This window comes from Bolinopsis microptera, chromosome 1 (genome assembly GCF_026151205.1).
Source record: "Bolinopsis microptera isolate Bmic1 chromosome 1, MBARI_Bmic_1.0, whole genome shotgun sequence".
Taxonomy (NCBI): domain Eukaryota; kingdom Metazoa; phylum Ctenophora; class Tentaculata; order Lobata; family Bolinopsidae; genus Bolinopsis; species Bolinopsis microptera.
The window spans coordinates 17,194,990-17,306,218 of record NC_087072.1 but is presented as its reverse complement, the minus strand read 5'-3'; the positions used below and the strand labels follow the sequence as shown (position 1 = coordinate 17,306,218).

At 38.8% G+C, this 111,229-nt stretch overlaps 6 protein-coding genes and 1 non-coding gene across 15 annotated transcripts; 3 read left to right on the top strand and 4 right to left on the bottom strand.

Annotated features, from left to right (window-relative positions):
- Positions 1–3,404: 3,404 nt before the first annotated feature.
- LOC134818204 (solute carrier family 22 member 15-like) lies at positions 3,405–9,232 on the bottom strand. Of its 2 annotated transcripts, none has more exons than XM_063827660.1 (2): positions 9,051–9,232; positions 3,405–5,081 (listed from the first exon to the last, which is right to left on the bottom strand). In XM_063827660.1, exons 1-2 carry the CDS (start codon positions 9,220–9,222, stop codon positions 3,649–3,651), a joined length of 1,605 nt encoding a protein of 534 aa, XP_063683730.1. In that variant the 5' UTR covers positions 9,223–9,232; the 3' UTR covers positions 3,405–3,648. The 2 variants fall into 2 exon arrangements, with proteins under 2 accessions (XP_063683730.1, XP_063683722.1); XM_063827652.1 differs by lacking the exon at positions 9,051–9,232 and adding an exon at positions 7,194–7,407.
- Positions 9,233–18,238: 9,006 nt separating this feature from the next.
- LOC134826727 (rho GTPase-activating protein 27-like) lies at positions 18,239–81,793 on the bottom strand. Of its 8 annotated transcripts, XM_063839219.1 has the most exons (22): positions 81,570–81,793; positions 81,131–81,319; positions 78,959–79,157; positions 78,526–78,711; positions 77,686–77,778; positions 77,371–77,499; positions 71,889–72,004; positions 63,028–63,123; positions 60,026–60,085; positions 58,119–58,193; positions 57,752–57,841; positions 57,322–57,582; positions 56,990–57,079; positions 25,745–25,809; positions 25,381–25,600; positions 24,431–24,557; positions 23,889–24,032; positions 23,520–23,621; positions 20,551–20,710; positions 20,288–20,436; positions 20,026–20,140; positions 18,239–19,810 (listed from the first exon to the last, which is right to left on the bottom strand). In XM_063839219.1, the coding sequence occupies exons 1-22, from the start codon at positions 81,774–81,776 to the stop codon at positions 19,642–19,644; spliced, it is 3,042 nt and encodes a 1,013-aa protein (XP_063695289.1). In that variant the 5' UTR covers positions 81,777–81,793; the 3' UTR covers positions 18,239–19,641. The 8 variants fall into 8 exon arrangements, with proteins under 8 accessions (XP_063695289.1, XP_063695318.1, XP_063695295.1 ...); XM_063839248.1 differs by lacking the exon at positions 57,322–57,582; XM_063839225.1 differs by lacking the exon at positions 60,026–60,085.
- On the top strand, positions 45,795–48,956 carry LOC134821943 (glutamate receptor ionotropic, kainate 2-like). The gene has a single exon (XM_063832774.1). The coding sequence runs from the start codon at positions 45,798–45,800 to the stop codon at positions 48,648–48,650; it is 2,853 nt and encodes a 950-aa protein (XP_063688844.1). The 5' UTR covers positions 45,795–45,797; the 3' UTR covers positions 48,651–48,956.
- Positions 58,582–58,773, bottom strand: LOC134826174 (U2 spliceosomal RNA). The gene has a single exon (XR_010161670.1). It is a non-coding gene; the product is annotated as a U2 spliceosomal RNA (small nuclear RNA).
- Positions 81,794–87,333: 5,540 nt separating the features above from the next.
- On the top strand, positions 87,334–91,021 carry LOC134826718 (alanine--tRNA ligase, cytoplasmic-like). The gene has a single exon (XM_063839210.1). The coding sequence runs from the start codon at positions 87,598–87,600 to the stop codon at positions 90,691–90,693; it is 3,096 nt and encodes a 1,031-aa protein (XP_063695280.1). The 5' UTR covers positions 87,334–87,597; the 3' UTR covers positions 90,694–91,021.
- A 202-nt stretch (positions 91,022–91,223) lies between these two features.
- Positions 91,224–109,686, top strand: LOC134826709 (C2 domain-containing protein 3-like). Its single transcript, XM_063839201.1, has 13 exons — positions 91,224–92,878; positions 93,028–93,150; positions 93,268–94,133; positions 94,303–94,512; positions 94,670–94,897; positions 95,124–95,234; positions 95,465–95,677; positions 99,058–99,216; positions 99,500–99,619; positions 100,207–100,371; positions 100,584–102,099; positions 102,311–102,425; positions 109,298–109,686. Exons 1-13 carry the CDS (start codon positions 91,231–91,233, stop codon positions 109,401–109,403), a joined length of 5,580 nt encoding a protein of 1,859 aa, XP_063695271.1. The 5' UTR covers positions 91,224–91,230; the 3' UTR covers positions 109,404–109,686.
- Positions 102,728–105,775, bottom strand: LOC134823364 (low-density lipoprotein receptor-related protein 2-like). The gene is made up of 2 exons (XM_063834801.1): positions 103,177–105,775; positions 102,728–102,823 (listed from the first exon to the last, which is right to left on the bottom strand). The coding sequence occupies exons 1-2, from the start codon at positions 105,688–105,690 to the stop codon at positions 102,728–102,730; spliced, it is 2,610 nt and encodes an 869-aa protein (XP_063690871.1). The 5' UTR covers positions 105,691–105,775.
- Positions 109,687–111,229: the final 1,543 nt, after the last annotated feature.

Here is a 111,229-nt window from a genome sequence, read left to right as displayed (position 1 = left end):
AATTTGAAGACCAAAATATTTTATTTTCTCATTGTTGTAAAATTGATGTAATGATTCTAGTTTTTTTGAAAAATGAACCCTCAAAACAAAATCTAAATAAAAAAAACGGAGGTATGTTATGTCAATATCTGAATATTGTATAACCATACTTTCCGTGATCTAGTTCGTGATGTTAAACGTGACCTTTCCTATATTTATAAATTGTGACTAGATTTATGATCTTGTAATAAACTGAGCGAAGCTGTGAGGCAGCTGCTACAATAGTAAACTATTTTACCATTAAGCATAAAACTTTGCCATTCTCCTATTCATATTGGTCCGATGCACTGGCACTGCCACTGGAGCATCTGCTCATGTAATCACTAGATGCAGCCCTAAATACTTTATTGTCCTACGCTAAATATATTTGTTATTTCTATTTGCCCACAAAAATTCAGCACCTGCTCAATTTCACTGAATCAAAACGCAGCAATCTGCAAAAGTGATAACCGTAAAACTTGATTACTGACATTTCGCCTTATAAAACATTTCCTTGTGTTTTTGTCGGCCGAGTAGCGCAGTTGGTAAAAACGTCAGTTTAAGCCACTGTGCTGCTAATGGGTGCTATCCTAGAGGTTGCGAGTTCAATCCCCGTCAGGGGGCAGTTCTCAACATATTATAACCAATAAGGAACGACCAATCACCAAACCATGGTGTTGCTTAGCACAAAATGGTACACGGCCTAGGCCTTGGAAACAAATTAATTGTTGGTAGCTGTGATGGGCTCCTCGTGCAGAAATGCACGAATATGTTCCTCCTTGCTGACAATTGTGTGAGCTTGGAGAAGCATCATGAGCGGGCGTTGCCAGGTAACTGGCTATCCCATGAATGGAAGCTTGTATAAAAATTTAAAAAATAAAAATTTATATATATGTAATATGTATTTCATTGCTGAACTTCTACACAATAAAAAAAGCGGTTTTGACTAGATCCTCGTAATTCTTTGCATCATTAATTAACATAAATTCTCAAATTATTTGTTATATAGTCTAGTAGTGTTGAAAGTATTAAAACTACATATACAGGGTGGGCCAAAAGTCAGTGTGCAAACGTTGGCCTTAATAGCTCAGTCACTGAGTGCCCAATTGAAATACTTCCTTCTGGTATGGCTTAGTACCACCACTGGTTCGAGGAATTTGTCAACTCGAAAAATATTCGCGTTCATTTTTTTCAAATGGAGGTTCATTTTCACATTTATTTGATAGTTTGGATAGTCGGATCAAGCTAAATGTTATTGAATTGTGTTTGGCCATTCGAATTACGTTTGTCCTGAAAGAATTAGAACTGTAGCTTCTCAGATGACCGAGATATGAAGCATAACGAGTTTATTCATTACGTGTGATCAGGTGATTGGTTTACCTAATCACGTGATAAGGTGACCCCGTTAACTACCCCGTTAAACATTATGGGAATTGTTAAGGGTGCCCAATTAAGGTGTCGTGTCACGGTGTCACATAATCACCCAGTCAATTTTGTTAACGAGATACAGAAAATGCTTGATAACTTCGTCATTTCTAATCCGTTTTGCCTCATGTTTTCAGATCATATGCAACATTTGATAATCAACCGTCTCTGAAAAAATTAGGCGTTCAGCATGTTCAGAGAAAACAATATAGGTGTTTTAATATTGAATGGGCGTGGTCTAAAATATTCGAATTTTCAAATTTTGACGACGGAATCCTCGAACCAGTAAGTACAGTATGCCATCTGCAAAGCAACAGCTCTCAAATATAAAACACGGCGGAGGTATAAGACCCAACGTTTGCACACTGACTTTTGGCCCACCCTGTATATATACAGGGTGGGCCAAAAGTCAGTGGGCATACGTTGGCCTTATAATAGCTCAGTCACTGAGTGACCAATCAAAATAATTTTTTCTGGTAAAACTTACTACCACCACTGGTTCGAGGAATTTGTCAAATCGAAAAATATTAGAGTTCATTTTTTTCAAATGAAGGTTCATTTTTACATTTATTTGATAGGTTGGATAGTCGGAACGAGCTAAATTTTATTGAATTGTGTTTGGCCATTCGAATTACGTTTGTCCTGAACAAATTACAGTTGTAGCTTCTCGTATGGCCGAGATACGAAGCATAACGATCAGTTAATTCATTACGTGTGATCAGGTGATTGGCTTACCTAATCACGTTATAAGGTCACCCCGTTAACCAACCCATTAAACATTATGGGAATCGTTAAGGCTGCCCAATTAAGGTGTCGTGTCACGGTGTCACATAATCACCCAGTCAATTTTGTTAACGAGATACACAAAATGCTTGATAACTTCGTCATTTCTGATCCGTTTTACGTCATTTTTTCAGATCAGATGCAACATTCAATAATCTACCGTCTCTGAAAAAATCAGGCGTCCAGCATTTTCAGAGAAAACAATATAGGTGTTTTAAATTTGAATGGGCGTGGTCTAAAATATTCGAATTTTCAAATTTTGACGACGGAATCCTCGAACCAGAAGGTACAGTATGCCATCTGAAAAGTAACAGCTCTCAAATATAAAAAACGGCGGAGCTATTAAGGCCAACACATGCCCACTGACTTTTTGCCCACCCTGTATATTATATATATATTTGGTGATCTTTGACCGAATATGCCAATTTATGATACTCATTCAAGTTGGTATCAAATTCATATAATTGTAATATGTCATTTAACTGTCGTGGGAAAGCAGAATCTAATCGAAATCACGCATGAGCAAAATTCTCACCTTTTGTATGTGCAAACTTTGAGCAAACGTTACTGGTTGCGTGCGCATCCAATATTAAATCACCGTACATTTTAATATGTGCGTAGTTCTTATATAATTTAAAAGTTTAAAGGTTTAATATAGCATGCAAACTTTCAAAATATTTCAAAAAGAACTTCAATCACAACACTCAGCACTCCAAGTCCAAAGTTGGCAGAAAATGGTGAAAATAGCAATTTTCAGCGATTTTAACAATTTTCCATCGATTTGGGCTTGTCCCCACGTGTGCGACTTTTCGAGTTTCAACTTTAGAACTAGCCTAATGTACAATATAGACCTATAGGAAGCAGAACTGAGCTCCACAACCCAAGGGATGGCCCAACACCAGAGAATACTAAATTCGGGAAAAACATTTTACACGTGCAAGTTATAATTATATAAGATTTGATTCTGGCCAATCTAACCCTGACGTGGACTCCTTCTTGAGGTACTACGAGAACACCTGGATAAGGACTTCCTCTCCTGCCCTGTGGAACCAGTGCGATGCTTCCCAGATCTAGGAGTACAGCTTTCAGAGAGAAGAGACACGTACATTTTGATTTTTGGAAGAATTGAACAACCAATTTTATGTTAATTAAAACATTCAAAACATAAAGTATGAGTACATTATAAAAGTATAAAGTGTATGTATTGAAAATTATGATAAACACTGATTAAAATTTTAATGTTTGATAATTGATTCCAATTATTTTCCATTCTAATTATTGTTTACGTCAATTGTCTGAACAGAATTCATAGCTCACTGCTCACATTATTATGAAACGTATAGGCTGCAATTAAGTACAGACAGTATTTCAAAGTTTGCAGTTAATATCAATGCGTACACTGATTCGTTCAATAGTTTCACATCATATGCGGTATCTGTAACTCTTCCTTCTAGCAACAACGTCCTCCCCGGTAAGTGCTGTCTCCTTGTCTCCAGTTTCCACTAGAATGAACGACCCAAGTGCACAAAGGAGGGCCAGAACTGCCAAGCCTCCCAGGGGAACAGCTTTGTGGGTGATGTGTTTTAAGTTATTGAAGATGTAAGGCCCCATGAAGGAGCCAATTCGGGCCGAACTGGAGGACACGCAGAACACAAAACCTCTGTGGGAAGTAGGAGCCAACTCTGCAGTCCAAAGATAGACTCCAGAAAAACATCCAGATATAAAGATCACTCCAATCAGGCAAGAAACACTCTCCAAAGTCCAGTCGGTGTTTTTACCTAGCTTCACCTCCGGAATGGCTATCAAGTAAAATAAAGCAGCCCCAACAAACATCAACATCATAGCTCTTCTTCGACCAATACGAGCTATCAGCGGCACTGCAGATATATAAGCTATCAACTCGCCAACTGAAGCCCCCAAGTATCCCAGGTATCTATTTGGAACTATGGAACCCCAGCCGAAGTTAAAGCCGTAGTAGGACATTCCGAGGAAGAACCAAAGGAACATTAAGATCGATGTCTCCAGCAAGAGACCTGGGTAGGAACACAGTTCAACCACTTGTTGCCAGAAGCTCTGCTCTCGTTCCTGAGCCTTGCCTAGATCCACCAACTCCGTATTTTCCAAGCCAAACTTGGTTCCTGCCAAAGCTGCTAAAGCCTCTATGGACTTTTTGGCAGACTTGGCATCCCCCTTCATTAGGTAATATCTCGGAGACTCTATGCAGAAAAAGACTTGGATGTTAAAAACGAACAGTAGAATGGCAGCTGCAAGGAACATATAGTTCCAGTCTTTCACAAAGTAACCAACTCCAGAAGCAATAGGATATCCCAGAGCCCAGAGGCATTGAGCCCAACCATTTGCATAATTCCGGTACTTTGCTGGCAGCAGCTCCGAAGTAAGAATGTACATACTAGTGGCAATTAGGAAGCAGCCTATACCCTGGAAGAACCTGATGGCCAGGAGGAAGTAGTAATTGTGGCAGAAAGTGCCCAACAGCGTTATTACTACGGCTATGAAATATCCTACAAGTGCTGATCTCTTCCTTCCAATATGATCGAACAGATATCCTCCTACAATCAGACCTGTCAATGCTCCTGCAAAGAAAATGGACGACAGCAGAGTTTTCAGTTCCCTAGTTGACCCAACATCACAGTTCAGATCAAAGTCAACTGCAAAAGATGAGTGACTCATTTCCCATTCGATGTCAGAAGACATTAGCAAAAGTTCAGTTTTTCCATCGACTTCTTTTGTCAGTTTACAGGGGAACTGGGACAGAAGGGAGGAATTATTTGCAACCAGATCCATGCATTCCTTAGATATACAGGTCCACTTGTTGTCAGATGTTGGGTTGATACCTGAAACATATCAGAGTTTAACAATTATGATATATTAGACACTGTTTTGATTCGGATTATTGTGTCAATTACAAATTAATTTGATCGCGAGACCCAATATATGCAGTTTAAACCATTAATTATGATATAATTATACTACGTATATTATATAGTATACACTATACAAGAAACCCGCATATGTATAATCATAACAACCGTAGGTGGTATTGTAACCCCGGTTAAGGTTTGTAATGTTTATAGATCAGACGGCTTAAATTGCTGCAAACTAGTAAGGTATCTTTACAAAATAAAAGTGAATTATCCGATGAGAAGACCTGCGAATTCAGTGATAATTCAAATTGTACTAGAAGAAATACTGATCCATGTAATCAAATTATACAAGACAAAAAACAGTTCTTCAATCAGAGCATCAAATGTGAACGCTCCTCCCTCCAGTACAAGTGGAGTAAACAGGCTGTTATCAGAAGTTTCTTCTACGTTATTTCTTTATCCATAATATAAAAGGAAGTCAATCTCTCGGGACAAATACAAATTCTTTCCAAGAATTGACCGGAATCCAAGATCACACTATTTTTATAAAACCCGGCCTCGGTCAAAATTTGGCAATTTGAAATAAAATCTACACTTTGTTCCACTTATCTTATCTTCATTAACGAGCAATTTTTTATACTAAAAACCTGCAAAAGAAGTAAGGTATGTAACTGGCGGAATGCTACACCACGATAACATGAGAGACATTAGGAGCAGTGTGTATCTCCAGGTTCGCTGTCTGAACAGTTCCTCGATCACATCATCTGTTGTTGCCTCCCCTCTGGTTGCTACAAATGGACTCTTCTCTGTTGTGGCGAGAAGTTCAACTTCTAGCATCTTAGCTTGATCTTCTTCTTCCATACTTATAAACGTAGAAATTAACTAGATGAGATAAGACGACGGACTGTTGTAAAACGTAATAAGCCGACTAAGTTTAATAATAATTTCGTTTTGAAGGCACAAAATAAATCTACTTCAAGCTTTTTTTTATAATTGAAGAAGACGCTTACTGAAAAGGGTCCAGCCCCTCTAAAAAAAAGAAAAAAAAGGCTGATCACTGGGAAACTGTGCCGGCCTCCCGAACAGGGGTCCTTATTTGTAATTCATATATCTAATTCCAAATTCAATTACTCGTAAGCTCGAATAGAAAATGTTACAAAGTAAGCTACTGTTTACCTGGCGACCTCATGCTTAAATTGTTCATAAGCACACCTCTCGAAGATATAGCCAAGTGGTAGCCCTAATAAGCTGTCCCTGTCCAGTAGTTGTATTCGCAAAATTCAAAACATTCACTTTATCATAGAAGTACAAGTAGTAATACTAATAGAATTAAACCCACGATGGGTGGCAATGTGCCTCAATAGAATGTTAATTTCTGGTGGGCATGTTAAATGCAGATAGGGCTTCCGCGGTGGGGATGTTCCGTGTCGCTGAGAGACCGAGTCTGCTTAATCAATTTATACTCTAATATCTAAAAGGCCCCCTGCAATTGAAACCAACATGGTTTGACGTATTTTTGAACGCTAAATACGAACAAGTATAACATGACATAGGGTTAAAAGAACTTTCCTGACGAGTTATTCAGTTATCGGCAAAAATATTTTTCAATCACTAAAAAATAGACACTAGTTAGTGTAATAATCACCATGATTTGGCCCAACGTATTAAAGTATTAATTATTGATCTCGACACTACACTGATAAATGGAAATTACAAATGAAGTAATTTTCATGTGGAATAATGAATGTCATATATTATAATTATATCGATACGTGTACGTAATCACTCTAATGCAGAGTTTCTTCATTTGTGGTCGTAAACTTGTGCATATATTAGGTCGAAAATAAGTGACCACTTTATATTTTATAATCCAAACGTTTAACATCTTTCAATTATTTCAAAGTGATCCGTCGATATTTTGGAATTCCACTCTATTTTATTTTTAGGAATAGGATCAATATTATCTATAGCAAGCGTTTAGCAGAATAAGAGGAATAAATGGGTATAGGGACAGATATAGACGGGTAGAGGGTTTGTAAAATAACACTAACATAATTAATAAAATGTTATTAGGTAAAAGACCTGCGAACAAAGTCAGGTAGACCATTGTAGGACAAGCTGTCCAGGTAATTATCATACATAACAGGAGAAGTGTGTATTTCCAGGTCCTCCGGTTGAAGAGTTCCTCGATCACATCATCTGTTGTAATCTTTCTTCCTGTAACAAACGGACTCTTCTCTGTTGTGACTGCAGCTTCAACTTTTAGCATCTTAGCTTGATCTTATTCTTCCATACTTAAACTTATAAATTAACTGGGTCAAATAACACGATTATCATAATCAAGGTTACTAATATTATAAATGTTAATTACTGATTACATCCATTCAAGGGTACAGAAAATAGAAAAGCACTGCAAAATGAAAAACGCTGACTAAAGCTCTCGATCAAAAGGACTTTAAAAGGGGTTATTATTTCGGACAACAAAAGGCCGTTCGGTATCAGGGCCGTAAAAATATGGTCAATAATTTAGACAAAGAGAAGTCAGCTAAACAAGTTATTTTCAATAGTTGGTAGCAACTATCAACAAGGAAGAAGCAAGGAAAATGAACATACTCTATACGGATACCTAGTCTGCTTCAATGAACAGTGAAAGACTTTATGATATGTCATGACATTCGACATAAATATTGTTCTTTTTTTAAACATACTTCTGACTTCTATGTTATTTCATGGTTCGGGAGCAATAGCAAATAGCAGTGCAAGCCCAGAAATGGTTGAGAACTTGAAAAGTCTTAGTTTGTTACCGCCCTAATTTTAAGTTACCGCCCGGAAATCTAACCATAAACAATCCTACTTAAAAGGAATGGTAAAAATGTGAAAAGAGACAAATGAATCGTTAAAACACAATCATGGTGTTTGAACACGTACAAAGCAGGGTAAATCAAAATTTAAAACGCGTGACATTGTTTTCTGTAGCTTTAATCTCAATAATTGACATCAAATTCGATCGAATGTTTCGAAAATTTCCGATCTAAAAATTAGTACATAGTAACTGCGATAGGTTTCAAAATTGAACAGGTGTATGAAATGGAATTTTGTAAATCTCCTACGATCACGAGAAGGTCATTTTTATAAGTTTTTACTGCCTTGATAATAATATTAAAATTAATTTTGCATCAGTGGATTTTCAACACTCGTGGATGTAAAAACTTTGATCAGATTTGGGGTTTTATTTGTGATATATGGTCCTAATTAATACGTAACGATATGTGATTTAGAAATCAATGGTAATGTAACACTAATACAAATCAAAAAGGCCTACAGAATTATAGAATGCAATATGACTAAGCACATTTAAAATGAAAACATTATGAAATTCTATTTTTGTAATGGACTCAGATGAATCACATACTGAAGCAACGATCTTCTCCTCGAATCTATTTCTAATAAACAGTTTCAATTTATCTTAGACGAATATCAACCGCGTCATTGATACTAATAAATTAACTCTCACTAATTAATGATAATTTGGTGATAGTTAATTCTAAACGATAATGGAATATGTAGTTCCGTATTTTATTATCCTGATGCGATGAAAACGATATTTGCTGATTTGCTAGTACCCAAGATTCCACTATTATATTATGGGTGACGGGTGAATTCTTGAATCAAATCGTGGTTTTAACAGTGCAGTATCGTAAATGCGGATATCGGGGGTGGTTAGTTGTCTTAGTGCTTTTCTTATGTCTCCAACACTTTTCTTGTGGTAACACACACCTTATAGATCACTATCAGGCGATCGGCATTGCCATTTCCCCAATTTTAGGCATTTAAAAAACTTTCGATTTATGTATTATTCCGTTCACTTGAATCCACTAAATATAGATGGTGGAAAAATAACATGTTTGTTCAAGTTTTAATAACATAAAATAAACCTACCAGCAAAAGCGGTCATGTAGACGACAGTAGGGGTAGCAAGCCAGGCGCCTATCAGGACCATGATTGCCAGATAGGATTTCCAGGATGGAGCACTCCAGATCCTATCAAGCATCTCGTCACAGCTGCTTGAAGTCTTATCATTGTCACCTCCCATTTCAGCTTTAACCCCCATTTTTGTGCCAGGATCTATATAATTAGTTGTCATGGGAAAGAGAGAGCTTGTTATACTAATTAGTGTGAAGTAAGTTTGAGATTTTCGAATCGTGGCTCGGTTTGTGTCCAATGTGCCAGTCTAACTTTCAGAATAATACCAAATAAATACTTCCTGGTACTCATACGTCCTACGTCATGACGAACGGTATCTGTTTCGGAAGATTCGATAAAATGCTCAGTTCATTTTCTATCAGGTTAGAGATAATTTAGCCCGTTGTGCACACTCCGAACAGTAAACTTTGATTAATGAACAGTGAGACAATTAGCCCTCTCATTTCTACAATCATTAATGAACAGTGAGACAATTAGCCCTCTCATTTCTACAATCATTAATGAACAGTGAGACAATTAGCCCTCTCATTTCTACAATCATTAATGAACAGTGAGACAATTAGCCCTCTCATTTCTACAATCATTAATGAACAGTGAGACAATTAGTCCTCTCATTTCTACAATCATTAATGAACAGTGAGACAATTAGCCCTCTCATTTCTACAATCATTAATGAACAGTGAGCTGTGAGACAATTAGCCCTCTCATTTCTACAATCATTAATGAACAGTGAGACAATTAGCCCTCTCATTTCTACAATCATTCTTCCCTAATAATTTATTTCATATTTACAATTGTATATACGCTTGAATTACTATACTAGTACTACATATTACCTTGATTTGACATAGTCGTTTTAGGTTTTTGTTGTACAATTTCATTAAATCTACAATAGACACGAGTCTCTGCCTAGTCTGTAAAAATGTTGTAGGTTAATAATCTACCAAAACGCGCGCAGAGTTGGACTCGGAACAAATATTTTACGAGTATCACTCGTTAATGAAAATTAATCGTGACATAGATAAGACATGTTTGATATGCTATTTTCTGCATAACATGGTGTTTCTGTCAACTTAAATGTTTACAATGTTACTAAAAGTACTGCACAATGCTCGGTTTAATGCCATTATAACCAAATTGTTATTAAATTTTGCCACCACTTAAATAGTGAACACAATGGTAATCTAATAAAGGGACAAAGGTACAACTACCAACATGCTTACAATTACACCGTGCCTTTTGCAGCTTACGGCATAACTTTTTGTTTCAACCGGAATGATCTTGTTTTAAAAATTTGTAATTCCTACAATTAGTATTATTCGATTGAATTTGTAATTCGTGACCTTTGGATCATATGTTCAATTGTCAATGTTGCGGCCTGTTTATCGACGGAATATTCACAACCATTCGCAGCGATTTGTATCGCATAATACTCAACCGCGTTAGCGGTCAGCCTGACTGTCAGCGGTCATCCTGGCCGATGTGACCTGACTGCCACGTCAGATTGCATCAACCTGAATAGAACCATCAATTTACATCGTTAAAATTAACCAAGTATAACAATTTGTAGGTTTATAACCTATCAAAACTTACTGGGCCGCGCTCAGCCTGTCATTCCGCCTAATCTCTATTTTATGTTTATGAACATGATAGCCTGAGGTCCCCAGGTAAATCAAAACGCGCGCCGAGTTGGACTCGTCGACGGTCTTTGAAACAAATATTTTACGATCATCACCCGTTAATATAACAATCAGCATTATGCATTAGAAAAACAATTGTTGAACTGTTTCGGACGCTGATTCCGAATCACCCCACATAACAATGACATAGGGTTAAAATGCTCCCCTAACGAGATATTAGCGAAAAACTATCTCGATCACGTGATATGACCGTATAAGGAAGTTAGTCTAATTTCTCGTTAGGGTTAGGGTTTCAGCATATGCTTTTGTTAAGGATTGGCAATTGGGTTAGGGTTAGGGTTGGGATCCCGATCAGATTAGAGGGTTAGGATTTCGAATAGTCGTTCAGGACCAGCTAGAGAACAGGTTGAAAAAGTCACGTGACAGTCGAGTGTAGAGTGATTAATCATCTTGCCAGCCTAGCGGGCGGAAATTTATATAAATATTATATGTCCTCAAGGGCGCCAGGAGGGCTCGTTGGGCCCGAGGGCTATACGAAATTCCGCCCGCGAGGCGACGCGAGTATGATAATGATATGTATTATATCCACAATTAAGCGGGCGCTTTTCACGAAGCTTCACAGTTTCCAACAATCATACCGAATAATTGATTACTGGGCCGCGCTCAGCTTGTCATACTGCATACGTTGTATGACCCGCCGCGCACGAAGTGCGCGGCTCCCCCTGTATCGTCAGGACGATAAAGGGGTCCACCTAGTGAAACGACCGTGGGGGTCACAACGTGATACAACGCTCAGCCTGTCATTCCGCCAAATCTTTATTCTTTATTTGACCAAAACCCATAATCATGGGTAGAGTGGACCGCGGCCAGTGTCTCTCTTTCCCAAACAAAAGGAAATGATATCAGATATTAATTTGATTGACCGTTCTCAAATGCAAAATGATACCGAGAATGAAATCGGTCGCTCGCTTTTCCCATTCATTCACGGCTTTCGAATTGTAATAAGTTTCGATTGATTACATCAATCAGATGCTGTAAAAATCTCTTTGGGTTGCGTTCGGGTCGATACCTAGTATTTCGGGGTAAGGGTGGTAGTTACTACTGCTGAAGTTTATTGAATCTTTATTGCCGAGTACAGCTGCCTTTGGGTAGTTTTTCATAGTCTATTACAATTGTAAATGAATGGGAAAAGCGAGCGACCGATTTCATTCTCGGTATCATTTTGCATTTGAGAACGGTCAATCAAATTAATATCATTTCCTTTTGTTTGGGAAAGAGAGACACTGGCAGCGGTCCACTCTACCCATGATTATGGGTTTTGGTCAAATATCATCTATTTTTGATTATAATGTCAGGGTACTTTATAAAGTCGAAATATAAACTGATATCTTCATTAATAAGGAGGAAGTTTCAACGATTTCGAAATTTTTCCTTTAAAAACATTTCCTTGTGTTTAGGTAAGCATATCGGTTGATCACTGACTGAATATGCCACTTAATACTCATTCAAGTTGGCATTAAATTCATATATAATGACATTAAACTGTCGTGGCAAAGCAGAATTTGTTGGAAATCACGAATGAGCAAAATTCTCACCTTTCGCGCGTGCAAACTTTGAGCGGACGTTGCGTGCGCATTCAATATTGAATCGCCGTAAATTTTTGCATGTAATTGTTTTATATATAGTTTGATAAGCATGCAAAGTTTCAAAGTATTTCAAGAAGAATTGTAATCACAACGGCACTCTAAAGTTGACAGAAAATGACGAAAACAGCAATTTTCAGTGATTTTAGCAATTTTCTATCAATTTGGGCGTGTCCCCACGTGTGCAACTTTTCTATTTTCAACTTTAAAACTAGCCTAATGCACAATTTATACCTATAGGAAGCAGAACTGAGCTCCACATCCCAAGGCATGGCCCAACACCAGAGAATACTAAATCGCAAAATTGACGTTTTTATAAAATAATTCTTCAAAAAAGCACAAACTTCAATGACGAATATCTTTATGAAGGAGCAAGCTAGAAAAACTTTCCGGTAGATTTTCAGAATGCTTGAACAATTATCTAAGGTGAAAATTTCCTCAGATTTTGAATACAATTACTTTTTAATGGTGTAAAATCATTTTTAAAAGTTATTACTTTGTCAAAAATCAAGTTTTAAAAACGGTTAACTTGATGACGTCATCAAAGGGTGTTCATGACGTCAAATAATTTGTTTGTACAATGTAAACTAAAGTGTAAACAATTATTTTCAAGACCTGTGGTCGGAAATGGCTGTATCTTTTATACTTTTGAATCTATGGACAATTAAATACAGGCTACAATTGACAGGCAAAGCGTCTATCCCTGAATATGTATATATGTATTTTACCAAAACCCATAATCATGGGTAGAGTGGACCGCTGCCAGTGTCTCTCTTTCCCAAATAAAAAGGAAATGATATTAATTTGATTGACCGTTCTCAAATGCAAAATGATACCGAGAATGAAATCGGTCGCTCGCTTTTCCCATTCATTCACGGCTTACGAATTGTATAAATAAGTTTCGATTGATTACATCAATCAGATGCTGTAAAAATCTCTTTGGGTTGCGTTCGGGTCGATACCTAGTATTTCGGGGAAAGGGACAAGGGTGGTAGTTATTACTTATTGAACAAGTTGAAGTTTATTGAATCTTCATTGCCGAGTACAGCTGCCTTTGGGTAGTTCTTCTTAATCTATTATACAATTGTAAATGAATGGGAAAAGCGAGCGACCGATTTCATTCTCGGTATCATTTTGCATTTGAGAACGGTCAATCAAATTAATATCATTTCCTTTTTATTTGGGAAAGAGAGACACTGGCAGCGGTCCACTCTACCCATGATTATGGGTTTTGGTAAAATATCATTTCTTTTTGATTATAATGTCAGGGTACTTTATAAAGTCGAAATATAAACTGATATCTTCATTAATAAGGAGGAAGTTTCAACGATTTCGAAATTTTTCCTTTAAAAACATTTCCTTGTGTTTAGGGAAGCATATCGGTCGATCACTGACTGAATATGCCACTTAATACTCATTCAAGTTGGCATTAAATTCATATATAATGACATTAAACTGTCGTGGCAAAGCAGAATTTGTTGGAAATCATGAATGAGCAAAATTCTCACCTTTCGCACGTGCAAACTTTGAGCGGACGTTGCGTGCGCATCCAATACTAAATCTCTGTAAAATTTTGCATGTAATTGTTTTATATATAGCTTGATAAGCATGCAAAGTTTCAAAGTATTTCAAAAAGAACTGTAATCACAACGGCACTCTAAAGTTGACAGAAAATGACGAAAACAGCAATTTTCAGTGATTTTAGTAATTTTCTATCAATTTGGGCGTGTCCCCACGTGTGCAACTTTTCGATTTTCAACTTTAAAACTAGCCTAATGCACAATTTATACCTATAGGAAGCAGAACTGAGCTCCACAACCCAAGGCATGGCCCAACACCAGAGAATACTAAATCGCAAAATTGACGTTTTTATAAAATAATTCTTCAAAAAAGCACAAACTTCAATGACGAATATCTTTATGAAGGAGCAAGCTAGAAAAACTTTCCGGTAGATTTTCAGAATGCTTGAACAATTATCTAAGGTAAAAATTTCCTCAGATTTTGAATAAAATTACTTCTTAATGGTTTAAAATTAATTTTAAAAGTTATTACTTTGTCAAAAATCAAGTTTTAAAAACGGTTAACTTGATGACGTCATCAAGGGGTGTTTATGACGCCAAATAATTTTTGTATACAATGTAAACTAAAGTGTAAACAATTATTTGCAAGACCTGTGGTCGGAAATGGCTGTATCTTTTATACTTTTGAATCTATGGACACTTAAATACAGGCTACAATTGACTGGCAAAGCGTCTATCCCTGAATATATATGTATATCTATCTATGTCACGACAATCTGTCGTAAAACAGGGGTTCTAGAAAACCCATTTCCCGATGCTCCTGAAACTTGAAACTTTTTTTACAGTCGATTTGGTCAACGTCTAGACGCCCTGCAAAATTTCAGATCTCTAACTCAATTTTAACATCGTTTTTAAGGCACCTGAATATGGCGATTTTGGGTTTTTTACCGAATTTCGTATAACAGTGCTGGCGAGTATTTTATGCAAATTTCTTTAAAATCTCAACATAACTATTTTTTATTCCTGTCATCTTTGACATCAAATTAGAATGTTTTGAACTAAAAATAAATCTGCTGAACGACTTCCGATGAGTCCTAATGCCTGGAAAACTCCTGCCGGAGGCGGCGGCCTTCGGCCGCCGCCTCCGGCCGGAGTGCACGCTTCGCGTGCACAAAAGAGGCTTGTAACGTGTACCAAAGGGGGTATAATAGTAAAGGGGGTATAATAGTAAAGGGGGTATAATAGTAAAGGGGGTATAATAGTAAATGGGGAACATAGTATACCCACAATAAATGCAACGGTCGTGCTTGCCAGCACTGTGATATATCACGACAATCTGTCATAAAACAGGGGTTCTAGAAAACCCACTTCCCGATGTTCCTGAAACCTGAAACTTTTTTTGCAGTCGATTTGGTCAACGTCTAGACGCCCTGAAAAATTTCAGATCTCTAACTTAATTTTAACATGGTTTTTAAGGCACCTGAATATGGCGATTTTGGGTTTTTTACCGAATTTCGTATAACAGTGCTGGCGAGTATTTTATGCAAATTTCTTAAAAATCTCAACATAACTATTTTTTATTCCTGTCATCTTTGACATCAAATTAGAATGTTTTGAACTAAAATAAATCTGCTGAACGACTTCCGATGAGTCTTAATGTCTGAAAAACTCCTGCCGGAGGCGGCGGCCTTCGGCCGCCGCCTCCGGCCGGAGTGCACGCTTCGCGTGCACGAAAGAGGCTTGTAAAACGTGTACCAAAGAGGGTATAATAGTAAAGGGGGTATAATAGTAAAGGGGGTATAATAGTAAAGGGGGTATAATAGTAAAGGGGGTATAATAGTAAATGGGGTACATAGTATACCCACAATAAATGCAACGGTCGTGCTTGCCAGCACTGTGATTTATATGTTAATGAACATAATAGCCTGGGGTCCTCAGGTAAATAATTGATTGACGATGTCAACCCTTCCAGATCGTTGCTCTGCTTCGCAGAGCAACGATATTGTCAGGTTCTTTTTGCTTCGAAGTTTGATGCGAAGCAAAAATGCTAGTTTGCGCGGCGCGTCGAAGCGGCGAAGTCCTCCAAAGCAAATAAAAGTAAAAAATTTCGGACTCAAGTTGCAAATTAACGAGAAAATCATGATGCTTTTGCCTTCGGTTTAAGATGCAGAACAGGGCAACATTACTGATTATATAACACAATGGACAATAGAAGAATAGAAAACCCACGTACTATCAACTATAATGCAATGGTACACACCAACCATATCGATGAACAGTCAACGGGATGTTAATCACTTAATCATTAATAAGAATATAAATTAAAAATTGTGTATTTCCGTCAATCCATACTACGATCAGTAACAACAAATTCCTGTTACCAATACCATGACAACACGTCAGATGTACAATGAGAGTTAATCAGTGCACAGTGTGTAGTAACTAGTATAAAACAATCAATTCAGCTTAAACTATCAAAAAGAGTGCTCGCCATAACTTTAACAACTGTATAACTATAAACTGAATACCATCAGTTACCAAGAGAGCTCGAGATCGAACGAATAAGGGAAAGTTGGCATATGCAATATATTAGTATTATAACTATATCCACCAGCGGGCTATATTAATATTATGCTTTGGAGGACTTCGCCGCTTCGACGCGCCTCGCAAACTAGCATTCTTGCTGGTGGATATAGTTATAATATTATTGCTATACGTACTTCTAGCTGATTACTATTATACTTATAGCGAGCAAGTTAGTAAAAGGCAAAGCCAAAAGGGAAGGTGACGACACCCGATGATAATAAATCAGACGATGATCATTCTTTAAATGTATTTTTCAATTCCCACGCTCGACAACGTTTTTAATTACCGTTAGCATTTTAACTAGTCGGATTCCGTACTTAATACTGATTAATACTGCAGCTGCCCTCAGATCATGGCAGCATCTGCATATGGACCCCAGTATTAAACTATATAATTATTTCGTCAAAATAATTTGCAATTTGATTTCCACCAGATTAATTAGCCATATGCTTATGGAAGAACCTCTCACTGCTCACGATTCAAATTATTTCAAAATTGACACGTTTCCAATTCCTGAATCCTGCGGACTTCAGGTTTAAGAACATGGATATGTCGACCACTCGTACTCAGTCGTAAGGGCTAAGGCCCTTACTAATAAGATTAAGGGGGCATACACCAAAGCAGTGGTTAGTGCCGTCCAACCCAAATGACCTCATATGCAGTTCAGTGACCATGGCTTTGCAGATAAAAATTACATTTTCTCCCATAACTTCAAAGGGAAGCATTTTAGGGTGTTTTGTTGTTCATAACTCATATATGAACAATAAATGTGCTAGTTGCGGTTATTTTGCACCCTTCAAAAAGTCACTAGCACATTCCTATAATCAAAATTTTAGAAAAATCAATAAATATTAAAAACTGAAAAATGTGCCTAAATTTGTTGTTTGGCTTTGAGGTCAAATAAATCTGAAGATAAATGAGTAAAATCATTTTTGAGGGCATCGAAAACTGCGCCAGAATTCAGAGAACAATTTGATGTCACGCATCAAATTTGATTCACGATGTCAATCCTTCGCAGCTCGGTGAGGCACAGTGGTGCATCTCGCCGATCTACCGAAGAGAAGCATTATTTGATGCGCGCGCGACCCAGTAGTGCATCGCGCTACAAGCATCAAATCAATCCGATCTTCCCTGACTGACTTTTTGTTAAAATAAGCCTAAAAAGGACGATTTTAGCTTTTAGACTAAATTCATAACACACCAGCTTTTTAAATATGATGTCAAGATTTTACAGTACACACCTTGAAATTGACCATTGTTAATGATCTGGCCCGGCGCGCGCTACTTCGTAGCACTTGCCATCGTTTCGAGAAGAAAGCGGCGCGCGCTACTTCGAAGAAATTTAGACGAGTCAAAATCTAATACAACTTAGATGGAGATCGGAGAGATGCACCACTGGGCCACGCCGAGCTGCGAAAGATTGATATCGTCAATCAATGTGTCACGCAACTCGGCCTTGAAAGCTATCGAGATTTTTCCGGGATTGAAGTATCAAGTATACTGATACAGTTTATAATCATAGAATTAGAAAGAGGCTTCAAAGTGCTGTTTCCGAAACATACAATAGAACTATCACCACAGAAGAAAATGACTCAGGAAGAGGACAAGTTGACTAATATAAGAGAAAGCTGATGAAACTAGCTGTGACATGTGAAGTTCAGGAAAAACTTTTCCACCCACTTATTAACCAGCTTTCACAATTTCTAGTATTGTACCTGTTGGCGTTGAAATGTAACAAAATTAAAATGCGCTCGTTTATATCTATTAACAAAAATGTCAATTCAGAAATAACAGAAAACGTACTACAACACACTACACAGTACTTTATAACAAAATCAGTAAAAATCAGAAAACCAGAATCATTATTTTTCCCATGAAGGTTGCCGTTTAACGTATTTGTGTATTAATGGCGGCCCTCTAATGTCTCTGCGACAGATTTACCAGCAGTGTGACTGTTAGCCTATAACTGTCTACTGTCTCGTGTTATACTTTTAAAAGCCAGATAAACGTCAAACGAGATTTGGTTAGTCACAGCATCTAAAGTTCCTTGTTTTTATAAAGAGTTATGTTAATAGCGTTTTTACAAGAGTTCCGATTCCTTGAAGTTAACTTTCATAGGTAATAGGTTTATCTAACTATAGGTGATTAAAAGTGATTCCTTTTCGAAACACAAGGGTTTGTTAAGTCGCCTTAACGTTGATTAATGAGCATACTTAAAGGGAAAATACAGGCTTGGCAAATAGCTGGACTCAGTGTACACTAAATCTCACGTTATATCCAAAATCTTTATAACAGAGAAAAGTGGCTTTTTTACAGAGTAGGACGTTGAACAAATACTGGAGAGAACTTGAGGTCATTTTTATACGGATACAAAATTAGCAAAAAGGGTTTATCTAACTAGAAATCAGTGTCGCAATCTTAAATGGATTTGTTTCAAAAGAAGCTAAGTTTTTTTACATTGTACAAAACTTCGTGCACTTAAAAGAGTGTATGATAAGCCGGTATTAGGACCAGTTAATTAAAAATATTAAAATTAACAAAAAATCAAATTTTTGTTATTCTGAAATGCTATTAAAGATCTGTTACCGTATTATATCAATATATATCAAAAGAAATTCAACTCGAAACAATTTTTCATCAAAAAAACTTTCAAATACAACGTAACCCACTGTACAAAGTGATAAAAATGGGAGATGGTACGTCATCAGTCAATTTTCAAGTTATTTGACAACTTTGGTCATGCAAAGAGGGCTACTCTTGTTCGAGGGCCCGCTAAAAACAAGACTTCAAATCAAACGCCGCGCTTGAAACTCTGAGTTAGAAAACGAGGTGGTTCCGTGGTGGTTCCATGAAGTCCAGACAGGAGGATAAACCAGTCTAAATTAGACTCTAATGGCACACGGAAAAGAAACACAGCACTGTTACCAGTTACCACTGTTACCATGGACCATTGCCAGGTTTAATTCTGAAGGGTTCTGAAGACTGAACATCGAATCAGCTGTTCCTCTTTCGTCCATATCTTTCGTCTTGATCTATATTTCGTCTTAGATCCGCTGCATTATTCTACAAAGATAAGTGTCTCGAATTTGACAAGGATTTGTTGTAACCGGACATTGTGTTCTAGTTGAGACGACAAACTACAACTGGTTTCAAGTTCTCATTTGAAGATTGTCCTATAGTTGGTAATAATCTTCTCGACAGCAGTATTCTGTATTGGAAGGTCGACGAGAAGGTTAGCTCTGTCAGGGTGGTTCCCCAGTAAGGAGGGTCCGAATATTATACTCAGATTGTGTTCGTCCATCTGATTCTCTTCTTCGTGTGCCACCCTGAAATAAAGCAGGAGTTACAAAACATTCCATTAAATTAGTCTAGGATCGCAAAAAAAGCGCCACCCTAACATTAGTCTTCATGTATTGCACAGGTGGCTCGTAACTCAGAACTCTATAGAAAGGGGACCAAATTTTAAATGAATTTTCAGGCCAGCGAGCAATATTGTTAATTTTAATCCACGTTTGTAATTGGGTTGAATGAGACAGTGTACCTGACGAGGTGAAGTATGATATATTTGAAGGTAGACTTGTTCGGTTCCGGGAGGTCATGAACCACCTGCTTCAGAGATGTCAGCGTTTCTTCGTAGCTACCATTCCGATCTCCGTCTACAAAAATACAGGATTGTTAGTAGCCGTCGTCATTTTTAACCGAGCTTTATAATTAAATTCATCAGACAGGGTTACTAAGCTTTTAATTAATTCGCTAATTAATCGAAAACGGCTAGATAAATTGAGATGAAAGTAAATACTAACTGATGGCTTGTTCCACGATGGGGTACTGGCAGAAAGGTATAACAGGCTCGGGAAGTTCACGTAGGAACAGTTTCAGGAAACCTGTCAGCATGTTAATGTCGAACTCTTCATCTTTCAAGTTCACAGTCTCTTCTCGGTCAAATTTAAACCTGAAATGGGCGAAACCTGTCAGTTATGAACAAGGGGGCAAGCTGGTTCAAACATGGTTCCTGTTAAAATCAATAATATAATATTAAATAATGATTAAGAGAAGAGAGAGAGACCTGAGCTTCTGAATACTGGCACTGTTCCCACTGATCCTGTACATCCCCCCACTCTTCAGACCCCGGTACTCTATTGCTTCCACACAGTCTGTTAAAACACGCGGTACAGCCACCTTCTGTCTGGTACAAAGCTTTGCTAACGGGCACCCGAACACAGTATCTGAGGAGAGTGGGACTGTTAGCACTGCTAGCACTCACTGCACTGCTAGCACTCACTCGTAGCACTCGATGCTAGCACTCACTCGTAGCACTCGATGCTAGCACTCACTGTTAGCACGGTTTGTTAGAACAGTTTTTGGGTGTGAAACTGTGAATAGCACCTGCTCTCTAGAAATATGTAAATATTCGGCATATTTGTGAATAATATCTGTACATACACACTTGCTAATTATGATGGTAGAGATGAGCAGTGCAGCTGGTGGCTGCCTCCGATCACAAATAATGTATGAGAAAACCTACTAAAAGCTCTGATAAAGTAGTTTCCAATAAATCTATAGTTACTAGAAGAGTAAAGGATACAAAAGGAGCTAGAGGGTGGCTAGAAACCCAACCACTGTGCCACAAAGCCTAAAGCTACTTCTACTTATTTTAATGTCTTACCACCAGCCCTACACTAATAGCACTACTGTAGGAGATTGGACTTAAACGAGCGATGGATAGTTGGCAAGACGAATGAGAAGGCTACTCGGCCAGTCAAGGTAACTCTGTCCAGTACAGTCTACCAGATACTTGGTCAAGCTCGAAAACTACGACAGTCGAAGAAGTTTAGCTCAGTCTTCGTTAGGCTTAGTCCAGACCGCTCATTGCATTGGAGGATAGAGTTAAGCATAGACTTCTTGTTGAGGACCTACACAAGAAGAATACTTAGCCAGACAAGCACCACGACTTCGAAGGAGGGACAATTCGTACCGAACACAAACCAGTTAAACGAGTGAGTTTTTACAATTTCATGTTTTGCTATTAGGGAAGTAAATGTTTGAAGAGGATGGAAACTTGTCTCATTGTGCTCAAATTGTGATATGTTGAGTTATGCTATCTAGCCATTTGTCAGATTAGGTTTATCTTTGTTGTAACGTGCTGATCTTCAGGGTGTGGGCTGTGGCATGTTTCTGTTAAGAGTGCAGTGCCCTGATGGGTCATTAGTTTTATTCGTTTGATTCGTTTTTCAGTTCATTTTTATTATTTATCTTATCGATTTTTTATTTGAAACTTTTACAAAATAGCAAGTATACAAATGTACACCAAATCGAACAAAAATATAAAATGGGCCGAAATGTATAAATGCTAAAAAGCGCGGGTCAGTGAAACACGTACAGAGGACAACTTTCAGAACAGGAGTTTTTTGGCCGCCCAAAGTCTCAATAAAATCACCTCCACCTAGTAATAAAATGATGAAAAGTGTGAAACAATCAAATAATAATGTATGTATATAATATAATTGTCTCTCAAATACAGATAACGTCCGAAAACTCTTAAGAGTTAAGATACTCCTACATTTACTGATCGGTGTGCGAGAGACATGAATTACTTCATGGTGGCTTCTTAACCCGGCTATACTACAGACCTTCCCGTTACGGATGTAGTGGTCGAGATGAGTCTGTTCAGCCCTCTTCTTCTTCAGGTCAGTTACCAGGTTCTTCCTTGCTGCACGCTCTTCACTGGATCTATCAGGACAAATCCATACATCTTTGTGTGCCTCAGCCAGCCTCAGTCTCCCTGTTTTCATCAGAATCCGATGAACTGCTGTTGAGCTTGGGACGTTGATCTTGACTGGTCGGATAGCCGTACCTGGCCTCTTTCAGCCGACTCTTGTCGCTTCAAAATGAGGTTTCTCCCCGATCTCCTCCAGTACTGCGGTTACCAGAGCTGGAAGCTGTTCTTCATCCTCTTCTTTCACCTTTTCCTTGTCTGCTAGCGCTTCCGTCTTGAGGCACTCAATCATTTCCATCATAGTGCTCATCTGTCTACTCTGCCGCCGTAGAGGTCTGCTGCTTGCATAACCTAGTCTGCCATATACCTTTTATAAATAGACGGAGCCATTGATATTTAATATTTCTTTGTCCATATCTCCACGAATGTCGACGTCGTCGATTTTCAAATCTTTTGCCATCGTAGTGAACCATCTATCAACAAAGCCCTCTACATCTTCCTTTTCTTCATAATTGAAATCCTTGATTTTCTTCTGAGATCGGGTCAAATTCAGATCATCCTCCATGGTGTACTTGTATAGTAATGTACAAGTACACAGTACACACGCAAAGGCTAACTACGCGGTAGCAGCAAACTGAACTTATCGCTAAGTTACAAAAGATGAGAGAGCTCGATAATTGCAACGTAAGCTACACTGACTACAGAAATGTGTATTAAAATTTGTCATTAGAACCGCCCGGTTTACAAACAAAAAAGACTTCGATGTTAAAGCTAAGTTTAAACTTGCACCTGTTGCTCCTAAGAAATGTTTGCAAGCAGATAATGATCTCGTTTTGATCTGCAACCAATAAGTTTGGTTGCATGCCCCTGTGGAAGAGCTCTGACAATTGAAATACACCATCAGTGGATACCTCGTGTCACTAGATGAAACCCAGAAACCAGTACAACAACGACTACATTGAGGAAAAGTAACAACACAGCGCAAAAAGAGTAAAGACTCGTAGGAGTGTAGGAGACTAAGAGGACTGAAGAATGAACTAAAAATAGGAGAAAAAGGAGTTTACCGCAAAGATAAACACCTTTAGAAAAATGCATAAACAGTAAACATCGATGTCAAGAAGAATTACATGATGGTAAAGCTATCACTTATTCACTTATCACTTGTTGTTTGATCGAGAGAGCATTCACCGAAATTTGGAAATAGAAAATTTGAATTGCGCCTCAAATTGGTGAACTGAATTAAAAAGATATTGATAGATATCAAATTAATCGGCCGAGTCAATATCGCCCGAGAGGAACATTCCCCAATAAAAACTTACATTTAATGAGTCCCTTTCTCTCGAGGTCAGAGAAGGAAGGTCGAGATGTCAGCAGTCTGTTTAATACCTCCTTCTTCTTTGACTTATCAAGGTGACTGATGTCTGAAAGATACACAAAAATCAACAACCTGCGAGTTAACTACAAATCTGTACCAGGATTCTATGTGCGCTGGTGCAGCTTTGATCTATTTTCCATTGTTTGTGATATAAACGGTACTGGTCCGTATCATGATCAGATTTTACTATTCAACTGAAATTACTGCTATTCTTGTTTTGAGATACTGATTATGCGATGTAGTAGTTTTAAGTTATTTATAATTTAAAAAGCTTATCTCGAGTAATTAGCAGTAATTAGTAGTAATTACAAACCTATTCCCTGATCCTCTAGTAGCTTTTGTACCGATGATTTGTTGGTAGGATCTTTCATTTTCTTGTTCAGAAACTCAGTTATGTCTTTCTTGGTTATCTCTTTGCAGTCTAGGATTGATCTCCTATCAACGTCAGTGTCATGACCTGAAATAATACATGATATATATTATATAATTTATATATATTGTATAATGATATTAGCTGTTTCACTTCCTTTCACTACTTAAGGATATTCCTAACAATATCCATTTTCTATAGCCAATACATTTACCTACGCCACCATGTACCTTATTGTATATTATTATGCACCTTATTCGTGCTAAGATGGCATTTATACTTTCCACAACTCATAAACACAATCTGAAACACTTATAGTACAATAGGTGTATAAAGTAGGGAGGAAGTGAAAACTAAGGCTGGCTCCCTGGGTTTCAATTCAAAAGAAAATGTAGAGTGCCAATGAGCCCCCATCACTTCTCACACAGTTAAATAGCAATGTGTAGCGTGTGTAGCGTGTGTAGCGTGTGTAGCGGTGTACGTACCGTTGCTGCCGACATGATGTGATATGTCAGAAGTAGATAGAGAGTTCTTAAGCCCAGTGTAAGGAGTCCCCGTGCAACCACTCAAGTTCTCTAGCCACGACTCAAACGTTGAAGCCTTAACTCCCGTCTGAAATACAGTTAGGTTATAGTCCCGGGTGGAAATGAGGACGTCTAAACTGTGTGATCACTAGTCAGTGACGAGACAGGGTGAATAGATGCGTCTGGACTTGGGAAACAATCGATCTAGCTTAAGTTAAGGGGGGTTCACCCTGATTTTTTTGTGAAATTTGATTTGGAGATAGCAATTGACCAACAAACTAGGGCCTGTGACCGAACTTTTTTAGGGAGTTCCGGTAGATATAATATTGAGCTGACAATCATAGAGAATGTATAGTTTAGACTTACCTTTTGTATAAAGTTAGTTTCATTCAAAAATATTGATATTTGACCAATTTATGGGCCAAAATCGATCAAATTTGGTGCGTATGCCCAAATATGGGCATATGGTTTTTGGCTCATTTAAACTCAGTAATTTTTTGTCCAATCTTGATGAAAATTTATAGGTTTTGAGCATGTTAAGGTGATTTGGCATAATTGGGCGTAATTGGGACCAAAAATAGGCGTGACTGTCCCGCCGGCACACGGAGTCCGGAACCCCCTCAAAAGTTCGGTCACAGGCGTCAGGCCCTAGTTTGTTGGTCAATTGCTATCTCCAAATCAAATTTCACAAAAAAATCAGGGTGAACCCCCCTTGAGAATGGGTTCTGATTTTAAATTGGTAGTCGCCTTAGCCATTGTCTAAACTCCAGAGTCAGGAGACAAACTTTAATTATGACTTAATATTGAGCTTAATAATGTACATATTTTGTTTAGTTATGGTGCTCTCTAATATAATAATAATAAACCTTACATATATAATATGAAATAATAATAATATAATAAAACCTTACCTCTGCTTTGACTCGGAGTAACATTTCAAGACCGTTCGGTTTAGATATCTTGATAAGTTTAATACCCTTTTTGTCGGGCTCTAGATCCACGAGAGCATCGTTGGTGATATCGCATGCTGACTCAAACTCGTTTCGTTTGAAGTGTTTCACATCTTTGTAGAAGTATATGGTGTTGGATTTCAATATCGCGTAGAAGCTTGCCCATGATTTCTCAACAGACCTGTTCAATCGTTGCGGTTATTTACTTTAAATATAAAGAAATCTGAAGCTTTCTGTAACGAAGTTTCATGTGAAGCTTGAATCATTTTTTAATAGAACAATAATTAGAATCGACACATTTAAAATTTTAATTAAATTCCCTTACTTGACTTCTGGTGGAGTTTTAGTTATCTTTCTCTTGAGCGTACCTTCACATTTTATCACCGGACTCTGAAACAAATTAGGAGTCATTATCGAGAACAAATAATGATTAGTGTTATCAGTGTTTTCATGTCTTGTTCCGTAGTCGCTGTTAAAATGTCGGTCTTGGTTTCAGGACAGTCAAATTTAAGATTGTCAAGTCATGTTGTTCAGATAAGAGTTGTATGTGATTACTAGACACATAAACTCTGTATACTTCTAGTTATTGACTGCTAATATATAAACTAAACTCTGTATACCTCTAGTTATTGACTGCTCATATAAACTAAACTCTGTATACCTCTAGTTATTGACTGCTCATATAAACTAAACTCTGTATACTTCTAGTTATTGACTGCTAATATAAACTAAACTCTGTAAAATACATTAACTCTGTTAACTATAATATTAAGTGTGTAGTGTGTAGTGTGTCTACTGTGTAAACAGTCAAGCCACTCATTACACATCCCTCGTGAGTCATATGGCATCATTTTAATCCTTTATCAACAATACTACAGTAATAGTAAGAGATTAAAAGGGCTCGACTTATCTAGAAGTTCTATGAAATCCATAAACCCTGCAATAAATGGTCCTAATAGATCATCCAATAGAGTTAAGAGTAGCACGAGAGTACGAGAGGTATTAACATACGTATTCTCTGATTGAATTCGGCCAGTGAGGTAATTATTGAAATATTTGGTATTATTAATCCTAACAAGAACAGAATTATGGATTATGGGACCGACTATTGTGAACATAATGCAGATATATAAACTAGGAAGTAAAGTAGAAAGGAAGAAAGGGCGCAGTACCGCTAGAGCTAGTTCGAGAAGCTCAGCCGGAGTAAGAGTCTCAGCTAGAGATTTAGTCCAGCCCTGTTCCACCACATAACACCTAACACTGGGATCACAGCATGCTCTGATGAACCCCCACGCTACTCGTCTCTGTAAGGTCTCAGTCCCTTCATTACCGTACGCTGCCACCACTTTGTGTTGCAGTCTCGTCACTAGCTCCTCGAGTGTCTCCTCCTCTTCCTGTCGCAGTGTCTCAAACTCTATTATGTTCTTCTCTCTCATCCTGGCGTCTTGTTCGTTTATCTCGTCCAGCATGAGGAGTCCCTGGTTCTGGGACTCAGGGCTGTGGAGGTGGTCTTCAGAGTGGATCTCTGAGTTTATTGAGGTGCAGGATATGGAGGATACCACTAATAGGTTGCTCTCTGAGGAGGTCTGGTGGATAAGGGGGTCGTGCTTGTTAAGGGAAGTAAGGGAGGAGCTTCCTTTTTTATCCCGTGTTAGAGAAGAACCCCTTCCTGGTTCCCAGAATGAGGTTATTTCAGTTATCTGTTCTCGAGCTAGACGTAACTTAGCGATCAATTTAGCTTCCTTCTTCTTCAGTTCCGAGAGTTTGTATTCGTCTAAGTTTTGTTGGACGAGAGACACGATCCTGTCCTCACTGAGATCAGACGAGGAGGAGGCTGTCCGACCGATGGCTGGGACTATACGAGAAAACATGACAAACACTCACGACACAAGATGGGTGGAAGTGCAACGAAACACACACACACACACACACCAAACAAGTCTACAATGAACGAGGTAATGAATGTTTACTCTGAGCAGATATAATCACAGGAGGGGGAAAACAAAAGATGTTCCCGAAATATGATGCCGGTTATTATTGTAAAGATGGATCCTGTTCGATGTGAGACTGATAACAAAGGAGGGAGCCCTACTACAAGAAATGGAATGAAGCAGCGTGTGTAATGCCGGATAATATTACACCTGACGATCTCACCGCGCTGCTCCGCACTTATTTAAAGTTGAGATGATGCCAGCGACACAAACTTAAATACTGAAACACTCTGAAAGTGAGTGGGGGACTAATCATACCTTGGTTTGAACGGGTATCATGACAGATAAAATTACCTAATAAGTACATGATACGGGTATCGAGTTCATATCTAGGTGCTAAATCTTGAGAGTTGACAAAATATAATTACTTTACCTTGAGAGTTTTCCGTCTTAATTCATCTATAACAGAGGCATATGTTCCTGGGATCATGACAGCAGGCACGTGACCCCTGCATCACAACATTTCATCATCTATAGCACTATCAGTGAGTACTCAGTTAAACACCGTGTATTTAGACGGTAAATCAACATATTATACGTGCGACAATATAATCTTCAACATATGTGCTGATAGTGAAACAGTGACAAGGAAATTGGCTTCATTAATGATGTGGGTATACACTCATTATTATCAAATCATTGAATTAGATTGGTAGGATAGGGAAAATGTGACGATTAATGACGTGCGGAATGTAGGATTGAAATACCGCACAATGCACCAGCTTTAAAACTTGAAAATCAGATTACTACACCGGAACAAATCACAGCTCAGCTCTCTCTCAGAGAGGAGGACAGTGTAATCAGACGATGAGATCAGTTCAACAAGCACTCAGCATGACGGTGTATAATACAAGCAAAGGGAGGCGCTGCACTTGTACGGACTGCACCGCGAAAGGTTTAAGTTTATACACTATGTACGGAACATAGTTGGTGTGTAGGGTGATTATGAGTAATATGTGCAATGCAAATAATTAGCCAATTAGTGTAATTGTCTGAGAATGATTTCTATAGACATTAGACAATGGCAGAAAAAACTAGGCTACGCAAGAGGTCTGTTAGTAGTATGAGGTGCTGTGCTCCAGATCTTCAATCAGTGCGTACATACGGAATCCAGCTAAACAAGGGGGTTTGTGAACCATTAAGGTGAGTTTAAAACCAACATTATAAAAGGCATGTCCCTCCATCTGAATTTAGAGGTGAGGAGGCATAGTGGAGCTCAGGAAGAGAACCAGTATAGAGCGAGAAGTGCTGCAGGTTTGAGAAACTTTTATAGTCGAGCCGTGAATCTCAAATCTACGTGGGAGGCTCACCATGTCAAATTGGTCACTAACGGATTATAGGCTCAAGTAGACAATGCCTTGTATAGTATTACTAGGATTGATAACTATATTCGGATCTATCGAGAGGTAAAACCTTGACTTGAAATCGCTTAACTGTTATACTTTTAGCAAGATCGACGACCTTGATTACCCAAAATAGCGTTGTGCGTGGAAATTAATCCTTGACATGTTACTAAAAATACGTCGTTAAACGGTACTGGTAGCGGCTAGCCCAGCTCCATTCAGATCCGCTGCCACTCAAATCTAAGAAGTTCCCTATTAGGGTAATTTTTTAACCAAAACCGTCGCCAATGTCTCCTTTTTCCAAACTAAAGGAAATGATTAATGATGTCAATTTAAATGACCATTACCGTATCCAGTCCAAACGCAAGATGATACCGAGAATGAAATCGGTCGGTCGCTTTTCCCATTCATTCATGTCCTGCAAATTCAATTTGCAGCAAATTGTAACGAGCTAAGATGAGAAGTACGGACTCGTTTAGGGGGAAAAGTACGTACTTGTACGCAACTTTGAAAAGTCCGACTCATACGACGTACGATTAAGATAGAATTTTTTTGTTTTTGAATTATTATCATTAGGGCCGTTGTAAAATGTAAATGTAATTGTTTGCCGATGTTAGAGAAAATATGCCGTTCGCGAACAAATTAAACACACAATTCTTAGATCAGGCAGGCATTTAAATTTAAAAGTAAAACAAAAATTACTAGACAATTTACTTATTCAAACAGCTTGTTTAAAAGCTGTTTTGAAAACGCTCAATATAAGTCCGTAACTTGCGATTTAGAACTCTTCCATTAATTTCTAGAAGGAGAACTTTTCAGTACAATTGAAAAGTACGTACGATACGAGTAAATTGAAAAGTCCGACTCATTCGTACTTCTCATCTTAGGTAACGAGCTCAGATAGTGCCGTAACACATCGCGTTAGTGCCGAGTACTGCCTCCTATCAGTATCATCAATTATTATGAATGATAACGCTGCTTATCTTGAAACGGTAACACAATAACATGGCCGATAAGAAGTTTGTTAAGTACATTTATTTATAACGGCTTTAATATTACTAGCAGGAACCCGTCTAACCCTAAAGTGGTGTCAAGACTCAAGAGACTAAAATAATTATTACCTATTTAATTCGCGTTTTTGACACCACTTGGGGGTCCAAATTTTGGGCTCTAAAACTCCTATTTCTTGGCCAATTTTTTATTTTTTCATGCTGATTTGAATGCCATTAAAGCATTTGACCCAGTCAAAAAAGTTTCAGTTGTATATCTTTTACGGTTTTTGCGGAAAGTCGTGTTAAAGTTGATGCCGTGGTGTCAGTAAAATGGCACGGATAAATAAATATATATATATCGTCTCGCTTTATATATAGTTTAAAGATTACAGGGCACATCTTAGGATTGAATTAAATTAAAATGCTCGTTGTAGCTGTTAGATTTTCATCATAACATCGAATTAGAATAGTTTGAACTAAAATTAAACCTGCTGAACGACTTCTAAAGAGTCTAAATGGCGAAAATAGTATTAAGGGGCTATAAAAGCTGACGGTCGTGCTTTCCAGCATGATGGTAAACAGACATTTTGATCTTTCATAAAAAACCTTCTAGAGTTCTATCAGACTCTATTCGTGAGACCAATACAAGAATTAATGAAAACCTAAAGTTGCGGTGGTCCCAATCACTGCAGCACACAACACAGAGCTTCAATAAGAACGCATAGTTTTGAGATCATATTGAATCTAGTTCAATGTTTGAGGTATGTGATATTCCGTGGAATGACCAAGATAGATTGCTTCAAGGTTATGGTATTAAGAAATACAAGTCACGACAGCCATTAGCCATCGATGATTTGCTTGACTATATCAGTGACAAGTGAGCACGTGATTTAAAAGTATATCATTTTCTACCATATGAGGGCAGCAGTGTGAGTGTGCATATTCGCGATTGAAATATAACTCTAAAAACAAGATCAATTAAGAGGTTAAAGAACCAATAGAAAATAGAGAAGTAAAATAATCTGAAGAGTCTTTATGAAATGAGCTGTTCTAAATTTAAATCATTTCCAGGCAACCACTTCTGAATAAACTTCTTAGCAAAAAAAAGCAGTTTTTAAGCGACTAGCGACGGGCTTGAAGCCTCCAACGAAAAAGTTAAAAGAACGAAATTTTTGTGACTAAATAATATACCAATTGTTTGTTTGTGACTAGAAAGTTTAAATTGAGAACTTAGTTAAACTTCGACAAATGATTTTGACAAACGTTCAATCTAAGATTATATAAATAGAGCTGTAATTGTTCTATTTTTGGAGAGAGACATATTAAACCTGAAACCACGCAATACAGGGGGCCCACTATTCATGATCCGCAAGGAAATATCACCAAAAAAGGTTACGATGCAGAATTGAGCAAATCAATGTTAAATATATCAATTGTTTAAGAATAATTAAATGCCTTTATATTCGGGATATGATCTATTAGGCGAGTAAGTAATACAGCTTTAGACGATTTACACAAGTATTTTGAAAGCTCCTGCTAATAAAATCCTTTCGTATCACTTATATGTTTTAAATATCCCCCTCCAAGTAATACGGGGATCAAATTTTATAGGTTTTTACACGACGCAATGTAATATATATATCGAAGAACTTAACAAAAGTCAGTATTTTAATACATGAACAAAGGTGTGTTCCCAAAGCAAAGTCACACGAACGTAAGAAACACTATAAATCATAAAGATTCAGCAACGTATAATGGAGTGATGTAGCATGCACAACTAAGTAATATTATAAAACATTCAGTGAGCAGTACGTGGTTCTAGGAGGAGAAGTGATCTAGAAGAGTGGTTTAACGTTGAAAATACTGCGGGCAATATATTTAACAGAGATCTGTGTGAAATGTTCCTTCAAACCTCCTAACAGGCATCTTAGGGGAAAGAAAAACGTACCGAGGTAAATGGAGATATGATTTACATGACCATAAAAATGGAACCAGAACTTAAGGGAAAGGAAATAGGCCGGTAACAATAAGCGCCCAGTAAATAGAGGTACGGAAATAAAGTGGTGACTGTACGCTGATGACGTCACAAAGTCAGCATTCAGGTCAACTATCCGGAACAGTTATACGCTAAGAAAAGAGAAAACAGCTGACGTAACTATCTGGGCTTCCTGAGAATAAAACAAGTAAGGATGGTATTGGATCAGCTGTAAGTGTGAGAAGAGGAAGTGTAACATGTGTAACAGATCCACGGCAGCAGATGCAAGCTAACATTTGAATAATGTATGACAACTAGTCACCAGTATGCTTGGGACCCGGACAGAGAAAACAAAGAAAGGAAGAGGGGAGAGAGAGAGAGAGGGGGAGCAAATGTGACACACAAAGTAAACTCAAACATTCTATAATATAGGAAGGCGATTATGTCATTACACACGCAAAGGAAAAGGAGCTGTTACGTATGTGACGTGAGAATGTTGGAGTGATTTAACTCTAAGGGAGGTAACTAGTTCACTAGCGAGCTATTGTTATTCTGGAGGCATTGTTATTTTACAGAATACGAGACTAGATGTAACCAGGTAACACCGTAAAGGGAAATTTAGCCGGGCAATCTGCCAAAACTTTAATGTTTTCCGCTGCAACTACAACCCTCCTATAACAAAATATAATATATATGTATATATAAATACTGCAATAAAATATAAATACTGCAATAAAATATAAATACTGCAATAATAATGAAGAAAAAAACGACCGACGCGACGCAATTGCCAAGATTTAGTATAGATTGTAGAGACCATCGAACATAACATTATATAATATGTAGAGTAAGAAATTGAAACAAAAGGATACGTGAAGCAACATATAACTTATCGCCCCTACTTCTTTCTGCTCTCACCACCTCTCTCTCTCTCTCTCTCTCGCTCCTCCCAGAGTAAAAACTAATGAAACTAGATAAGATAGCACTATATTCTCAGTAAGTCACACAGTAAGTTACACAGGGATCATGATAACTAGGTCAGATCGGCAGATTACCTGGGACCACTACTAGCATAGTCACAACATCTACAAAGCTGCCATATAGCCTGACTGACAATTTTCTCGACTGACTGACAATGTTTCTTCTTTTTCCCCATTTAGAATACAAAGATTAGTACATTTTAGCTTATGATAATACCTGATCCTCTCCAACTTGTATTAGTACACTACTTCATTCACACCAGTCATTTCACTACATTAAACTGATTGAGGTTATGCCCTTTGTACATGCTGAAGCGATATGCTATGATGAGTGGAATATGAGTTAGGATCAGTTTGGTCCGTTTCATGGCAAAAACATTTATTGAGCTTATGATTAATATTATATTTTTACCTATAGTTTACCTAGACTGTGTAATGCTAGAGGTCGGAAGCCAGGCAAAACTGTCCGTTCTCGTCAATGCTAATCTGTCTTTTTTGTAATGTCGGTCAGTCGCCTGTAAGTCAGTCTGTCGGTCAGTTAATTATCTAGTAAGGCTTAAATAGTGAAATTCTGGTAATAGCATGGTGTTAGTAAGCTCTACGTAGCTGTACTACGTAACTTTAAGTGACGAAGCCACACCAATATCTGTGCAAGAATTAAGTAATAATATCTAATTATAAACAGTTGCGGTCAACATATTATTAGCTATCAGTTTAAATGTGGAGGATACGTATCCGCTTATAAGGTTACAACCAATGATCTGTGTAACGTACCATGAAATAACCGACCCAAACCGATATTTCTATATACCTTACAAATAATTTTAACTCAGTTTCCATGAATGATTATAGTTTATACTCATTACAGAAAATAACGTGCATCAAGAGCAAGTCCGGACACCTTCTGTCGAAGAAGATGAACAAAGTAGTAGTAGTGAATTACACTTTGACTTATACTTCACTACTTCACGAGTACCAACTACCATATAATTAATTAATAGGGATCGTGTTTTTTTTCTACGTCAGTTCGATTCGTGAATTTTGTACTTTGCCTCCTAGCATGAGGTTTGTCCAACAGGTCACTGTCCATTTTACAAGGGTGGACATGATTGCTGGGTTTGGCCGGAATATTTTTGTATGTTTCCGATAAATTTGTATGCGGGTTGGAAAACACACGGAAACAATCCTATCTAAAAGGGTTTCACTTAGTGTCGCATTACGTGCACATAGTCTGATCAGGGCAGATAGTGCAATCCGCTGATACTGAGTTTTGAAAAGGATTTCGAAACTAAATATGGTACTTTAGGTCTTTTCTAAACGAAACAAGACTTCTGGGTCACTTAAAATGGCTCATAACTGGCCACTCTCTTTTTGTGGGGATCACAATTATATAACTGGGGACGCTCAGGCTTTTGTGTTCATAAACACAGTTGAAGATATGACGGAATGACAGGCTGAGCACCGCCCAGTAAACAATTATCCGACTTTTTCCTGAAGGCTGTAGAGACTTTTCTTATACTGCAAACTGTTTACAATTATGACCAAATGTATATTCAACGTTTTCGTGTCACTGGAAATTAGTTTTCGCCAATAACTTGAAACTTAAGCATAATTGAAAGATCATTTTTATTCATAACTAACTAAAAAATGTGTTCATTGCAGTTAGTTTGCACCCACGGAGAAGTGTCTAACATGTTTTTTAATCAAAAGTTAGCAAAATTGGGCTCAAAATTAGCTTTTGGCCAATATCTCAAAAAAATATGTTGCTGAGCATGTTGTTTATAAATGTGGTCATGTCGAAAATCGACTCTTTCATCCTGACTCACAATAAGAAGTATTAATTTATACGTCGCTATCTGCATTATAACCATAGAAACAATCAGATAAGAGCTGATTAAGCGGTGATTACACTGAAGATAAGCGTTCAACTGAACGGAAAATTTATAAATGTTCATGCTAAACATTTGCAAAGTTCGATCTGCTCATTGCGATTGTTCATTGTTGGAAATAAGTCCAGACAGGATTGCTCCTTTTAAAAATTGTAAACGAAACTCGTTCTTATCTTCAGCAAGAAAAGTCAGTCGAAACTTATTTTTATCATTATGGGCAAGAGAATAAATCAGCAGAAATGACCGTCATACTTACACCCTGACTAAGAAGAGCTAGTAGGACTCAGAGGCAGTGAAACGTGACCAGAACCAACCATTCACCACAAATTAGGTTAATCGTGACTATAATTCAGACGTGTAGTCTCACTAGAAGATACCAGTTTTATCACGTAATGTCCTTTCTTTTACTGAGTACGACTAAAACACGGGTTCTGTCTCGACGCGAAAACGAGTATAAACAAGACGTGTACAATTACCAAAAGTATTATTAATGTGTCCCACAAAATGACAAAACAGCACAGGAAATGCTGAGCTTTTTGTTTGACTTGTTCGTTACCTTTCTTTCAGCGGAACCAAATTCAAAAACCACTTTTATTTTTACAGCCGTTATGAGATGATTTTATATCATATTAATCTCGACCTTGTCCGTAAAGTGCATGAACATCAATAGTCTTACTTATAGTTTCAACTTTCACCTTCACAAATTAAAACACGATATTGACTCAATTCATTTAAGTTTTCTTGTGTTCATGAAAGGTCTCCTTTGTCTATTCCACATCAGTATTGAGGTATGAATTTCCCTCTGTATCGTACACCGTTATAAATACATGCATACCCTTTACGTTGTATTCTTGAGTTGATCTAGTTCTAGACTCTAAATTCAGTTCTAACTGAATTTATTATTTATTACCGTTTTTTAACATAAACCTATTCTGAAGATAGATAGAACAGCCCTCTTCTTGTTGACATTGTTTTGGCAAGAAGAAAATATGGCATAGAAATATTGATTATGAATAACGAAAAAACTACAATAAATATTTGCGGATGGTTTGACGCACCCAAATATTTGTTTAAGATACCTCTTCCGGCATTTATTTTGCCAAAAATAAGCCATCTTTTAATATTCCTGAAAAAATACGACGAAAACTATGCGCATGGAAAGAGGCTTTCAAGGTCTAGGAGGCGTCTAGTCGATTTAGAATGCTGTTAGAATGTTGGCAACTAATTTAAAGGCAATTTGTCGCATTAGTGTTGCAGTCCTCACATATACTTCTTAACACGTGCAACCCCTTGTTTTTCAAGCCCGTTTTTTACTTTCGGTTTCCACAGTGCATAGTATGCATGGCAACGTTTGATATCTATGGTAACGTTTCTAGGTACGATGACAGCAGACAGAACCTTCGTTGGAAAGATATAGTTTCCTGTTCTTCTTGTTAGGTTTCTTAAAGTTTCCCGTTTAAATGTAGGCTTCAAGTCTCGAAAAAGCCAAGGCTTTTGTAGTCTAGTCCAAAGTTTTGGAAAAGTTCCATTCTGAACTCCGTCATTTCAAGTTCGTTTGCATAATTTGTGATGATCAAGTAGCACAGCGCGCAAATGTTAAATTCCTTGCATGTTTACCTATACTACTAGAAGAATGTTAATTACAATGCAGAGTAGAGAAGTGTAGTCTAATAGGAGGCCGCGTACGAGGGGGATTTTCAACTTCTAATTAACCTCGAATGAGTGGTTACAGCAGAGTACTTGTAACGTTCTAACAAGTAACTATGCTATGGGTCTGGTGTTTGTGTATTTTGAGCCACCCAGTATATTCCTTGAAGTATGTGTGAGGGTTTATTCAAATACTCATCTTTTGGAAATCAGTTGACTTGTTTTCAAAAAGGCGTTCAGCAGTACTAAAGGAGATGTCTGAGCAAATACATAATATATTGTTTTAAGGGTCTAAAGCTGGTCCGGGTAGGATAAATTAGGTATTGTTGAGAGCAGCATGCAGCAGCAGCTGGGCACTGTTCCTTCCCAAGAAATGTTGTCTTACCGTTCCTATTAGAGTACAAGACTTATAATTAGCAATTTTACAGGTTAAGAGATACAAATGCATCACAATTGCTTAATGAGCAATTTATCTTGAGAACAAGCTCCTGCAATCATTTCCTGGCTGTTACTTGGGTCAATAGATCTGAACTTTATTTCTGTTTAGATTAGTTTAACTTGGTAATTCATTTAAACCTGAAACTATTTTGTACTATCTATATATCTATACATATTTTCAATAAATCTGTGTGTGTGTGTGTGTGTGTGTGTGTGTGTGTGTGTGTGTGTGTGTGTGTGTGTGTGTGTGTGTGTGTGTGTGTGTATGTGTGTGTGTGTGTGTGTGTGTGTGTGTGTGTGTGTGTGTGTGTGTGTGTGTGTGTGTGTGTGTGTGTGTGTGTGTGTGTGTGTGTGTGTGTGTGTGTGTGTGTGTGTGTGTGTGTGTGTGTGTGTGTGTGTGTGTGTGTGTGTGTAAAAAATTTCCGAGCGGTTACATTAAAAAACGGTAGGAGTTACGGGACTGGTGTTTTCGGTATAGTGCCGACAAAACTGTGACGAAGCCAATAGGCTTTTTTTATAAATCGGCCGGTGGTAAGTGGTTGGTGTTACGTATACAAATTTGCAAGTAACAGTTCAGATCATGTCTCTAATTGGAAATGTGTCGTATTGAAATCAGATCACAATTTCGGACAGATGTCGTTTTTTTCTGGTACCCTTAGTCGGACAGATGTCGCTGTCGGACAGGAGTCGTGTTACCGACCTAAAATGGCTCACTATTTCTCCCTCTTCGCTCTCTCTTCCATTACTGCAGATTATGTAGCGATGGTACATGAATCATAATTAGGTTAGCCCCGCAAGTAATACTTTAAGCTTATTAGGGGTGGAGGGCACTTATCGCGATCTGTTTGGACTGTAGAGAGAGTTCATACTTTCACACGACAATGTAATGCATGTTTTCAAATATAATAGGCGGATGTGGTGCGGAGTTAATAAGGGTTAATTTCTAAAACTATTTAAATAAAAATGGAAAGCGGTTCAAGACGGGAGTGATTAGGTGTAATAGTCGTGGTACAGAGTGTACGGACCTTATGATCATGGTAATTGGTGCCAAATAATGACTTAATTATCTACGAGAAAGAACTGATTATGCGATTATGTGTTACTGAATCAGCGGGTAAATACTCCTACCCTTTTTAACTGCGGCAGTGAAATCCGGCCGAAGGCCGGGTTACACTAGTGATATAGATAAAACGTTCTGAGAACAGTCAGCTTATTCATTGCTTATTAATTGGAGACAATTTACAAGGCGGTTGAGAATCAAATTTCTTGATGTTAAGTAAGTATATTTCTAGGTTGGAAGCAGATTGAGTGCTTGTCTAAAAGTGAGCTAAAAGGTGGCTTTTTATTTATATTTGCCACTTTATAATTGCTTCAGCTACCGTGCGAAATTTCTCTTGAGCCAAAAATACATGCCCTACCATCGTGCCCAACTGTGTTTTTAAATGACAATTTTTTCGTTCATCACAGTATGTTTACGCTTAAATATAACCAGAGTTTTTTATCACAACACATATGAACTTGACCACCCATCATATTGTGGCCATCGTATTTAATGCTAACGATCTTCCATATATTGCTATTGAAATTTTAAATTTAATCCTCCAATAAGAGATCTGACTCAATTTGAGTGTTAAAATTTGTCTATAAATCCAGAAAATGCATTTTAATAAAATTACGATATTTATAGGGAAATTTACTTGTTATGACTATGTTGATGATGGGAGGGGATGATTCTTATTAATACCATACCCTCATACCAAGGTATACATTCCTCCTTGCAAGCACGAGACTTAGCAAAATTCAGATTTCTCCCCGATGATTTGATTATTCTGTGATCTGCTTGACTTAAAGCGCAGTGGTATTGAGACGTTAACTTACTTTGACACGTGACATTGTGCAGCCAATCAGCTCGAAGCAGTGTCAAACCTATATAAACCATTTATTTTTTATTTACTTATTATTTTATAATCTTTTTTCTCATTACTTTCCAATGTTTATTCTTTGGCGATCATATTAGTATTTCGTTAGACAGTCTCCTTAACGTTTTTGTACTGCTGACGAACAATGATCAGCTATTCCTCAAACATAGATTCCTCGAATAAACACTTTCAATAGCCTGATATTGAGACCAGTATTAATAATTCTGAATCAAGCTCTAAACGTTGTTAACACTGACGGAACGTCTGTAATCTGTTCAACTTCACTTTGTCTAGATGCACATGATATCATGGGCAGTAAACAGCAGTGATAAGCCTTCAAGTTGCCAAAATCTTCTTCAATCGATTTTATAATTTATTTCAAAGAAAAATATAATATCTGGCAGAACATTTTCCATGGAACATCGTGCAGCCCAACGAAATTGAATTTTAAACGGACCGTGAGAAATTGGTGCGCAACAGACCAAATTTAATCGTTTTTCATCTCTGATGAGGTCTGTCCAAAAATAATGTCCAAAATTTCCTGAGTAACATTACTATAGCCAGCAGAATTTTCTTTCGTTTGGAAAGAAACTTAAAGTTGCTAATTCGTGCATTTACGATCCATATTTCAAATTAGACAACAGGAAAATGAGGCATATTTTTATGGGACTTGACCTGAATCGGAGCGTGAGCTCGCATAATCTATACAGCGTCGCTCAACTCATTAATTAGAATACGAAAGGCAGGCTTTAGATCAAGATACTGTCAACAGTCGTACTTTACACTAAACAGCACCGATTTCAAATCACTGCAATATATCCCAAAGTAATCTCGTTATGAATCGCTCAAATGAATAATAACCCATACAGGGAGAATCACGCGATTTTAGGAGCCTCACGCTGTGCATATAGTTTATTGCTTATCCTAGAATTGCTGCTAAAATATCCCCACCATTCATTCTACCCTTTGTTTGAAATGGTTAAAATATGTTCACTAGAAGGAATCTTTACACTGCCACGTTATTGACGACGCAGTTCTTCTTGCGTTTAATGAATTCAAGACTTGTTTGGCTCACTAAGTCCAGATTGGTGGCCCTGAAACTAATTAAAACTGGCTTAATATATTAAGCATGCATTTTGCGACAATATATTAATTTAGAATTATCCGGTAGGGCGTTGATTTAGACGCATACAGATGTTTTTAATGGAGGTTTGAAACGATCTTCACATGCCAGCCAGACATAGTCGCTAATATAAAATCTAACTATCGGTAGCACGAGTCAATCCTTTCTTTGAGACTTCTGTAGTCACGTGCAGGCTCTACCCTATTTACAGTCACCTGGTATAGCCACCCTCATTTCTTATACCATCCTCCGAAATACCTGTTTCAATACGAATATCTGTCCTACTGATGACTTATATCGACACAATTTTCTGGCTTCTTCCACTTCTTGGAGGGTTGCACAGAACGATTGCATCCTTTTTTTTATCAACGAGGTAACCTAGACAGCAGACGCTCTGTCTGACTGTCTTACTTCTATCTTATTAAAGGTTTGATTTATTTTTAATACATCCTGTCAATACCAGCGCCGTTTCGTTGGCGATCTGTGTTGACAAACTGAAAGTTGCTAAAAACTGTTTAGATCATTTGAATACTTCCGACACAGATCAAAATATTTTCTCTTAATTTTGAGGATCTGTCGTCGATTCATCGGTTAGACAATGATGTTGACCAGTTTAGTAGGGGGTCGCTAATCACAACTTTTTAGTTTTCGCACGTGTCTCCGTCTACGATAAAAATAAATACCGACGCTATGAATAATCATACCGACGCTATGAATAATCATACCGACGCTATGAATAATCATACCTACGCTATGAATAATCATACCGACGCTATGAATAATCATACCGACGCTATGAATAATCATACCTACGCTATGAATAATCATACCGACGCTATGAATAATCATACCGACGCTATGAATAATCATACCGACGCTATGAATAATCATACCGACGCTATGAATAATCATACCGACGCTATGAATAATCATACCGACGCTATGAATAATCATACCGACGCTATGAATAATCATACCGACGCTATGAATAATCATACCGACGCTATGAATAATCATACCGACGCTATGAATAATCATACCGACGCTATGAATAATCATACCGACGCTATGAATAATCATACCGACGCTATGAATAATCATACCGACGCTATGAATAATCATACCGACGCTATGAATAATCATACCGACACTATGAATAATCATACCTACGCTATGAATAATCATACCGACGCTATGAATAATCATACCTACGCTATGAATAATCATACCGACGCTATGAATAATCATACCTACGCTATGAATACCGACGCTATGAATAATCATACCTACGCTATGAATAATCATACCGACGCTATGAATAATCATACCTACGCTATGAATAATCATACCGACGCTATGAATAATCATACCGACGCTATGAATAATCATACCGACGCTATGAATAATCATACCGACGCTATGAATAATCATACCGACGCTATGAATAATCATACCGACGCTATGAATAATCATACCGACGCTATGAATAATCATACCGACGCTATGAATAATCATACCGACGCTATGAATAATCATACCGACGCTATGAATAATCATACCGACGCTATGAATAATCATACCGACGCTATGAATAATCATACCGACGCTATGAATAATCATACCGACGCTATGAATAATCATACCGACGCTATGAATAATCATACCGACGCTATGAATAATCATACCGACGCTATGAATAATCATACCGACGCTATGAATAATCATACCGACGCTATGAATAATCATACCGACGCTATGAATAATCATACCGACGCTATGAATAATCATACCGACGCTATGAATAATCATACCGACGCTATGAATAATCATACCGACGCTATGAATAATCATACCGACGCTATGAATAATCATACCGACGCTATGAATAATCATACCGACGCTATGAATAATCATACCTACGCTATGAATAATCATACCGACGCTATGAATAATCATACCTACGCTATGAATAATCATACCGACACTATGAATAATCATACCGGCGCTATGAATAATCATACCGACGCTATGAATAATCATACCGACGCTATGAATAATCATACCGACGCTATGAATAATCATACCGACGCTATGAATAATCATACCGACGCTATGAATAATCACAGTAAAACAGTAAAACACAAGTACCGTCTGACTTCATGTTTCACGACTTATGTATCCTTTAGGTTTTACAACCACTGCATCGATTGCGGAACATTCGTTACTCATAGAGTTAAACTTGAGCTCCTACTCTCGTAGTCGGGCACTTTGTACTGTTAGTGTTTCAGTAAGGTGCGTTGTAAATTCTAATAAGAAGCTATTCTTTTCTTAAACATGGTTAATAATACGAAACTTTTAACTGTGCAATCATGTGCTGCTTCGTAATTCTTGTTATTGATATGGAATTATAATGCACATTTTAAACTTGCAGTCCAAAAAGTTTTTCTCGAGAATTTTTTAGTGAGCCACTATAAATCTGTACTTATTTTCACCGTTACGAATTTTTGCCGACTTGGATTTAATTATTGAAATCTACGAATGGTGGCTTAAAGAGGCAGTTTCTTGTCAGGGTTATGGATTCCATCTAGAAAAACCCAAAATCCGTAGAATTTAAACTACTCAGTTAGATTTTATCATTGACTCCGAGCGTTACTTTCTTCTACCATTGATAATTATATACAATCATCTCAACCAAACAATTCGGATTTAAGGGATCAAAATTCAGCGTTTCTAGTTCCAAAATTGTTGTTTAACCTAGTGAGTTTGTTTGGTGGCAACATGTGGCACCAGATTTTCTAGGCTTTTATTGTTTATTTGTTTTTGATACTTAACCACTATACTTATATTTGACATGCAAGTGATCCGGTTTCAAGCTCGGCGGTATGCCACAAACGTAAGGTGAAACTCGTACCACCAAATATTCTTTTGTTAGTCCCCACCAGAATCTTCCTGAAACCTCTTCCTTCAAAACTACTTCAGGACAACTTTGAGATTCATTTTTTAGCCTGGTTAATGTTAATTGCTTGTTTGAAAAAGGGTTTAAAGAAAATAGCGCGTGACTACCTCACGTTGCCCACACGCGTTGTGTGCTTACTATAATACTATTCTAGGAATTTTAAGATTCTGTGCCTTCGATCCAGCTTGAATATTTAATGCAGCTGTGATATGATTTTTTTAGCATTAATTTACACTAACTATGTTTTATGTATGGTGTTAAATGAATCCAATTCTTGAGAAAAATGCGTTTACGCTTCCTGAATTTGTATTAACTTACAGCTACTATATTTTCTGGTCGAAGTTTTGTTGAAAGTATAAAGATCATAACAATACGATCTTAATTTCATTAATATTAAAATAACCTTAAAATTGGATAAACAGTTCAATGTCCATGGTCCTAAATATTTACTTCTCGTATATACTAGATATCTGATATATATTATATATAATATATAATATATTATATTATAATCATGCTAACAATAGACTAGTGTATACAGGCCGTTTATGGTATTTTTTGAAGCGTGCCTTTCTGATCTTCTTATTTCTAACGAGCGAGGTGTTTAAGGAGGTTTTCTTGAAATAGTGCTCCAGAAAGTTCTGCTCATTAACCGCGTACTAATTGACATATCTTCTCTCGGGCAGACATATGAACAAATAATACATTTGTTAATGAACGGAATATTGATAAGATAAATACATCTCACTGTTATAAACATCTTCCTCGCAATCTAAATAATGTTCAATTAACTTGTGTACTATTTGTTAACCAGTCAAGCCACAAGAAGATGAATTCCAAAGTAATATCCAGCAGACCACACTTCAAACCTTTGTATTTCAACTTGTCGTCTGATATGATTGCATATTGCGCAATCAGTACGTCATTTAATGTGCTCATCAGCCGCCCCCTCTTTAGTGTGATGCACATTTTATCTTCCATATAAAATTGTCAGGTTTTCCTCTATCAGATCCTTTTCAGCGGCGTAGCCATGACTTCCAATTAAGTTGATGTCTTCTGGATCTAATTTGAGGAGGAATTTTCGCTTCTGTTCAGTCAAGAAAAGGGTTCATATCCTTAGTTCTATACTTACATATCTTAGGTCTTTAGGTCCTTTCTTAGAGTTAGAAATTTAGCTAACATGATCATAAGCTTGGTTTTGTTCTAGATAGTCACACTTGCTAGACTTAGTGACCATGGAAGCCTGCTGTGTTTAGTAAATTTCTCATATTAATCTAGTTAGTTCTCCACGCTTCTCTTCAGCTAATACAGGTGTTAGAATTTAGAGTAGTTAGCTACCAGCTGAGGAGAGGAGTCTTTTAGTCAACAGCAAGAGTTAACTGCAAATGGAGTGATTTTCTAAATGTTCAACCATTTTTCTAAGAAAATCTCATTTCGGTAATCTTTCTTCGCTCTTATGAGTGGGTCGATCATATAGTTTGATAGTTGGTGACGAAGTGAGAGTCTCCACTTACTACTTAGTGTTTCAAAATAATTAGTTGTCGACGTTTTCGGAAAAACGTCTATTCCAAACAATTGGAAGAATGAGTCTAAAGACTCATTCTTCAAAGTGAAATGAGATTTCTGTCGATGACTTGATTTGTCTTATTTTGAAATTATTACTGCTCTTGAGGAACGAACGTAACTTCTTTGTAATGATCATCAGTACGTAGTTCCCCAAAGTCTGAAACCCGACATATCATTTACCCAATTTTAGGTAAATTAGGTGTATTAGGTGTATAATGTATATATATAATATAATAATTTGCAATCGTTGATTGGATATTGTTGAAGGGAGTTGATTCATTGAGTACGCTAGATTATGCGTGCACTTATCGTTGACCATTAATTCACATTTCTTCCGTCAATTTTTCCTTTTCAGTCATAGCAGGAAACAACCCCGTTAACATAGTATTTTTAGTAACTTAGTTAAACATGGTAAGTAACGTTTTATTTAGTCTAGTAGTCCTCCGAATCCTACTCTAATTTGACTACCAGCCTATTAATAATTGATTATTAATTATTGAGACAGTAGAAGCTTTATTTATTGTTTTCTAAGTAAATTATTTGGAAACACTGATTGTATAATTAGAGGACGGATCATTGTTTAACGTTAGGAGGGCACGCACGGGCTTTCGTTGCGTGCTGGATTTTCGTTATCTCTCTCCTGATGGCATGGAAATCGTGCATTATATCGCCACTTTCAAAACAGATGTTAAACGCTATGACGTATAACACTCAAGAGAAAGTGTTGTCCTCTCTAAAAACAACGTTTAATTTAGTCGAGACGTTTTCCCAGCCTAATCCTATTGTCAGCTTATTTTTAATCAAGAGACAATGGTATTGTTTTCTAACTAAAAGTTAATGTTTCTTAACCCCATAAAGAGAAAGTTAACCTCATCGGTATGTGTGAGGTGGCCTTCCAATTATTCAGTTGGCTTTATAGTTATGTTATAGTTTTGTAAATGGTATATATATCTTGTTGACAGCTTTAATTATTCTCACTAGTTGGAGCAACTCTCTGTTTCTGTAAAGTACAAACATTTCACCACTTAATAAAATTAATTGACGATTTCCACAGCGTTCTCTAATGTCCACGACAGTTCATTCACAATTTGCTTCACAAGCTGTTTAGGGATCAAACTTGCCACACAGGTAATAAGGTCCACACTCCAGGATCATAATATACATTACCGGACGTTTAGGTGCTAGGGACACACTCAACTACCATCACTATAATTGCTGCCAATGTTGCCGCTGTTTGCAGAGTGGTTTTCGGGCAATTATTAAGAATAACACTAGAGTGGATCCATCGGTAAATTAGCTAAATGCCGTACATGATTACTTTTTACGTAGCATTATGCCATGAGCATTGAGCGTATGTCTGAGATTCGGTTGTAAAGTTTTTTGTCACTGTGCCACTGCCATTGCTACAATAAACAAATTAAATTTATAGCTGCTTTAATTGTTTGTTTGCAGTTTTGCTCAATAGTACCGTGTAAGGGTTAGAAAGACGACATCTTTAAATTATTTATCCAAACGTCTCACAACGCCAAAAAACAGATTCTAACTGCCCATTATTCAGGATGATATGGATAACAATACTGCTCACCCTCGTCCTACAACTCCAGCCTACTATCACAGAAGAATACACAATAGGTCTCCTTATGTCTTCTGAAAACATCCAGAAATCACTCCTGGAGAAGATAGTACCATATGCTATCTCCCACTTCAACGCCAACTCAACAGATGTGAAGCTGAAACTGGAGCAGGTGACGTATAACGGTTCCTCCCTAAACGAGCTAGTGATGGGATCTTGTAAGCTGGTTAATAAGGGGGCAGTAGCTGTTATCTCACCAGATGGTTCTAACACGGTGGCTCAAGCTGCTGATGTGTTTAGTCCTCTGAACATTCCGATCATATCCCTGGCAGCAACAGACCCTTACATCAGGAGGGCACACAGAGACAACGTCCTCCTCCTCTCACCCAGCGATACCTTCCAGTCCAGAGCTATACTCGACCTTCTAGGGCACTTCAGGTGGCACGAGATAGCTATCATCGCATCGGACAGTAACTACGGAATAAACGGTGTGCACTACCTGCAGCAGCTCATCACCAAACGAGACGAAGCTAAGTTCGTGATAAAGAAGATAAACTTCTTCAACGCAGTACCTGCTCCTAAACTGACGAATACCCTGAAAAGTATAAAGAAGTCCCTAGCAAGAGTGATAATTCTGAACTGCGAGGGACAGTACAGCAGCGTCGTTCTAGCAGAGGCTTACAAAATGGACCTGCTCGCTCGGGAATACGTTTGGATTGTTACCGATGCGATAACAGGTAATCCACAGACCCTCCTTCCGTATGGGACGCGCAGTGACCGCTACAGCGGACTGATTGGGATACGATTTGCAATAAAGAAGGAAACGAAGGAATTTGAAATGCTGAGTGAGGAGTTTGAAAAGATGAAATGGAATGACTCCATGACCCACCCTCTCACCCCATCCCTGGTGATGAGTTACGATGCTGTGCAGATGGCAGGTAGGAGTCTGGAAATGTTAGCAGAAACAGATTCCATCCAGCAGCCGGACTCCAGCTGCTCTTATGACAAACCCTGGCAACCCTGGAACAATGGAGACAGGTACTATGATGCTCTCAAGTCTTCTAACTATGAGGGGGCATCAGGAAGATGGAGTTTCACTGATGATGGAATGGTAAATCACCCCGGTTACGAGATAGTTAACCTGAGGAGTTATGGGTATGACACGCCCAGGTTCCTTGAAATAGGAAAATGGACTGAGGAAAAAGGGCTGGAGATAGAAGACGATAGCCGGATAAAGTTCCTAGGAAATGCCCCTGTCCGTCCAATGGGGGTCGCTAACAGTCTTAATGCCGAGCACTTGAAATTAGGGGTGACTGAAAACCCTCCCTTCGCAGCGAGGATACCCAACTGTACAGGACACTCCTGTTGGGAGGGAATATGTCCTGACGTGGTGAAGAACCTGTCAACAGCACTGAACTTTACTTACGAGTTTGTCGAGCCTTATGATAAGGAGTTCGGGAGGTTTGATCCGGGAACACACACTTGGAACGGACTCATAGGAGACATGTTGTCACAGAGGACAGACATGGTTACCATGGACTTGTCTGTTGGGGTCCAGAGGAAACAGTACATTGACTTCACCGTCTCCTTCATGGATTCCGGTATCAGTCTGGCGATTAAAGGCGAATCAGGAAAAAGTGACATATTCTTCTTCATGAGTCCATTTGGGTACTCGGTGTGGTGCATGATAGCAGTGGTGTTCATGCTCATGGGTATCATTCTGAATCTCATCAGCAAGATATCCCCCTACGGGTCTCATGGTAAGAAGATCCACGCAATGCAAGTCTGCAAATGTGAGGGGTGTGAAGAAAGAAGACTAGTCAAACAGCAGCTGAAAATCAAGTTCAAAGACCACATTCAATCAGAGTGTTTGGTTGACAGAATGGTTGAGGATGCTGAGGATGAGACAATGACGTTCTACAACTCTCTGTGGGTAGCCGGAGCAGGGCTGGTGGGTCAGGGCACTGCTGCACTTCCTGCTAGTCCTTCTGGAAGGTTCCTCCTATTCATCTGGTGGTTCTTCATTCTCCTCATCATTTCCATGTACACGGCTAACCTCACTGCTTTCATGACGCTAGACAAGATCGGGATCACAGTAAGTTCAGCGAAGGACCTGCTAAAGCAGAATCAGAAGAAGTACGAGTGGGGGATTATTGAGGGAAGCTTTGTGGAGTCTCTCCTCATCAACAACGTGGATACTGATTTCAAGAAGCTGGTTGATGGAGCTGTTAAAATAAAAACAGTGGAAGAGGGCAACAACAGGGTACACCAAGGTGGGTTCGTCTTCCTTGATGAGAGTCCGTTCTTGTCTTACAACCTCCTCGGCAGTTGCGGTATCTTCCAAGTAGGAGGAGAGATCCAACCATTCGACTATGGGTTCGGGCTGCCCAAGAGCTCACCCTACACTGAGCTGATGAACACGCAGATCATAAAGTATAGGGAGCTGGGCTTCTTCGACGAGTTGTGGATCAAATGGGACAAAACCCCAGCTGACGGCTGCGAAAATAACCATGAGGTTGGAGCAGATGAAGTGCTCCAAATGTCCACAGTTCAAGGAATCTTCCTACTTTTAGCTCTCGGTCTGGTCATCAGTTTCGCTCTGATATTGTTAGAGACTGTGATGGCAACCGCCCAGGATGGTTACGACGACCAGCACAGAACATTCTGGTCAAAACTGGTCCGGCGGGTAAAGCTCAAGTATGAGGACTTTAGTACGGAGTGGTTTGTATTCTCCAGACCCCATAAAGCGTCAGCAAACGGAGACAATTATCTGAAACTTGATTCGTTGGACAAGTTTGCTTCTTCCGAAGTGAAGGGTGGCCCAAATCACGGCGTGTAACTTTTATTTTAGGGCATTTTACTGTTTTAACCAACATTTCTACCAATTATTTGAACATTGCAAGTTGAAATATTTTATCAGGCTTGTGCTTGTCGTGTTTTGAAAGCGGATAACTCACTGCATACCAAGACATTTTGGGATACAGTATGTTATAATACCATTTTCTACCTACAGTTATTGAGTTATTTATCATAAATATCAAATTTCTGATCAAAGTCACCGCTCAGAAAACTGTGATATGAGGGTTGTACTGAAATTTTTATTCAATAAACATTTTACTGAACATATATTAATTGATTTTTATAGAAAATCTATTTAATGTTTGTTTTATTGGTCTAAGCTAAAGCCATACATATGTATCAAGATCTAAATTTTAGGGGCCTGGATAATATTGTAGAAACATAAACAATATTAGGGGAAGGGGGGATAAATATAAGCGAAATATAAGCGACATGAAGTAAACATGAAATAGATGCAGCAGGGTACAACTCACCTCCAGAACAACAATATGTGAAATACAGGAAATGAGGATATGAAGTGAGCTCGTCTCGGGCATGTTTTCAACTGGACACATCATTTCCCAGTGCTACATAGTGAATATTCAACATATTGGAGTTGTAAAAATAAATACGAAGATATCTGAGGTGGTAACCTCAGATATTGTTTTCAATAGTATGTATATTTATATTTAAAGATCAAGATAATTCTAAGTTCCCTGTTTTGGGTAGGGCTGATGACGAAAACATACTAATATTATAGCAATAGTAATTCCACAACAATTTTAACAGAACGAAAGGGAATTACAACATGGACATTTGTTGAGAGCAAGATAAAGATTTAGATTAAGTGCAATATTTGAGCGTGATCTAACAAACTGTCAATCTCAACTTCTTAGCCATTGAAACGTGACTTCTTAGCCACTGATCCGTGACTTCTTAGTTGTTGAAACAGTTGTTGAAACAGTTGTTGAAACAGATTAAAGCAACTTCCGACTAAATTGACAGATCCACAAATTGATACTATTTTATCATACGGACTGGAAAGTCTTTAAAGATTTAGGTTAGATAGAACAAAATCTTGTGTTATTATACCACTTATAGCAACGCAAAAATACCAACGACCCCGACCATATATAAGGCCTAAGTCAAAGTATTCATTTGTTCTTCATTTGCTATCATAAGAGAAGCAAAAAGCTCATCGAACTAAATCGTTCTGGAACAGTCGACAGAGATTTTCAATCAAATAATATACTGCCTTCGATAGCGGCTCGAAAACTTGAAATTTCAAAGCTGAACATCACACTGTGAAGGTGTGATTTATACACTAATATATTACTGTCTGTTTTACTATATTGTTACGGAGGGTTAATCAAGTAAATTAGCTGCTCGTACAAATGATGCCTTCCTAATGTAAATGCAATCATGAAACAATTACTGAAGTTAATTGAACGTTGCGATATTCGACAAAACTTTACTACGTTTTTACTTAGAATTTTTAGCAACGTAACTCTAAAAAACGTTTGAAATATAACAAAGTCAGAGAATGAAATGATGGATTGCCTACAGTGCTATTATATATATATATTATATTGTGTTGGTTACGTCGCACGATTTAAATTGTATATTGTGCAGGTGGCACTGCAACACCACAGGTAACGTCATGTCAAAATCAAAAGCTTAGAAGATCAAACATATCAGTTTATTGAGGAACACACTGGTTCAGTCAATTGGGTATGACATAACTGTACTTAAAGTTGTAGCCAAAAGCGGGCCACCCACTGCTGAATAAGTCACAGCCGCTTTGCAACATACTACTGTAGTGAATCATGGTTACCATCATCAGTCCTGTATGATGTAATGTAAATGAGTGAGATGAACGAACAATTAGACTCGGATTTAACATGTAGGATCATTACTGTAAACTGATATCAACTATTAGTGTGGGAAGATTTTTTACTAATTTGCTAGATCACGAGCAGTTTAAAGCTTTAATTACGCTATTGGACCTAAAACCACAGGAGGACATCCAAAAGTCAACCGAAAATACCAAAACCATCCGGCAATGACCACCTATGGAAATTGCAGGACCCTCTGCAGCTGATTTCAGCATATGTTATAGTTTATAATCAATCAGAGGGGACAACATCATAACGACTCTTCCAAGAGTTATCTTACAGAATAAGAAACAGCATATCGGGCACACAATAGACAATACAGTGATGATGTACTAAAGTTCTGGGTTTTCACTGGATCAAAACACTGCTGTAAAAGACGCTGTTCGGGGGGGGGGGGGGGGGGGGGGGGGTTGTCAAATGAAGTGATGTCTAAAACGCTACAATTGCAGATCTCAAGCAAAGGACAGAATCTAACTAGTACATTAAAGTGTAGCCCTAACGCTCCTCGAGCAACACAAAAGATTTTTCACAGATCTCATTTCGAAATTGGGCGTTATCCCAGTGCACAGTGGGGCACCACAAATCATTATTGCAGGGCTAGGACCTATTGGAGGCTCCTAGTCCTATAGGATGGAATGGATAATTTCACTATTGTAAGGTAAATGTGATTTTAGGTTTTTTGCAAATCGTACAGTATTATTATATCACCCTTATTTAGGCGCAATCCTCCTGCAGTCGAACAGGGTTTTCAATTAGCCGATCTTTAATTAAAAATTCATAGTCTACTATGACATAAAAACCCATGGTGATGGTCTATTTTGACAAACAAAACTCTTGCAAAAATAGTGACGTAAAAACATAAATGCATACCATCTCTGTAGCTACTAAGGTAGGTAAAAGTTTAAAATCAGGTATAGAGATAGTAAACATGCGCATTTCATCAAGCTTTTAAGATCAGCAGTGGAGCGGCATGATTTTCGCATCATTGGTTGCCAAATTATTGATTGACCAGTTAGCAAGCATTATTGCTCAGTTTAATCATGTAGAGGATAATATTATATTCAACTTGGTGATTGGTACGGTCCACACTCCACAGCATTTTCACATGTATTCACTATTCATGTTGATATGCTAATCAATGTGAACATCAATATCATATACTAGATTTGTAATTGATTAAATTGCGTTGGTGTGATTATTGTCCATATTAAAGTTATCTATAAAATGCCTAATGGCCATGCATATCATATCTATGACCGTTGACCATGATTGATTTATAATTTTACTCTACCAGGACTTAGACTTAGAAACAACCAAATAATGAAAATTCACCGATTAATACTTACAGTAAAGAATTTTGGTTCATTCATTCATGTTTCGTATGTATTGTGGTATAAGGTATTGAGAATGCATTCGCTGAAAATTATTCTCTTTGCCTACCGGCTACCATCTCTATACTTATCTCATTCAGTAGAAAACTTGATGTCTGAATTTGTTAAATCGGGTCACTATACCTACTTTCAATTCCGGTAGATAAGAGATATTATGTATAAACATTAAACATGGTAGGTAATTCCGGTAGATACAGAGATATTATGTATAAACATTAAACATGGTAGGTATTGAGGATGCTATATTGAGGACTCTTTTTGTTAGGTATAGAGCTCGTTTTTTAATAAAAATCATCTCCATGCCTACCGTTTTTATGCCTACCTTAGTAGGTATAGAGATGGTAAGCCTAAAGATAGGACACCCCACATATCAGATACAGACCACAAACTAGACAACAAGATCCGAGAGAGAGAGAGAGAGAGAGAGAGAGAGAGAGAGAGAGAGAGAGAGAGAGAGAGAGAGAGAGAGAGAGAGAGAGAGAGAGAGAGAGAGAGAGAGAGAGAGAGAGAGAGAGAGAGAGAGAGAGAGAGAGAGAGAGAGAGAGAGAGAGAGAGAGAGAGAGAGAGAGAGAGAGAGAGAGAGAGAGAGAGAGAGAGAGAGAGGAGAGAGAGAGAGAGAGGAGAGGAGAGAGAGAGAGAGAGAGAGAGAGAGAGAGAGAGAGAGAGAGAGAGAGAGAGAGAGAGAGAGAGAGAGAGAGAGAGAGAGAGAGAGAGAGAGAGAGAGAGAGAGAGAGAGAGAGAGAGAGAGAGAGAGAGAGAGAGAGAGAGAGAGATAGAGAGAAGATCCGATATCTGTATACTGTTACACAGATACAGGAAGATACATCCGAGTGAGGTGTATTTGATGAATTATATATAATAAAGGAATAAACAGGTAGGCAAGGGGCAGCCAGTAACCGAGTGAGCTTCATTAATCTGTGGTATTAATACTGATTAGCTAATTAGCTATTGTTAGAGTATTATTGTTAGAGTGGGCTGACATGCATGTCTTAAAAACACGACGCGACCTGGCGGAATACAACTACACTTGAGTCTAGTTGTACACTGTAGTTATAGCCAATCTTAAGTATTATTATATAGTTCTGGGTTAACTGAAAAAAGCCAGTATATGAATTGACAAACGATCAACGAATCTTCATTTGGTGATTTCTCAGTTCGGTTTTATAAGAACAAGAGGTAATGTAAATTGTAACATGGTTGGAATGGTTAGGACAGATGCATAGCAGCTTCCCTCCGCGCCGAAACAGTGTAAGAAATGAATTACACAGTAAAAGACGCTCAACACGGACTCCTTAATGTAAGTTTGGAAAGAAATAACAATCTGAAATGCGAAGATTTGGTCTCTTAAATAATGTCTCATCTCAAAGGGTGCGGCTGGTGGTGCGTGATTGAAGCTAAATGGTTTCAACAAAAAAAGCCTATAACAAACCACCAGAAATCGGCCCACAAATAAAAAATTCCAAAAATAGCTTCTTGGTTCTGGAAAGGTGACTCTTTCCAGACATAGTAATTACATATAGTAATTACATATATATATATTAACGGGGTAGTTAACGGGGTCACCTTATCACGTGATTAGGTAAACCAATCACCTGATCACACGTAATGAATAAACTCGTTATGCTTCATATCTCAGTCATCTGAGAAGCTACAGTTCTAATTCTTTCAGGACAAACGTAATTCGAATGGCCAAACACAATTCAATAACATTTAGCTTGATCCGACTATCCAAACTATCAAATAAATGTGAAAATGAACCTCCATTTGAAAAAAATGAACGCGATTATTTTTCGAGTTGACAAATTCCTCGAACCAGTGGTGGTACTAAGTCATACCAGAAGGAAGTATTTCAATTGGGCATTCAGTGACTGAGCTATTAAGGCCAACGTTTGCACACTGGCTTTTGGCCCACCCTGTACATGAATAATGGAATAGCTGGCAGCATACTATTTCAAAAGAATCATACATTTTACTACTATTATACTAAAGCATATTTGGGTGGATTTTACCTCCCAGAGGAGTTTTAGTTGGAAGGTTTCTATATCAGGATCAATAATAATCCTGAATTTTATATCAAATCAATAATCAATAATCATCAGTATCAATCATCAACATTACTTTTTTCTAATTTTTTTGGTATGCAAAGACTAGTAATTTTCGTTTACTATTGGGGCGCTTAATGATCCCACAATCCTAAGTGTTTGACCGCTCATTTAATTTTATAATATTTAGATAAGGGTTTAGGTGAGTAGAGGGAATGCAGACTTCCCAGGCTGTTAAGTCGTATTATGTCGTAAAAGCAGAATCCTAGCTGGGGTATTAGTCAGTAAAGCACACTGTCGTCCCCAGGCCCATGGTACAAATTACGATAATATAATATGCGAGGGACAGTTATATATAAGTAGTTATATATATAAATAGCTATAATTTATAAATAGTGATACAGGTTGTTCATGAAACATTGGTACGATTTACAAAGAAAATAAGGGCTTAATACAGCTGGTTGCTCTTTCTTAAATTAATTTACAGATGTTTAAAACCGTTCCCATGTTTCGTAAATACCCTGTATATAAAATATCTTATATAAATAATATTATAATTATATGATATATATGATATAAAGCCGGATATGTTTTGAGGGGTGTGGGCAGTGATTTATCTGCTTCTATTTAAATTACATCTGAGGCGTATTTATTCTTTATTAGTCACAGAGGGTTATAAATAATTCTTATGCAGGGATGATCAAACAGAGAGTGAGAAAAACTAGTCTTTTGTTTTTATAAGAAAACTTAGTGCGTTGGCGAAATTATGACAATAAATCACATAGATTTGAATGAGACTTGTATGGCATAATCCTAATCCATTGTTCTACAAGTTATGATAAAGATATCAAGGGTGATTCTTAACCCTGTTACCTTACTTAATGTACACAGATTTTAAGTTTCTCTCAACACACATAACTGTTATTTTAACATCTTTTAGTGGTCTTAGAACCAACACTATTAAAAACTGTCCGTCTTATCTAAACGCAATTACAACACTCCCTAGTAGTAAACGGGGTAAATGAGGCCTGGTCCGGATAATACTGTATTATAAACCTGACCATCAAGCAGTCAAACTTAAAATGCCGAAAATGGTAATAACGGAGCTGGCCCTATCAGTAACAAAGAGATGGATATTAATTTCATTGTTTAGCACCCGATGTAGCGACCTACCAAGTACTCCTCACAGACTAGGTGGCTAATGGACCATATAGCAGATATCTGCTAATGGACTGAACGGCAATCTCCTCAATACAACCCATGTAACCCTTTGTCCGACTGGCGAATTACGTGATCATGTGTTTAAAGATTTAACTCCCCCCTATTAAGATAGTCAATCATATTATTTTAAATCATAAATATAGATGGAACATGCTATAATTCTGTTTTTAATAATCCAACACGTCAGCAGAGAGCTGCACTGCAGAATAAATCAGAAAATCTCGGAATTTCGTCAATTCTGAGAAAAATACTTGTAAAGGATGTCAAGAGCGCCGGAGAGAAGTAAGTAATTTTAAGTAGGATATGGTGCACGATATCACTTCACTTTAAGTAAGTACCTCTCACAGCGGCTTTTGACGAAGTTTAATTCTCCGTAGCAGCGAATCAGTCAATTAATATGTCCAGATCAGTCTACTCCTTTCCTCATTAGAGGTTACCTAAAACCTAAAAGTGTACGAGTGGTGAACTTCCTCTTTTAAGAAAGATCAATACAATACTTACCTAATCAAGCTGTCTTCTGTTTTGTGATTGATCAGAATAACATAACCCCTAGGTTTGAGCTCCGAGCTATGTGATACAGCCTACCTCTGGCTTCCTAAAGCACCTTCTGTCCTCGAAATTTGTTCTTAAAAGTATCGAAATATGTCGAAATATAGATGTTCGTCACGCAAAATTGCGTATTTGATCAAGCAAAATTGCTCTTACAGAAAATTATGGTAGGTTAATTAAAAGTGTCAAGCTGGTCATATTATCAATTATACAATTGATCGAAAATGTTGACGTAATTTCTACGTAAAGAACGGATATTGAAGTAACAGTAAATCTGGAGAAGCGCCAAATTGCAGCGAAATTCCGTGAAAATAACAAGAGACTTGTATCACGGTGCGTGTATAAAGGAGGGTGAAATGATAAAGATATCATTGTGTAGTGCCGAAACAATTCATCTCATTAGCGATCTAGCAAGCAGTGCCAGCAGGTGACATGAACGACCAGTGACGGTGTTTAAGATGTGAAAATACCTGAAATATCTGCCAACACGTTTACAGCGTTACGCAGGTTTATGTATAAACATGATAAAGGTTAACTAGAACTAAATAATATATAGCGACTGTCACGAGTAGTCACTAGTCAATAGCTATTGCCCAGTCGATATATTGCGTGATTACAAAACTACAAGCATGGTTATAACTTCTGGACTATGCCAGATTATCATACCTAAGATCAGAGAAATATGCAATCGTGACTCTGGGCTCAGTTGAACATTTCTCCGAATCGCGAACGTAAACAAGCAAGGAAGCAAAACATGAGATCCTTACCCCAAGTTACCCCCGTCAATCCATGCGTTTACTAATGATGGTCAGTGTTTAAATATGTGCTCCGTAAAAGATACCATAACTTAAAATGAACGTTTAGCCTTGTCGAACTCGTGACAGCTAGCAGCTTCCTAAAACTATGTGTTTTTAATTAAAATTCTTAAAAGCTTGGCATCATAGACCAGTTCATATCTAATAGAGACTATAGAGCGATAGAGAGGGGGTGAGAGAAAACAATCTGAACAATGGAAGGCAAGATCCTATTGTTCGATGGTCTGTCATGGAATCTAAATAATTTGTTTAGCCAGATGCCTAAAATCGTTGAATATTTTAACGTGCCTAAATGCAAACCAGCAAGGAAGTCATGACTCGTACATATTGAGTTGGTAAATGTCAGTCGAGTCGAATGTCGGTTGATTAAATTAGAATAATGGTTCCATTACCAGATTAGAAATTAAATTTCATTGATTTAACTTACCCGTCCATAGTCAGAGAGGGATTTGCTACGTTTATCCAGGGCTTTACCATGTTTTGGTTTTGTGGGGTTTGAAAATGTTCTGTTAACCGCCTGAAATAATTATTGTTGGATTAGCATTTATCATTTATATTTATCACTCATCAGTCGTATTTATCACTCATGACTCATCAGTCACATTAAATAACATTTAACACTCATCAGTCACATTTATCACTCATCAGTCACAGCAGTGTCACAAAACAGTCAGTATCAAACGAAAGTATCACACTAAAGTCAGTTTATGAGTTTATCAGTCACAAGCAACATGCACAGTACACCCCGTTCCGTCCAACCTGTGTCACTCTACCAAGAGAAAATGACTTGGCTTGGAGGTACTGGCCACCCTCTTCTTGTTTCTCAAGCTTGGTCGGTAAAGTCCTGTGACTTGGGTTCTCAGCAATGGATGACAGCTCGTCATGCCCAAACGTAGGATCTATACTCATGTCAACGTAGTCATGATAACGGGCTATAAATTCAGCTTCATTGTCAGTGTCAGTGTCGGTTATGGGCCCAGTTACGCTCCATTCGCTGTCACTGTCCATCCCAGAATAACCCTAAAAATTTAAGTAATGCTAAAAATTTTGATAAAATATATGCTTTAGGCTGTATCCAGTAATACCTCAAAGTACTGGGTTAGGAAATATGAATTAGTTTAACGTCACCCGCTGCTAGTGTTGAGAGACGACCAGGTGTACAAATCTCCGGGGTCAACTTTAAACTTACTTGGTACACGGGTAGAGTCCATACCCTTTCTCCGGTCAAGGGGTTAAAATAGTGGATCTTGTCTTCGCCTGGATTTCGTACTAACTTCCACTGAAATACCTATCATGAGCACCACTGCGACATAAGATGGATGAATTCCAATCCAGGTAGGGTTGATTGAAGAGACTGATGCGCGCGCATCAGTCAAAACAAATGGCGCGCTATAATTGCATTCAACGCGCGGATACGTCTACAATTAAGTGAGTGTCCGATTGTGCGCGGCGGCGAAATTCCCGCGGAATGTGCCGTTAGATCAAGATATGAATAAGGAGTATCGGTGGATTTTATATCCAGAGAAATATGTGATACTGTACAGTAGTACACCCACCTTTTCGTTGGTATTCTTGCATATGTAGAATATGTCATCACCTATCTTGTCCTCTATATAACCGTCCAATATTTGCTGAGATATTTACAATTACAATAAATTTAACGCACAACAAAAGGTTAAAACTAAATAATCGAACATTTTTATCTCAAAAAAATCATATCTAGTATGATCATAAGGCAACACTGATTTCCTATCAGAATCTCGGTGCTTCATGAATCAGGACATATTTGACATGCAGTTATTGTGGACATTATTACGTAAGCACGCCACAACTTTACTAATTACTGCACTGCTTGATGCCTGTTTTATGAAGAGTACTTTAGTTTGTAATAAAATATGGCTCAGTTCCAACATACAACGTTATGTAATAAGCACAGAAATCAGCTGATGTTGTAATATAACACACTAGCGGTATACATTGTACATAATCTCTTCCATTGTTCGTTAAAGCCTCCCCAAAGGGAGGTGAGCCTAGCCCCGAGGTACTGCAATACGGGGAAGACTCGTGGTCTGGCTGAAGCAAGCTTCACATCCAAGACCGATTTCCAAAAATCAATTTAATATTGAAGCTACTCGATGAGTAGCGTATCAGATATTAAACTGATAAGAACAGATACTACACTTGATCTTAGCCAAAAGGCCGAGAAGCGATAACAACTTCATGAAATCCATAGACTATATGGAATAATGGAAACGTTTCGTTGTGTTTGAACAGCGACTAATAATTCTCGACAAAAATATTTCTGTTGTTATCGGAAAGGAAGATGGGCCGATCTCGCTACTCATTCGAATGTAAAGTATCCAATATTCGGCATATGCCAAAAGAAAGCAGGAAATTGCTTTCCACCTCGGTCAAATAAGCTAATTGCTGGGTCGATTATACTGAAATTGGCTAAAACAGTCACCTACATCCGAGACAATAATCGTCATTATCTGTTCCTGATGAACGACATTTTCCAGAACAACATTACACTGTAATATTAATAACACTGTAACATTTACAGGGTTCATATTACACGCACAAACACGCACAATTAAATTATATTACTAATATTTACTTTCAGCCTGATTATTGGATCATCTATTACATTGCAACCGGGATGTTTTAAAGTAATTTATTTCAAAGAGCTTAGAAACGGAATGTGACTCAGTCAGACTGACTCTAATATTCACACACATATTTAATATTTATGTATACACCCTCAGCTAAACTTCTTAGTTCTTATGAGCGAGTTAAGTAAATATTCGTAGTTAAAGAGAGATAAAATCGGCTGACAGTTCATTGGTGTGTACTGTAAATTTATAAGATGAAGATGCACAAATGCAAACAGTAATAAACTTAATAAATAGTATGGATTATTGGCTCGTTTCCAAAACCTGTGCTAGGGGGGACCTTTAGAATGGAGACCAGAGACAAAGTAAACTAAAAATAGTAACAAACAAGTAATACTTATTAAGTTATTATTTGGCTATTTTTGGGTGCTGGATCTTCTTCTTCTTCGTAGGGGGCTGTGGTCATTATCACTAATGGCTGCTATTGGGTGCTGGATCAGCTCTTCGCATTTCTATTTTGGCCAGTTGTAAATCAAACATTCAAGATGTGCATTGTGCACGTTGAAGAAGCTTGATCATATTATACGTAAAATTGGGATTGCCACAACGTGATTTTACAAAATGTATGATAAATCAATTAGACTAAAATCACTTGTAAACGAGAGCTTAATCAGTCGATCAATTAAACATATCATGTTTAATCGAAAAATTCTATTATTTGAACTCTTTGATTCAATGAACTTAGCACTAATCGCACGAATTAACTATGCACGCAGTACAGTGCACGAATCAAAATGCACGCAATATGAACTGTAAGATGTATCAAACAAAAACAAGTAACACGGTGGTACCTGTAATGTGAACTGTGCGTTTTCACAGTTTTCATAGATTATCTCTTCAAACACCCGCACCTAAATAATGTGTCAATCTGTACATGCATAATATGCATAATATATGTATAATATGCGAAATATTTCAATCAGCTTATGTTAGTATCATGAAATTCCATACTTGTATCACAACATTCCACCGACTATTAAATATACAATTCGCAGTTCACACTTCAACTTATGAAACATCTTTTAATACAATTACATTAACAACAAAGTAATATTAATTTCACTATAGCTACTAGCTATTAATCAGTATTATTTTAAAACATGTTTGAAAAGACGTATTTTGATTTCATCACCCTTTCTCCTGTTATCAATCATCACTCCATTATAACAAATTAGCTGATAATTAACGTCCTCTGTCATAGCTGTAGTAAACTAAGTTAATATAGAGATTTAGTTTTAACACTTTCAACACTACTATATGACAAATAATTTGAGCTCATTATGTAATCAGGGTAGCAAGGTTGAAACTGGCTGGAGCGAGGGGGATCGTAGTCCCCCAGCGGCCAGCATAGCAAACATATGTTTCATTAGTTGATGTCCTAAGGAATCCTTTAGATACCATAGTAGCTGATAATTATTAAGCAAGTTCTACACTTTAAACTATACCGTTAGATTGTGCGCTGTATTTTATTAATAAAGCTAAACATACATGTTTGTTTGACGGGACAATAAAATGCAACAACATTGCACCAATGTACTGACATATATAATGTAGCGTTGGGAGGCACATCACGTCAGATGAATATGTTATAAAAACTAAACTTATTGTTTAATTGTTATTGTTAAATTTACGTTACATTGTGTACAAACTTACTAGCTCTCAACTTTTTGTAACTGTGATATAGCTGGCTCACTACAATCACAGTCACATTGCAGCATCAGAGCCTCACGAAAGTAACAGTAACTGTAACTGAGAAGTACAATGTTTTGAGTATCATATGTATACATAGCCAGTGGTTATTGGTTAACTTATATTGAAGGTATTTTAAAAGAATGTTGTTTAACGAATGCTCTGTAAACTGCTGATTAATTTTATAGCCACATAACCTGGGGTCACACAGTTAGAGATAGCTTTATACAATAAGACATTAATCTCTTTTGAAGCAGGATCGCATTTAGCAGCGAGCCAAGCAAGACAGAAATTTTCTTAAACGGCAGGGTATTTGATATAATATCATAATACATGCATCCACTTAGAGCGCTGGATAATATACCAAATTAAGGAAATAGTCTCGAGAACGTGTCCTTACAATATATTCTAATTTTCTCTCCGGATTATTCGAGTACAAACAGCAGGTCTAAAAATAGATTGCTTTTAAAACTGTGTACAGTAAGGTTTAGCAAGGACCCAGCATAGTTTGGGGAATGCTTTAACATTTTGGGGCACGATCCGAGCACTACTGATACCTGGATTTTGAGTATTTGACAGATTCCTGTGTACTACACTGTACATGTTACTTAAACATCCTACAGAGCTGCATTTTAGCATAATTAGATATTATTATGAATAATTATGTGTACATTCTACAATGCGTATTTAAACTAAATTTTGGAATAGCCAAATAAAAGCCATATATTTCAGAGGTTATTAGAAGACAATTCTGACGGTTCTAGGAACGGTTAGTTGCAATAAATAACTCTTTCCAAACTTTAATCTGTTGCAAAACGTAACAGGTGATTTACGATTTTTAGGTTAAGAGTTCAACAGGAAAAGAACTCATAACTTTTTTAATCATACAATGGGTATGCTGCCCATGAAGTGGAAGTGCATGCATCACACATGCTATGTAGTAAAGATGCTGACTTGAAAACCCACCTCCTGCACTCAACAGAACATACGTCAGACAAACCTTGCGACGTCGCGCGGGAGACTTCAGCACCTCATCAGCAGTGCGCACCACTAGCCCACCTGCGCTGGTCTCCTTACACAACTGCACTCGCTTGCTTCCACCTGACCTGGCCTCACTGCGCACCTCACTACGAGACTCCCTAGGCACTTCACTGCGCACTTCACTGCGCACCTCATTATGCACGTAACTGGGCACCCTCTCACCGCACTGCACACTCTCCTCCACATTGACACTACTAACTGTACTGCTCCGCAGACTCAGCGCTATTGCTTGTCTGTTACTAGAGTTCAGTCTCTGGCGCACTTCCACGTGCGAGCTATTCGACCACGTGTTCACTGGACTGCTCGGACTGCACGTGTTGTCAGATTGTCGCGCACAAGTCGCACCACGTCGCACTAAGTTGGGTGTGGCGTAATGGTGGATAGCGAGGGGGGTGTCGCGCACCCCCCGTCTCACTGACAATGGTGTGGAAATGTAGGGATTGTGCTCGCTATTCACGTCTCTGGCCATCAGGTCTCTCACCATCAGGTCTCGCAACTTCTGCAACGGTTTTTTACACGTTAATTTCATATTCAAAATGTATGTGAGACGTGAGTATGTGTGTATTGTTAAGTATGAGTATTGAGTAACTGTAAAAGAATGTGTAACGTAAATTTGTCAAACTGATTCATACAAGCATAATTTTAGACATAATTTTGGACGTTTGCCAATAATCAGGATAAGATTTAACTCTGATCTAGCACACTGAACTATTTGTTATTTTAGTTTGACAGTGTTCATGCGTGTGCGTGTGAATGTCATGACATCTGTACAATCTAAATAAACACAAGCAAAAATGACTGCTTATAATTCATAGCACAAACGTTAAAAGATGCTTTTGTTAAAGATACTCAAGCAATTTCAGATATATGGTTCTTGCACCAAAATAGTACAGCGAATTATAAAGAAATATATACAAGTTTACAAAAAGATATACAGTATAGAAGTGATTTTGATGGATGCTTTTTATGCAACAGAAATCAAGGGAATTTCTCGCTGACAACAAAAGTTGATTAAAAGATGAAGTTTATGAGGAGGCGATCAGTTCACACATTCCTGTCTGACCTGGAGCTGAGTGCCTTGGGAGATGGGGATAGGACTGGAGATGAATTCCTTGGATGCTAGTCCACATGTGCAAACAGACAGACAATCGCACCCCAGCTACAACAAGGGGACTATGTTAAACTATGTTAAACTATGTGAACTATGTAAAAATATGTGAACTATGTTAAACTCCTTTTGTACTCATCGATTTATAGTAACACATTTAGAAAAATGATTACTCCAAGCAGAGCTCATTCTAAATTTGGAGAAATGTTGTCTGTCTCATTCCCATCTTATCTACGTCACAGAATAGCAGTAACTATAATTATATTATAATATAGTACCATTATTAATAGAATAAACATTAAACATAACCATTGAAATTCGTGTTGATAAAGAAGTTTCAAAAGTGTAATCTATACCAGTGTATAAGTAGTTTGAGTCACTGCACCCCTGCCTAAATTGGTTCCTTATACAGATTGTATATATTAATATTCTATTTTATTTTACTTTACAGAAACTGTTGGAGTTTGGAAAAGTTTTTCTTGGCTCATGTCCATTTACGTCATTAATTTGCAATAGGAACAACTTCATTGTGCTAAACAACATAATCGTAAAATTAACCAACAGATTATTTGGAAAATGTGACGTTAATAAAGAGTTACACGGTACGTATTATTCGACGAATTCCTATAAATTCGACTGCTGTTGAACTTGGAGCACATCAGAAAATGTAACATTATATTCGAAATCTCTCCTTCCAGTGATCTAGTTACAATTACATGGATATGAAAAATGGATGTAACAAGATATAGAGGATATAATATCATCCATCGTATCTAGTTACATCCAGATCTATAATGTAGGATGTAGGATATAGGAATTAGGATGTAGGAAACAACGACGACACTTCTGTTAACGTTCAAATAATAGATATTACAGTCTTCATTATACACCACCTGCTCAAACCTTCTACACTATAATCTAATACCTACCACTATAGTGTACAATGCACTATACACATCATCAGACTCAAGTTATAGCTATAGTGATACACTTAAGTTGTGATATATAGTGATACACTAAAGTTGTGATTATATACTTTGATAATATCATATTCCGGACATAATTAGAAGATCTCATTTGGTTCATTACCGTCCCCTACACATCACACTGTTCATTACATTCTTACAACGGTCTACTAGTCACTGCAACGTGTAACTGAGGATATCATCTGTGTAACTTTAGATGGTATTAGGGAATAAGGGAAACACTCTAAATATTACCAGTGTAACTGAAACACTCTAAAAACACCCTAAAAACCTGCACAGTTTAACTGAAAAACCTATCGACACATGAATCCAGCCAAGTTCCAGAAGATAAGAGGTGTAAAAAACGATCTCGTGTTTATTTCTCTCTTCCTCTTTAGTACACAATACACATTGGGAAGTCACCGTATTCAGTGAACAAGGGATAGTAGTACAGTGAACAAGGGACAGTACAAACCGCACTGTGTACAGTATACAAGTCACGTGATAGATTTACTCCTTCATCACACTGATATGATTAATATGAAGCTAGAGTTGTAACAATACACAGTCAGCATTATCACGTGACTGGAACCCCGCCCACTCGTAACTCAACCCTGTATTTTAGCAGGGTGTGTGTGATATCACGAGTCTTTATGACACCCTGACTGGGTGCCCAGTGTTTTCAGGTTCAGTGTCGGGGGTGAATAATAAAGATCGTTAGCAGGACCGGACCGGACCATCCATTGAACATAGGGTAAATGTGAACTAATTACTGTAATTATTAAGGGTGCTAAATAGGAGGGCTCAAATTTCTTGTGTGTAAGATAAGAGTTGAGTAGTAACTAGTAGTAAACTTGGTAAAATACCAGCGAGTTGTTTTCTGCTGAGTGAAAATTAGAAAATTCCTACATTCTGTAAAACATGCGAGACAGAATATCATCTACTCGAATATCTAATCGAATATCTACTCGAATATCTACTCGAATATCTACTGAGTAGTGAATAGTAAATATGGTTTCAACTTAAGGCAAGTTTCCATAAACGATATTTTATGATCGGCGCCGATAATCGCTTATTGAGCGCTTTTTCGGCGCTTTTTTTTTTAAAAACCGTTTACAATCGCTTTTTTTACGATTATAAACGGTTCAAAAAAAATCGCTTATAATCGACTATAATTGGTGTCATAATTCAAAAAAGCGCTTTTTTGAATTTAAAAGCGCTTATAAGCGCTTTTAAGCGCTTACTAGCGTCGCTGAGCGATTTGAAAGCGGTTTTCCAGTAGGATTGGCGCCAAAAACGGGTGGATAAGCGGTTGGCCGGATAAGCGATTCGTAGGCGCTTTTTTGAACCATTTATAAGCGATTATAAGCGCTTATAAATGGGGTGCAATTTAGCTGTTTGTAAAGCGCAAATAAAGCGCTTATAAGCGCTTTTAAAATTGAGTCAGGAAAACGCTATATTACATCTTATAACCGCTTATAATCGATTATAAGCGTTTTTTTTGAAATCGCTTATTACGGCTAATTCATCGCTATTACACCGCTTTTACCGCTTTTCCTATCATCCATGGCCAGGTGAGCAGGAATTAAAAAGCGCTTATAAGCGCTTTTTCGATGCTGCCCCTAGCCTGGTCGGAACGGGGTAGTGCCCAAAATTTAAAAGCGCTTATAAGCGATTTCTCAATTCCCCTTAACCTGGTCGGAACTTGCATGTGCTTTTCTGAGCAACCTGGGGTGCACCGGCAGAGTCAGGATTTAAAAGCGCTTATAGGCGCTTATGATCGCTTTTCTACCACTTTTCCTATCACCCATGGCATGGGTTGGCAAGAATTATAAAGCGCTTATAAGCGTTTTTCAATGCTGCCCCTAACCTGGTCGGAACTGGAAATCAGAGTGCCCGCTTTTAAGTGCTTTTCTGAGCAACCTAGGGTGCACCGGCAGAGTCAGGATTAAAAAGCGCTTATGATCGCTTTTCTACCGCTTTTCCTATCACCCATGGCATGGGTTGGCAAGAATTATAAAGCGCTTATAAGCGTTTTTTCAATGCTGCCCCTAACCTGTTCGGAACGGGGGTGTGCCCGGAATTAAAAAGCGCTTATAAACGATTTCTCAATTCTCTTCAACCTGGTCGGAACTGGAGAGTGCCCACTTGCATGTGCTTTTCTGAGCAACCTGGGGTGCACCGGCAGAGTCAGGATTTAAAAGCGCATATAGGCGCTTATGATTGCTTTTCTACCGCTTTTCCCATCACCCATGGCCTGGTTGGCAAGAATTATAAAGCGCTTATAAGCGTTTTTTCAATGCTGCCCCTAACCTGGTCGGAACGGGGGAGTGCCTGGAATTAATAAGCGCTTATAAGCGATTTCTCAATTCCCCTTAACCTGGTTGGAACTAGAAATCAGAGTGCCCGCTTATAAGTGCTTTTTTGTGCAACTGCAACCTGGGGTGCACCGGCAGAGTCAGGATTTAAAAGCGCTTATAGGCGCTTATGATCGCTTTTCTACCGCTTTTCCTATCGCCCATGGCCTGGTTGGCAGGAATTAGAAAGCGCTTATAAGCGCTTTTTCAATGCTGCCACTAACCTGGTCGCAACGGGGGAGTGCCCGGAATTAAAAGGCGCTTATAAGCACTTTTTCAATGCTGCCCCTAACCTGGTCGGAACGGGGGAGTGCCCGGAATTTAAAAGCGCTTTTAAGCGCTTTTTCAATGCTGCCACTAACCTGGTCGCAACGGGTGAGTGCCCGGAATTAAAAGGCGCTTATAAACGATTTCTCAATTCTCTTCAACCTGGTCGCAACTGGAGAGTGCCCACTTGCATGTGCTTTTCTGAGCAACCTGGGGTGCACCGGCAGAGTCAGGATTTAAAAGCGCTTATAGGCGCTTATGATTTTTTTCTACCGCTTTTCCCATCACCCATGGCCTGGTTGGCAAGAATTATAAAGCGCTTATAAGCTTTTTTTCAATGCTGCCCCTAACCTGGTCGGAACAGGGGAGTGCCTGGAATTAATAAGCGCTTATAAGCGATTTCTCAATTCCCCTTAACCTGGTCGGAACTAGAAATCAGAGTGCCCGCTTATAAGTGCTTTTCTGTGCAACCTGGGGTGCACCGGCAGAGTCAGGATTTAAAAGCGCTTATAGGCGCTTATGATCGCTTTTCTACCGCTTTTCCCATTACCCATGGCCTGGTTGGCAAGAATTTTAAGCGCTTTTTCAATGCTACCCCTGGTCCCCTAACCTGGTCGGAACGGGGGATTGCCTGGAATTAATATGCGCTTATAAGCGATTTCTGAATTTCCCTTAACCTGGTCGGAACTGGAAATCAGAGTGCCCGCTTATAAGTTCTTTTCTGTGCAACCTGGGGTGCACCGGCAGAGTCAGGATTTAAAAGCGCTTATAGGCGCTTATGATCGCTTTTCTACCGCTTTTCCTATCGCCCATGGCCTGGTTGGCAGGAATTAGAAAGCGCTTATGCTTATAAGCGCTTTTTCAATGCTGCCACTAACCTGGTCGCAACGGGGGAGTGCCCGGAATTAAAAGGCGCTTATAAGCACTTTTTCAATGCTGCCCCTAACCTGGTCGGAACGGGGGAGTGCCCGGAATTTAAAAGCGCTTATAGTTATAAGCGATTTCTCAATTCCCTTCAACCTGGTCGGAACTGGAGAGTGCCCACTCGTATGTGCTTTTCTGAGCAAACTGGGGTGCACCGGCAGAGTCAGGATTTAAAAGCGCTTATAGGCGCTTATGATGGCTTATCTACCGCTTTTCCCATCACCCATGGGCTGGTTGGCAGGAATTAGAAAGCGCTTATAAGCGCTTTTTTAATGCTGCCCCTAAGGATTTGAAAAGCGGTTATAAGTTATAAGCGATTACAATCACTTTTTATTGATGGTTTTTACCGATTTATCTATCATTTATCAACATGGATTTAAACATAGTTGTTTGACTGGCGATCTAGAAGCCAAGCAAGAAGGCTAAGTGCACGGCGCGGCAAAGTTCTCCGACAATAATTGTCAAAAATTGTAAAGCGCTTGCAAGCGTTTATTTATATGTTGTTAATGGTGGTAGTTCAACTACCACCATGATTAACAACATATAAATAAACAACCACTGGTTGTCCTGGTGGCGGTCGATGCGCGCTGCGTCATCAGTCATACACACTTCACATTCAGAACTTGCAAAAGAAAAATATAGTATATGAAATTAAATTATTGCGCTGGGCCACGCTCAGTCTGTCAACGAGTATGACAGGCCTGTTTATGTCATTCCAAGGAATCTCTAGTCGGGCTGAGCGAATCACGACGTCTGAAAAAAGTGCTCATTGAAAGTTAGTGTGTGCGTGACCAGCATTCACGTACTTGTTCATAATCAATCGTGGACATAAAAACAAGTGCACGCTGAGTACCAATAGGAAAAAAGTAATGTATATATACGCTAGTAAAGCCGTGCGCGTGCAGGCGTGCTGAGATAGCTTGTAAAATTTGGTTATTAGATAGTAAAACTGCAACAAATAAACCGCGCCAGATTGCGCGTTTGAATCGCTCCTACGAAATCGCTCGCCCAAATTTTAAGAAAATTCTTGTGAAAAGGCCTTTGGGTATGACATTGATCTAAATCGCTATATTTTTGGACGCCGATTCCGTACTACCCTCTTGCACTGAACATGATTGATAACGTAATTACCACAAAGCCGATCAAATCAAAATGTCGCCCGCAAATCTGTGATCACTGTTCTAAGTAACAACCCTCAACCCTCGTTGCCATGGTTACACTTACTGGTTACTTTGACGGAGTTACTCGTCTAAATTTCTTCGAAGTAGCGTGCGCCGCTTTCTGCTCGATGGCAAGTGCTATATACGACGTAGCGCTCCGGGCCAGAACATTAACAATGGTCAACTGGTTACTTTACTGGGCGCTCAGCCTGTCATTCCGCCAAATCTTTATTCGTTTATTATGTTTATGAACATAATAGCCTGGGGTCCCCAGGTAACTGGTTACTATGTGCTATGGATGACAACCTTTTGCTTTTTACCTAATTTGCACGTAGGCAATCGTGCATACATACTAAATACAGAGTAATAATAATACAATAATAATTAAAAATGCTTTAAATTATGATAAAATTAGTATAGATTTTGGACGCTTTTAACGGGTGATACTCGTAATATATTTGTTTCAAGTATTAGGACCGTCGACGATTGACGGATGTTACTCGTCTAAATTTCTTCGAAGTAGCACGCGCCGCTTTCTTCTCGAAGTCGATGGCAAGTGCTACGAAGTAGCGCGCGCCGGGCCAGATCATTAACAATGGTCAACGTCGACGAGTCCAACTCGGCGCGCGCCCTGGTCACTGGTAGGTTATTAACCTACAAGGACGCTTCAATTCCGAATCACCCCTTATGGCTGTATTATATATAGTTATAATAACCATAAGTTTGTGTGTTTATAACCATACAAGACGTATTTATACCATGCAAAACGTATTTATAAGCATGCAAGACACTTAATTGTCGCCGGTCTAATTGCTTATATTTGTGATAAATATTTTAAGAGTATTACTTGACCATTGCATGTTACATGTTACTGGTCTGGCCCGACATAGCACGTGCCATCGTGGCATTTCGAGAAGAAAGCGGCGCGCGCTACTTTAGACGAGTAAGTGTAGCGGGCACACTGATTTCCAGTTCTGACCAGGTTAAGGGGAATTGAGAAATCGCTTATAAGCGCAGCATTAAAAAAGCGCTAATGAGCGCTTTTTAATTCCGGGCACTCCCCCGTTCCGACCAGGTTAGTGGCAGCATTGAAAAAGCGCTTATAAGCGCTTTCTAATTCTTGCCAACCAGGCCATGGGTGATAGGAAAAGCGGTAGAAAAGCGATCATAAGCGCTTTTAAATCCTGACTCTGCCGTGTACCCCAGGTTGCTCAGAAAAGCACTTATAAGCGGGCACTCTGATTTCCAGTTCCGACCAGGTTAGGGGCAGCATTTAAAAAGCGCTTATGAGCGCTTTTTAATTCCGGGCACTCCCCCGTTCCGACCAGCACTTAAATAACTATAAGCGGGCACACTGATTTCCAGTTCTGACCAGGTTAAGGGGAATTGAGAAATCGCTTATAAGCGCAGCATTAAAAAAGCGCTAATGAGCGCTTTTTAATTCCGGGCACTCCCCCGTTCCGACCAGGTTAGTGGCAGCATTGAAAAAGCGCTTATAAGCGCTTTCTAATTCTTGCCAACCAGGCCATGGGTGATAGGAAAAGCGGTAGAAAAGCGGTAGAAAAGCGATCATAAGCGCTTCTGCCGGTGACCCCAGGTTGCTCAGAAAAGCACTTATAAGCGGGCACTCTGATTTCCAGTTCCGACCAGGTTAGGGGCAGCATTTAAAAAGCGCTTTTTAATTCCGGGCACTCCCCTGTTGCGACCAGGTTAGTGGCAGCATTGAAAAAGCGCTTATAAGCGCTTTTTAATTCCGGGCACACCCCTGTTCCGAACAGGTTAGGGGCAGCATTGAAAAAACGCTTATAAGCGCTTTATAATTCTTGCCAACCAGGCCATGGGTGATAGAAATAGCGGTAGAAAAGCGATCATAAGCGCCTATAAGCGCTTTTAAATCCTGACTCTGCCGGTGCACCCCAGGTTGCTCAGAAAAGCACATGCAAGTTCCGACCAGGTTAAGGGGAATTGAGAAATCGCTTATAAGCGCTTTTAAATTTTGGGCACTACCCCGTTCCGACCAGGCTAGGGGCAGCATCGAAAAAGCGCTTATAAGCGCTTTTTAATTCCTGCTCACCTGGCCATGGATGATAGGAAAAGCGGTAAAAGCGGTGAAATAGCGATGAATTAGCCGTAATAAGCGATTTCTAAAAAAACGCTTATAATCGATTATAAGCGGTTATAAGATGTAATATAGCGTTTTCCTGACTCAATTTTAAAAGCGCTTATAAGCGCTTTATTTGCGCTTTACAAACAGCTAAATTGCACCCCATTTATAAGCGCTTATAATCGCTTATAAATGGTTCAAAAAAGCGCCTACGAATCGCTTATCCGGCCAACCGCTTATCCACCCGTTTTTGGCGCCAATCCTACTGGAAAACCGCTTTCAAATCGCTCAGCGACGCTAGTAAGCGCTTAAAAGCGCTTATAAGCGCTTTTAAATTCAAAAAAGCGCTTTTTTGAATTATGACACCAATTATAGTCGATTATAAGCGATTTTTTTTGAACCGTTTATAATCGTAAAAAAAGCGATTGTAAACGGTTTTTTAAAAAAAAAGCGCCGAAAAAGCGCTCAATAAGCGATTATCGGCGCCGATCATAAAATATCGTTTATGGAAACTTGCCCAACTTAATATGGTAAATATGGTAAAAAAATTGTTATATGAACACGTCTTGGTTGTAATATACTCTGAGTTCAGATTATTTCTACAGCATTCAGCCTGATAGTACAGTTAGTTTTACAGGGCGATAAGGTGATGAGTGATAAGCATATAATCAGTGCAGTAAACTTACCTTGGAAGTAGTAACATAAGTTGGCGTTAAGTTTAATTAAAGTCGCCTTATATATTAGAAATGCGTGCGACATTAATTTGAAAGCGCTAATCGGCTAAGAGTAACCCGGGCTAACTCGAAGTAATTTTGGCAACTAAGGTGATGACTTGATGAAAACCGTTGTTAATAATACTTCAGCTACATAGCTTCAGTAGCTAGGCTATCCAAGTAACATTAGAAGAATAACTTGTAACTCAACGAAATAACTCCAAGTTGAAGATAAAAATGCAGACATTAACTGCACGAATAAAAATTAGTTAATTAATTATTAAACTATTTAATAACTTACTTAATAAGTTAATTAGCTGACTTACTTTAGGTATGGTGGTAGGATGAGGAGCGGAGATAGTGACAGTATTGTCATGGAAAGCACTGTTACCTAGCTCCCAACTTGTAGTGACCACTGTGTCGTGTACTTCTCCTCCACTCACTGAAATAACAGTGTTAATACACAGGCAACGTGTGCTTCTAGTGTGTGCTTCTAGTGTGTGCTTCTAGTGTGTGCTTCTAGTGTGTGCTTCTAGTGTGTGCTTCTAGTATGTGCTTCTAGTGTGTGCTTCTAGTGTGTGCTTCTAGTGCATGCTTCTAGTGTGTGCTTCTAGTATGTGCTTCTAGTGTGTGCTTCTAGTGTGTGCTTCTAACTTCTAAGGGGTGTGCTTCAGTGTGTGCTTCTTATGTGTGCTTCTTGTCAACATCAAATATTATTTGGGGTTCCCTAATCCTTTTAGTACATCGCCCTTCTTCTCATTTTAATATAAGTGAACTAATGCTTTTTAATTTAATTTTGTGTACCTTACTCGGGATTATTATGACCGGGATAAAGTGGTGGGTTTAGGGTAATTTCGCCATATTTTTCCCGAACCACATTTTCACCGGTCGTTAATAAACCCGCCTACTCAGCTTTTAGGGTTCCCAAGGGGTATGGGTGCTCATATTTTAATCGTTGTCTTATATTCACTAAAGAAGACTATTGGGACACTTGTTGTAGGTTTTTCGAATTCATTTGGCTAAAATTGCAAAAAATTCACCTTTTTGCCCAATTCTTGTCATATATCCTTATTGTCAAATTTGATTTAAATAGGCCAATTTTTAATTTCTTAGGTATTGACTATCTCTACATAATGAAATAGGACTCAAAGTAAAAGTAACAGTTAAATTAAAACTTGAATTAATTAAAACTGATGAAAGGGATGATCCAGATGAAGATAACGAAGATGATTACAACTTATTGGAAGACTAAACAGCTCTCCCTTTATCTTAATATCGATCTGGTTGTTACGCTTCAAATGTTTAAAATTATTTTCCATCTAGTTTGATTAACCACGAGTCATTATTTCTGTCTACTTTCAACAATTATTGATAATTCGACTTGTTTCACAAGTTTTAGCAATGCGAAAATTTCTAAACTTGCTTATCTCTAATAAGGAAATTTATATCTGAGATAAAATTTTTGAATCTAAAATTGAAAGGTTGGACACCGGTAAAATGGCGACCGGGAAAATGTGGTGGGTTTTGAGCAATTTCGCCATATTTTTCCCGAACCATATTTTAACCGGTCGTTAATAAACCCGTCGTAATAATCCCGAGTAAGGTAAGTTTTATTTTGGTTTTTGAATGAATAAATGATATTCGCTCCCTCTATCCTTGTTGTTACGATGACTTGACCTTGTATTATAACATGATGCCAGAGCCGAAGACAAATACTTTCATCTTTTAAGTTAAGAAGTAGGGAGAACATACAGGGTGGGCCATAAGTCAGTACCCATACGTTGGCCTTTATAGCTCAGTCACTGAGTGCCCAATTTAAATACTTCTTTCTGGTATGACTTAGTACCACCACTGGTTCGAGGAATTTGTCAACTCGAAAAATATTCGCGTTCATTTTTTTCAAATGGAGGTTCATTTTCACATTTATTTGATAATTTGGATAGTCGGATCAAGCTAAATGTTATTGAATTGTGTTTGGCCATTCGAATTACGTTTGTCCTGAAAGAATTAGAACTGTACCTTCTCAGATGACCGAGATATGAAGCATAACGAGTTTATTCATTACGTGTGATCAGGTGATTGGTTTACCTAATTACGTGATAAGGTGCCCCCGTTAACTACCCCGTTAAACATTATGGGAATTGTTAAGGGTGCCCAATTAAGGTGTCGTGTCACGGTGTCACATAATCACCCAGTCAATATTGTTAACGAGATACAGAAAATGCTTGATAACTTCGTCATTTCTAATCCGTTTTGCCTCATGTTTTTAGATCATATGCAACATTTGATAATATACCGTCTCTGAAAAAATTAGGCGTTCAGCATGTTCAGAGAAAACAATATAGGTGTTTTAATATTGAATGGGCGTGGTCTAAAATATTCGAATTTTTAAATTTTGACGACGGAATCCTCGAACCAGTAAGTACAGTATGCCATCTGCAAAGCAACAGCTCTCAAATATAAAACACGGCGGAGCTATTAAGGCCAACGTATGGGTACTGACTTTTGGCCCACCCTGTACTTTAGCAAACTATTGCAATCGCTATTTATAATAGTTCCTTTCATCCTGAAGCCGGAGCCAACGATTTTTAACAAGGTGACTCCCCCGACCTCCATATATTATGAAACTCAATACTCTGATATAATCTTTATACTGGTACTAAATTCTCATGTTCGTCTTACACACAGCGTGACTTTGTGAAGCGTGGCACGACAAGGCGGACATGTTGTAAACAGTACCAGGTGTTTGGTTGAATGAGGATATTAGTAACTTTAGTTATCTAGTTATATAGTAACCAGTTATCTAGTAACCAGTAACCTAGAAACGAGTAACCGGTAACCTAGTAGTAACTTAGTAACGAGTAACCTAGTGACCAGAACCAGTTATCTAGTAACCCGTTACTTAGTGACCAATAACCTAGTGACCAGTAACCTAGTAACTAGTAAAGTAGTAATCAGTATCTTAGTAACCAGTTACCTAGTAACCAATAACCAAGTAACCAGTAACCAGTAAGCTAGTAATCAGTAGCCTAATTTTTGTGTTTAGTACCAAGTGTTTGGGTGACCTAGGAGCGACATTCCAACCTGATCTACCCATCTAGGGTGGAATATTTTCACACTTCCCACTTGAAGTGCTTTAAAATATTCCAGGAATTATGGGCTGTAAAGTGAGTGCTCTCTGCAGGAACCCCCTAGTGTCACTAGTGTGTGCACTAATAACACACACATAATGCAGAGGGTGGTGGCAGAGCAGGATGTTTTTATTAAAAGTCAGGGTTGGTGGCTGTATCTTCTCTAGATTGATAGATAATATATAGCTAGTATCATAACCTGTTACCTGAGTACATAAAGTTTTAGTGAACAGACAGATAAGATGATGTGAGACATAGAGTGCTATTAACACATCAGGTCGTCAGATTGCCATAAATACATCAGATTGCCATAAATACTTCAGATTGCCATAAATACATCAGAGTTCATGAATATATCAGTCATGGCAGCTTTTTTTGTATGTATTTTTTCCCGATCCATGACTCAAAGTGCCGAAGGCACAAAAGAGTCAAGGACAAGGGTTAGCGATCAAGGTTTTTTTAAAATATGGTAGCTTTGCGACCGTGCGAGTGTGCGACCGTACGTGCCTGCGAGCACTGTTATCGCCCACGTGACTACCTGCGCAAAGTTATTTTGCGTGACAATCTCAAATCTGAATTATATAATTGTTGGCGCGCGGCGCTGAACCAACCAAGTACATTATTAATTTCATCATGTACGTATCCCACTAGGCACTAATTAATAGCATTGCATATTATTATTATTTTGAGTTAGTATTACTATTTTGCACAGATCCGTGTCAGGTTGCATAAACAATAAACATATGGTTACATAGAAGTATACACGATTTTCAAATTCAATATAGAATTATATCCACCAGCGTGCGCTTTTTCGCATAGCGGGCTCTCACCAGCCCGCTGTCAAAGGGCCCGATATCTCTACAGCCCGCTCATGATATAGCCCGCTAACAAGTGACATTTAATTTGACCAGTAGCAATATAGCCCGGAGTTCTCTAAAATATTTTCAGTTTCTGTATCGTCTCCATGTGAAATTCCATAAGACAACAACTTACAAGTTACTTAGAACTATAGTTAAAACCGGTTTAATTCATTAATGATGAATTCAATTGCAATAATCGTACAGTGAGCTAATTAGTGTAGTTTCTGTTTCTAAATTCCCACGGCAATATGCAGTGGATGTAAAGAATGTATCAACTGTAAACTCTGAGCGCACCCTCTATCGGACGCTATATTAGTTGTCACGCAGTTTGCCATGATTGGCTCATAATGAACACGTGACACTGACACACTGTTACTATGGTTACCAAATTCGTGGAGACGTCCAGACTAAATTCTAAGCCGGTGATCTCTATTATAGTATCGATAATTGTTTTGTGTTTACCATTTCAGTTGTGTTTACCATTTTCATTTCACTAGTTCAGTCGATAAATCTTGAAATGTAGGCCGAAATTTTACGTGTTATTCTATTGTGTTCCCGAAAGATATTCTGCCCTGTTTTTGTTTTGAAACTGCCATTTAAATTGATGTTATGAATTTGATCTTTAACTTTCATATTAAATGTCCATGATCAGACTGTGATCTCGAGCTCTCTGGGTTACTACTTTGAAGTGTCCAGCCACTCAGTAGCTGCTACAGAAACTGTAGTAACTGGTTACCCGGGTAACCCTGGTTACCCAGGGCTGCTTTGATAGCAGCCGGTTTTTCGTTCTATAGTCAGTCATTTTGGCCTGTTTTACATCTTAAACCAAAAGCAACATGATTTTTTCGTAACTTTTCTGAAATCTTGTACATTAATTTGCTGTGATTGTTGCAAACTGAAGCTTCGTGATAAACGCCCGCTGATGGATATACACGATATCATTCCTCGCCTCGAGGGCGGAACTATCGTATTAGAAACATGTTGAAACTGAAAGTAAAAGTGAAACTAAATTAAAAACGGATCTCTTGAAGAAACTAAAGTAAAAACTAATATCTGTAAGAAAAAGCTCACGCTGGTGGATATAATCCACATCACCTCGACCCGCGGGCGGAAAAATCGTATAGCACTCGGGCCCGATGGGCCCTCCGTGCAATATTTCATATGTCCTCCTCGGGCTAGCGCCCTCGGGGACATATGAAATATTGCACGCGCGTGCGCGTGCAATATTTTGTTCCGCCCGCGAGTCTCCGGTGATATGTATATATATTAACTGGGCGGCGCTCGGCAGTCGGCATGTCACTTCGCCATATTTGCATGTTTATATAAACAGTAAAGACTGGGCCGTCCCCAGGTTGTATGGAATTTGATAAATACGCCATCACAGATCGGGAAATTGAGCGGCCATCCACAAAAGAAAAGCGGCTGCATTTCTTGTTTATTTCAATTATTTCCTGAATTTCATAAACTTAGTCGTGAATAACATATATATATATATAACTCATACAAATCCTGTTCTTAGATTCTTAGAAATCATATAAATTGGTAGCAAAACACCTGACCAAATTTAACTGCACTTACTTTACAATATTAACATTTTATTATAAATTATTATATAATTAGCTGATCAGTGTGACATATTCCTTTACTTGATGTTATAAGACAGCTAAAATTTAATTTATTTTAAATTAGTTGAATTAAAATAGTGCAAGTACAATATTATATACAGTAATAATAACACATAATAATAAGAACAGCTGATATTATAGGAGCAGGTAAAGTACAGAGCAGCTATACTACTACACTCTCACAACACATACGTTGACGGCTCTTGAAGCTGTTCTTCTTGCCAGTCCGTACTCTGGCGCTGTGAGCTGGTCGTTCCGTGCTGGCTGCTGCTGACAGTTGGTGGTCAGACAACTGGCGCTTTACCCTCCGTGTAGGTGTCACTGTAACAGTGGCTGTCACAACATACATACACGCTACTATATTACACTATCACACAGCTGTATTATAACACAGTGACACACTGTTTAGCAGCTAGTCACAGAGGTACAGCAAGCAGTTTGGATCAAGGTAGATAAGAGCAGCGTATTTACTAGATAATATCTAGATAATATCTAGATATTGCTTACGTGGTGTTGATTCTGAGGTGACAGCTACGGAGTAGGGCCGGGGACTGGGTTCCCTCTGGCCCTGCCTCATAAACATTTCCTTTGGAGTGGAACCTGGGAAATTTGACTCATTATTATCGTGATAGAGTTTAGTTAAAAGGAGTGACTTCTCCGTTTTAATCGGCTGTTTTAGAGTGATAACATGAAAAAGTAAATCGGAATGAAATCTTAAAATAGATCTGGTACAGCATTCTGCATTTATGTTGCTTCATAAGTCGCTATACAAATGTGGTCAAAGTTTACATATTTTGCTCCTGCTCAGTTTTATAGCTTTATCTCTCCGTAACTAATGACAAAGCTTAAAAGGGCTTGCAGTGAAGGTGGGGGAGATATGCCCTGAAGGGAGAACTTACCATTAACATGGCTAGGAGTGAAGGTGGGGGAGATATGCCCTGCAGTGGGAACTTACCATTAATATGGCTAGGAGTGAAGGTGGGGGAGATAGGCCCTGCAGTGGGAACTTACCATTAACATGACTAGGATTGAAGGTGGGGGAGATATGCCCTGCAGGGGGAACTTACCATTAACAGGACTAGGAGTGAAGGTGGGGGAGATATGCCCTGCAGTGGGAACTTACCATTAACAGGACTAGGAGTGAAGGTGGGGGAGATATGCCCTGCAGTGGGATCTTACCATTAACAGGGCTAGGAGTGAAGGTGGGGGAGATATGCCCTGCAGTGGGAACTTACCATTAACATGGCTAGGAGTGAAGGTGGGGGAGATATGCCCTGCAGTGGGATCTTACCATTAACAGGACTAGGAGTGAAGGTGGGGGAGATATGCCCTGCAGGGGGAACTTACCATTAACAGGGCTAGGAGTGAAGGTGGGGGACATAGGCCCTGTATTGACTGGAGAGGCCGAGGGACTACTGTGTTTTCTGTCCCGTCTTGTATTCTCGTTACAAGTTGTTTGTCCGGCTGTTTGGTGCAGTTTCAGAGGTTTCTCCGGTCTTTTGTTTTCTCCTCTGTACTCCTCTCGTCCTTTACCTGGTAATAAGTATGTTATATGTATAATATACATGATATATAATAAATGTGCGTACCTCCCACAACATATTGAATTTAAGAAGTACAAGTTGTGGTTGCTGTGTATTATGAGCTGGTAACTGAGAAACTGGCGAAGAAGCACCGTTTGCGCCAACAGCTAAGTGTTAAAACAATTGTACGAAACAGGTCAGATATTGTAACACTGACCTAACACTGCCACCAGCATTTAACAATTAACATACAGTACCTAAGTTAGCGTAGTAAGGTGAAGTGTTATCGTGGCTAATGTTGCTGTAACTGCTGTTGGCTGCCCCAGCATTCACTGTCTTTCTCAGCTCTTTTGATGATGTCCCTTTTGGGAGAAGGGATGCGTAGTGTTGCTCTTCGCGACGTACCTCACCGCGCTGTCCCGGCTCACTCACCCTTCTTCTTATCGGGGGTGTTTGCTGAAAATAAAGTTATGTTATAAGTTACAACTTTCAGGCCACGTGATGTGGACACGTGATGTGGTGTCAGATTCAGATAAGAGACCTCGTGAGATAACAACAAAATATAGGAAGTCAAAGCCAAGTAATATTGAATAGCTTTCACGTGTTGTTTTATAAGGGAAACCTGATATTATTTATCATTATATATTAGATATTGTCACGCAAAACGCTTATTAAATTACAATTCTAGATAATTCAGAAGGAAGCTAAAAGGAGTACCTATTAAAGATACTGTAATTAGATGCTACGAGTTGTATTTCTTTATCAACGTTGAATATTCTGTTTACTCAATAGTCTTAGGTCACATGTACCGTAACTTGAAAATTTGTGACATTATTTATTATATTGTTTGATATAATTTCCAGCTTAAAAGATTAGCTATTTCATGATAGCAGATCATGGCAATCTTTCCTCCGGAATGCCCCAACTATACGGACCCAACGTTTGACAGTGTTATGAACTACGGCAGTGGAGCAGTCCAGCAGTGTTATCTCTCTTCTTCAACGCAATGGTGTTTCATGTCAACTTAACACAGCAGGAAATGGGAACAGCTACATTCCTCTTCCTAGTGCTGGCCAGCTCTGACTTCCTCTACACGATAGTAAGAGTGCCTTATGTCACATATAATCTTGTCAACCCACATGTCCTTCCTAGAGTTACAAATTCTAGCCCCAACGTACTACAGAGGGTTGCAGGCGGGGGAGGGTGTCTGGCCGCTTACACTTCTATCTGTGCTATATTTGGCATCTCAATAATGAGGTTCATTAAGTTAGGGTACCCACTCTGGGCAGTGTCACACAGGACAGCAACCCAAGTGATGGCAGTAGTGCCTATGGTTGTTACAGTACTGTACAGCGCGGCGCTTGAGCTGGCGCAAATCTGTGATGCTTTTAACAGCAGCTGGAGTAACACTGCCCAGGATGTCTTACTGGGGTACGATGCTCTTATCCTCATCAAAATGTGGACAGTTCTAGCACCAGCGGTTCTTTCTTTCTTCCTAGCTCTAGCAACAACTGCAAAGCTTTATAGAGACCAGCAGCAGAGCTCGCAGATAAACAGGTACAGCATGGTAACAATACTGCTACTCTCTGTTGGCAACATCACCTAGCCTGGACGACACAGTGGTCAGTTACAGCGGCACTTGGGGAGGCTTACTTATACTTACTACTTATTATAACCAACATTGCTTATATTCTGCCTTGTAAACAAAGAGCAAATCTTCTTAATGCCTTCTTCCTGTCCTAAAACTAAAACTTCATCCTATTAAAGTAAAGGCCAGTTGTTACCACAAGCTATTATACCGTCCCTCTCAAAAACATGCCTCAGCCTCCATCAAAAACAATTTTAGTTTTCAGTCCTTCTAGTTTCCAAAAATCTACCGAGCTAGTGTTCTGGTGTGCACAAAAGCCCCTAAGCCCGTGCATTCCTTGCCCCGCTAGCTGCCAGTCCTTGACAAACTTCCAATAGCAAAGATCAACTAGTCATTTACAAATTGAGCACTATACAATTTTAATTGTTTTAAATATTTGACTTTGTAAAATGAGCTAAAACATTGATTTATTAGTTTCATTATTAGTTTCATTGACTTCTTCAACAAGACCACTAGTTCAATTAAAGGTTCTGCGTGTCTGATATTCATCTTTTATGTGATGATGCCGAGTGTAACAGCGCTGTACAATCCACTGGTGTTATGTATCAGAACATCAAAAATGAGGACTGCATTGAGAAACATAGCCAGACACTTTGGAATAAATACAAGTGTAACAGGGTATGAAAGAATGGATTAACATTAGTTTTAAGGAAAACATTTTGTTGTTATTGGCTTTGCTCATTAAGATAAGTAGTGCATAATGTATATATTTGATCCACACAATAAATTTTGTTTATGTACTTTTGACAGGGAGGTGGAAGACAGTCATATAAAAACTCACCAATTCATCAGGCTTTTTCCACTGACTAATTTGAGTTTTAACATTGAAATAGTAAGTTTTTCCGTTGCCGTCCTCATGAGACATCCAATCAGACTTTGGATCTTCCTTTTTTGGCATTGGTTCATTTTTCAGAAGATTTTCAGAGCTAATAGAAGCAAGTTCTGCATCAGAAGGAGGTGGCGGTAAATCCTGTGAAAATGTATCATTTCATGATTTGTAGTACAACAGTTTGTTTGTTGATTTGTTGTTCTAACAGTTTTAAAACATATTTTTCAAAATTTGCATATTATTGTTTACAACACAGTAAGTTGAATGATCTTTCATTCATTAAAATAGCTATATACAATTACAGCCAAAGTGAATTGATCAGTATTTGAAGAAAAACATTCAATAAAAAACAGGCTGACAAGTAATCATAATAAAACAAACTTAAACTTACTGGGATATTTTCATCCTCGTACTTCTCCACATATGTGGCGGGAACGTAGATGTGTTCAGGGAGTTCCTGCTCCTGCCTACGAGGAAGAGTTACATGCCACCAGTTTGGATCTCTGTCATCGACCAGCTCAAAGGTGTCCCCTTTGACAAACTGAATCTTGTGGTCAGATGACCCATTATAGTCAAATATAGCCCGAACTATCACCATAAATACTTCAGGTAGACATTCCTAACAAACGGAGTTATAGTTAATCTTTGTCTATGTAATTATTATTATTGTCTATGTTAACAAACTCAAATTCGACTCCTTTTAAGGTAAAATTCGAATGCATTGAAAATTCATACTTAAGACGTTTACGAATTTGAACGTCTTTTTTGCTAAATAGGGTGAAACCACAGATAATCATTTAAATGAGATCACCCTTGTTTGCCAAAAAATCATCTCCTTTGATTCAACCTATCACCTCATCAGACATTTTCAATAATGATTATCATAACAGATTCCTTTTAAAGATACAATTCCACTTGAAATATTGTAGCTTTATCTTTAAATTATTTACTCTACTAAAGAATTCTTCACATCTATTCCACAACTGCACACAATATTCAAGATTTGGTCAGTGGTCTTGTTAAAGATTTGTAAATTGCTAGTACATAACAGTTTCTAACAATGAAATTCTTGACTCTCCAACATATCATTTGGCAGAGGCAGCTCGTGGGAGGTGGCTGGCAGTTTGGTTGGGTGTCCAATCGACGGACTGGGGAGGGGAGGGGTGGGGGACTTGGGGCCGGCCCAAGCTCCCTCGAAACTTCCGATTACATTACACACAGGGCCTCACTTCACAGACGACAGCAAACAAAAACAAAAACTTATAATATGGTTGAAACAAGACACCACACATGCAGTGGCGTAACGGAAGGCCCTGCTGACCCCGCTGTGCAGGGGGGCGCCGTCTTAGGGGGGCGCCAAATCGTCGTTTGAATGTGGGACAATTTTGAAAACTTAACTAAAGTACTAGCAAAACTGCGCGTTTTGCTCTAGATACACACTTTTTTAGAGATTTTACCGGCGTATTCTTTAAAATCACCTAATTTGTTCAATTTTAGGGAGGGGCACCAAAAGGGGAGGGGGCGCCAACAGGGGGGCGCTTTTTTTGGCAGGGGGGCGCCAACAGGCAACGTTACGCCACTGCACACATGTATGATCTCAGCCGCGCAGTATGATAGCAGTTAATAGTTCAAATTGCAAGGTGTCCTGGACGAGCAAATCATAAAGATTACCTGTAGTGGATGCACTTGATGTGCTTTGAACCCGTTTACAATTAACTATGTGTTAAAACTGTGCGGCTTAGTCGTCCAAACATAGGATTGGACGGCCAACAACACAAAATTTCACAAAGATCATGCGTGCGCTTTCATTCGAACGTTTGAGTAAATAAAGAGCTTTATATTGCGATTAGACAAGGAAAATATTCAAACAATATACACATAATATAGCAGTGACCCTATATAAAAATTCTGTAAAAATTGTACAAATTTAAAAACTGAGGTAAAAATAAAACCCTTTGTAATAATATATATAAAATCCACTAAATCACATCACAACAAAAAGCAGTTTAGACCCCCATCCAACTAGAGCACTCCATGACCTTTTAGGGTTTAAGGGTGTTGATCAGGTTAAGGTCCAAATCACTTATTGCCGTGGGTGGAAGGGTTCTGTACCCCCTATTGCGATTAGATATTTCCGAACACTATTACCAAGAACTATTTCTATTTTTAAGCACCAGCCACCAGATGATAATTTTAGGGCGTCCACGGACGCCTCTGTCATTTGGTTAGCTTTAGATATAAATGCTTTTGTCTACTCATTCCATTTCAGTGACATTATATGTGCAGTAAAAGTAAAAAAGTAAAAAAGTAAAAGTAAAAAAGTAAAATGTATGACATCACATCATCACACATGTCTACAAAATATCATCGCACTGCACTATGTGAATAACATAAGTAAAACAAAATTTAAGTAAAACAAAATTTAAACTTTATTGCCATATTATATTACAATGAATACTAATATCATAATAAACATAGTAAAACTTGAACATCCGATAATAAACTCATGAAAATTAGATATGCTATGTAAAATATGCTTTTTACTACATATTACTCGAAATTTCATCTCAATCATAAATTTCTATCAGTGCGCAGCTAATCATTTATTATAATGACGGCGCTGAGCCTTGTATCACGTTGCGACCCCCACGGTCGTTTCACTATGGTTGTCCTGACGTTGATTGACGATGTCAATCCGTCGAGATCGTTGCTCTGCGAAGCAGAGCAACGATCGTCGACTTCGATGCGACTTAGATGCAACTTCGATGCGACTTCGATGCGAAGCAAAAATGCTAGTTCGCGCGGCGCGTCGAAGCGGCGAAGTCCTCCTTCTAAAAATATTTCATTAACTGACTTCTATTCTTAATGTTTAAATTTTACAAATCGATAGTACACAAACGCTTATTTGCCGCATAAGGATGAAACCAAAAGATACTCATTATGTTTCTTTTTATTACTGACATAACTGGCTCTCCCATTTCTTACTAAAAATTGATTAAAAACATTATAAATAAAGCAATCATTTGTAATACTTTTATTTTAGAAATTATATCTTTCTTAAATCCTTCTAATCTTATTTAAAAGCCTAAAACTGTCACAGAGTTCTTATCCGGAGGGAATTTGTTCCAATTAAATATGGACTAACTCGCTCCGGGAGAAAAAACTTCTAGATATTTTTGATTTTACTTAACACTTAAACTTCTGCTACATCTATTGCTTGAAACAAAATTAAAACCGGATCTGCCAATTCTAAACATCACCGATCGATAATCAGTCAAACCACTAGTTACTTTAAAAGCTTTTATAACATTTTGGATGACTTGCCGCTTCGACGCGCCGAGCAAACTAGCATTCTTGCTCCGCATCGTCGATTGTTGTTCTGCTTCGCAAAGCAACGATCTCGACGGGTTGACACCGTCAATCAAATGACATTTGAGGTCCTCGCGTATTCGCCGCTCTACCAGCGTTGTCAAATTAAGGATTTCAAGTCTACGGCGCGGTTGTATGGAAGAGTACCCACCTCATCTACCAAACGAGAAAACCGCCTTTGGACGCTCTCCAGCTCCGAAACAGTCCCCCAATTTCCATGAGCCGCAGGTGGATTCCACAATTAGACACAATACTCAAAATGAAGTTTCATTTTGTTGTTTGTCATAAGATGTATGACCCACCGCGCACGAGTGCGCGGCTCCCACTGTATTGTCAGGATTCTATATAGTGAAACGATCACGTGGGGATCACGACTTGATACAAGTTTTATTAAAGCTTTATATATAGCAATCATAACAACTAGAACTTTATCTCTGCTAATTAAATTCCTTTTACCTGGGGATAGGACCTCAGGCTATCATGTTTATAAACATAAATAGAGATTAGGCGGAATGACAGGCTGAGCGCAGCCCATGAGTAAAATTCCTTACAATCCAACAAATCATACGATTTGCCTTAACGATACATGCTTTGATGTATATGCTTTATATTTTATCAAGGTCCCATACTCTGGCCTTTTTATACTTCACATTAAATTGATTCACGATGTCAATCCTTCGCAGCTCGGCGAGGCCCATTAGTGCATCTCGCCGATCTACCGAGCGATTTGTGGAAACAGTCCACAGTCCAGTCGCAAGTGTTTAAAATTAAAAAGTTTTGGATTATTTGGCAAATATTGTAAAGTATACCGTTAAACATATATTGTAGCCTTAATTTTTTACCCCGCGCACCTTTTCCATCTGTATAGTTATATTGTCTTCAATCAATCGCTATACCAATTTAGAATCGAGCGCCACGAATTAAATGGTACCGTCGTTAACATAAAATGCTGTAGATGTAACAATGTTTATAAAAATGGCATGTTACATTATTATATTAGATAGCTATAGTTTTTACCGTAGGATATCTACAATGGGATTATTAATTCATAATTATAAAGATCCTGTAAACATCTTTCAGTTTTACTACTAACTTTTGTTTTAGGTCGAAATGAAATTCAAAGAGTCGTAATTTTTATTACTTCTTGTATTACACATCTCAGCCTTTCTTAGTTTTTATCACCCTAACTCCATCTCGTTATGGCTCATCTTTATACACAAGATAGAGAATGATGTGATTTAACTGCTGACACAGCTTGAATACAATAATTAATTGTTCTAGGCTACCCAAGTTTCAAGCGTGCATTTGTCTAGCATGTGACTGATAATTCCTCATTTATATGATTAGATTAGATTATATTTCGATGCGAATTCTGGTTATTTACGTATCACACCATTGCCTCCAATAATTTGTTAGGTCGCCAAACCTGTAATAGAAAACTCGACTTTTTACATGTACTACTAAATTACAAATTGTAGAGCTCATGTGAATGCTAACTCATTAGTTCATTTGCAATTTATTTCAAGTGAGTGGTCCTGCTTGAGTGGTTTTATAATACATTGTGTATTTATTGACTACTAGTATTGACAAAGAATAACCAAAGGATGGTGATTTAAAGTATATTTTAATTGTACAATCTCTTCCTCTTTTAACCGACCAGCATCATTGCTCAAGTATACTTAAGGGGGGGGGGGGGGGGGGGGGTTCACCCTAATTTTTTTGTGAAACTTGGTTTCGAGATGGCAATTGACCAACAAACTAGGACCGGTGACTGAACTTTTGAGGGGATCCCGAACCCCAACCGCCAAACGGTGCCCGCAAAAAAATTTGGCGCCCAAATTCTGAATTTTGTATTGCAAATTTTGGAATTCGGCCGCCAAATTTTTTTAAAGGCCTAACCCAAAATTCTGTCCCAAAACTTAAGGTCGAAATGCGATTCTACGTTGATTCTGAAAATTTCGTGTAAAAATATTGAAACCCTATTGAGTTCTATTGTTTTGAGCGAAATCAGTTTTGCAAATATCGCGAACTGAGATATGGGCAATTTTGTTCATTTTTTGCGATTACTGGACACAAAATCCACAGTTAGGTTGATACTGAGCTGATAATCATATATAATGTGTAGTATAGTCTTACCTTCCATATAAAGTTGGTTTCATTCAAAAATATTGATATTTGACCAATTTATGGGCCAAAATCGATCAAATTTAATGCGTATGCCCAAACATGGTCATATGGTTTTTGGATCATAACTCAGTCATTTTTTGTCCAATCTTGATGAAAATTCATATACGAGTTCATGGGACCACTAGCTACAAGTAGAGCACCTAAAATCTGGATTTTGGACATGTTCAGGGTATTTGGCTAGATTGGGCCTAATTTGGGCCTAATTTGGACCAGATATGGGCGTGGCTGCCCCGCGGGCACCGTTTTGCGGTTGGGGTTCGGGACCCCCTCAAAAGTTTGGTCACCGGTCCTAGTTTGCTGGTCAACTGCCATCTCGAAACCAAGTTTCACAAAAAAATCAGGGTGAACCCCCCCCCCCCCCCCCCCCTTAAGTATTTACATTGATTTATATTGAACACGATTTTTCTTGCAAATTCAAACATTATTAGTATCATCTTAGAGAGTAGTTGTGCCGTTTTATTTCGATGCTGTCCCATAACGTTAACTTGCTTGAGTTATGTTGATTATAGTGCACTGTGCTATACTATCCAAGTTAATATTTTGATATAGTCTGATATAAATAAAACTGTGATCTTAATCTTCTTAACTGACTATTGAGATGGTGGTCTGTCAAGAAGTCAAGAATGTGAAATCTTCATCATCTTCAACACTTTCCACTGAAAATCGTACTGGTTTTTGCTTTAATTAGTACAGGGTGTGGTAGAACTATAGCAACTTTATTGATTTCCGCGGTATTCTGATCAACCACCACTTCAATTGAAATTGTATCATGCCTGTTAAAAGTCTCATTTTTCCTGAATTACATTTGAACTATTTGTATAGGACATGATCCTTCAAGAGGAATATTTCATTATGAACAATTCATGAGATTCACAATTTGTTCCAGGTTGACCGGAATGGCGGGATCCATTTCTAACCTCAATAGCTACTTGGCCTCTAGGAGCTATATCAAAGGCTACCATTACACTGCAGAGGATGACCAACTCTTGAAAGAAGCTCAAGTTAATGCAGATGGTGCACATGTTAAAAGGTGGATATCTCACATCACAAATCTTCAGCAAAGCTCCGCCAAGCATTATGCTCCCAAAGTCCCAACAACAGCATCTGAGATAAGGAGGTCATTTATTGACTTCTTCAAAGATAAGTATGATCATACTGAGGTGCATTCATCAAGTGTGGTTCCACATGATGATCCCACATTGCTCTTCACCAATGCGGGTATGAATCAGTTCAAGCCTGTCTTCATTGGAACTGTTGACCCTAATAGCGATATGGCCAAATGGAAGAGAGTGGTGAACTCCCAGAAGTGTATCAGAGCTGGTGGAAAGCACAATGATTTGGATGATGTTGGTAAAGACGTTTATCATCATACCTTCTTCGAAATGATGGGCAACTGGTCATTCGGTGATTATTTCAAGAAAGAGACAATAACCTGGTCTTGGGAGCTGCTTACTGAAGTGTGGGGACTAGATAAAGACCGTATGTATGTTACATATTTTGGAGGCGACGAGAAACTGGGAGTACCTGCAGATGATGAGGCCAAACAGATTTGGTTAGATCTTGGCCTGCCAGCCAATAGAGTTTTGCCGTTTGACTGTAAGGACAACTTTTGGGAGATGGGAGATACTGGTCCATGTGGTCCTTGTTCTGAAATACATTTTGATAGAATAGGAGGAAGAGAAGTGCCAGAACTTGTTAACATTGATGATCCAGATGTTTTGGAGATTTGGAACTTGGTGTTCATGCAGTTCAACCGAGAGCCTGACCAATCTTTGACAACCCTCCCTGCAAAGCACATTGACTGTGGTCTTGGATTAGAGCGAGCAGTTTCTGTCTTGCAAGGCAAGGATTCTAACTATGATACTGATTTGTTTACTCCATTATTTGATGCAATTCAAGAAGCAACAGGTGCTAGACCATACACTGGAAAAGTTGGAGCTGCAGATGCTGATGGAATTGACATGGCTTACAGGGTGCTTGCTGATCATGCCAGGACTATCACTATTGCTATTTGTGACGGTGGTATGCCTGATAATGTTGGAAGAGGATATGTTTTGAGGAGAATTTTGAGACGTGCTGTGAGATATGCAGTTGAGAAACTTAATGCTCCACAAGGCTTCTTTGCCACATTGGTGCCTATTGTAAATGAAACACTGAAGGATGAGTTCCCTGAACTGCTTAAAGACCCTCAGTACACCATGGATATTATCAATGAAGAAGAGGCACAGTTCTTGAAAACTCTTAAATATGGAAGAAGGCTCTTTGAGAAAACAGCCAATTCCCTTAATGCATCAACAATTCCTGGAGATGTTGCCTGGAGGTTGTATGATACATTTGGATTCCCACTTGATCTAACATGCTTAATGGCAGAAGAAAAGGGATTGGCTGTTGATTGTGAAGGATATGAGCAGGCCAGAGCCAAAGCAATAGAAATGTCCCGTTGTGGTGGTGTAGTTGATGACGATAAGACTGACATAGATGTTCATGCTATCAGTGAATTGCAGAAGTCAGGGATCTCTCCCACAAAAGACGCTTTCAAGTATAGTTACACAGCAAAAGATTCTGGAGACTACACATTTGAAACCATCAGTGCTACTATTAAAGCTATTAGATGTGGTCGTCAGTTTGTGCAAAATGCCGAGTCTGGGGAGAGAGTTGGAGTCATTCTTGACAAAACTTGCATGTACGCCGAACAAGGAGGTCAGATTTATGACACTGGATATATAACCAGCACTGGTGATTCGGGTATACTTGTTAATAATATCCAAGTTAAAGCTGGTTTCATTTTGCACAAAGGTATCGTAGAAGGAAAAATTGCAGTAGGGGACGAAGTTCAAATATCATTTGATGAAGGTAGAAGGAAGAAAATCATGAACAATCATACCGCAACTCATTTGCTTAACTATGGTTTAAGGAGACATTGTGGAGAGGCAGACCAAAAAGGATCTCTTGTAACTCATGAAAGGCTAAGATTTGATTTTACTTCCAAAACTCCACTTACCACAGAACAGCTGGAAGGAGTCGACTCTGTTGTGGCTGAGTTTATAAAGAAGAACGATGTCGTTTATGCACAAGAGGCTTCTCTTGCTGTTGCCAGAGAAATCCAAGGATTAAGAGCTATGTTTGATGAGACTTATCCTGATCCAGTTAGAGTAGTGTCTGTTGGGATTGGTGTTGACAAATTGGTGGCTGATCCAACTGCTCCAGCAGGAAGTACGACTAGTATTGAGTTCTGCGGTGGAACTCATCTTCTTAGAGCAGGTCACATGAACAATTTTACTGTGGTCAGCGAAAAGCCCATCAGCAAAGGTATCAGAAGAATAATCGCTGTGACAGGAACTGAAGCAGATGCTGCAATCTCCAGAGGGAATGCTCTCCAAGAACAAGCCGATTTTCTTATCAACCAGGTGAGTGGTGGAAATTACGAGTACACTAATATCATAAGTAAAGTGAACGCTCTGATCCAGACCAATGACAAATCTACCATTCCCGCCTGGCGTCAAGACAAGATAAGAGATGACATTTCCTCTCTCAAAGCTAAGCTTGATAAAGCAAAAATCGAAGCAGAGAAAGCCCTTGTAGGACAGAATTCCGCTGAAATAATCAAACTTATTGAGAACAACAAAGACAGTGCCACGATTGTAGAGGTCTTGTCAACAAAGGGAACAAGCAAGGGAATCTCAGAGGGTTTGAAAGTGATGAGGAAGAAACTACCAAATACTGCGGCTGTTATCTTTGCAGTAAATGATGATAACGTATTTTTCCACTGTTTGGTCCCCAAGAAGATTTCTACTGCTAAATCACTTCGAGCTGACGAGTGGGTGGCATCTTTCTCAGGTCTCCTCAATGCTAAATGTGGTGGAAAGGATCTGTATGCTCAAGGAAGTGGAACTGGTGCTGGCCAGATTACAAATGCTATCAACCTAGCGAAGAAGTTCGTTGGAGACAAAATGAACTAGGATTCTGTCCATGCATAAGGGATTTAGCCTTTAGTTTGTTTTAGGTTTTTACATTTTAAAAGTTTATCGGGATTCTTTTATGGAATTATAGGCTAATTTATTAAAACCGCAGCGGTATCAAGATTGTTAATTCTCTTGTTTAAATAAGAGATATGTGTAATCTTTTTCTGGTAAAACAATATATTTAAGAGTTCTAAATATTTACTCAAATGTTAGAACCTATCTTTGTGCAACCATGCCTGCAGTGTGAACTTCGATAAGTGTTGAAAGTTTTCATATTGTTCTTTGACTCATCTGTAGCCTTGTTTTTTCAATTGACTTTCCAAGCTGTATTGAGTATTCATTGATCTTAAAAGAATATAATACAAATTATTAAAATGATAACTATAATAATTTTCAATTGAAATATTAGAATCTAATTAATTAACTAGCATGACATGAAGATATTTTATTCAGTCTGTAATCAGTAGTTATAGCTGTAATATCTGGTTCTAACTAATTCACAGTTATGTGTCACCTCTTACCTTCATAGGTTAAATGCCCAAGAAAACAGTCAAAGAACCAACGAAAAGTGGTCAGACAATCAAGAAGAACTCGCTTGAACCAAATGTTACCGTTTATACAGACTTACCGCCTGATGTACACGGACAGCTAAGGTGCTATCTCGTTCTCAAAGTAGACAGATTTACCTGGACTGGTGCCAGATTACAGAATGAACTGCACATAGTTGCTAAATGGTGGGGTGAGCAGTCCCAGGGCACTGTGTTCAAATGCAGCAGGTTTCCTGGAATCGCTAAATATGCCATCAAATGTGGCCCCAGACAGTTTTCTTCTTATCTCAATGACATGCAATCTCTGACACTAGATTTTATTGACTCAAAATCTTATCGTATCCAAGGTGTTGCCAAGGTCGATGTCAGGAAATTATCAAAGAACAATCTCATTCTCAGTGATGCAACAATCAGAGTTCCTTTGTCAGAGCAAGTGATAGGAAAAGTCAATGTCAGTTTAAATATTGTTCAAGCACCAAAATCGTTAGAAGATCAGCCAACCCTGGATAGAAATTCTCCTCTACAAGTTACGTCTGCCATCAAACATCCTCGGACAAGCCCAAGTAAGACGTCTCCTGTGAAATTCCACGATGACAAAGAAAATGTTGTATTTCCTTCAAAGAACGTGCAGAAAGGTAGTGTTACAGATATTATAAGTCAGGTACTTCGAAAAAGTAGAAACCTAAAAGATGAACTGGTTAAAGCACAGATGCAAGATTTGGATCACAGTGATAACTTCAGGGAGGAGATAGAAGCGAACATTGACGACATACCCCCAAACTGTATCCAAGAGGTTGAAAGACAGCAACTATCAGAAACACACCAAGATACTTCACAAGTAGATAACACTATGGACCTTTTCTTTGGTGGTCGGAACCATATTGATACTATGCTCAAGAAGCACGGGTTAGATGTCACTTTCTCTAGTGACTCGAGTTCAAGTTCATTACAAGACGAGTCGCTTATTGAACATCTATTTTACAAAAGAGATCAGGGCCATGACATATCTGCTGTATCCTCTGATAGTGAAGTAGATGAATCTAGAATAGAAAGGCAGGCAGATCAATCTTCTAGAGTGACGTTTGCTTCTCCGGGTAAGAAGAAAGAAGTATCAATTCTTCCTGCTGAAGAGAATCTCCCTCTCAGTCTTAACAAAATCACTGCTCTAGGACGAGTTAACAAATGTAAACTGTTCTTGAGTGATTTACAATTTGATAGTGCTGCTCAAGCAGGCACTTATTTTGTCGAGTACAACATCCCAATAGCTGATGAGGAAGAAACACGAACTTTAACCAGCAGGAAAGTTGAGGATAGATCTGTTAACTTTGAGCACACCAACGTGTTTCCTGTTATGTTTGATGAGGTCCTGATAAACCAGTGGCAAATCAGGACAGCTGGTTTCAAGATATTCTACAAAGAAAGAATTGAGGATGCCCCGGAGTTTATTGCTGATGCCTCTTTGAAACTGAAGAATGTCTTGAGAGCAGAGAAGTTCGAGCTGAGATTTTCATTGCAAATACGGTCTATACAAACAGATGACTATCTGGGATTGTTAAATGGAGTCCTGAAACTGAACAGTGGGGATGTGTCTGAGTTATATGTTCCGCGAACCAACCCTCAACAAAAACCTAAAGGTAAAATATCGTTATGCGAATTTTGTTTTCGTAGTTTGTTATTAATTAATAGTTCTACAGTTATATTCTTCCGGATACGTCGTATTGCTGGAGTTTATAGTTGTATTGTATCCGCCTCGTTATTGAGTTAACGCTTAACGTTATTTCAGCCGTTTCCTTGAACTTGTTAATATCTGTGGTCTGTGGAAAAGCGATACAAACTAAAAGTAAAGACGTGGTAAATTCTTATGTGGTGGCTAGAATGATTGACTCAGTTGAACGTCTCTCTACAGGTTAGATTCAAGTTAATGCGTGTGTTGCTCCCTGAGATAATGTTACATTTTTATCATTTTCTTCTTAGATGTTTTTGTGAAACTAGATGATAATATTTCTAATTTAAACTATCTCAGATATAGTGTGGGATAATCACCACCCAATCTACAACTGCAGACACATAATACCCTTCACCTACACTTCCACCTTCATCGACCGGTTCAAGGATAACTTTATCATCCTGGAAGTGTGGAACAAGTCCGGAACTACAGACGATCTAGTGGGGTTGTGCAAACTTCCAACTAGTCAGTTCAACTTGTCTTTATCTGGAGACAATCTGCAAACGTTTACGGAGGAAGATGTTCCTCTTGTAGCAGTTGATGGTTATATGCCCATTATAGACATTCTGTCCAATGAACGGTGTGGTATCCTCCAGTGTATCTTAGCAGTTGGCTCCCACTCTCAACTCACCCATCTGCTCTCCCAGAAGAACCTACCCCCGGTGATAGTCCCCAAAACCCCTGCTGAGAAGCCGGACACAGTAGAACACATTCCAGAGATAACTTCCAAAACACGGCACATGTTCCACGTGACTGTAAACTCAGTGCAAGACATGGACCTGTTCGAGGGGACTAGTTGGGGTGCCACTGACTGTTTCATCAGCTTCTCTCTCCCAGTCTCCGCTGGTTCCTCCTCTCCAGAGCTGAAGACCTACACCACTTCAATCAGCAGTGCAGCTCCACACATGAAGTTCAACCACCGGACTACGTCCTCTCTGGTGCTGTCAGATGCTGTGTCAGTGCAGCAGTTCCTGTCCAGCACTCTAGAGGACAACAGTGTGGTGTTTGAGTTGTGGAGGAGGTTTTATTACCCCAATGTTAGAGATCAAGTGTGCGCGCGGGGGTGTGTTACCTTGCAGCAGCTCTCTCATCTCATATCCCTCAATCCTGGAACTGAACAGAGTTTTAAACTTCCCTTAAATAGTGTGCAGATGGCTGATGACGTGAGTTTAATTCTTTAGGGGAGGACTTTTAATTAGGAATTTTCCGACTGAAAAAGCAATGGAAATCCGTATGATTGATGATGAATTATAGCAATTAATTTGGAAATATCTAAAGAAGGAATTACCCGAGTTCCAGCTGCACTTTTTAAAACATGATATCTTCATTCAGGAGGGTATGGGATACGTAGTGGGAACTCTGTCCGTATCAGTGGAATACAACCACGACACAGTCACAGAAACACAACATGCAACTAACTTCGTTCAGTTCTGTGTAGGAGTACAGCGAGCGTGCGGTTTGCAGTATGCAGCACAGCGCGCGCTTAATGCTGGGGCGCCTTTAGAGCATGCAGCTACTGTTGGAGTTGACTCTTATGTTGCAGTGAGTTTGTAACTTTACCCCAAATTGATCCCTTATAATGGTATAAGGTGTTTAATCATGTTTCTTTGCTACGAACTCGGTTTATGACTGCATTAAAACCCCAAAATATATCATTATTTCTAAGAATTTACCCGATTTAACCGTCTAACTCTATCAGATTGAGCTGTCGTTTGCTGGTATTGACAGGGAGTCGAGTGTACGAGCCCGGTCCTTCACCCCTAACTACGGTTCCCACTTCTCCATGACGCTACCTACTGTAATGTCTGCTACACACTCCGGTCCTCCCACTTTAGCTGAGAATATCAGTAAGGGTAGCGTACTGGTGTCTGTGTTTCACAAAGTAGATGGTTCTCACAGTAAAGCTAACGATATTCTTCTTTGTAAGGTTCGTACAGTTTTATGCTATACCTGTTCTGGATTATTAATTACTGTCAATTGGGACATTAATTTCATGATAATTTGATCGGTTTTGCTCTTAAAGACTGGAAGCATTACTATTTACTACGCGATCCCCGGAGTTGACCTAAATTTATTTGTTCTGTGGATGATTTGCGAATCAATTATCCATATTATGACGTTACAACTTTAAAATTATGAGCTAATAATCCCAGGCCACAGTGAGTCTAGAGAGTTTGTTACAGAAGCAGTCTGGTCTACATGGCTGGGTGGCACTGCAGGAACCTTCTAAATCTCGTGAACATGTCGGTGCTATCGAGTTGGAGGTTTGTAGAATTGTAGCGTGACGGTGGGGGGGGGGGGGGGGGAGGGAGCGGGGCCGGGGGGAGCTGCTTGTAACGTAGTGAACTTATTATTCGGATGCAGGTTCAAAGTGGCGATTATATAATTACTTAGTGAGTTAGTGTCCAAATCTAACGATCAGTTCACTGCCCAAATGTAACAATCAGTTCACTGCCCAAATGTTCTGTGAGTATCACGTCCCCTCTTCCTGCAGATAGGGTTCAGTGAGCTGACAGAGAGAGAGCAGGTGATACAGGACGCGGGAGGGCGGGGCTGGCTTCCTCCTCCCCTCCCATCTGTAACCTCACCTTATCTGTCACTACAAGTGGGGATAGACAGGGTCTGGATACCGGATACAGTGCTACTCAGGTACAAGGGAGCTCACGATAAGGTGTACGAGGACAGACAGTGCTATCTCAGAATCAAGGTGAGACAGTTGCATTGGTTATGTTGTAGATTTGAGAGGAGCTGTTGAGCCTCATATTTTACAAGGTGCAGCCATCAACTAACAGATCACAGGCGAAACTATTCCAATTCTTAAATCACTGTTGTTAACAATGTGGTTCACCACCCCACCAGTATCCAAGTCAATATTATAATTAGATGTAGAGTGTTGAGCACACGAAAACCATTATCATTCGATACTGAAGATTAATGATGCAGGGTTTCAACGTTTCATCAGGTGCAACGCGTCATACAAATCAAATTGTCGTCTTCACAGCTGGTCGGAAGCCTTAGTGTTTGTGGAACTAGAGTGCGTGACCACAGCTGTTATAGGGTCTAATTACATTTGCAATGCAGGTCTGGAGTTTGTTATCTAATAAACTTGATAATTGGTTTAGTCGTCTCCCCATAGATCATATCTTGGTTTTAATTGCTGATGGATGTGTGAATTTCCTTATCTTAGGCTCGTATATCAGAAAAATTATAACTTGAGGGTTTCATCGGACTATATAATATAAACAGTGAGTATCTCATCATTATTATTTCATTTGAACTCTTCTTTAGTGTTGACCAGTTGATTATAGCTGATCCATCCTCTGTTTGGTCTTGGTTGATCTATCAGCCAGATTGTAGCTCGTGTTTTCTCAAAACAGATAGCTCGCCTTCCTAGGCCTATCAATATTATGATCGATACTGAACTCTGGGAGTAAATGATACATAGGTCACCTACATATTGTCACCATTCTTTCCCCCACCAAAATGAAATTGAGTGTCACCATAGGTCGTTTCATCTGGTAATTAAATCATCGGGCCACGGCGCTCTTAACTAGAATATTTGAATCTGGTTTAGATTGCTGCTAATTGTGTTTATCTTTTAATCTAATTTCTGGAATATTTCATATAACCTGCACTGCTAGTACCTCACGTCCTCACCCTATTTTAATTGTTATATCCCTTCTGTGGACGAAGAAATTTTATCGATATGATATGAAGTTTTAATAAAGATTTTGTTAAGTCCACTGACTAGATACTAACGCTGATCTAGTGCTGTACACTGTTCAGTATTTGTTTGCTGTCCAGTGAATATTCTGTATTTAATAGCCGATTAATCGTCTTTCCAGCCTTAGTTCATCTCTCTAACCGTGTTGTTCCCCATGTTCTTCGTGATATCTTCAATCCTCATAATTTCAATTTAATCTGAATCGGTAGATTTTAGAATACCCATTTTCCCATATTTAATGATGATATTATAATCATAGTTATTAGTTATGAACATTACTAAATTTCAACTAACATTTTTATGCCCACTTGCACTTGACATTGAAACTTCCTATAAACAGGATGAGGTTTGTAGTTGGTATACTGTGCTGTCTTGCCCTTACTGCGGCTTTGGAACCTAATGTGACTCAGGAACTTAGTGTGTTTGAGAACTTTGGGGTATCTATGATTGATGGTATGACTGGCATGAAGGTCATGGCACGTGATTACCTGAGCGAGGATGGTTCGTCCTTCACCCCGGATATCAGGGAGATGCTTGGTGTGTTGGAGGCCCAAATCTGCCCACAGGAATCACGGGAGTGTAACCCTGGTGCGAACTGGCTGTTTGGCTGCAACTGTCGTAACGAATTCCGGAAACTGGGAGAGTGCAAGAATAAGCCCTGTCAGCTGTTCAGGCACTTCCAGGATAATGGCCCTGCCTCCTTGAACAGATTTATTGATGCTAAGTCTTTCGAAGAAGCGCAACAAACCATGGTTGACTACATTGTGGTCCCTGTATCCAACGCTCTCTGCGAGTGTTCTGAAATGATTGGAGCTTCTACTCGCTGTGCCAAGGAATACGATGGTAAGATGTTTGAGATGCTAAGTCTGCATAGTTATAAGAGCATGTTCAATAATGTTGTGGACAATTTTGACTGGAAATCATTGAAAACGGTCCTTGGTGGATTTGTAGAAGCAGGGTGTGGTGTAAAGAACGAGAAACACTGTGTCTTAGAATTGGCCAAGATGTACTCTATAGGCGGCAAAATATTGGATAATACCCTCAAAGGAAACGATGTATGCCTTTCCTTGATCAGAGTTGAAAAAGAAGTCACGAAATTCGTTACGGCTATAGCAACCATGGATCTGGAGAAAGAGTCGATGACGTCTATCATTAACAGAGTGATGGGTATATATGTGGATTTGGAAAGAGAGGCTATGTGTTCTGACTGTGCCCCCGAAATGGGTGGTGAATTCTACACTTGTTGCAAAAAGCACGCTCTGGAAGCTCTCAAGACCAGGGAAATGAAGAAATCGTACGGGAAACTGTTCAAGAACATGTGGAGCCTGTTTGCTGAAGGAGACCCTCCCAGTATTTCTAAAGCCATCAAAAAGTTACATAAAATATATGACATCGAGAATTTCTGTGGAGAGGATATCGACGTTTACAGAGAAAAGAACGAGGAGTGCGAGGCTCTAGGATATTGATGGAGTGGACAAGGGACATGATTTTTGTTTATAAATTTGATTAATATAAATTAACGAACGATTTGTTGTTTAAGAATTCGACTCCCGTATATTTTTTAAAATTCTTACATTAATTTCATATCTCAAGGCTTCTTTAAAGGAAGAAAATAGAATAATTTTTAATTAATAAACGGCACAAATACAATTACAGTTTTTTCTTTCTTATCTATACTATTACAACGCTATATAACGACACTGCTGTCGCAATGAAGTGTTGTCGTTATAAATGCAATTTGCCCACTGTATATTAACATTCAACAAGGGTATTATGATTCTCTTCAATAACAAGAATATAAGATATCATTTCTATTAATTATATTATCATTGAAGTTTAAAATCATCTAAATGTTCGTATTAATACTCTCACATTTTAAATTAATATAAATAGTTCAAATTAAAATGTTTGTAAATAAACTCACAGAACATAAACCTAAATCAGGAGATTAGTTAGGCCATACTAGGTCTCCTCCTAGTCGTTAGTATGGCCTGTATTATAAATATAACATACTCTTGTACGACGTAACAAGTTTCTCCATTGCACTCGGTTCAGTGGTAACTGTCGTACTGCACCTCGGCCAATGTTATCAGAATCTGTAACATTAGCAGCATACTCGAGTAGACATGCCTTTTTGGGGTCGTCTTCGTATCGTCTTTCCACGGCTAGAGTTCCACTTCAGCAGACAATTCGGGAATCTGGTCTCCGGTATTGTAACAACGTGTCCGTACCACCGCAGTCTAGCAGAACTGATGAAAGTTTCAACAGACTTAATATAACACCTTCCTCCTGGTAATGGTAAAACAAGGTCTTATATCTCATCAGAAGGTATGTGCTAAATGAATAATATCTTGTAATTTCAGTTCTACAACAGTGAGGCGGTGTGTTCGGAGTTGATAGACTTTAACGATGTAGCCCTGGACAACAGATCTTACAGTGACGTGGACTTCAGAACTACTTTCAACTTCACTGTCTCTACTAACTTAGTGTGGTGTCTGAGGGAGGAACCTCTAGAGATACAGGTCAGCTTTTTCATCTTTACTTTTATTTTTAACTTTACCTTTCATTTTGAACTTCCACTTTCTAGCACTTAACTTTCACTTTTAACTTTACTTTCACTTTTAACTTTACTTTCATTTTAAACTTCCACTTTCTAGCACTTTACTTTCACTTTTAACTTTACTATTATTTTAAACTTCCACTTTCTAGCACTGTACTCTTACTTTCAAGTTTCAACTTTACTTTCACTTTCAACTAATCCTCCGCAAGACATTCAAACGTTTTCTAACACTCCTTCTCTGACAGGTATGGCTGGTACCGCGAGGTGGTAAAGACGATACAATAGGAGATACTATCCTGGGATGTGGATACGTATCTCTCTCTGAACTGCTGGCAGCCAACCACTCTCCTGCTACTGCTGCTCAGGTAAACATTGGGTAGGTCACGTGATTATAAACAGTGGGGGGGGGGTTGAGAATATCGTGTACTTGCAATGTTATACTTTGTAGCAACAACAGACAATATCAGTTTTCAAAAAGCCACCTCACTACACGTCATCTAGATAGATCACGTGACCTAACTTTTTAAAGATTGTCACGTGACTTTTTATTCGGGGTATTAAGACAGGAAGTGTTAAGTGTGACTGAATGTGAGCTTTGTTAACTTATTGAACCGCACCTCCGCCATTGTGTAGTGCAAGGCAGAATATGACAGTGTACTCCAGGTTTAATATGAAATGGTAATTCAAAAACTGCATAAGGTTTTAGTGAAACTCAGTTGTAACTTTGGTTCGATAAGTTCAGTTCATGAAATTCAATTCTGCCGTACAGCGTTATCTTAACCTTAAACTCATCTGTATCGTGTACAATGCCTTTAAATGTATTTAATGTATGACATATTGAGTGGCGCCTACTAACTTTACATTGCCTAAATACTCCCTGCATAGTACACGGTCTGTATACTAATTAATTTGTTTACCCTCCAAATACCCCTCCTAACAACACACCCCACAGGTAGCCCCCCTGGTTAAAGCTACTAGTCCCAGTCTCGGAGGAGCAGGGTTACACATCACCACAACTCTCACTAAACTACAGGAACTACCGGTTGTGGAACCCTCTGAACCGGTTAAACCGGTTCTGTCACTTGCTGTTGATCTGGAACAGTCTGAACTTGTTGAGGTGAGAATTTAGTGTTTTTTAGTTGTATAGTTGTATGATTGTAGAACTGCATACTCTACTCCACAATTTAAATGAGAAATGTATGGCACATCACAAATCAGTATTTCAAACCGAGAAGACGGAATGTGTTGATACTATCACGATTATCAGATACTAAATAAAGTTGATAAAACTTTAGAAAACAACATTCACATAACCCTGTGTTGTGTCAGGAAGAGACAGAAGAAGAAGGTATCGCGTTCAGAGTGACAGTGTCCCAGTGTAACAACCTCCCCACAGACCAATACGACACCTCCTCCCTCTGTGTATACTGCTCTGTCCTCTGTAAATCACACACCCTCCTCACCACCCCCTACCACGAGTTCTCACCCTCAGTATCTTTCAACTGTACCCAGGACATCAAGATACCCTACTCTGTGCTCTCTGGATCTGATAATACTGTGAGATGTGTGTTGTCTGCTCACGAGCTCACCTCACAGACTGATCTGTGTGTTGTTGGTACTGCCACTGTGGATCTAGCTCCTCTTCTGATCGGGTTTGAGACTGTAGAGGGCTGGTATCTGGTAGAGGATGTTTACAGTAAAGATACTTTTGGGACCATTAAAGTGTCCTTCACTCCGCTGGAGCTATTAACCAAGGAGATCATCAGGTCTAAGATTCAGGAGCTGGAACAGAGTTTAGTTTCTGAACTGAACATGCCAACCAATTTTCTGAAGAAAGTAGTTGTCAAACGGTCTGATTACTTGATACCGAGTAGTGAACAATCGAGCAGACCCGAACCTCCGGAAAACAGCGTGAAAATAGAAAATGTATTCAAATCATTAGCTGACATAGACAATTTGATTAAGAATATTGGGAAGCCTAATTCTAGCACATTAGATGAGATGCGGACAGAGCCTGGCATCACTGTGGTACAAAATGAGCCACTAAAAATATCATCAGTCTCCCAGACTTTAAGGTCATCATCAAGTTCTTCCTCCTCCAGTTCATCTAGCTCCTCTAAATCTAACTCTCTGCGGTCTGAAGAGAAATCTTCAAAAAGCTCAAAATCTCAAACAGAAATAAAAGAATCGAGAAATCCCACCCCAGAACCAGACTACGATGCTATCTCCCATCAGGACACCCAGGAGGAGAAGGAGGAGGGGGATCCTGACCTATTTCTCGACACATTTGATATAACAGTAGATACTGACTGCCTATCAGATACTATCAGTGACATAGCCCAGTTGTTACAGGACGTTCAGAAGCAGACTCAGAACATTGACAGTATGTTAGACTCTGCCTCTCAAGAGGATCCTGATGCAGAGCAGGAGGAGCTGCCACATCTTCTACTGGAGAGGGAGGAGAAGTATTGTGATGTAGATGATGATGATGATGTGGGTGTATCAGTTCTTGAACCTGAACAAGTTGAGAAAGAAAAGACTAATGCTGCACCGGAGATGATGCGATCTTCTGAGCAGGTTGCTAGTGATCCTACAGAGACGGTTCCAGAACCTGCTCATCCTGTGACAGAAGTACAATGTGTTGATGAACTAGCTCCTAAAACCCAGCCTGAGCATGACATCAAACCACCTTGTTCAACAGAGGAGATTAGAAATAAGGTGGAAGAAGTGGAAAGTTCACGGACTGTAGCCGAGTCTTCTGATCAGTTCCAGGACATGCCTCGTGCCCAGGAACAGGCAGGAATATATCCTAGAGCCAGCAGGAACAGAATCGATCAGTTTAAACGTAAGCTTATTTTATTACTTAGGTTAATTTCTCCAATGATATTTAAATGTAGATTTTGACTTGAATGTCTTGAGGACATTCTCAATTCTCTCAGCTCAACATGATCGTGTTCTGTAGTCTGTACACCTGATTGTTGTCACTCGTTACTAATACACATGTTACACACATGTCAGGTAGGCTACTTATACTGTCCTAACATGTTTATTGTCAGGACCTTCTGTTCCGGACTTCTTCATGGCAGCAAAAGAGCTGTCCACTACTATAAACGAGCTGAAGCAGCAGAGACAACCCTCAAGGTCCAACGAGTCTCAAGAAGCAGATGTGAGGTAATTAACCAATTAACTAATTAATGTGAAGCAATTAACCCCAGTCTAACTATGATGACAGTATGTGATACTTGTACGTGTTAAAAATAAAAACACTGATTTAGCAAAATTAAGTTAGGATACTCGGGTAATAAGTGTCAAAAATCACGATTAAATTTTAAACAATTGCACATATTTAATTGCGGCTTTTGCGTTCGGAAAGTTAGATCTAAAGCTTGGTGCAAGTTGTTTTATTGTTGTCCTGGACACTGCTGGGGTTGGCTAACTCAGCATTCGGGTAAACTACAGAAACTGCTTTCCTTTCAATTGCGGAACCTGCCAGGCTTTTTATTCGTCGTTTTATCTGTGGAGCAGTAACCCTGTTTGAACAACCAGATGCAATCCGTCTTCCTAGCGAACTGTAATAATCATCGTATATAAGGGGGTTTATAACAGAGTTAATGGGTAGAATTACTATCGAGAAGATTTCGTATAACGAAGATCCGTCAAATACTCTGAAGTAGTGTAGATAACAGAGGATAATAAACGGGACCCATGCTAAGAAGTCTGTTACAATGATAAAGCTGATCTTTCGTTCTAAGTTACTTGATTTCTTGGTTCCTACTGTGTTCATACTTGATCTTGACAAAACGTAAACTCCAAAATAAGAAACTGTGATCAAGAAACACAAAAAACAGTTTATTGTTAAGATAGCTAGGGAGAAGACTCTCTGAGGATCTGTTTCACTGACAAAGTACTTGAACAAACAAACCCCAGAGTTCCCGTAGAACTTCCGGTCAGATCCTGATATTCCGCCATGGTCGTTTGTGAACATCTCTTCAACAAGCCTCCTCACCACTTTCCACGTCACCATGGAATCCTTCAGTCGACCGTAGTACTGCTCCAATATGATGATGTGGTCTTGTTTAGAGGGTGCTCCGATGAAAAGTTTTACATTACCATAGTAAATCCCGTTTAAGAAGTAGTCCTCAAAAACTTCAAACACAGGAATAGAAACAGTCCCAGCAGCAAGAACAAAGACCACACCAACAATTATAACAACATAAACTTGAGATTCCCGGGATATCCCACGGGACGAAAAGATGTTCCTGATGCTGTGGATCCTAAACATGCTCAGACATGCCATGGACAGGAGTGATAGAGTAGATCCAGCACTGCTGAGGACCCCTAGCGCTGTACAGTAACCACTGTTCAGCCAGTCAAACCTAGCTGAGCAGTAAGATGAGGAGTAGATAGTATCCGCTACAGATAATCCAACTAGATACAGACCCACCATCGTGTCTCCAACACCAATACAAATCACAAACACTGAGTTGAACAACGTGGTCTTTGTTTCCACACCCCGAAGAGTCCACACTTTTCGGGAGACCACGGTGATGTTTGTGATGGTGGCCAACACGCCAAAAACCCAAGCGCAGACTTTAAGGAAGACGTGATCTATTATCTGAAGTTGGCAGTGGTCATTGCACTCGTCTGACAGGTCGAAACAGTCCACATTACCGTCACAAACCGCAGAAAGAGGCAGGAACTCCTCTGACTTGTTGCACTGGTAGTTGTTCACGCAAGATTCTTCATCACTTCCGTCTCCACAGTCGTTAGCCAAGTTGCAGACTTTATCATACGTCACGCACCTTCCGTTTTTACAGGAGAACAGATTGTTTTCATACCTACCATCCTGTTCGTGTGCCACTGTTAGGTACTGTTGCAGGGTTGAGGGGTCCTCTGCGAAGGTGATGGCCTTGTCTGGAAGACCAGAGCAGGAGTGGTAAGATAATGAAGAAAGTGGGCATGAGGCATCTGAACACAAGTCATTGCAGCTGTGATACACGTACAACTCTCCGAAGTAGAATTTACAAGACACATTTACATTAGAGGAGGAGTATTTGAGGATCGTAGGAGCTACCCCGTATAAATTCTGATCAGGAGATTTGTGACGTTTAGTTAAGCTACATGTACCCTGCATCCCAGGCAGACATTGATAGGACAAGAGTTTTGTTGTTATGTTAAGAGCTAGTGCTACAGATAGAACGTCCTTGATACCGCGACTGTGCTGGCATATTCTGTTTTCTCCCGCGCATTCCTCTACACTGTCACATAAACTCTGGAGTCTTGAGAACTCTCTGTCAACTCTTGGACATCTAAACATCTCGGAGCAGGAGTCTGTTTTCTCGACACACCTGATCACAGTCTCCTTGCTCCCACACACATTCCAGAAGCTGAGATCCTCATCACTTCCATCAGAACAGTCCACTATGCCATCACACAACCAGGAGTAAGGAAGGGGTTTATCTGCAGCTGTACTAGTCACCACTCTTCTCACACACTTGAAGTTAGAAGTTACATCTTCACAGATAGCCGCCATTTCGTCTCCTTCGTAGTCACAGTCCTTAGTGCCATCACAGAACTGGTGTTTGTGAAGGTAACAGTCCGTCTCTGCCAAGGTGCACGTGTCATCAAACCCATCCGCGCATTGGTGGTTACCTAAACAGAGCCCGTAGTTGGAGATAGTAGTTGGATACCCATCTACTTCACATGTTAGAGCTACATTAGTGCAGTTCAGTTGATCTCTGCCATCAGTACAGACTTTGTAGTCCAGAGCTTCTTTACCCTGCGTGTGGTAACACATCTGGGATGGTTTGATGTACCTTTGCTCGAGGCCAGGACGACTCTGACACCACCTGCCTCCTTCGTGAATATCACAGTCCTGGGTATCCTCCCCATCTCTACAGATATTCCACTCCATACATATGTAGTGAGGATGGACCCACACTGTATCTCCCTTCCTATCTTTACAGAATAGTCCTGTTTTATGATGACACGAACCGTTTTCATCGTCCCCTGCGAGACAATCGTAAACACCGTCACAAAGTTTACTCCTTGGTATCTGGGTGCCGTATATAAAACAGGTATATTGGGTTTCAGGAGTTATACCATCACATCCTAACTCATCCTCCCCACCCTCACATTCAACCTGACCATTACATTTTATATAAAGATCCAACAGACTACCACTCATGTATTTTCCCGTGTTTTTATACCGGAGGTCCTGGCACACGTAATAGGCGCACAGGAACTGCGCGTCGTATTTCCTCTGAGAGATGTCCTCAATGACCCCACATACCTGGTAATGGTATGTGTCATTCTGACACGCTCTAGAGTACACCTGTTGTCGGTTATCAAAGACTCCGTCTAAAGCTTGGTAGTAACCATCTCCAGAGGGACACTTCAGTACGTTAAACTGATAGCCGAATATTTTATCGTGCATTGGAACTTGAGGAACCCGTTCACAGTCACGTATTTACACGTATCTGGATCTGAAATAGTTAGCGGCTAAGCCAGTTTATTGCTCCATCTTATCGGGTCAATTTTAGAACTGACTTCAGAGGAAAACGGGAGTTTCCTTAATTTAGAAAAAATAACTGATCAACTGCAATACCTGGAATTTTATCGAAGCAGTATGGGGAAAGGTACCCAGGTTTAGAATGGGTTAGAAACACACAAACCAGTCCTGTGAAAATTGCTGTTCATATTTGATGCAGAAACATGAAATAATTTCCCAGCTCAACATATGAGATTTATATAAAGTAAGCAAGATTAGTAAGATAATGTACCCGAGTTGGATTCCTGGCAGAGTTTGCAACTTTTCTTACAGTTAACAGCCATCCACGACCATTGATCTGTAATTGTTGTTGCTTTCCTTAAAGTCTTAATCATCAATGTAGAATGCACAATTAAATTTATCATCGTATCCTAAATAAAGTAATCAGTAAATACCTTTACAAAGTCCTAGGGACTCCCATTCAGGGCACAACTCGATGTAATTGTCTTGACAGAGTTGCATAGTTGTTGAACCAAGAGTAGCTGTTTCCAGGGTCGTCGTATCTTGTTGGGTAGTTGAAACTTGGCATAATAAAAGGGCGGAGACCATATTGAGTAGATACGTTATAATCGGATGTTGGTCCATCGCTCTAAACAGTAATTTGAGTCAGAACCAATGAGACATGATCAGAGAGAATTATAAAGAGACAAGACATGATCACTTGTAGTTTTCACGTATTGTACCCGATCTTAGTTTAAAACGAATATAAAATCATAGTTAAAGTTTAAAAGGTACTGTTTAAACCTTTAAACAGTGTTTAACAAAAAGTTTGGCAGTGGGTGCAACATGAGAGCACAAGAAAAAGCACTAGCCTTAATGTCTCCTAGCACATTGTCCAGAAAAGGAGGAGATGAATGCGCATTTATTCCATTATAAAGCATGGATTGTGTTCCTTATAAATCCTTGTCGGTTTGTTTATTGATGCTTGTCTTCTTATCACAGTCTGGTGACTAATATATTTTATGTGAGATATGACCTATTGATTGTGGTTAAGTATACTATGGCTAGCCTAAGCACAAATACTCAAATACTGAAATAGATCCCCTCGGCTTTGTCACTGGTCAAACTGTCTAAATGATAGTAACTTTGGCTGTGTCTGCAACCAGTGTCCCGGCCTTAAAGTGGTTATTTCTTGTTCGGAACTGATTTAATACATTTTTCATGCCTGGTACCCCACGCGAATGTCGCACAAATCTAATTCTGTTGAAACTAGCAACTGAAGAAATAAATAAAATAAGCCAGACATTACTGAGCGGGTCTTATGATCAAACAACTGCACTGGTGGAAGATTATCAGTCTAGACCACAGTGAATACAAATTAAAAGCAGATCATTTCATTTTGTCTACAGTAACTACCATTGCGGTAAATTTTATGGATAATTAATTATAATCAAACAACCTGCACTAGTTGAAGATTATCAGTCTGGACCAGTGAATAAGTTTTAAATTGAATTCTCACTTACAATAGATTTGATACTTTTGTAACGCATGCCTCGCACCATATATAATGATATGCATATGTCACACAAATCTATTACTTAATTAAAACTGGTAAAATAACAGAAGAATTAAAATTGGACAGAATTATCAAGAGGGTCAAAAGAAAATCGTGTCAAACCACTGCAAGTTGGTTAAATAATATCAGGCTGGAGCACAGTGATTACAAGATCAAAGCAGGTGCAAACTCCATCTTGCCGACATTAGCCACCATTGGGATAAATTTTGCAGGATAAATTTGAGTAACACGTTATTACCTTAAGAACGACAGATTTAGTCTACCATAAATTCAGTCAAACTTTTGACTAAAATTTCATGAGACTACATTTTTCGGCGACTAATTTTAAAGCAGCATTATTAAGCTAACATCTGATGTTATTGAAATTCCTGAGTAATGCATTGCAGCTTAATCTGTAATGCTCAGACGGGGGTAGACTAAATTTGTCGTTCTTAAGGTACATGGAATGGAAAATGGTCTCGAAAAGTCGAAAAATGTGACTAAAATTGTTGTAGACTCAAAATTTGTGATTAAAATTATGGTAACCAAAATTATGGTAACCAAATTATTGTGAACCAAATTTATTGGCCCTAAGGTAAAAAATCTACCGGAGTTAACCAACAAACATCTGTTGGCATTTGAGTCACAATATATTTTGTCCATCTTTTTACCCCCTTTTTGCTCAAAAAGAGTGCCCTTCTTTTCGATTTAAAAAGTTTGTTCAGTATCATACTACAAACTGATGGTGTAACGTGTCAGAACAAGAATTAGTCCCTATATTGAATGAGGTTACCCAGTAAACCTGAGTCAATGAAAGCAAACATCTAGCTGCAACAGCTGAGTATAGACAACCTAAAAACTATTTGACATCTACCCTCTAATATGTATTTCAAGATGTAAAATCGTCTGATCTATCTGACAATTTCGCGTTAGTTTCTTCCGACCCCAGGTGTCTATCTTGTGGGCTCCCCGCGAAAATACAGGTAATATAATTACGAAAAAGTGTCCGAATAAATACTTTCTGTTGCTCATCACTCAGTCACTCAGCTGGCGCAAGTAAAAGTTAAATAATTTCTAGTTTCTAAAATATAATTAGCAGCTTCATACTGTGTTACACCAAAACGAGATTTTCGTACGTCTTCATTTAGAACCCGTACTGGGTCGAATCAGTGAGTAAATGTTTTAAATGATAAAAGATAAACGAAATATTTAATAAAATATTGGATGTCTTCTGTATTATGTAACCCTCCTATTGCAATAACAGTGTAATAACAGTAAGTGGAAGTACCCTATCCTCTGTGGTCATTACATTACTTCTTTGTGGTCCTGGCTCTCTTGCAGGGGACCATAAAAACTAAACAGTAAACACGTTATCAAGCAAGGGTTAACAAACTGAATAGAATCAATACCGAATAGAGCTGAATCTCGCCTATACAAGAGGGGATAACAAATAAAAAGTAGCTCATATGAATCATGATACTGAAGTCCCTTTTGTGACATGAGAATGAGCCGACTTGTAACAGAGGTATCATAAATGCAACTACTGAAGCGTAATCTGGTAATATCAAAGGCATCTTCAATGTACTGAAATACTATTGTTACAAGAGCTGAACAGCAGGATTGTTCATATTACCACAGAGAGCAGCACTGAACATGACCCATCAAGATGCTGGTAACTGAAAAAGAGCACAACACAATCTAGCACTGAACTAAGAGACACTAGTTTAACAGGTGCTCACGCTCACTAACAATGGACATTATATTCAAACCTTCTGTTTTTATGTTGTACACGTGTCAGGCGTGTCAGCTGCTTAATTTTATATAATAATATTAAAATGTGCTCTCAGTCAGATGTTAACCGGTCCCACTAAATCACATTATTATAGCAGTAGGAAGTTTTATGAGTATCAACCATTGAGTATTTGATGGCTGTTTGAAAAGTGCTGTGAAATTCTGTGTAATGATAATATCCTGATGTGTAACGATGTTTTGTTTCAGGTCCAGTACTCCTATTCTCAGTAGACGAACTCCTCTGACAAGGCTCATGGGACACGGGCCAAACGACGACCAGCGAGCCAGAATAGCTAGAATATTTAGACAGTAATAGACAGAGAATATTTGATCTTATTAACTTTTGTAAGCATGACTTTATCACAAATGAAAATATGCATGTTTTTTAGTACCAGTGTTTTTATTCATTTCTAATAAGTTATGACAAATATATAATATTAACTTAATGTGTATAATACCAGATAAGAGTTGAGCTCTTGTATATGTGAATATGTATCTAATGTTATTTATCATTTGTACATTTTTTTTTGTTATTTTCAGCGTATTTTATTCTATTACAAAACCGATTTTTACTTATCCCTTGTCTTATTTGAGCCGATAAAGTACTTGATTTTACCTATTGTTACACTCACACCACGTCATGTCAACGCATTCTGGACAGATGCCACATTGCCGCCCTCTATTCTCTTGTTCGTTGCACAATTGAGGCACAGATGACGTTGGGCGCCAAAATTGTGTATTTTTCATACCGATAACGTACGCGGCGAAGACAAAACTACATCAAAAGCTAGGCTACCAGTTTTTGAAACGGAATGAAAGTGCGCGGCGCGGCTCAGCGCATGATCGTTCTGAGCTGAGCTGCACTTGCAGCCATGTAATGAGCTAGCTTGGTACAATTAATTTATCGGACGCGATAATACAAGTAAATGGAAACTGCAACGTGTGCAGTGTTGTAAATAGTAAATGGAGATTACTTTTTTAGTCCGATAAAACCACTGTTTGAAACACGCAGGGGGGGGCCAATGGCATAAATGGAGAAAATGGAGAATTACTCATGGGTTTTTCCATTTTCTCCATAGAAAAAGTCTCCATTTTATGCCATTTTATGCCATTTTATGCCATTGAAAACCTGAAAAATTTAGAATTTCGAGAAAAATTATTTTAAAAAAAGATATTTTCGGCCAATAATGAACAGGGTATCATGAAACATGGAGAAAAGTGGTTTTCAGAAAAACTTTGAAAAATGTTGACTTAGAAAATGTTCGGTCCGAGTCATTTTCGATACGTACCTCCCGTATTGAGAGCTCCCGATTCCGTGCTCGTGTTGCAAAGGGGAGGCCTGCCTTCCGAGATCGCATTACCTCGAGTCCAAAATTGTGTATCGAGGGGAAGGTGTGGACTTCGAAAAAATATTTTCGGCAAATAATGAACAGGGTAGCATGAAACGTGGAGAAAAGCGGTCTTCAGAAAAAATTTGAAAAATTTTGACCGAAAAAATATTTTCGGCTTATAATGAACAAGGTAGCATGAAACGTGGAGAAAAGTGTTTTTCAGAAAAACTTTGAAAAATTTTGACTTAGAAAATTACCCCTCGGTACACAATTTTGGACTCGAGGCTTCCCCCTGGTAATGCGATCTCGGAAGGCAATACGAGCTCGGAATCGGGAGCTCTCGATACGAGAGGTACGTATCGAGAATGACTCGGGCCGAAAATTTTCTAAGTCAAAATTTTTCAAAGTTTTTCTAAAAACCACTTTTCTCCACGTTTCATGCTACTCTCTTCATTATTAGCCGAAACTTTTTTTTTGGTTTTTCGGTTTATCGAAGTCTGCACCTACCCCTCGATACACAAATTTGGACTCGAGGCTTCCCCCTGGTAATGCGATCTCGGAAGGCAGGCCTCCCCTTTGCAACACGAGCTCGGAATCGTGAGCTCTCGATACGAGAGGTACGTATCGAGAATGACTCGGGCCGAAAATTTTCTAAGTCAAAATTTTTCAAAGTTTTTCTAAAAACCACTTTTCTCCACGTTTCATGCTACCCTCTTCATTATTAGCCGAAAATATTTTTTTGGTTTTTCGGTTTATCGAAGTCTGCACCTACCCCTAGATACACAAATTTGGACTCGAGGCTTCCCCC

Excerpts from the sequence above, each read along its gene's own strand:
- LOC134826718 (XM_063839210.1), top strand. The coding sequence starts at position 87,598 with ATGAGATTCACAATTTGTTCCAGGTTGACCGGAATGGCGGGATCCATT.
- LOC134818204 (XM_063827652.1), bottom strand. The coding sequence starts at position 7,380 with ATGCTAAAAGTTGAAGCTGCAGTCACAACAGAGAAGAGTCCGTTTGTT. Across the intron at positions 5,082-7,193 it reads CTACCTGACTTTGTTCGCAG|GTATCAACCCAACATCTGAC; the intron begins GTCTTTTACCTA and ends GATATGTTTCAG.
- LOC134826727 (XM_063839219.1), bottom strand. The coding sequence starts at position 81,776 with ATGGTGATAGTTCGGGCTATATTTGACTATAATGGGTCATCTGACCAC. Across the intron at positions 57,583-57,751 it reads GGACTCTACCCGTGTACCAA|GGTTATTCTGGGATGGACAG; the intron begins GTAAGTTTAAAG and ends TTAAATTTTTAG. Across the intron at positions 25,601-25,744 it reads AAAACTCCACCAGAAGTCAA|GTCTGTTGAGAAATCATGGG; the intron begins GTAAGGGAATTT and ends ACGATTGAACAG.
- LOC134821943 (XM_063832774.1), top strand. The coding sequence starts at position 45,798 with ATGATATGGATAACAATACTGCTCACCCTCGTCCTACAACTCCAGCCT.
- LOC134823364 (XM_063834801.1), bottom strand. The coding sequence starts at position 105,690 with ATGCACGATAAAATATTCGGCTATCAGTTTAACGTACTGAAGTGTCCC. Across the intron at positions 102,824-103,176 it reads AGTTCTACGGGAACTCTGGG|TTCGCTAGGAAGACGGATTG; the intron begins GTTTGTTTGTTC and ends TGATTATTACAG.
- LOC134826709 (XM_063839201.1), top strand. The coding sequence starts at position 91,231 with ATGCCCAAGAAAACAGTCAAAGAACCAACGAAAAGTGGTCAGACAATC. Across the intron at positions 95,235-95,464 it reads TCGGTGCTATCGAGTTGGAG|ATAGGGTTCAGTGAGCTGAC; the intron begins GTTTGTAGAATT and ends CTCTTCCTGCAG. Across the intron at positions 99,217-99,499 it reads AGGAACCTCTAGAGATACAG|GTATGGCTGGTACCGCGAGG; the intron begins GTCAGCTTTTTC and ends CTTCTCTGACAG.